Below are 144,179 nucleotides of genomic sequence, written 5' to 3'. Positions count from 1 at the left end.
AAGCAAAGTTCTTAACCTGAGGTACTATTTCTGGGCTAGCGGAGTCTGTAACCTGAAGGGTCTGTAACCTGAAGCGTCTGTAACCTGAGGTAATAATAATAATACAGATTAGTTATCTCATACTCCAGGTAGCTTTTATGTTACGAAGAGCCCATAATCTTGGATACAGGTGAAAATATGCACTCAATAGTTTGAATGGATTTTGGAAGTTTGTGAATATCCACATATCCTCTTGTTGTGTTTACTGGAAAGTTCTCAGTTGGTACCCCTTCTGAAGGGGGGACTCAGCATGATTCAAAACTGTTTGGGAGTTGTGAAAATAGTGTTTCAATATATGTAAGCCATGTAAAAAAACAAAACCCCACTTGCGTGTTGAGTTCCGCAGTGCCACCCCCCAAAAATTCACACAGCACACGTTCATTTTTGTTTAAGGTTTTTGGCATAATTTTGGCCACAACTTTATTAAAATACAGCCAATGTGAGTGGTTGCTTAGGCACTGGTTATGACTATCTGTCCTTGCCCCCGAGGACAGAGCTGAAACTTCCGGGCACCACCGGAAGCCAGCGTGGGAAACAATTGTAGGGGAGAAATGAGGCTGGGAATTCAGTCCAACACCTCTCACCCTCATCTTCCGGTGGGGCTTGCACGGCCCAAGCCCGGCACCACGGACAAGGACGAAAGAATGGCAAGCCCCTGGATTCCTTTAACGGAATTCCCATTCGCATCATTTGGAGGGATAGGCACCTTACCCCTCCAAGCACCAATTTAACCAGTGCCTAACCGCTAACCTTACAAGTTGTGACGATTTGCTAAGCAGTAGGCAAAACCCAAAGGCACACACTAATCAGCCAGATGGGAAAATTCCTACTGGGCCCCCGCACCAAGGCGAACGACCCCATGACAGGCAGAGCAAGGTCAACTGAACCCAAGAACCACCCTATAAAAGGGAGGGGGGGCGGGTGATCCGATGCAAAACGGCCAAGAGGACGTCCCCTAGTCCTACTCCTTAATTTATAGACTCTGACTCCTCCTCCAAAATAGCAACACCAAAAAATCCCCAGCAACCCAATTTAACCCCCTACCAGCTTGGTTCTCCAAATTTGCCTAATCATGATGGTGGCCTGCTCCCCAACCGCAACACGTGCTCTCTGCTAGTGAGAACACGCTTTGTATCATTATTAAAAAACCATCTTTAGACCCGGCCAGTGTGGCCAACTATCGCCCAGTCTCAAATCTTCCATTCTTGGGCAAGGTGATTGAGCGTGTGGTTGCTGAACAACTCCAGGCACGCCTGGAGGATGCGGACCATTTGGATCCCTTCCAATCAGGGTTCAGGCCTCATCATGGGACTGAAACTGCCTTGGTCGCACTGGTTGATGATCTCCGGCGAGCTAGGGACAAAGGTGAGAGTTGTTTCCTAGTTCTGCTGGACCTCTCAGCGGCCTTTGATACAATCGACCATAACATCCTTCTGGACCGTCTAGAGGGGTTGGGAGCTGGGGGCACTGTTATACAGTGGTTTCGCTCCTTTCTCCTGGGCCGTGTTCAGAAAGTGGTGGTGGGGGATGAGTGTTCAGACCCTTGGGCCCTCACTTGTGGGGTGCCTCAGGGTTCCGTCCTCTCCCCCATGCTTTTTAACATCTATATGAAGCCGCTGGGAGAGATCATCAGGGGGTTTGGACTGGGTGTCCATCAATATGCAGATGATACCCAGCTCTACCTTTCTTTCAAATCAGAACCAGTGAAGGCGGTGAAGGTCCTGTGTGAGTGTCTGGAGGCGGTTGGAGGATGGATGGCGGCTAATGGATTGAAGTTGAATCCTGACAAGACAGAAGTACTGTTTTTGGGGGACAGGAGGCGGGCAGGTGTGGAGGACTCCCTGGTCCTGAATGGGGTAACTGTGCCCCTGAAGGACCAGGTGCGTAGCCTGGGAGTCATTTTGGACTCACAGCTGTCCATGGAGGCACAGGTCAATTCTGTATCCAGGGCAGCTGTCTACCAACTCCACCTGGTACGCAGGCTGAGACCCTACCTGCCCGCTGACTGTCTGGCCAGAGTGGTGCATGCTCTAGTTATCTCCCGCTTGGACTACTGCAATGCGCTCTACGTGGGGCTACCTTTGAAGGTGACTCGGAAACTACAGCTAATCCAGAATGCGGCAGCTAGACTGGTGACTGGGGGCGGCCGCCGAGACCACATAACACCGGTCTTGAAAGACCTACATTGGCTCCCAGTACGTTTCCGAGCACAATTCAAAGTGTTGGTGTTGACCTTTAAAGCCCTAAACGGCTTCGGCCCAGTATACCTGAAGGAGCGTCTCCACCCCCATCGTTCTGCCCGGACACTGAGGTCCAGCGCCGAGGGCCTTCTGGCGGTTCCCTCATTGCGAGAAGCGAAGCTACAGGGAACCAGGCAGAGGGCCTTTTCGGTGGTGGCGCCCGCCCTGTGGAATGCCCTCCCATCGGATGTCAAGGTGATGGACAACTACCTGACATTCAGAAAACATCTTAAGGCGGCCCTATTCAGGGAAGCTTTTAATGTATGATATTTTAGTGTTTTTTGGTTTCTGTGGAAGCCGCCCAGAGTGGCTGGGGAGGCCCAGCCAGATGGGCGGGGTACAAATAATAAATTATTATTATTATTATTATTATTAAGTGATTATATATCCCACCCTTCCTTCCCAAGGAGGCCAGGATGGTAAGCAGAAGTAGAATTTAAAAACAAAGCAAAAACATTCTAAAACAAGTTAAAACATTCTTTAAAAAACCCCAATTACAATTAAAAAGGAGAAAAGAGCAAGTTTGAAAAGAGTTGTGTGGAAACGCTTCTGGAATACACATCTTTTCCCAAAGAAAGCCAACAGAATTTTAAAACATGTTTCCATGTCTCTAGCTGAAGACTAAACTGCTTCCTTCTGTAGATCGTGCTCAATGTCATAGAAACAATTGTAGATCTATCACAGAGAAACAGTGCAGCCAGACGCCTCGCGTAATAATTTAGCTCCAATTAAGCACAGTGATTATTCTGAGACATCTTGGGATCTCTCTGAAAATATGGAGTAAATATAGAGATGGGATGCAAAAAACAAAACAAAACCACAGCCATAAAATTGAAAGGACCATATAATTAAAAGAACATGATTTCGGCTAATATCTGCAGCATGCGTTACGCCTTACCTAGCAATTAAAATACTTTAGTATCGCCAGTCTTATAGTTTCATGAGGTTTGAGAGTAGGGATATTGTTTCTGAAGTTGTAAGGAGCTCACCTTTAATAAAAAGTACAACGGCCTTTCAAAGCAGGAATATCTTACAGGAATACCCCACTGGGTTGGATCCAAATTTAGTTGAATTTACCCTCATGGAGGATAAGGCTACATTTAGCAACTAGCTATGATGGTTAGGCTCTACATCATGGCTAGGCAAACTAAGGCTCGGGGGCCGGATCCAGCCCAATCACCTTCTAAATCCAGCCAGCAGACGGTCCAGGAATCAGCGTATTTTTACATGAGTAGAATGTGCCCTTTTATTTGAAATGCATCCCTGGGTTATTTGTGGGGCATAGGAATTCATTTTTGTTTTGTTTTTCAAAATATAGTCCGGCCCCCCACAAGGTCTGAGGGACAGTGGACCGGCCCCCTGCTGAAAAAGTTTGTTGACCCCTGCTCCACATCCTCTGAATACCAATGGCGGGGAGTTGAAGGTGGGCAGAATGCTGCTGCTCTCAGGGGCTGCTTGTGGGATTCCCTCAGGCTTCTGGCTGGCTGATGAAAGAACAGAATGCTAAGTGAGAGTAGATGGGCACCTGACCTGTCCCAGCAGGGCTCATATGTTCTTAAGTTAGCCAGGATCCAAAACCACCGACTTTGATAGGAATTATGACAATTGCTCACACGCAGGCCTTAATGGAAGGCAGCGCCAATGCAGGGAGGAGAGGAGTCCTCACCAAGAAAACCTTAAGGGGTGGGTGGGAAATCCCCACAGAGCTAAGATATTTCACTGAATATAGAGGTATTCTAGAGCTGTTCAAGGGTGGAACGGTTGGAAGGTGGTGGGCTCCCATTCATTTGAAGTTTTAAAGCAGATGTTGGATGGTCATCTGTCATGGATGCTTTATTTGAGTTTCCTACGTTGCAGGGGGTTGGATTAGATGACCCTCAGGGTACCTTCTAACTCTGCAATTCTACAATTCTGTGATTTTATAGCATAAGTGAAAGGCATTTTGCACATCGGGCATAAATTGATTCCCCACTTCCTTCTCCCATTTATTCTTTACCTCCCCTTGCGTAAACCAGTCAGTACAGCACAAAAAAACCCTGAAAATCATCATCACCATCTATTTATTGATATAGCGCCATCAAGAAAGACATTTTTCCTCCAAGGGTTACAATCTGAAACAACAAAAAACAATGCAATGAAAGCATTGAAACCAATGAAACCATGTTGTATATGGTTTGAAATAGACAATATACATTTTTTGATTTTTTTAAACATACTTTGTTTTCTAGGAGTATGTTTAGGGTAGCAGCTTTAAACTGCAACCCTACATATATTTAAATAGGGATTAAATCAAAATTGATTAGCCTGCAGTGGTGTGTGATGTTCATTCCATGGGCCCTTCTCTGTGGTAAAAGACTCCACCGGAGGCAGCAGATGGGAAACCACATCAGCCCGCTAGGGTTGAGCAAATCTGTCAACTTTGGTTTCTCGGTTTCTCATTTTTCTACTCTGAAATTCAGTTCTCCACATTTCCACATCTCTTTGGACCTTTTTTTTTCGTAACACAAGACTTCATGAAAATTCACTGCTGATTTTTGCCAATCAACATATCTTGGTATGAAATTTTGCCTAATACACATTTTATGCAAAGCAGTTTCCCTTAATATAATGCATTTTGTATATTGTTTTCACACACACACACACACACACACTTTTACACGCATTTTATGCATTCTTTGTACACACAACTTGGCAGAAGAGCTGCACTGCAAAATTCAGAGACTGGCAGCTTTTGAAGCCTGGCTCTGTTTTGGAATGTGTGGAATGTGTGTTGTATTGGAAAATGCAAATAAAGTAGGTTCACCTTTAGATTTAACTTTTCCCTCACCCATACATTGACTGGCTGGAACCCCCAGGGGAAGAAGGCTCAGAGCCAGGGGATTGGTGGGGGGATGAAGATGAGAGGTCAGAAGAAGAAGAGGGAGCAGACAAGGAGGAGGAGTTGTTGGAAGCTGAAGAGGCAACAGGGTTTGATGAGCAGCAGGAGGCTGTGGCAGAGAGTGGTTCAGACTCAGAGGCAGGAGAGGAAGTGGGCCAGGAGACGGAGATGAGGCAGGCTGCTGAAGAATCCAGGGAGTCTCCCCCTCCTGCTTCGACCAGCTGCCCTTCCCACTGGTCTCTCAGAACATGCAGCGGAATGAAAAGGGCGGAGCAACAAGAGACAAGACGACAAAGGCTCAAGTTGTGGGAGATTAGTGGGGAAGGCAAGGACCTCCAGACCTCACAACTGCCTCATTGGGGCAAGGCCTACTAGGACAAGTTGCTGTGATCACTAGGCCTGCACTGCTTTGCTTTCTTTGAATAGTGTTAACTTCACTGACACCACTGGTCTTTTCATTGCTGAACTGCTAATGACTCTAGCTCCTGACACCCACATGAGAATTTTGCTGAAATTCTCTCTCCTCCCTGGTAATTTTTCAAGCGCACTTTCTTTTCTCATTAACTGATGGTAGAATAGTCAAATAAATGCAGGATAAATTTTCAGCGAAGTGCTAATTATAAACCAGTAGGGCCAGCCTAAGACCTCTGGAGGCAAAGGACAAGATGGGTTTCCCCATTCCATCTGCAGAAGCTGCCTTGACTGACAGTTGAACCTTATTTCACTAACCACAGAACAACACCCTTCACTGTACCTGAGCAGTAACAGCCTATAGAGTGGGTTTCAGATGGGGTTGGCACACAGCTCTCTTCTTCACCAGAGGCGAATGGTGAGGAAGGTCAGGAGGAATGATTGGAGGGGGCATTTAAGGTATAAGCTGTCTCTGTACATGTACCAGTATTCACATGTACATGAGTGTACAGTCCGTGTGTTTGTGTACACGAGTAACTGAGCTGTACACTCACATAGTTATTTGCCTGTAACATCTGAGCGTATATTCTATGTACCAATGTACACAATCACTGAGCTACACAAATCAGCAAGTGTACTCTCTTTCACACAAACATGTGTATTATTATTATTATTATTATTATTATTATTATTATTATTATTCATATACTGCCCTTTATCCAAAGTTTACAGCAGGGTACATGTGTAAAGACAGTGTGTTCAATGTAAGGTTTGAACAAATCTCCCCCCCCCATAGCTGTCAACGTTTCCCTTTTTTAAAGGGAAATTCCCTTATTCCGAATAGGATTCCTCACAAGAAAAGGGAAAAGTTGACAGCTATGCCCCCACCTCCCCCGGGTATATTCTTTATTAAAGCTTTTTCATAATGCAATAAGATTAAATAAACCAATCTAAATGAAAACAGAGGGAGAAAGAGAAAAGAAAACATGGAGTTCTCTCTTAAAGGTAGCTCTTAACCTTTGTCAACCACAGAAAATGGTGGACCTTCCCAGCTCTCACCTGGAAATTTTCTTTTTTTCTGCCAGTCTCTCACTTTGGGAGATCTTCACTTCCCTGCCTCTCATTGGTTGGTCATTCTACCAACCAATCACCACCTTCACTTGTGTGTGATCCTTGGACCTCAATAACAGCCCAGAGCAGAGGACTCCAAAGAAAAATAAAAAATAAAGAAAAAGATGGAAAGAAAAGAATACTGGAAAAGGAGGGGGGTAAAGAAAAATAAAAGAACTTCTGATTTTCCATCTGTCAGTTACATAAAAGAAATTATTCAAAACATTCACTCTAGGATGACATCCAACTGTTCCAATTTCTGTTAAGCAATATTTCCCCTATCTTCAGACCCAAATGTCTCAAATTCATTTTCCTTTTCACACAAAAGTCTAAAAGAAGTTATCTAATTATTAGTAATGATAAATCTCAGCAATGGTTTTTTTCAAATCAAATGTATCATCTTTGCTCCGATAACTTCAGAACAGTTCCTCCATATTAACAATAACAAACCGTTTCCTGCTGTGCTCGAATGAGTCTCCTATGAAGGTGCAACTAAACTTTTTTGTTCACAGAGGTGCACAGATTGTATACTTGTACAATGTAATGTATGAATACTCCTATACACAGGCAGATCTGGGCAGTAGTGGGATACCAGTCAGTTCCTAATCAGTTTTGATTTTTAACATTACTTTTGAGGAAGTAAAGAAAGTCACTCACATGCACTCTTGAAGAAGAGCACTTCCATACTTCCACTTATCCCACTGCTTTCACCCTGGGAAAACCTACCCTTGTGGTCCCTTTGAACTCAACAGTTCTATGAGTCTATGAAATATCAATTGGGTTTTCTGTGGATTGATGTTTGCTCCTATTCAGCACTAAATAATGGGCTTTCCTGGGGAAAGTGATGGCACAAGCAGCCCTAACTGAAGTCAATAGTTATTCTTCATCTGAACGCTGTTTTATACAAACTTGAAATGAAATCTCAAAGATCATTGCCAGCACCCTAATCATCAATTCTGTTTATGGATTTTTCAAACTAAATTGTGCATTTTGCCACATGCACCTCCAAAGTGTAGTGTACAGTATGCTTGGTTAGTGCCCTCTTGAAGATATGCAGGCATCGCAAAATAGAACACACTCCTTTGCGTGCTCAGGAATATCAATAGATGTTGCTTCTTGCTTGTTCCTTTACCACCCAGTGTTGTATGCAGCCAGGTCCCAGTTCTACAGGCCTCAGCTGAGCTGCAGGGAACCCATTTGACATTAATGGCAACAAATAACTCTACCAAGATCTCAACAGGATTAGCAAGTCCCAGAGGAGACTGGCTGGCAACCCTCTCTGATTCACCCAGAAAATTCTGAGCAAGCCTTCCTTTCTCCCTTCATTACACCTTAGATCTCAAATTTCCCTCTGGGGATGGCCCTTTTTCCCTTCCACGTTGGAAAAAGCACGTGCTGAACTTCTACCTAACATGATGCTAATGTCAGAAGACCTTTAGGAAGATTAAGGATCGTAATTGCCCTTCTGGCTATTTCCCTTTGGATCTGCCCTTTCTACATTGAGTGTGCTTGATTTTTATCTGCGCTGGAAAGGGGAGCCTCATAGAATGCTTTCCAGTGCTCTCATTTCATCCATTCAACCCTCCGTTCGGCATTAGAGCGGTGTTAGAGTTCAGTTCTTGGCACCTTCAGGTAGAGCTGGGAATGTCCCCAGTCCACAACTGGCATTACTAGCAAGATGAACCAATGGTCATGCTCAGTATAAAGCAGCTTGTTGTTGTTGTTGTTGTTGTTGTTTAGTTGTTTAATCGTGTCTGACTCTTCGTGACCCCATGGACCAGAGTACGCTAGGCACTCCTGTCTTCCACTGCCTCTCGCAGTTTGGTCAAGCTCATGCTGGTAGCTTCGAGAACACTGTCCAACCATCTTGTCCTCTGTCGTCCCTTCTCCTTCTGCCCTCTATCTTTCCCAACATCAGGGTCTTTTCCAGGGAGTCTTCTCTTCTCATGAGGTGACCAAAGTATTGGAGCCTCAGCTTCAGGATCTGTCCTTCCAGTGAGCACTCAGGGCTGATTTCCTTAAGAATGGATAGGTTTGATCTTCTTGCCGTCCATGGGACTCTCAGGAGTCTCCTCCAGCACCATAATTCATAAGCATCAATTCTTCGGTGATCAGCCTTCTTTATGGTCCAGATAAAGCAGCTTCCTAGCTACTTATTTCCAAAGCAATGAGCTCTCATGGTGGTGCAGAGTGTGTAATCAGTGAATTTGGCATTCATTGACCATGATATGAGAGCTGTAAAGCATGCATCCCGGTAGGGATATGTAGAGATGGGGAAGAATCAACAGATGGAGGAAACTGATGCAGAGCATGATTTAGAACTTTAATGTTATTAATACAGTGGTACCTCAGTTTTTGAACACCTCCGTAGTTGAAGGTTTCGGAACTCAAACGCCAAAAACCTGGAAGTAAATGCCTCGGTTTTCGAACACACCTTGGAAGTCGAACAGGAAACACAGCTTACGTTTGCGGTTTTCCATATTGAGGCTTCTGCTTTCAGGTTTTCAAACATTTCAGAACTCGAACAAACTTCCAAAATGGATTGCGTTTGAGAACCGAAGTACCACTGTATTGCACATTTGGAAGCAACAGGATGAATAAAAACAGACTCTGTATTGAAATACAGATTGTCCAGTCCAAGTGCACTCAAAGACAATACAGAGTTGTTTTACCATTCCAGTGTACAGTGGTACCTCAGGTTACATACACTTCAGGTTACAGATTCCGCTAACCCAGAAATATTGCTTCAGGTTAAGAACTTTGCTTCAGGATGAGAACAGAAATCGTGCTCTGGCGGCACGACATTAGCTAAAGTGGTGCTTCAGGTTAAGAACAGTTTCAGGTTAAGAACGGACCTCTGGAACGATTTAAGTACTTAACCCGAGGTATCACTGTACAAGTAAATAATTATGCTTAATCATTTTTCAAGAGAGATCCCACTTGGACTGGAAAACCAATGGAGAACAAAAGACAAATCCTGAAGAATCAGCCCAAAAGTCCATCTCGTGAACTTATTAAGGGGCAAGGATCTACCTTTGTGTATGTCTGTGTGCTTATGTTTTAAAAAGCTGTGCACATTGATGGCATAATCAGAATCGTAACACTGCTGGGCACCCCACCCCCCGAAAAAAAGAAATTTGCAAAAAGGCTCTAAATAAATCATTTGACGCTTGTATTATTAGACATTCAGGTGACTGGTGATTCCTTTATTCCCACGTTGTGAGAGCATTAATCTTGAGAAAACAGCATTTACCCTTTTTTGGCTCGTACACACATGCACACACAATATATCTATATATGTATGACAGATACCTGGCTTTAAATGTCAGGTTGTATCAAGCTTTCCCCCCCCCCCACCTTTCCTTTTCTTTTTCAACAACGATTGACATCCTGGCATTTTTGAGGGGAGTTGTTTTAATAACAACACCCCCTTCAGAATCCAGAACATGTCATCCCTTTGTGCTAATACATATAATCACTGGGGCAGGTGTTCCCACCTCTCCATATGAAGGAAAGCGTTTGCCAGAATTAAAAACCTGTAGTAAGCAATATAAATTATTTCTCACATGCACCAGCATTTCTTGCTGAGACAAGTGAACTAGAACTGTTTTTAAAACCATATAATTATGTTACTAGGTATCATTTATTAAATCACACTCACTACCCCCACCCTCTCATCTTTCAAGTTCCTCCTGGAAAACACTCTTCTGTTTCAGAGAGGCCGATTGGCCATATGCCTTCCCTTTAAGAAAAATGGTTTTTAAGGTGGAAAGCAAACAAGGAAGGGCTGCCTTAAAAGGTGCATGTGACGGTCAGTGGTGCACTGGAGCAGGAACGGGGGTGGGGGGAGCTTACAGGGGAAGCAATGTTATCATCTACCTGAGAAGTACCATATTTTTTGCTCTATAAGACGCACCAGACCACAAGATGCACCTAGTTTTTGGAGGAGGAAAACAAGAAAAAAAATATTCTGAATCTCAGAAGCCAGAACAGCAAGAGGGATCTCTGCGTGGTGAAAGCAGCAATCCCTCTTGCTGTTCTGGCTTCTGGGATAGCTGTGCTGCCTGCATTCGCTCCATAAGATGCACACACATTTTCCCTTACTTTTTAGGAGGGAAAAAGTGAGTCTTATAGAGCAAAAAATACGGTATTTGCTGTTGTGGCAAATCTGTAGAGATGGAGGAGATCTGGTGTGGCACATGATCCTTTGGTTGAGGAGACTAGGTTTAGACAGCGATTGGCCCGACGTCGTCCAAGGTGCCTTCAGACTGCCAGTATTTTGCAGGAGTGATTTAATCGCACCCCAGAACTTTAGGTTTGTGCGTTTATGTTGGATAAAAATGCCCTGTAACCTTTCAAAAAACAACCAAGTGGGCTTCTTTCAGTTTAGAAGATGATGGGGAAATGCCTTAAAGTGTGGCATGAGTGAATGATCAGCAAGGGGTGTGAAAACCAATGAGGCTAGAAACTGAATTTTCCTTCAGCACTTGTGGTGGGACAGTGCCCTCCTCTACCACACCTGAGAAATGAATGCTCACTTAGGGGGTGCCAGAATGGTTTGGTTGAATGGCTCAGAATCAACGGCTGGAGGGAAGGACACAGCTGCCCGCCCACCCACATATACAGTGGTACCTCGGGTTAAGTATTTAATTCATTCCAGAGGTCCGTTCTTAACCTGTAACTGTTCTTAACCTGAAGCACCACTTTAACTAATGGTGCCTTCTGCTGCCGCCGCGCTGCTGGAGCACTATTTCTGTTCTCATCCTGAAGCAAAGTTCTTAACCCAAGGTACTATTTCTGGGTTAGTGGAGTCTGTAACCTGAAGCGTATGTAACCCGAGGTACCACTGTACATGCACCAGTGACTGGTGTCCAAGGCACTCTGCCTAATGGTTTCCACTATGGGCAAACTTTCCAAATCTAACTCAATCCTATGCTCAGAGCAGCTCACCAGTGTGTGGTTGGGAATGGGCTAGGATGCCGAATTGAAAATTCCAGTTTGCACCGTACTGAATTCTGAAACAGCTTCCATGCTTACTTTTAAAGGACCATGTCATCAGTTACCCAGGGGAGAAAAATTTCATTACTTAACACTTGCTCTGAATAATACTCTACCGAATCTACCAACTGGAGTCATGTTGCAATAACCAGCATTGCTGCAAGTGATCCTGTAGCTGTAGGAGAACCAGGGTAGTCTTTGAGTAAATTCATTTCACTTTACTAAAGCTGCAATTTAGACATTCTGGGACATCCAGATGGGAGTTCTCTGTTCTTACATGGTGAACCACAGAAGGGTTAGTTGCAGGAAAGTCATGAAGCTTTTCCCTGGAGGCTACCCACCTTAACACTTCTTATACTAATATCTCTGCTGACTGTGGCACTGTGTGGATATTGAGTAATATCACTGGCACTACTAGGAATGACACTTAGGTTTACAAGGTAGGATGGTATGTGCTGGCACAGTGACAGGAGCACTCTAGGGATGGCAAATCCACCCTGCTATGATGCTGTTCATTGCCATGGGCCAAGTGAGTAGGTGGTGCGGAGCTTCCTTGCTCCATGATAGTCAAAAGGTACATGAATCTGCTCAAGTCCGAGGCCTTTTATTGCTCATCTCCTTCTCTAACCATTTCTTGTGCACTACTGCTATGGTGATGATAGTGCTAGATGATATACTGTTGTTGTTGTTGTTTAGACATTTAGTCGTGTCCGACTCTTCGTGACCCCATGGACCAGAGCACGCCAGGCACTTCTGTCTTCCACTGCCTCCCGCAGTTTGGTCAAACTCATGCTGGTAGCTTCAAGAACACTATCCAACCATCTCGTCCTCTGTCGTCTCCTTCTCCTTGTGCCCTCCATCTTTCCCAACATCAGGGTCTTTTCCGGGGAGTCTTCTCTTCTCATGAGGTGGCCAAAGTATTGATATACTGTAGCCTGCGCCAAAGAGCCTGACCCAATGAGCTTCCCAAGGTCTAAAGCAGTCTAAAGCAGCAATATGGAGCCTGTGGTCCTACAGAGGTTGCTCAACTCCAACTTCCATTAGGGATGATGGGAATTGTAATCCAGTAGCATCTGGAGGGCCACCAGTTCTGACCCACTTCTGGCCTAGACAGCCCTCTTGGGGAGGTAACAAAGGATGGATTTGAGCAAAAGTCTTATCTAGTCCAGCATCCTATATACCACAATGGTCTACAAGATGCTTTTGGAAAGTCCACAAGTAGGATACAACCCACTCCCCAGCAACTGCTGTAAAAAGTCCTGTGCTCTATCCTCTACTCAAATTGGGCACTCCTTACAGGCTGTGGTGAGAGATTGCCCAAGCACAAATCTCTTGCATATCACCTGGTTTGGTTGTCTTTCCTCATCCCTTTGTGTGAAATCCTTTTAACTGGAGAATCCAGGACCTTGTATAAGCTATGGCCCTACTCCAATATCCTGGTTTTTCAGGGTGGCTAGAGGAGAAGATCAGGAAAGGGGAAGTCAAGAGTGAGGAATAACATTTTGTCTTCCTGCAATTTCTGGAAGTTAGCTGGAATATTATCTGGGCATACATGCATTCGATTTCATCTGCACAGACCATTTCAAACGCTCTGTCTCTGTATGTACAGATCTGCTTGTGGAAGGTGGAACATGGGCACTGGTGGTTGGGGTGGTGGCAAGGTATGCCGTGTTTTGGAGAGTGAATAAAGTAAGTCTGATTCAGCCCAATAACGTGAATTCTTGCAAAATATTAAGAGAAGCTTCTTGTGGGCAATAGCTAGCTTTTGGGTGAGGGTTTTCTTTCTCAGTTTGATTTCTTAACACCCTTTAGCAAAGAGATTTGTTTGAATTCACCTCCATCAATTTAATGCTACACTTCGGATCAGTCTACTTTGTGTTAAGATTCCTGCTCCATGTTTGCAGTCATGAGATTGTTGTCTATCACATGACGGTGTATGTTTTCATTCCACAGTGTGGGAAGTGACGGAGACAGGATGTTTGTGTTACTGTGTTCCATGAAGTGGGGCTATTGTCCTTTGTTCTTTCATTCTTTCAGAATGCTCCAAGTGTATTATATGTAAATAAAGTAGATTAGCCAAAATGCAGTGCTATTGGTTCTGTTACACAAACTGCGAATACTCTGCAGGATCCCTAAGTGTGCTAATCCCTTTTGGCATCAGTCGGTGTGATGTTCGGGCTGAAGAAAGCTTTTGAAGCTCCCGAACGATCGACCAGGAGGGAGAGAACATGCAATTTGGGCATGTGTCTCTGCCAGGGTCCTACACGAGAGTAGGACGCTCCTAACACTTTGAAGCCTATGAGGCTTAGAAAAACAAACAAACAAACAAACCATCCTATCAGTTGTCTATCGGGACTTTTGTCCCAAGTCTCATTGATCTCTTTGTATGGGTGTGTGGGTGCCTGTGTGGTTTTTGATGTGATCACAGCTGGGGGAGGGAAGAGTTAAATTTCCCCTGCCTGTGCAATGCAAGCAAGTACATGTACCCAAGTGGCATCTGTATTTATACAAAGCAAGGAGATTGGCATAAACAGTGGTGCACAGAGTAAGCCTGCAACAGAAGGGTACTCCTAGCCAGAAGAAGAAAGGGCCCAGTCTCTACTCCAGGAAAGTCCTACTGGAGTGTAGGGAAATTGCACTAAAGGATCGCCACCCTAGAGGCAATATATAGTCTCTGCTGCCAGAACCTCAGCAGGGAGCGGGCAGAGGGGAATGTCACTTCTGTGAAGAGTGAGCAGCCCTTGCAGCTACTAGCGAGGGGAGAGCAGGCCTGAGGTGCTTGCTGGCTTCCAGTAAAAACTGAGAGCAAAAAGCCAAGCTAGGCTGCTACCCTATTACTTTCCGGTGACAGCAGGCTTTTCCTGGCGGCTGATGGGGATGCTGCACTCCACTCCGGGAAGAGCCTGGGCAGTCGGTGCCGTGATGGATAGCACCCCGTCGGGAGACAGGGCCGAGGTGATGGCTGCCGGGTCAACCCCCTTGGGGATCATGTAGCGGTGCTGGAACTCCCGGGAGATGTAGTTGTGCTCATCCGGCCGTTCCTTATGCTTGGCATGAACTTTGATGTATTCCCCAATCACCTTCACGCTCATCTCTTCAGGTGAAAAATGCTTCACGTCCAACAACACAGAGAACTTGTCTTTGTCCATCTTCACCTCCGAAAGCCCCGTGTCCGGTATCTGCGGCATCTGCAGGCTGGGCGTACGCATGTAATAGGGGCTGAGAGTGGCCGGGAACAGGTCGCTCTCAAAGAGCCCTTCGCCGAACCTCTGGTCGAGAAGATGCGGCGGGAAGAGCGACGGGAAGGCCGAAGAGAAGCCCAGGGGCCGCCGCATCCAGGGGTGGTGGATGGCGATGTCCATGGCGAGGAGAGGAGAAGGCGGGTGAGCAGCCGGAGACGCGCACAACACAGACCGCGGCCAGGGGAGTGCACCCCAGTGCAATGCAATTCCAATGAATATAGAAGGGAGGGCAGCATCTATTTTTGTGTTGTTTTAAATAAACCCAGCATTGCTAACCATGCTGTTAAATAGCATCTCGTCCCATCCTTATTCTGCTACATCCACAAGGGGCTCAGTAGCCCCTGATGAAGAATGGCTTAGGCTCAAAAAACACATCAGGGCTTGCTATTTTCTGTTAAAGATATTTGATACCGTCTTCCTGAGAAACCTTTTCTCATTGCTTTTGATAACGTGCATTCAGCCTCCCGGCTTATCCTGCCTTCTTAAAAACCTGCCTGTTGTTAATTTGTAAATTATCAGATCAGGAGATGAGCTAGCATGCAGTAATATGTATTTGATTGGGAGATGAACCCTGGAGCTGGAGCAACAGTCATATAGTCCCCTCTTTCTTGGAGCTCGTCTCATTCTTTGTAGGTGGTCTTTTATTTACAGCCTTATAGTCAGTGGCAGCACAGCAAAAACAACTAATGGAGTCCCGTGGCATCTTGAAGGCTGCTGTATTTATTCTGGCCTATGTTTTCATGAGCCAGAGCCCACTTCATCAGATACATGAAAGGACACTCTCAGCATGTATAGAAGAAAATGCAAAGTTTCACCTTACAAAATACGTAAAACCAAAAAGGTCAAACAGTGCAGGGAAAGCTAGCAGTAGGTAGGGATGAGGTGGAAAGGTGTTTAGCATACCATCCAACAAATCTCTGATGAAAATAGGAACGTCCTATTCAATAATACTAATACTAATTATTATAATTACGGTATTCCCTTCCCATCTGACTGGGTTGCCCCAGCCACTCTGAACAACTTCCAACATATATAAAAACATAATAAAATGTTAAACTTTAAAAAAAACTTCCCTATACAGGGCTGCCTTCAGATGTCTTCTAAAGGTTGCATAGTTACTTATCTCCTTGGCTCGTGGGTCACATAACTCCATACCCTCCAACATTTATCTGATGAAAATGGCTTCTGTAAATCTGGAACTGTCCCTGGAAAATGGGGATCAGAAAATAGGTCTGATTTAGTTTTTATTCATTTAATTTATGTATTCTCCTCACAGAGCCCCAATTCCCAGAGTTCACTGAGAAGTGGAATTAACTGTTAAACCACCCTCAGAATTGTAATTCTGTGATAGGAATAGGGGTTTCCTAAAAACTCAGAACACCCTTTACAAGCTACACTTTCCAGGATTTTGCAGGAGGAAGCCGTGACTGTTTAAAGTGGCACCATAGTGGTTTAAATGTACAGTGCAGATGGCGCATAAGAGAGATCACAACGAGTTACATGTATATAGGAACAGGATGATAGGAGAATACAATGATGTAGAGTTCATACAAATTTCCACATGGAAAGGACTTCTGTGCCGGAATCCTGTGCTGTGTCAGATAACACTCCTGAAAACATCGCAAAATTGCCACAAAACAGGGGCGCCCTCAGTCCCTCATGGATTGACTTTAATATCCTGTATAAACTATGTGTATATGAACACACATGTACAAGAGGGGTGGATTTCCACATACAAGTCTGGAACAAGCTCCCCTGGCATTCTCTGTTATATTCCTGGGTTTAGAAAGGGGGAAAAAATATTATGGTTGTCTAATTAGATCAGGCGTTTGGACTCTGAATTCCATCCCGGTATGAGGAAGATGAAAACAATAGCATGACCACGAGGTATATTTCTCTTACAGAATGAGGTTACACAGATAGTACCAATGCCCACCATATTTGCGATAACAAAGGCAGCTTCTGGGGGAGTTTTGTTAGCGCCGCATAAGCTTCAGTGCCTCCCTGGCCGATGACACTGATTTGGACAGAAAACACTAATTCAGTTCTTGCCAGCAGAGCTGCTTGTCTGTTTGATTACATTAGACTGACAACTGGTTCTCAGTGTCACTGTCACGAGCACCGTTTCCAGACGTGGCGCAGCAGAGCGTGAATTTGGCTGCATCGCACACGACGCTCATTTAATTATTTAATTCCACACACACACACCCCAGCACACCCTTCCGCTTTGCAGTTAAAGATGCAGAAATGGTCAGCTCAAGATCCTTTAAAATTATTATTATTATTATTATTATTTATTATTATTACAACAAAACATTCCACTCTTTTAGCCAAGCCTTCATCTACCTATATTCATCATGCATGTTTGGACGTTGTGCAGACAGCCTTGTTTTTTTAAGGCATCACGCAAAAAATGCAAAGTACCGCTGACTAATGCATCTCATCAGTGCAAGGATTTCTGCTTGCACAATGTGACTTCTCCCCTCTCCCTCCTCCTGTGTGCCCCCTAAATCCATTCTATGGTTTCTTGGGCATGCATGGGGAGGAGAGTGGGGGAGGAGTTTAACTGAGCAAGTGAAAATCCTGGTGCTGACGGAATGTGCTAGTTAGATACGTAAAGGTAAAGGGACCCCTGACCATTAGGTCCAGTCGTGGCCGACTCTGGGGTTGCGGCGCTCATCTCGCTTTATTGGCCAAGGGAGCCGGTGTACAGGTCATGTGGCCAGCATGACTAAGCCGCTTCTGGCAAACCAGAGCAGCGCATGTAAACGCCGTTACCTTCCTGCCGGAGCGGTACCTATTTATCTACTTGCACTTTGACGTGCTTCCGAACTGCTAGGTTGGCAGAAGCAGGGACCGAAGAACGGGAGCTCACCCCGTCGCGGGGATTCGAACCGCCGACCTTCTGATCGGCAAGTCCTAGGCTCTGTGGTTTGACCCACAGTGCCACCCGCGTCCCTTTGCTAGTTAGATACCACCTAATAAAAAATAACAAATTAGTTATTAATTATTATTATTATTATTATTATTATTATTATTAATTTATTACTATAATAATTTCATAGTTAGACCAGAGCCGGGGAACCTGTGACCCTCCAAATGTTTGATGGACTCCGACTTACACATGCCCCATCTGGCACTGCCATTGGCCCCAGATGATGGGAATTGCAGGGTCTTTTGCTTGTTTGCTAAAAAAAATTATGCCACCATAGTTAACGCAGACAATTGAAAAAATGTGCATTTTGGTATTAGTTAGCTGGTGATTTGTACTTTTAATATTTGTGGGCTTTTTGTGGTGTATATGTAAGTGTTGCAAACTTTTGATTTAAAAAAAGGAAAAAAGAAATTGTGGCATATAAGTGGTTTTTAAAAAAATAAATGCATAAAACAAATAAAGGACTGTATACAGACGTATTTTATATTGGTCAATCCATACTAGTCATGATGGTTATATAGAGCTTCCATGTTCAGAAGCAGCATACAACTTTATACGAATTGTGGGGCTGTGGGGGAAGGAACAGTATGGAGGGCAGTTATTTTTTCATGGCCTGTGTGTGGCTTAGGTTGGCCACTGTGGGAAGCAAGTGAGTCAGCGTGGGGTAGTGGTTAAAGTGTTCATTGGGTGACCTGATAAAATGGCAAGAACTATGTATGTCACCTTGAGCTCATTGTAGGAATGGTCAGCTATAAATGTTAATAATAATAATAATAATAATAATAATAATAATAATAATAATAATAATAATAATAATAATGCTGGATTAGCTGAATCATTTGCCCTGAGGTCTTCTAATCTTCTTAAGTCCTTCAGTGCAATTCTGAATTATATCATTAAACAGGTTTAACCACTCTGCCTTTACCCTTAGGGATCCTGGCATTTTTAGTCTCATATAGTTGTGCAGCGATTCCTTTGCTGGAAATCGATTGTCTGGCTGTTTTGCAGAACAGCAAGTACAATAATACCTGTAGAGGCAAAGCCATGACAGTTAAAAAAACAAAACAAAACAAAAAAACAAAACAAAAGCAGCTTATGTCTGTTGTGTAGACAATGCCCTTTGTTGTGCAGACATGCCTGTGGGCCAAATCGAGCACCTGAGGTAATTTTATCCAGCCTCTGGCATTCAAAGCAAATTGTAATCAATGCTTGCAAAATGTTTCCCCACATTTCCATTAGTGGGAGGGAAAAAAAAAAGCTCAGTGGTGTTTTTTTATTTATGAAAAAAAAATCCTGTTGTGAGAATTACAGAGTTTTCACACTTTAATGTCATAATGGTTGTCAAGAGCTTTTCCAGACCCGATTCAAAGAGCTCACATTAGTGCTTAAAATCCTAAACTACTTAAACCCCAATTATCTGAAATGCCTCCTTCTTCAGAAGAGGAGGCCAAAGCCCTCAGAAGCTTGGGAGATGGTTGTTGCCCAGGAGAGGACATCCTTTGTGGCAACTCCTGAGTGGTGGAAATCCGCACCACGAAAAGAGAACCTGGGAATTCTCCTTCACTAGGCAATTTTTGGTGAATGCTGAAAACGCACCTCTTTCCCCTCACCTTTGACACTTGTAATCTGTTTTAAACTGTTTCTAGTTTAAACTGTTGTGTTTTAAGTTGTTGTCACCCACCCTTGGTCCTCAGGGTGATGAATGGGTAATAAATCATCACCATCACAAAGTGGTACCTCAGGTTACACACGCTTCAGTTTACATATGCTTCAGGTTACAGACTCCGCTAACCCAGAAATAGTGCTTCAGGTTAAGAACTTTGCTTCAGGATGAGAACAGAAATCGTGCTGCGGTGGCGCAGCAGCAGCAGGAGGCCCCATTAGCTAAAGTGGTTGTCACGGAACTGCCATCAGTGCCGGAGGGAGAGAGAGGGCTCCAGTGGGATCCCAGAGAGCGTCCCGGGATTGGGAGAGGCAGCCCATCTTCTGGGGAAGGGAATCAGCTCAGCTCCAGTGGAGAAGGGGGGCAGATGGGGGAATCTGAGAGGGAGTCACATGACTCCTTGCCGGGGACCAGCGGGGGGAGGAAGGGTCCTCCGCTGCCTACGCCTTCCTTGCGCAGAAGGCTTCCGCGCAGGGAGAGTAGGAGGAGACTGGGCGTGAAAGAACTTCTTTGCTGGAAGAAGTTTAAGAAACGCCCACTGACAGATTCTGCCAGCGACTGAGCCAGCCACGGGTGAGTGGCTGTCTGGACAGAAAAGGTTCACTTAGGCAACCCAGCCAGGTGTGGGCACCGGCTTACGCACGAGCAACCCCTTGAACCATTACAGTGGTGCTTCAGGTTAAGAACAGTTTCAGTTAAGTATGGACCTCCGTACTTCATAATAGCGGAATGTTGAATTTAACCCACATTTGATGCAATTTTGTATGGACTTGCATTTGGGTGGTGCATGGTCTATACAACGGTCATACTATTGTGCTGGATGACAACCAGCATTGCCATAGCACTAAGACTGAAGATTTTTACCATGCCTCACCCTAAAGCATGGGTAAGCAAACTAAGGCCCGGGGGCCGGATGCGGCCCAATTGCCTTCTAAATCCAGCCCGCGGACGGTCTGGGAATCAGCATGTTTTTACAAGAGTAGAATGTGTGCTTTTATTTAAAATGCATCTCTGGGTTATTTGTGGGGCATAGGAATTCATTCATTATTATTTTATTCAAAATATAGTCCAGCCCCCCCACAAGGTCTGAGGGACAGTGGACCGGCCCCCTGCTGAAAAAGTTTGCTGACCCCTGCCCTAAAGTGATCGATTGCACAGGCCTTTTGAGAGGTAGAGAAATAAAACATCATCACAAAATATCAGAAAGAGATAGGAGGGGAAAGGATGTACATTGGACTAGCCCTACTAATAGGGCAGCAGGTTTTTGAGTAAGACAGAACACTTTTTCTGGCGAGAAGAACCTACCATAATTAGAGACATACTATTTTTCCTAATTTTCATTTTTCATAGGATTGAGTTACTTGGAGATTATTGTAAATACCATATTTTTCGCTTTATAAGGCGCACCAGACCATAAGACGCACCTAGTTTTGGGAGGAGGAAAACAAGAAAAAAAAAATCTGAATCTCAGAAGCCAGAACAACAAGAGGGATCGCTGTGCAGCGAAAGCAGTGATCCCTCTTGCTGTTCTGGCTTCTGGGATAGCTGCGCAGCCTGCATTTACTCCATAAGACGCACACACATTTCCCCTTTTTAGGAGGGGAAAAGTGAGTCTTATAGAGCAAAAAATACGGTAAGTGGTAGATACGTTGTTGAAATATTTTTTTAAAAATGCATTTCCTTTGCTTGAATTGCATTTAGATTGCTGGAACCCAGCCTAGTTCAGTCTCTTGCCCTCTTCAGCCAGAGAACTGCGCTTTATGCTGCTTACAGTACACCAGCATCAAATGTTCACTTTGCTGAATTAAATTAATTAGCAATAACAGCAAACATCTCGAGAAGGCTCCTCAAAAATCATCAAGGGCATTCCTAAATTAACCTGCTGCTCCAAAAAAGTTTTGGCGCTCATAAGCCAAGACGAGTCAGCCAATTTTATATTAACGTTCCCATGATTTTACATATCTAAGATGTAGCACCAGCTTAAAATTGTACAAGGCAGACTTTACTTGTCTCCTTAAAACATCCTTTCCCAGGCTAATCATACCTGCGAGGCCCTCTCTTGCCAAGTCTTCACAATTTTAACACAAGTCTCATGATGATTAATATTTTATTTACTTATTGAAAGCCCAAGGTGATATATAAATCTACTTTTCCACGTTACATTTGAGATCCATGGCTGGAGCGGAGCTGAGGCGCCAGCGAAAGGTTTTTAACTCATTCCCCCTCCAGTTTTCCCAATCTAATCACTAATGGGTGATATAATGGGTGGGAAAAGGGACATCAGGGGCACAATAAGTGTTTTGGGAGAGGGAAGAAACATTACAAGGGGCAGGGTGGGACTTGGAGAAGCCACACTATTGTTCCCTTCATCCTCCTATGCATAGCTGTCAACTTACAGATTTGAAAATAAGGGGCCAGCAGCCTCGAAAATAAGGGATCAGCAGCCAAAATAAGGGATTTTCCGGGCACAGGTATGTTCAACTTCTGAGCCCCTCTGAGCCAAAGGCAGAAAGCCCAGCCAGCAGCCAAACAAAGCCTCAACAGTAAGGGATAGCAGTGGGACATGGCACTGGGATAAGGGACTGTCCCGCCAAATAAGGGACGCTTAACAGCTATGCTCCTATGGTGCTGAGGGTCTACGGTTTTCCAAGGAGACCTTCCAAGGGATAACAAAGATGAAGGCTTCTGGGCTGGCTTTATCATTAGGCAGAGTGAGACAACTACCCCAAGCAGCAAATGCTGGAAGAGCAGTAGGGGCAGCCCCTCCGGCTGTTTATCTCGATTCCCCTGGCCACATTGTTTTGTTGGAGGGCAGAGGTGTGCGTTCCATGTTGCCTGTCCTATGGCCCCATAACAAGGCATGCAGGAGGAATCCACTCAACTTTGTATTGCAAAGTGGACTCACCTGATCTAATCCAGGCAGGTCATGACCCGGATCTGTCTATCATCTATCTATCTATCTATCTATCTATCTATCTATCTATCTATCTATCTATATCTATCTATATCTATATCTATATCTATCTATCTATCTATCTATCTATCGATCGATCGATCTATCGATCTATAAATTTTAAGTTTTTCAAAAATTTATGAACATACAACTTACAAAAACACAAATCACATATATTTCTAATACACACATATTTGACTTCCCTCCCTCTCCTTTGTGGTATCTTTTTACCTTTTTCATTTTTATGCTGCATTTTCCACATTACTCCATTTTTAAGTTATAATTTAGTTCCCCTTAGTAATATGTTTGGCTGCTTGTTTTGCGTTAACCCTGCTAATGAACTTGTTTGCATACATGGATTTTTCAAATATTCCACAAATTTCTCCAAATCTTTAATCTCCTCCTCCTCCTTCGTTTCTTATTACACCTGTTAGCTCTGCCATTTTGGCCATTAATTTGACTAGCCACTCTTCCTTGGTTGGTACTACATCTTTTTTTCCATCTCGGACTCTGCAGACCTGCACATGGTCTGAGCTTTGTGCACTGCCTCCATTCCTCTAAAAACATATCCATTTAAACCAGGGGCCAGCAAACGTTTTCAGCAGGGGGCCGGTCCACTGTCCCTCAGACCTTGTGGGGGGCCGGACTATATTTTTTTTGGGGGGTGAGAACGAATTCCTATGCCCCACAAATAACCCAGAGATGCATTTTAAATAAAAGCACACATTCTACTCATGTAAAAACACACTGATTCCCGGACGGTCTGCAGGCCGGATTTAGAAGGTGATTGGGCCAGATCTGGCTCCAGGGTCTTAGTTTGCCTACTCTTCAAAATAGGGCAGCCAGCAACCCACGGCCTGGTGAAGCAAGTAAGTGGGGCTTCTTGCCACCACACCCTTTGAGCGGGAATACAGCAGAACTCCCTGGAAACAATGGAACTTGATGGCATTCTGGCTGCATTCACATGTCAGTTTATTTCCCCATTTCCCAATTAATTTACTTGTTATATTTGAGCTTGCACACAATGTAAAAGCCACTTCTGAAAAACTCATGGAAGGTAGTGCGCACTTTGTGTTCTTTTTAAATGCTATTTGATTCCAGAAAAAAAAATCCATTGGCCCATCCCTTGACCCACATAAATGTGGGATTAAAGTAATTTATTTATTTTTATTTCTATACTGCCCTATATCCGAAGGACTCAGGGCGGGTCACATAAAATATCAAATACATAAAATCAAAACAAAAACAACCCAATAAAAAATCCCCCCAAAGAACCAGCATTTTTGAAAGGGTATAGGATGTAGATCAAGTCAGGCAAAGGCCTGGTTAAAAAAGGTTAAAAAGTAATGAAACTGAGGGCGACCCAATGACATTTGTTTTTGTATCACACCACAACCATTGGTGTGAAGGGAATTTAGCAAAATATATGAGTATGTCAACCCAAAAGGCACAACACCCACAATTCCCAGAGTTCCTTGTGAAGAGGTATTGATCGTTAAACTACTCTGGGAATTGTAGCTCTGAGATGGGAATCAGGGTCTCCTCACAATTCTCAGCACCCTTAACAAACTACAGCTCCCATGGGGAAAGCCATGACTGTATAAAGTGGGATCAAAGTCTTTTAAATGTATTGCGCCAAGACAGACACAATGGGAAATTTGGTCAGGGTTTTACTCGGAAGAGTACTTAGCATAACGATTGAGCATTCCAGGTCTTGATGCCAGCACAACTGGCCCAATCTGATGCATCAGTTCTTTTCTGCCAGCCTCTTCAAAAATCCCCGATCCTGCAAATAATCAGACAGAGGACTCTTGTTCAGTGGGAAAGTCTCAAGAACCTCAGATTGAGCAGCGCCTCTCAGACGCTGCTTTGTTTCTTTTTGCCAAGTGAAAATAGTGATCTATGACTTTATCCTCTGGTTCCCACTTAATGAGTCAGGTAACAACCACCAGCTCTCTAGTCAGCAGAATTCAGATCCTCTGCTAGAAAAGCACACACACACACAGGTATTATATGTTACTAACCTAGCTAGTGCAAAGTTCAGCAATTAGCTTGATATTGGATGAACTTACACTTTTATTGTAGGATTGGAGATTCCACAGTTTGTTTGTTTGTTTAAGCTTAAAATTGCAAGACATTGGGAAAGTCACTGGAGAACACTGGTTAAATTGCAGGGGGTTCAACTAAATGACCCTGGGTGTCCCTTCCAACTCTACAATTCTATGACTGCAGCCTTGTCTAAGACAGTGGTGTGGAACATCAGTGGTAGAGGCCGAATAAAGCCACTTGGTAGTGTCCCTAGGCCACATCTTCTCCATAGGCCACACCCTCTCCCAGATTCTAAGGAATGGCAAAAAAGTAGGGGGGGGGGTAAATTCCAAAATTATAAAATGTAAAGGCCTAGTCCCAAAAATCAAGATGACACATCTGGGGCAAGAAATTGAGAGCTAATGTAGCCTGTGCACATGCAAACACAACATTTTGTCAACCACGATAAAAAAGTTGTTACAGATTTTTATTTGCTGCAGCTGTAAGTTATTTAATTATTTTATGGTTATAGTTGCTGATTCATTTTGTATTTTATATTATTATTTTATCATTACTCTATATTAATAAATAACAGCTTAGTGGTGATAAGCAGAATAATAGTGGCTGTGTGAGGGACATGGAAAATTTGGCAGATGTACACAGTGGGATTCTAATATCACCATTTTTTTCAGCAATAAGGAAACCTCAATTAAAGCTCGGGGTTTAAAACCGCTTTGAGTTTTTTGTTTTGTTTTTACAGACAAGCTGTGCATAAATCTTACGAAATTAATAAATATATTTATTTCAAGGGAGTTAGTTCATACAATTCCTATTAAAAAAGGAGTAGTACAATGATGTAGGTCAAACAATGACTGCTTAGCAACAATGGTTATACATCCCTAGCAATGGTGCTGCCGGTAGAGTGTTGACACTTTAGAGGTGTCTCTGCATTTTGTTGTATAACTTTCTTTAGAAATGTCTGATCGGTTTACTTCAAAAAATAAAATTAAATTAAAGCTAATTGTCTGAGGGCTGTGGTACAAGGGGTCCAATACTGATGTACCACCATCTACCCAACCCTCCAACATTCTAACAAGGGAGAGGACCAGAACTGCAAAAGCCTTATTTGTTAATGCCACCCTCGGGGGGGGGGGTACATGGAGAAAGAACAGGGACTTAAAAAAAGAAAATCCAGTGCCATATCATATCCTCTCTTCCCTATATTGCTTCCCACATCCATGATTGCACAAACAGGGAACACAAAGAAGCATTCCGAATTCATGCGCTCTGCGCTGTGCCATGGTGCCAAGCGGTTTGAATGGTTTGCAAAACTTCCAGAGCTCTATTAGGTGATTAGCCTATCTTTGGGAAGCTGAGAGCCACGCTTTCATAAAGGCATTGTCTTCCATTTTTGAGAGCCTCTCCTCGCCTTCTTATTGCACAAAAGGCAGAACAATGCTCCACTCCTCCGCTTCCCAGAGTGAAAGATGCACGCACACTGCATTTGAAAGCAGGATTTAGCAACTCCAACGTGGGCGACTCAAATCCACCCATTAAAATGGAGCTCTCTGATCTGGAGTCAGATAACTGCTGCTCCTAGTGGGCCAGCTGCCAAATCCAATTAAGTTTTGCATAACATGCATCTTTGGTGATCTTGATTTATTAGCTCTGTTTGAAGAAGGTAATATAAAAAAAGGTTTGGTTGATCATGTCTCCCATGTAAGGAGACACAGTACGTCCTTCAACTTGCTAGTGTACAGGACACTGAGACTCTGATTTGCATGGCTTGGCATACCACGGGAGGGGCGGGGATGCGTGGAACGATAGCCCAACCCAACTCAACTCAACTCAACTGCATTTTCCTTGGATGCTTTGTACTTTCTGAAATCCCCTCTGGCTTGTACCTGTGGCTGGATCTTATGCAAGGCCACCCAAGTTGGGGATCTCCTCACCCAGCTCTCACCCCTCCCTCCCTCTCTCTAGCACATCAACACATGGGCCGGTTATAATCTGGTCATAGAAGCATCCACCTTTGGGCACCACAGGAGATAAAAATTGAAATCTGGAAATAGCTCTTGTTGTTTCAAGTTGGGGCAAACACATCGAGGGATTTGCATGATTCTTGGCCTGTTGCTCAAAGTAGTACCTGAGGATAGGGAGGGTAACTAACTGTGGCCAGCAAAGGATGAGCAGAGGAGAAAGGTGACTTAGAATACAAAGGTGCCTTCCAGACTTCTTTTCCTGCTCCGCATCCAAGAATCGGTTGCAAGAGATTCCAGAATCGTTAAGGTTAGGAATGGGGCCGGACCAGGTGATCAGTTTGAGACGGTCATGCGCAAATTTGTGTTTTCCTCCAAAATGGCCTTGCCCCCTGCCTGCCCCTCAGAACTGATGGATCACATGGGGCTGGGTCTCACAAGTGTCAGCTTTTCCTCCTCCTTGCCCACACTCCAGCACCTGCTATGGGCTGTCCAAGGGAGGAGGCCGACAGCAGCAGTCATGGAGAGGCCATGGAGAGCCAACAGGATGATCCCTCGCAGCAGTTGTTGCAGCTCAGGACAAATGCCAGCTCATCCTTCTCCCTGAGTTCAGTGGAAGCAGCACTGGCAGGAGAAACAGGGACATTCTGAGGTTAATTCAGAAGCTGCGATGGATTTCATGATTCCAGGACTGTCCCTGGAAAATCAGGACACTTGAAGGGTATAAGTCATGTCAAAGTGATATTTCAGCCTGCCATCCTCATTTAAAATGGTGGGTGGCATCCAAACATCAGGAACCCTTGTGCCAAGTTTGGCAATGATACAGAGAGAGGCATCTGAAGCTATAGAGAAGAAACCACCTTCCAAAATATATAGAAGAGGGGGAAAAGGGTGTGGCATGACTCTGGTCCCACCTGCTGCCAGCTCTAACCCTACCCACTGCCAGCATGCTACCCAGCAAATGTGGCCCTCTGGGGAAATAGGATGTTCCCCTAGTATCTCATACTGTTCCAAAAGGTCCCTCAATCCTTAAGAACAACATTCCTTTCCTTCCATCTTATTGTATGTATTTTATAACATTTATATCTGGTGTGCAGAGATAATGAAACCATGCAGTAAGAACAATGCAAAACAATTATACACACAGTCAATTCACACTAATGAATTCAAAGCAATACAGTGATCACACCAACCAGCTCTATGTGCAACCAATATTAATAAGCCAGGAAATGCTTGGTTAAGCAAATAGCTTTTCAGCATGAACCAGGAACACAATGCAGTCTGTGCATGCCTTATTTCTTAGAGGATGCTGAAGGAGGGAAGGGGGACTGGTAGTGCGTACAGAAGATGGACAGAAATGAGATCTCCCATGTTGCAAAAGCAAAGGTGTTTTACAGGTGCAAGCCCACCAAGCGAGACAAGCCATGGACTCTAGATCTGCCTGTTTGGAGCCTCATATTCTTTTCTCCTATTACGCACTGTAATCTTGCAGTACCATGGTTTGCTTCATGGTTCCAGAGATGAAATCATTATGAGAAATGTTGCAAATGCTAGGAAGTCCAAAGCAATAACAAACAGTGTGAGTCCTGCCGGAGCATATTGACAAGCAGTGAATTTGGCATTTAAATAAATAAAATTTGCTATCATTCAGTGCCTTCCCCAGAAGATGTAAAAATTGTTGACAAAATTAAACAAAGCCTCTGCTCGCAAAAAAAGAGAGAGTAAAAGAAATTGGAATGTACATGTTGTACAAACTTTAGAATAGTGTGGCTCCAGGATCAGGGCAATGGCCTGCATCCGGTATTAACAGTGGCCCTATGGAAAGTGTACAAGCATGGCCTAAGTAAAACAGTTACTATCCCCACCCATCGCTGATATTCACTGGAGACAGACTGTCGAGTTACTAATGGACTCTTGGAGAAATTTCATGAATATTATGTTAAAAAATTTAATCAACCTTCATCAAACAGCACCATATGTAAAATACAGAACGATAAGCCAAACACCGTAAAGCAATAAACAAAATTAAGCAAGACTGAACATGATAATATTTTTAAATGCCATAAAAACTCCAGGATACAATAAAATCTTCAATTAAGTGTCAGGGGAAGCAGGTGAGTTAAAAAAAAAAAAACTTTCTTAAAACCCTGAATTGATGGTGCCAGATGTTTATCTTTTGGAAGGGAAATTCACACAGAATTGGATGGCTCTTCCTATTCCATCAGGGATGGAAATTGTGCAACTGTGATTTGCTTCTACAAACAGCTTGGATTTAGACTATCACATACTGACAACAAACTGCTCAGAAAATGCCTCCTGAAATTCTCCCAGGAGTTATCTGGCAAATGATTTCAGATCTGACAACTAAATAAGTGGGAAATCATTATCGGATTTGCCAACAAGCATAGAGGCAAGAGGTGTGAAATAAATGATTGATGAAAAAGTCCCAAAAACTGTGAAGAAGAAGAAGAGGCCAAGCTGCAGACACCAAATCAAAAACTGAGGAGATAAATAGGGCTTGGAGGCGAAGGCAGCATTGATGCAAGAAATCAATGTTTGGGGTAAATTAGGGCTTGTAATAAAATAATTGTGCATGGAGACCTTTGCAAGTGAGTTTTAAAAGGACTGCTCTTCTCAATTAAGAAATTGTTTTCAGCCTGCTGTATTCACACATACATGTTGTCCCTCATCATGGAGGGACAGAGAAATCTTGACCCTCTTCCTTTACCTGGGTTGAGGTGGTGGCTGGTAATGTAGAGGTGCTTCCACCCAACTCAGTTGACATCCTGCCAGCCACCATCAATGGAATGATGCTGACCAAACTCCCCCTTCTACATGCCAAACAGGTGGGTGGAAATTATACTTATGGGTTCCCCATCAGAAGGAGCCATAACAAAAATAACAAAAACAAAACACCAACCAGGCTGTTCCAAGAATAGGGAGGAGGCAGGATCTCAGCCAGACTTGGACAACCCTCAAATAAAAGACATCTTAAAATAGAGGAATGTCCTCTAGTAGACCTTCAATACAGATGACTCTCCTCTGTAAAGCAGGACACATGGCCACCCAAGACTTAATAGACAGGCATATGTATATGCATAAATCAAATATTAGCTCAGGTGTCTTACCCATTTCATGTTTCAACCAAGATGCCTGTACAGTTATGACCTATTCACCTACTTGTTCATCAAAAATAGAGCTGTTTAAAAGTGCAAAGCTGCTCCAAAAATTATGTGGAAAGGTCTTGACTACATTACAGGTGCTAGCCAATCAACACTGTGCACAGCCATATATATTCTCCTGGCAAACTCATAGGGCCATTTGTTTCCAGAATTCAACCCTGGAAAGGAATAGATGTTTTTAAACTGGAGATGATTCACCTCTTCCCCAAGGACAAAGGATGGTGGAAATTGAGCATACACGCAAATGGACTGATAAGCACATATGTATGCCTTGTATTACACATTATGATATATTATAAAATTATAGAATCTTAGAGTTGGAAGGGACCCAAGGGTCATCTAGTCCAACCCCTGCAATGCAGGAATCTCAGCTAAAGCATCCATGACAGATGGCCACTCAACCTCTGCTTTAAATACCTCCAACAAAGGAGAGTCCACCACCTCTCATGGGAGTCTGCACCACTGCTGAACAGCTCTTACTGTCAGAACCCCCCCCAAATGTTTAGTTGGAAGCTCCTTTCTTGCAACTTGAAGCCATTGGTTCGAGTCCTACCCTCCAGAGCAGGAGAAAACAAGCATGCTCCCTCCTCCATGTGACAGCCCTTAAGATATTTGAAGATGGCTATCACATCACCTCTCAGTCTCCTCTTTTCCAGGCTAAACATACCCAGCTCCTTCAAGTGCTCCTCATAAGGCTTAGTTTCCAGACACTTGATCATATTTGTTGCCCTCCTCTGCACATGTTCCAGCTTGTCAACATCCTTCTTAAATTGTGGGGCCCAGAATTGGACGCAGTATTCCAAGTGTGGTCTGACTAAGGCAGCATAGAGTGTTACTATTACTTCCCTTGATCTGGACACTATTGTTCTGTTGATGCAGCTTAGAATAGCATTCGTTTTTCTTCTTCTTTTGATGCTGCATCGCACTGTTGACTCATGTTAAGCTTGTGGTCCACCCAGCGGCGTAGCGTGGGTTGTCAGCACCCGGGGCAAGGCAAGTAATTTGCGCCCCCTAACCCCTAACCTGCCACCGCTGCCAGCTTCTTCTTGCTGCTGCCTGGTCTGGTCTGGTGTGGTTCTCTCCCGTGCTCAGTGCTGCGCTGGGCGGCCGCTGCACTGTCCCTCCCCCACATAGTCCCTCGCTGTCTCTCCACACCGCACGCCTGGCACCCACCCCCTCCACAGTGGGCGGCGACCCAGCAGCTCGGATCGGATTCGCACAGCCAGCTCTGCAGTGAGAGAGAGTGAGTGAGCCAGGTAGGGGCAGAGAGCTGCGAGTGCAAGCGCCCCCCCCCAGATGTTGCGCCCGGTGCGGCCGGCCCCCCTGCACCCCCTACGCTACGCCACTGGGTCCACCAAGACCCCTAGATCCTTTTCACATATACTGCTAGCAAGCCAGGTGCCTCCCATCCTACATTTGTGCATCTGGTTCTTTCCCTGTTAAAATTCATTTTGTTAGTTTGCGCCCAGTTCTCCAATCTGTTAAGGTAATTTTGAATTCTGATTCTGTCTTCTGTGGTATTAGCTACCTCTCCCAGTTTGGTGCCACCTGCAAATTTGATGAGCATCCCCTCAATTCCTTAATCCAAGTCATTAATAACGATGTTAAACAGCAACGGGCCCAGGACAGAACCCTGTGGCACCCCACTTGTCACTTTTTTCCAGGATGATGAGGAATCCATTAATGAGTACTCTTTGGGTTTGGTCAGACAACCAGCTACAAATCTACCTAACAGTTACCTCATTCAGCCCACATTTTACCAGCTTCCATGTGAGAATATCATGGGGGACTTTGTCAAAAGGCTTACTGAAATCAAGATACACTATGTCCACAGCATTTCCCTGATCCACCAAGTTTGTACCGTATTTTTTGCTCTATAAGACTCACTTTTCCCCTCCTAAAAAGTAAGGAGAAATGTGTGTGCGTCTTATGGAGCAAATGCAGGCTGTACAGCTATCACAGAAGCCGGAACAACAAGAGGGATTGCTGCTTTCACTGTGCAGTGATCCCTCTTGCTGTTCTGGCTTCTGAGATTCAGAATATTTTTTTTCTTGTTTTCCTCCTCCAAAAACTAGGTGCGTCTTGTGGTCTGGTGCGTCTTATAGAGCGAAAAATACGGTAATTCCATCAAAACAAGAAATCAGATTGGTCTGGCATGACTTGTTTTTGAGAAACCCTTGCTGGGTCTTAGTAATCACAGCATCCTTTTCTAAATGCTCACAGACCAACTGTGGAATTATCTGTCCTAGGACCTTCCCTGGTATCAATGTCAACCTGGCCTTTCCTTTCCCCCTTTGTGAAGATGGGTTTGTAGGCATCTCACCTGTTCCCAAGAATTCTCAAAGATAATAGACAAAGGTTCTGAAATTACATCTGCAAGCTCAACAGGCCCTGGAGATTTGATTTCATTTAAAGTAGCAAGGTGTTCCCTTACTACCTCTTTTCCTATCTTGGGCTGCAGCTCCCTCCTTACATCATTTATTTTGTTATCACCAGGTTGGGCATCACTTTCCTTTTGGGTGAAGAAAGAGGCAAAGTAGGTGTTGAGTAGTTCCGCCTTTTCTCTGTCACCCAATAGCACTTCTCCATGTTCCCCACACAGAGGACCTACCACTTGCTTGTTCTTCCTCTTACTTCGGACATAGCCGAAGAAACTTTTAAAAATTATTTTTAAGCTCTCTTGCAAGCCTGAGCTCATTCTGAGCTTTAGCCAGCCTGACTCTCCCCTTGCAACTGTTGGCTACTCGTGTATACTCCTCCTTTGTGTGTACATGTGCTGGTCCTGGCCCCCCCAGCCAGAATTTCAGAGCAGCAACTGTAGGAAGACTGTTCCTTAAGCAGCTCCCACATTTGACAGCTTTCCTCTTAGTTGCACTCTGAAAGCAAAGCCACTTCTTCGAAAGCTTCCCTTTTCCATTTAAATCACCCAGTGATCACCTCTGGGGGCAGAGGTGGAATTGCCATGCCCCAAAGCATGCACTTTGGTTCAATAGCCAAGGCAAATTATGTACATTTTCTCTTGAACTCCCAGCTATTTCTGACGCTGGGGAATCTTCTTCCTTCCTTTACTCTGCCTTTGGCACAGCAGAATATCACACCGTTGGGAGTTGTTTCTCTTTTGTGGTTTTATACGAAATGGTTTGGTAGGGATTAGGGCCAATTCATGTAACCAAAGTGCAGAGAGGCTTACACTGAGATTTTAGTCCTGAGGTGGGGCGTCATTTTCATCCAACGGCTACGTTCCCTAGTGGGCAACCTTCCAGGGGCTGCATGTCAGTGGTGGGTGGGGCCAGAAGCAAATGTGGGTGGAACAATGAATGTAAACTTCAGCTTCATACAGTAGGCTGTTCCTCTGCAGACTCTCTCACACAGACACCCCTCTCTGTCCTCTAACCATACATTCAAGAGGCACTATCTGAGTTCAGGGGCACATTCCAGTCAGGTCAAAACACTTAAGGAGGGCACAAGGCAGGGCTGGTGAGGGGTGTGACCTGAGGAAAGAAGATGTAGCTAGGGAGGGAATGTCGTGTGGTGTAGAGAGAGTGTTTTGAGGACCAAACAGAACAGCTTGGAAGGATGCATTTGGTTCCTTCCCCGCCTCTCATTTAAACTGTGATGGAGCAACTGAATGACAGCATTGCCAAGCACTAATCAACCCAATCACAGCTCAACCCACGGCTCTTAACCAAACCAAAATCACACAGTTCTTTCCACACAGATTTCTGCTCTTGCTTAGCTTTCTTAATTTCAACAGCCCCATTTACATGAAAAGCAATTAGTTTGCCGTTGCTGTTGTAAAGAACCGCGAGCTGGGGGAAAACAATCAAGTGCAAATCACTCAGATACCCACCAATAGACAGCGGCGTAGCGTGGGTTGTCAGCACCTGGGGCAAGGCAAGTAATTTGCGCCCCCTAACCCGTGGATTTTAGCACTCGAGTCTCTTCCACTAGAGAGCTGCGAGTGCGAGCGTGCGCCCCCAGATGTTGCGCCCGGTGCGGCCGGCCCCCCCTGCACCCCCCACGCTACGCCACTGCCAATAGACTCCAGTCTGCCTTCTGCCTGCCCCTGATTTTAATCCTGATCAAGTGAGGAACACCAGATACAGGGGGAGACTAAATCTGCTAATATGATCCATCTTCCCCTTCCCTGAGTGTTGGGAGGGTTGTTCCTGTGGGTTTTTGTATCTTTATTTCAGATTTTGTTCTGAGTCATGTGGAAATTGTTCAGTTTGGTTCTGTACTTTTGCAACATTGCAATTATGCATTTTTTCCATGTTGTAAGCTGCCCTGAGCATGGTTTGAACTGTAGAAAGGTGGCATACAAATAAAATTATGTATGTATGTATGTGTGTTAACTGTATGCGTGGAGGCAATGACTGAAAGGGACTTTTTTGTCCTGGTAAATGTGGCTTGAGGAGTGACTGCTTCTGAGGTGATGTCGTTCCATGATTGCTTTGCTGGTTGCACAGATCAGTTTCAATCCATATTTTGAATGCAGGTTGTGGCATCTTGACTATAGGCCTTGTGATCAAAATGCACTATGGGATATGGGATCGCTTCTGGAACAACCAAGCAATGCAAAATGGAGTTGTGAGTTGTTGGGCAAACAGCAAACTAGACTAGGGAAAGCGTATGTATTAAGTCTGATTACATTTGCTTCCTCCCCTTCTTTCAAAGAAGTCTTCATGGCATCCATACCAATGATCCCCTTTTATCCTCACAACCACCCTGTGACCTAGAAAAGTTCAAAAGATAGCAACTGCCCGTGGTCGCCAGAGGAGTCATGATTTGAACCCAGGTTTCCCTAGTCTAAGGCTGGCACTCTGCACTATACAATTTAGGCTTTTATGGTCTATCTGAATTATCAAGGTTACCCCAGGCCATCTCTTCTAAGTAAATTGTTTAGAGGACAAATCCAAGCAGATAGATTTACTGCTGGTAAATTGTATCTCACTCCCACAGTAATCTCATTGAAGTGCAAATGAATACTTCTGCAGAGAAAGTTGCTGTTCAGCAGAAGTGTGGGTTTGCAAATGTAGCAATAAGATGCTGGATGTACATTCTTAAAAAAAAAAATCCCTTAGAACAGATCTATGGCATGATTATTATGTATGCTGTGAAGAAAGTGGCGAGAGAGAGACCTTTTTCTCCCTATTCTCATAATATAAGATATTGAGGTCATCCAAATAAATGAATAGGAACAGATTCAGGACAGATAAAAAGTACTTCTTCATATAACACACAATAAAATTATGGAATTTACTGCTATGATCAGGGATGGGGGATAAAATTGGTTCAGCTCACCATTTAATGTGAATCTATGTAATCCTCACTCCCCAAAATAGGGCATGAACTGAAAACATAGCTAAACCTTTGAAACTTGCACTTCTCCGAATTTTGTATTGTGGTTCTCTGACTAAAAGATGTGTGCAGAATTGTATATATTAGGGCAAAGTGTGCCTACAAAGGCATATATCAGCGAAAAATAACGCAAATATGCATTCTATCAGTGGAAACAGTTTGCATTAAAATTATAATAGGATATATTAAAAATTTTGATGAGGTCTTTAAAAATAAATAAAAATAAATAACAAACTGATGTTGAGATATTTCGCATTGAAGGCTCAGAAGATTACAAGTCAACAGTGTGATGCAGCAGCAAAAAAAGCTAATGCTCTTCTATACTTGTATCATCAGAAGTTTAGCATCCAGATCAAGGGAAGTAATAGTACCACTCTATTCTGCCTTGGTCAGACCCAGAGTCCAGTTCTGGGCGCAACAATTTAAGAAGGATATTGACAAGCTGGAATGTGTGCAGAGGAAGGCAACCAAGATACGATATGATATGATACGATACGATAATCTTTATTGTCTTTGTCCCATACAGAACAACGAAATTGAAAGGATCTACATCAGACATTCAAAAACCAACAAGCCTGCTATCCCAGCTATCCCAGCCTGGTTAACCCCCTAAAAACTCTGATACCCCATAATTAAATACAATATACTCCCACAGAGACTACCTTACACCGTGTTTAAAACCAAAACTGCATTTGGATAAAAACTGTTTCTCAGGCGGCTAGTCCTAGTCTTTATAACCCTGTAGCTTCTTCCAGAAGGCAAAAGCTGAAAGAGATCATTTCCGGGGTGCGTACTATCCTGCACTATCTCCTCAGCTTTCTTATGACACCTGGAAGCATAGATGATCAAGGGTGTGGAAGTCAAAGCCTTATGACGAACAGTTGAGGGAGTTGAGTAGGAGATATGATAGTCATCTTCAGATATCTAAAGGGCTGGCACATGGAAGGTGGAGCAAGCTCTGGAAGGTAGGATCCAAACAAATGGCTTCAACTTGAAAGAAAGCAGATTCCAACTAAATTTCAGGAAGAACTTTCTGATGGTAAGAGCTGTTCGGCAGTGGAATGGTCTCCCTCGGAAGGTGTGGACTCTTCTTTCTTGGAGGTTTCTAAGCAGAAGTTGGGTGGTCTGACTTCTAGAACTATTTGCCTAAGGTTTCCCAGGGGGAGACAGAATTAATACTAACCCCCCTCCCTCTTATTTGCGGACTATGGCATTGAGATGCCTGTCCAGCCCAAGCCTGTGCATGGTTTCTTGGAAGTAAGGCTCATAAAGCTCATTGGGGTTCCTTCAACCATGCAGTGGAACTGTAATATTGTTTACTTGAAAATATTTCCCAATGTGTTCCATTGGATCCACTCTCCTGCAAGTGTTCATAGTGCTTAGATAAACAGTTAAAATCTCACAAACGAAAAACAATTTTAAACAACAGCAGTGAAATGATATTAAAACTACAGGTGAACTTTCTGTCTGGTGACATTTTTAATATTCATATTAGGAAGTGACTGACTCAAGCCCATAATGTAGAACTCTCTGAATGTGTGCTTAGATTTGACCATGGTTAGGTTCTGGTCTGACTCTGTGGGAACTTCCAGATTGTCACTATTTTTGGGTGGGATCCAATCACATACTGGTATATACAGGTTGTGTGGTTACAGTTAAATGGAAGGTTTTGTGCAACAAGCTTGTTTCCGCAAAGGAACAGACCTTTTGCAATAAGGAAAGTGACAAGAAAATGCACTGAGAAGTGTGAGGTAACATTTGCTTTGATGCATCATCGTTGAGCATCCCCACAAACAAATTAGGATGAATGCTCAGTAAGCAGGTCAGCTGGAAGTGCCCTGTGTTGAGATTGTTATCATGATATAAACAATAATTTCTCAGGTTAGGTTTCAGACCTGTCCATGGCTTCTAGCTACTCAGAACTGCTAGAAGACGTGACAATGAATCACAGAAATCCAATTGCTGGAGAGCCAGTTTGGTGTAGTGGTTAAGAGCGGTAGTCTTGTAATCTGGGGAACCGGGTTCGAGTCTCCGCTCCTCCACATGCAGCTGCTGGGTGACCTTGGGCCAGTCACACTTCTCTGAAGTCTCTCAGCCCCACTCACCTCACAGAGTGTTTGTTGTGGGGGAGGAAGGGAAAGGAGAATGTTAGCCGCTTTGAGACTCCTTAAAGGGAGTGAAAGGCGGGATATCAAATCCAAACTCTTCTTCTTCTTCTTCCTACATTACAGAGGGCAGTGAATCCTCAGTTTCAGAAATGTGGAACCCATTGACCTCTAGATATTCTTGGGCTGCAACTCCCTTCATTACTAACCATCGGTCACAATGGCTGGGGCTGTTGAGAGTCCAATACCATTTGGATGGCTACATTCTCCCTCTTAAGATCTGTCCAGTCCTAGTCAAGTTTAAATATAAAGCACTATAAAAAGGGAGACCTTGAAGTTGCACATTAGCATTTAGCCCCTGGACACACCTGGTCACATTCTTCTCCACTATGGTGAGATGGAATGCATTTATGTTTTAATTACAGTGATTATGTCTAAATCTCCACTTGCATATATAAATTAGCACACACAAATTCTGTGCAATTATTTTTGGTGATATGCATGTGTCCCCTCCCAAAACAAAAACAATAACTGAAGTCTGGGGTCTGCATTCCCTGGTTTTGAGCATCTCAGAGGCTCCTATGTGTTCATTGTTCCAAACAGAGTGCAGGAATCCACGGACCTCAGACTGATCCAGCGAAGCGATTCTTTTATGTTTGTATGTAACTATTTAAATGTGCCCTTGTGGGACTAGGATCCTTCCTAATCAGGGTGGAGAGTTAATGTTGGATTTAAGCCCTGGTAAAGGTTAGAAACTCAGAAGGCCTAAAGCACACTCTTGATCCTACTGACTTGCATTTTATGGAAGTTACCCCGCTTCTCCACTTAATTTGCATGGTTGCTTCATCCTTTAATGTGTTTGCAATCCCATCAAGATTTTGTTCTGATGCTGGGCTAAGAACTGGTGTCAGCCTCTGCTTAAACAAGCTTAGCATTTGGTTCAGCAGCTTTAGGTTGGATATGGAGGATGAAAACCTGAACACAGCTTGGCGTCTCCTCGTTCTCTGGCTTGGCTGGTTAATTACATAATTGGGCTTTTTTTGCTAGGAGGGACTACTGACGTGATGGTTGCTGGCTTCTCTTTTCCTTTTAAGAGACACTGCAAAGATACAAATCAAGGATTTGCTTGATACTAAAAAAACCAACACCTCAACTCTGATATGAAAGTCACCATAGCTCAGTCACCATAGCTCATTAAACCTTCAAGGATCTTAAAAATCTAATTTAGTAAGGATTTGCATGGCCCCACACTTGGAAGATGGCACCAAATACTTGACTCCACTGTAATTATGCAGTGTAGTATTCTGGATAGAAATACATAATGTGAGGCTTGGGTGTGTATGGAATGTTGGACTACCTATTATATACACGTTCATTTTCTTACATGGAAAATTGCTTCTGAATGTTACCCCATGTGGTCACATCCAGATTAAACCACAGTCTGAAAATGGTTGTTTTGGCTACTTCGGGGTGAAGTTGAACATGTGAAGGGGTGTTCATTTGTAAAAAAGCTTTGCCAAGGGAGAATAACAGGGAGAAGTCATTATGTGGTAATTTGTTGTTTACATCAATGTAGGCTTGTTCTTAGCTTACACTACAAAACAAAACAACAGATGGCAAATTCAGATTCCTGTTGCTGCTTGCTCGCCAAGGGGATCCCTGTCGCCTGTTTTCTCATGCTGTACATTTGTTTTATTTCACATGCAATTGTTTTCTGTGCCATCCTAGTGGTAAACAGCGGAAAACCAATAATAAAACAGCACCCACAGAACAAGAACAAAATCCATCTCGAATCAGTACACCAACAGCCAGTCTCTATGGATAATGTCAGTAATACTTTAGAAGTATTATCTAGAGCAGATCTAGATAATGTTTGCACACATTATCGAAACAATCCTTCAACAACTCTGCAAAGTTGGCCAGTGTTAATCTCCATTGCAATGAGCAACAGAAGGATAGCAACTTGTCCAAAGGAGCTCATGGCAAGGCAATATCTGAACTGGGGACTTTCTGGTTCACAGTTCAGCCTTTTAGCCACCACACGGTGGTGGCTTATCCAATTTCTCCCTCATGCATTCTCTGCAATCTTAATATGACTTCTTAATTGAAAACCTGGGGTGTGGGTGTATACTTCTGACACCATGCCCAGTCTACTGCCCAGGCACTAACTTCTGATGGGCATAGCCAAGGCCCATGACATCTCTTCTGATTCCTCTTTTCCCTTAAACCAAACCTAGGCAGAACAAACAGCCTTTCAGATAGAAGACTGTCCTCTCTAAATGAAGAGACGTGGCTTCCCTACCTTGCTGGACACAACTCATGTTTGTCCTCTTGGTGATAGATGTACTTCAAAAACCTACTTGTCATAGAATGAGTTACCAGTCATTCAAAATATCTGTCAGTAGCTACAGTGTTGTGAAACAGCAGGCGGTGTGCACTGTGTGGCACTGTCATGTCCATGAGTCTGCATTGACAAGACATGCAACATGTAATCCACTCCCCATTTGAAGGAGTCCCCCAAAATGGTAACTCTAGCAACACCCACAATGTTGTTGTTTTTTGCTAAGAAGGCTCTTTTCAGTGGGTCCTTTACTGGGGTGGGGGGAGTTTGATCCCTTGGACCATGCTGACCCTAGACCCCGACCCTGAACACCAGGAATGCCAAAATAAGTTGACCTCCATTTCAAACCTTGCCATCTCACTGTTCAAGCTCACTTCTGAAAACTCTGAATGGTGGTTGGAAGCCATGACCTTATCCCATACCTCTGAGGCAGCTGTAAAAAAATAAGATCCTTCCAGTCCTTGTTGCTGCACTCTTGGAAGCAACGAGGGCCCCCAAGTTAGGTGACTAAACAACTTTTTTATTGAGCGGTAGCCAGGATATGAAAAGTTTCAACCACTTCCTGCACATTTCTCACAGGGTGGGAGCAAATGCGAAGCATGTGAACCTCCTAATTGTCACCCAAGCCGGGCAAGTGAGCTTCAAAAACATGCTCGAGGAAGATCAGATTAGAGGCAAAATTATCCTCCTGTTATTACTTTAATTTTTGTCTCTACTGTAATTCAGCAGGAATGAGATTTGAAAGGAGTTATGGGCAAAAGGTGAAGCTGCCTGACTGTGGCTCTGGTCTCGGTTTGAGGCTGGGTGAATCAGAGCGAAAGTCGAGTGTTGATGGTGCCAAGATTATTAGGATGCTGCTCTCTCTGGGGCCAAGCCCCAGTTGGTGGCAATCAAGTTAGATCTGCTGTTCTTGTGAGAAATAAATCATCTGGGAGAAACACCTCATGACTTCTACAATAAAATGTCAAGGCTGTAACACCATCCCATAGAGGTGAGGGAACCTACTCCAGTTAGAACTGCAGTGGAGGTTACAGACCCAACTGTATGTGATATCCCATGGAGCTTGGAACATCTGCCAGGCCCCCACCCCCGCTCACCTGATGACCCAGTTTCTCCATTGACCTCATGTGCAAGCAAGCATCAGAACACAAGAGGAGCCCTGCAGGATCAGGTCAAAGATCCCATTTAGTTTAGCGTCTTGCTCTTCTCTCAATGGCCAGGCACATGCCTAAGGAAGCCCATATGCATGACATGCCTTGTAGAAATCTAAAGACAGAAGGAGCCCCAAGGCTCCAACCTCCTGCATTGTAGTGATCACAGCTAAAGAACCCTGAGCAGGTGGTCACCCAACCTCTGTTCAAAAACCTCCAATGAAGGAGAGTCCACCTTCCAATGTGGTCCGTTCCACTGTCAAACAGCTCTCACTGTCAAAAGGTTCATCCTAAAAAGAAGAACTCAGAAGCACTCTCCCACTTGGGAGCCCAAGAAATGGCCATTCAGAATCATGCTGCCTCTGACAGTGGAGATGATTACACCCATCATGACTAGTAGGCACTGGTATTTAATTTAAGAGATTCCTGATGTAAAACATATTGCACCTTATTTTCACTGTGCAGCTGTGTTAGAGATTTGGTGGGCGGACCCCACTAAACCGTAGCAATTAATAAAAAGGGTAGGATTTTCATTATTTGAAGTATTGAAGGGAAGATCGCAGGCCAGTGGAAAAATACAGACTAAGCTTGCTTTCCAAGCCATGGCCACTCTTGAGATAGAGGCATTAACATGACAAAAAGTGCTGGTGGCCCATCTTAAGAGGAATATTGGGCCTGGGCAGAAAGAAAGTTGTCAGGGTAACTGGGTGCGAGGTGGCAGGAAAAGAGTCATTAGAAAGATGTGCTGGGAAGATGAAGGAAAAGAACAAAGACTGAGATCCATCTTGGGCAGGCTGGCTGAAGGCTGGCTGGGAGAGATGCCTTGACTCCAGTACTGCACTGCTGTGGGGAACAAGCCCCTCTTGAGATGACCATGCTGTAAGATCTGGACTCCCTCCCTGTGGACTGATGGTGAAAATAGGTGAATAAACCATATTTCTCAAAACTATGATCGTCTCTGCCGCATCTTCAATTCTCCAAAGGAGCACAGATCCTGGGTGAGTGCCTGGAACACCCTGGAATCTTTTTACCGCTTGGCAGAGAGTGGGGGGTGGCGCCCAACTTTTGTAACAATATTTTTATGTATTTAACAAAAATGATATATTACTTGACTGTAAGGAAACCGCTAAGCACTTTACAAAAATATGAAATAAAGGGCAGGATTCAACCTATGAGGACTGTTGTCAGGACTTCTGAACAGACAGGGTCCCACTCTTGTCAGCAATCTTGCTGCAGCATTCTACACTAACTGCAGCTTCTGGATCAAGCACAAGGGAAGTCTCACAGAGAACGCATTGCAGTGATCCATTCTTGAAGCCATCAATGCCTGAACTACTACAGTCAATATATAAGTAATATATTACACATTCCTCCATTTCACGGTGTTGCATGTGCTTCAGATGCAGCTTAACGTCTCCAAATAAACCAGGACTTTAAAAGAGTGAGGGGACAACGGTGCATTTGCATTTTTATTTTATTTTGCTTTGCTAGAGCTTTCTTTGGGGCACTGTGATCAGCTTGACAGTTTAGCCCCGAGGAAAGTTATAAATTCTGCACTGAATTGCGGTACAATCTTTCACTGTGGCATTTCTGCCCTCCGGACACACTCTGGTTATCCATAAATGTGGCAGATGATGGGTTTTTATGGCTGGAAACATTCTTCGCAGGCACAAGGACAATAACCAAGGCTGAAAATGTAATTAAAATGAATGGATGAACCTTCTTAAAGGAACCTTGTGGGCTGGCGCTGGACCGTTAACACCTCTGATGCCCGGGGCCAAAATGGCAGGCACAAATAAATAAATAAATATTGGGTCTAAATTAGAAGTAGGCCAAAAATTGAAGGTGGATATTAGATTACAAAATCAAAATTGAGATGTTTGAGAGAAAAGATGTCTGCAAGCTGAGAACATCTGCCTAAATACAAGTGAATGTGACACATTTCCCTCTACTTAAGCATGGATGTGTCTTAACAGCTTCTTTCCTTTTTCAAGTCTCCAGATAAGCTTTCACTTTGATGTTCTAGGCCAGGTACAACCTGCAAAAGAACAAATGCAACCTAAAAAGAAGATTACCAAACATTACCAAAATCATTGGTACAGTCATTTCATCCATATATATTTTTTCCTATTCCTAAGCAGTGTGTTTTTGCATGAAATACTTCTGTCTCTGAGTTTTAGCCATTTCTATTTGTATGGCCCTTCCACAGGTATTGCCAGTTGCTCATTCAGAAATGGTGCGGCATTTGCATATTTCACTTGGCGTTCCACCGCATTATGGATTTTGTAGGCTTGAAGATGAATAAAACACTTTGTCCTTCTTGAGCGCAACCATTTCATTCACAAGGATGAACATGTTTTCATCCCCAAAGGGCTAAGTATATTATGAGAATGAATATGGGTTTGCATGAAAAGGCTGAACCATTTCAAGAATGTAGATAATGCTTAGCTGTCTTATTTGTGTAAGTGTGGTTCATCAGTCAATTCATCAAAAGCAAAGCAGACTTCGGAATGGCTGCCAGAATTTTTACATCAGAATCAGGAATAAGAAGGATCTAGCTCCTGCCAACCTAACAGCTCGAAAGCATACCAGTGCAAGTAGAGAAATAGGTACCACTGCTGTGGGAAGGTAAATGGCATTTCCGTGCGGTTTAGTCATGCTGGCCACATGACCCGGAAAGCTGTCTATGGACAAACACTGGTTCCCTCGGCCTGAATCAAGATAAGTACCATACCCCATAGTCAAGTGTGACTGGACTTAAGCTTTACCTTTACCTATGAGAGGAAGAGGGGTCTCCTTACAACGCTCAGCACCATTTGCAAGAAGGTATGACTGTTCAAAGTGGTATGATACTGCTTTAAATGTATAGTGTAGATAGGACTCAAATCTGTTTCCAATTCTTGGGCAGCTGTTTATGCACACCATACATAGGAAGATCATGTATCCTGCTTTACAGAGGACAATACTCCATGTCCCCTATTAATGTTGAGTTTAGCACAAGAAGGCTACCTGTTCTTGGGTATTCTAGATGAGGAAATATATGCAGTCAACAAGGCTAGCTTGCGTGCAGCTTGGTGGGGTGTTCATCTCTAGTACAACTAATTGGCTTTTGCTATGTTGCTTTTCCCAGAGTTGTGATTTCTCAACACTAACAAAGAACATACATAAAAGCACCGCAACTTGGAAAAACATGAGGCAGGGTTTGTTTTGACAATTAACCAAAAAAACTAAATAGCATGTTGCCACCTGCAGTTGTCTCAGGAACTCAAAGCTTTTGATTGGGATTGGAAAATAATATCAAGTCTTCTGTTATAAACAGGCCCGTACTTTAGGATCAAAGCCCAGCAGGGTCATATTGCATGGAAAAGGGCTGGGAGGGGAAGCCAGTATACCTGTTTCAAAACTATGTGCAATTTTAAAAAGTAATTTCTCAATTGGAAACTTCTTTTAAAAGTTTCTTATTCATATATAAGAAAAAGCTAGCTCATTGGGCCACCATCCAAGTTATTTGTTTCTTTATTTCATGTATGAATCACTTAACCACAAAACATCCCAAAGCCCTTTGACAGGAAAAACAAGCAACAATAAAAACATATTTAGAAATGCCAGTCCAATACAGACTGGGATTAAAATCTCCACTTGAAAAGGTTTGCTGGAAAAGGTGCCAGAAAGATAATAAAGACTGAGGTTTTCTGGTATATATTTACAGGAGGAAGATTGAAAGCATGGAGGCCACCACACAAAAGGCTTGAGTGCTACATTGTGTGGAATAGATCTTCTGATGAGATGGTATCTACAGGAGGTCCTTGTTCCTACAGAACTTAGTGGTCACTTGGGGATATGAGTTGTGAGAGTGCATTTTAGGGATATATGGAGTGATGTAACACTCCATAATAAGGGACATGGGTGGTGCTTTGGGTTAAACCACAGAGCCTAGGACTTGCCGATCAGAAGGTCAGCAGTTCGAATCCCCGCGACGGGGTGAGCTCCCGTTGCTCGGTCCCTGCTCCTGCCAACCTAGCAGTTCAAAAGCACCTCAAAGTGCAAGTAGATAAATAGCTACCACTCCGGTGGGAAGGTAAACGGTGTTTCCGTGCATTGCTCTGGTTCGCCAGAAGTGGTTTAGTCATGCTGACCACATGACCCGGAAGCTGTACGCTGGCTCCCTTGGCCAGTAAAGTGAGATGAGCGCCACAACCCCAGAGTCACGACTAGACCTAATGGTCAGGGGTCCCTTTACCTTAACACTCCATAACATGTTCTGCTCCTCCTCTTGAAGGAGTCAGGGAATGAAACACCCTGCGGTCTCTTGCCTAAGTGAGAGGAAATTGAAGCTGTGGGACCCTTTCCTTCACAGCATCAGGGAAAGGAGGAAGTAGTTTAAGGTTTTATTACTATAAAAAGGGGGAAATAAATAGAAAAAAGACCATCCCCTCCCCACTAAAATCTATGGCATGCTGACAATTCTTCAATCAAGATACAGGTAAAAAACAGAAGCAAGTATAGGAGGGCCAAGATATAGGATAAAGCTATAACTCATTCTAGAAGGATATGCATTGTTTGCATTTGAAGGACACCATCTTTGACATTGCATGGTTAGGTACAGTAATGCATGAGTTCAGATCCTCCAAAGAACAGATTGAAAAATACTTGGCTTATATGACATGGCATCCTTTTATCTAATGGGTGGTACTCATGTTAGTTTTACTCAGAAAAGACACATTGAAATTTATGGTCATGTTCATTTATTCTCAGTCATGTTCGGTCTGTTTTTTTGAGAAGGTCTAAGGTTGCCCCTAACGAACTTATCTCACACATTTCACCACCAGATTCAATGATGAATTGTTCAGCATCTTTCTACCATTTGACTATTTCTAGTCAAACTTCCCAGTAGCGATGTATGGAAGTGAGAGCTGGACCATAAAGAAGGCTGATCGCTGAAGAATTGGTGCTTTTGAATTATGGTGCTGGAGGAGACTCTTGAGAGTCCCATGGACTGCAAGAAGATCAAACCTATCCATTCTGAAGGAAATCAGCCCTGAGTGCTCACTGGAAGGACAGATCATGAAGCTGAGGCGCCAATACTTTGGCCACCTCATGAGAAGAGAAGACTCCCTGGAAAAGACCCTGGTGTTGGGAAAGATGGAGGGCGCAAGGAAAAGGGGACGACAGAGGACAAGATGGTTGGACAGTGTTCTCGAAGCTACCAGCATGAGTTTGACCAAACTGCGGGAGGCAGTGGAAGACAGGAGTGCCTGGCGTGCTCTGGTCCATGGGGTCACGAAGAGTTGGACACGACTAAATAACTAAACAACAACAGTCAAACTTCTGCTAATAAGGCCATGACAAGCTCTTTTGAGCATTCAAGGCATTTTGCATACATTATCATGCTGTAATCACGAAAACAACCATGTAAAACAGATCAGGATTTTTATCACCCATATTATAGATGGCCGGGAGGAGGCAGAGGTTCAGCAGGAGTGGCTTGACTAAGACCACCTAGTGAGCTTATAGCAGCATTAGGATTTGAACCCAGGACTCCCCGGGTCCTAGCATAATCTCTTAGCCATTGCCCTCCAGGAGCTTTGGGAAGGGTGGAGCTGCCTGGAGCATAAAAAAGATATATGAAATTTATCAGTCCTTGAAAAGTATACAGGATTCTGTGGTGTTTGGCAGCCTCTGCGCATTGTAATGGGGCTTGCCTGGCACTCCCAGTACATTTTAATTTCATTCCTTAGACGCCCAGCAAGATCATCAGGAAACTCCTCCCTTCTCCTATTCCCTGTTGTACCCTTGAGGTCCTGGGAATCCCCATCAGAATTTGAAATGAAGGCTAATGCCTGTTCCTACCCCCTGTGATTCAAAGATGATAGATGTCTTCAGCAGCAATCCCATTTTGATTTATCACTTTTTAAACTGATAAGTGATTTAATCAGTTGAGGCTTATCTAGCTGCTCACAGACAAATGATTCTTGCCTTATCGCCTTATGGTGGTGCTGATTGCAATTGGAAACATTTTAATTAACACTTCAGAGCTCACTATAAAAAATTGTCTCTTTATCTAGTTGGCATAGGATAGAGAGAGAGAGAGAGAGAGAGAGGTGAATTGGAAGATTTAGTTAAAAACAAAACAAAAAACCAACCCTGAAAGCAGCTATAATAGTCTACAACAGGACTGGTGAATCTGTAGCCCTTTTAGATGTTGCTGGACTCCAACTCCCATCAGCCATTGGAATGGGACGTCCCTATTTTCATCGGAGAAATGTTGGAGGGTATGGAATCTGTGTCCTCAAAGAATGCCCACAGCGGTGCCACCACGGCCTTTTTCACCACCTTCCCCCCAAAGTGGGCATTTGCGACTGGCCCATAGCTGTTCCAGTCCAAAGGATCCAGAGCAGGTTTCTTTAGGAGCAGTTGCCTCTTTTGATGCAGCAGGGGCCACACCCTCACCCAACCTGTCAGCCCTTCTCTGCTAGGTTTGATAAGCCAAGAGGGACAGCGGCCGATGAGGCCCAACCAAAACGTTAATATAATTGGAAGGGATTACTGTTTGCCTTCTCACTGAAATCAATAACCATAAAGAGTCTTGTAACTCTTTAAAGACTAACACATTTAATATGGCACAAGGTTTTGTGGACTAGGTAATAAATATGCTAATCTTTAGGGTACCCCGAGACTCTTCACTGTTTGCTTCAAGAGGCTAAAAGATGGGACCTAACATAGCTACTGAAAACTGAAATCAATATGATTTTTTAATATAGTGCTCAATTTTGTCTGAATCTTACCCTTTATTTTTCAACCCCAACTTCTAGGAAGACGAAGGGATTGTCTAGGCTGAATTCCACAGTCTGGTCATGGCATGTGTACGGTTCTTCCTGGTCATTCATATGACGTACGTTCAACAGAGGCACTGCAGAGCTGGCTTCTCATGAACACAACATGGGGATATCGCATTAGGGGAAAAAAATGCCTTCTTTTACCTAGGACACTGCCAGCTGTGTGCCAGGTGAGTTGCTTAGACAGGCACCATCTGGGTATCATCTTCCCTTTGGCTCCAGCATGTGGTTTAACTTGCTTGCCTGAATCATCTTGGAGCCATTGTTCTTTCTGCACCTCTTGCATTGCACCTGCTCTTTACTTAGGACTCGTGTGGTCTGGATTCTTGGGGCTGGGATCTGCTACTGGGTGGATAATTCACCTTCCAAGATCCATGTTCTGCCCTGCTCCTGACAACAGCTGAGTTGGGGCAGAAACCTTGCCATGCATCATGCATGGGCAATGAAAGTGCTGGCAGCACCACTAGACAGGGCACAATAGCCCAGGTGCCTGGGCAAAGGGAAATGAGTGCCAATTTTGTCCTGGCACCCATCTGGGTTAACATAACTAGAAGGTTTTGTTTATCCTCTGGGACATTACCACCTAAGCAAATCCAGTTGATCTTGCTGGGATTCTTTTTTCCCGCTGAGAGAGAAAAGGATGAAAAGTGTGTGTGTTTAAAAATGTGAGTTTGTGAGTGAAAGAAAGAATACCGCATACACGATTTCCAAAGTTGAGACATCACGTACATTCCCATTAGGTACCGTATTTTTCGCCCTATAGGACACACTTTTTCCCCTCCAAAAATGAAGGGGAAATGTGTGTGCATCCTATGGGGCGAATGTAGGCTTTCGCTGAAGCCTGGAGAGCGAGAAGGGTCAGTGTGCACCGATCCCTCTCACTCTCCAGGCTTTGCGCAGATCTCCGCAAGCCGTGGGAGACCGGCACAACTTCCCGCCGGGCTCCCTAGGCTTGCGGATAGCATCCTGTTCTGGGGGCTGGGGTCGGGGGAAGCTCAGGCTTCCCCTGCTCCAGCCCCGCACCTGGGAGGGAAATATTTTTTTTTCTTTATCCCCCCCCCAAAAAAAAACCACCTAGGTGCGCCCTATGGGCCAGTGCACCCTATGGGGCAAAAAATACGGTACTTCCTTTTGAAGTAAGAGGACACTTGACACATGCACAGAAGCCTTCAGCTCAAGGTAGTACAATTTTGGAAAAGCAGGCCAACCCACCAGCAATAACAAGGCAAAACTTCAGAGGTGTTTTATTTCTTCTGGGTTTTGATTGAACCTATGGATGAAGAACACTGAGAAATTATTATTATTTCATTCAGCCCAGACACTGAGATCCAGCTCTGAAGGCCTTCTGGGGGTTCCCTCACTGAGAGAAGTGAAGTTACAGGGAACCAGGCAGAGGGCCTTCTCAATAGTTGTGTCATGTGGAATGCCCTCCCATCAGATGTCAAGAAAATAAACAACTATCCTACTTTTAGATTACATCTGAGAGCAGTTGTGTATAGTGAAGTTTTTGATGTTTGATGTTTCATTGTGTTTTTAATATTTTGTTGGAAGCTACCAAGAGTGGCTGGCGAAACCCAGTCAGATGGGCAGCATATAAATAATAAAATTGTTGTTGTTGTTGAGTACAGATGTTATAGTGCATGGAAGAATACCCTTCTCTGTATCAGCCTACCTGTGCTCTATCTAAGAACAGCAGATGAGGTCCTCCTGCTGGCAGTAGTGGACTTTGGGCTCTCTTATTTAACCGGTGCCCTGTGTGACGCTAAAATTTGGCACTCCCTGTCTTTCACTCTGTTCTACAGCATTATTTTATTTTTTAATATAATTTTTATTAAATTTTCTGTTTTACAATTTAAAAAACTTATTTAAACATCCTTAAAATACCAGTGACTTCCCTTCTTCTCTTTCCATGGTTCATTTTGCATATCATAAATCCCTGCATATTTTACATAAACTAAACCATTCACTATTCCATTATTACATCCATCAAAACTTATTTACACTGCTGAATTTATCTTAATGCTGCCAATGTCTTCAAGTGTACACAATTCCCCTCCATATATTCAATAAACATTTTCCAATCTTCTCTAAATGTATGTTCTTCTTGTTCTCTTATTCTATATGTTAAGCCCACAAACTGCACATATTCCATCAGCTTAAGTTGCCATTCTTATTTAATTGGGACCTCGCTAGTTCCCCATTTTTCGGTTAACAAAACATGGGCCGCAGTTGTGGCATACATAAATAACCCTTTTTGACATCTGGGAATTTCCGTTTGAATTATCCTCAAGGAAAGGGACTCTGTTGTTGTTTTTTTAAAGTACTTTAAAACATTTTTTTAATTCTTTATGGATTACTACAGCATTATTTTGGTGGCTCCTGCATGGTGGCGCCCACCGCAACAGCACCAGTCATGCTACCCTAACACCACCTCTGCTGCTGACCCCTCCTTGGTGTGAGGTACAAGGTGTGAGGGGAGTACCTTTTCAGTGGTGGCTCCTCATGTCTGGAATTCCCTCTTTACAGAGGCCTGCGCAACCCCATTTCTTTATGGCTTATAACTTTTAGGTGGACACATTTTTTCAGTGGGCGTTTGGAGGTTGCCACTGTTTCTGTTAGTCATCCTTCTTCTGTGGCTTGTTAGACGTCTTTCAAAGATTGCACTGTTTTATGGATTTTAATCTATTTGCCTTGCCGCAAACCACCCTGCAACTTGTGCAAAGGGTGTTACAGAAATAACCTTGAACAAACATTGAGTATCTGATGAACAATGCTATATGTTCACAAGTGCTGATCATCTCAGACCACCTTGGTGTGAGAGAAGGAAAAGGGGCTGTGTCAAGAGACAGATAGACAGAGAGGGAGAGAGACAGATGGACAGACAGACAGAGAGAGAAGGAGATGGGGGAAAGTGGCAAATGTGAACATTCTTCATGTGCAGGAGAACCAAATGGATGGCGCATACAACCCAGCTGTGGCACAGAGACGGACAGGACAAAAGGTGGGAGGAATGGGAAGATATGTAACACTGAGAACATGTTTCGGAGGGTTAGCAATGGCCACCTCTTGCAGCAAGAACAAAGAGCCTTGTGGCACCTGCAGGACTAACAAATTTATCACAGCAGATGCTATTGGACCATTGATGGCTGCTAGCCATGCTGGCTCTGCTCTGTCTCTGTGGTTAGAGACAGTGATGCTTCTGAATACCACTTGCTGGAAACCACAGTAAGGGAAAGTGCTCAGGTCTTGCTTATGTGCTTCTCCCAGGCATCCGGTTGGCCACTGTGAGAACAGGATGCCATTGGCCTGATCCTGCAGGCTCCTCCTCCTTCTCTATCGCCTTCCGCATGTACATCTCAAGGCGATGTACATGCCACAGTAAAAACAGGCAAAAACGAACAGTTAAAACAGCACAGAAAATAACAGCAAAAAAGAACAATGCAAGCAAACTCCCATGGCAGAGATCCATTCATCCAGCTGAGAAAGACTGTCAGAACAAAAATGTCTTCAGTTGTTTCTGGAAGAGGCAGGTAGTGGGATCCTGTAATATCTTAACAGGGATGCTGTTCCACAGAATCAGGGCAGCCACAAAAAAAGCCCTGCTCTGAGTCACTGCAGAGCGCCGGCTTCTGATCTCTTTGGAACATTTCAGTGAAACTCTTGACTACAGTCCACTACATCAGAAGCATGAAGTGTTATCCCGAGTTAAATATGTGCACATGATTTGGAAGGGGGAGGCTGTAAACAATGAGGGCAGAGGGAAATGAAATGCAGGAAGTACAGAGATGGTGATAATTACACCATTAATTGTGGACATTCACAAAAGGATGGTTGTTGATAACACAGACATCCTGGCATTGGTAAGCCAATTAACATATTAAGTGTGATCGAAACACACACCCCTTTGTCCCGATCCAGTCCACTAATAATAGCAGCAAATCTCTGGATGAACTCTGGTTCAGCATTTTCACATTGCAGTCTTGCTTTCAGAACATCCATCTAGGATGGAAATGAAGGAGGGAGGGGGACTGACCCAGGAGAAGGAAAAAGAGATCCTTCCCAAGTCTACTGATTAGATAGATAGAGATAGATAGATAGATAGATAGATAGATAGATAGATAGATAGATAAACTTTATTCGCATTAGCCAATGGACAGGGCAACATAAAACAAGCAATATATACAGGAGCGGATTGGGGTCTTTCAAATCTCAGCATCGCCCTTTGTGAGCCCAAAATCCTCACCCCCTTCTCACCTTCCGTTCTGCTCAATTAACTACGTCAGGGGTGGCCAACTCTCAAGAGACTGCGATCTACTTACAGAATTGAAAACTGGCTGTGATCTACCCCCATTTTTGGGGGGTTCAGGTCAAACTTGTTGAGCTTTTCTTAGGGAGGAGAAAAGCCCCGTTTCTATGGGTTTTGGGGGTAAAAGAGGAACAGCCACTCACCAACAGATCACTGAGTAAACTCCATCTTTTGTTCTGCAGATTGTGCAACAATGATTCTGTTTTACCAACACAAAGGAAGGAGACTCAGTGATTGACTGCGATCTACCAAAACCTCCCGGGGAACTACCAGTAGATTGCGATCGACCTACTGGACATCCCTGAACTACTTCATAGTTGCAACACCTGCAGTGCCCCCTAGGTTCTGGGCACAGTGCAACGAAATCGGTTACGCTGCCTTAAATCCACCTCTGAGGCAGTTTAGTGTACGCTAGGATTTCATGCGCTGGGATTCCCCAGCCAAAACGCTGGCTGTAGACTTGGAGCAAACATCTGGTTTAGCACATCCATAAGATTCCGTCAGGGATGGCATTCCAACGTGAATTGCAACAAACATCCATTCATTGCTAACATTGTATCTATGACTTGTATCCAAAGTTAGTCCTTCTCAAAGTAGGACCATTGAATGGATCTTGTTGATTTCAGTGGATGTGCTTTGAGTAGAAGTTAGTTGAATACAGCCCTATGGGTGGGATTCACCTGATGCGCCCCATCAGTGGAAGACCCTGCACAAGGACTTCCACTTACACAATAGGGCTGTCCCCCTTCCCCCACACCCACAAAAGTGGATTCAGGGGGCAGAGGCGGAGCTAGCTGCTCCAGCACCCGGAGTGGGGCTCATGATGTGCCCCTGGGGGGCGCCGTGGCGAGCAGCAAACATCCAGGGGCGCCAGCGATGTCAACCCCCTCAGGGATGACACCCAGGGTGGCCCGCACCCACTGCACTCCCCTTCCTCCGCCAGTGTCAGGGGGATCTGGAGAATTCCCAGAAGAGAGCATGGGGGGAGGAAATGGGGGTGGTGATCATTCTATCTGGCAAGCTGCAATGCTTGCACAGATGCAATGTTATAGCAGGGCATTGAAGTTCCCCGTATATATTTACATCTTTATTTATAAGATTTGTTGGCTACCTGTCACCATACAGTCCCAGTAGTGCTTAAAGAAATAGACTATGCCATTTTTATAGCATGAAAGACCAAAACCAGAGCAGTACCAATTCAGCGAAATGGTAGTCAGCATTTAGGTACACTGGAGAACAAACCACATTAAGAGAAGGTTAATGTGTCTCTCTACAGCTGTGCTACATAATGAAGTAGGCATTATAATATAAATGACAACAAACAACTGGGTGTAGATGAAATTCCCTCCCTGTAAAAGAGAAGGAGCCTTATCCTTCCCTTCAACAGAAGAGAAAAGGAATGAATGGGAGGCGACGGAGACGAGACAGGCTGGTGCTTCAGGGCAAACATGAATTACAGGATCACATTCAGGCACTCTTCTGTGAGAACACCTTGGGCACTAATATCGAACGTAGTAATAAATATATTATATGGCAGTTTTCTGATTTTTGAAGCACATGCACTCGCAGAACTTAAGAGAGAACCTCATCTACCCCAGTAGCCTTGGGAAATGGTACTATATGAGCAGCAGACAGTCTGCACCCAAACTTTATGAACCGTGCTTTGTTCTTGCATTGTATCCACCTGTCTGTGTGGGCACAAAACCCTTGTGATGCTTATAAGTCACTCTTTGCCAGTCCGGTGCCAGCCAGATCCCTTGGGCTACAATTCCCATCCATCCCAGCCAGCCAATATGGCCAATGGTCAAGGATAATGGCCATTCTAGCACAAACGATTTGGAAGTCACTGGTTTAAGCCATAAATAGTAATACAGACCAAAAGGGAGGAGATTAGGGTTGGCAACCTTTTTCATAGAAACATAGAGTTGGAAAGGACCCTGAGGATCATCTAGTCCAGGCATGGCCAACTCCCCAGACACTGCGATCTAATCCCACTATAAAAAAAATGGCTGTGATCTATTGGATTGACCAAACTTGTTGACCTTTTTTTTTTTTTGGAAAGCCTTCACCAAAGTTGTTGAGTTTTTTGGGGGGAGGAAGACCCAAACTTGTTGAACTTTTTTTTTGGGGGGGAGGAACACCCACGGTTGTTGAGCTTTTGTTTTATTGTTTGCTTTTTGTTTGGGGGGGCGATCGATCAGGATCAACCAGGGACGCCCCGCAATCGACCTGTTGGACAAGGCCTGATCTAGTCCAATGGCTGACAGTGCAGGAATATGCATCTGTCCCGTACGGGGATCGAACCAGCAGCCTTATCAGCATCAGTAACCTGCCGCTGGAATTTTAAGTGCCCTGCTCCTGGGATTTTCATGGCATGGAAATTAAGAAAGAAATTAAGAAAATCAAAACCGTTGATTCTGATAGCAGGAAATGTTTCACCTGCTTATTTCCTGCAGACACATATGGCACAAAATCAGTATAAGAATGTCGCAAAGCTAAACAAAGTAGTTCTTTTTTTTAAAAAAAGTAAAGTAGGGATGCTGAACTTGTGGCCCTGTAGAAGTTTCTAAAATGCACCTCCCATCACCGCTGACCATTGGCCATGCTGGTTGGGGTTGATGGGAGTTAGAATCCACCAAACTCTGAAGGGCAAAAGGTTTCCCATCCCTGATCTAGAGGGAGTAGCAGCTGCTGTAGCCACCTGTAGGCTTTCTGGTCTAGTAGCTTTTTGGGTGCATTTATCCAATTATCGATTCCATTATACTGCTAATAAGAGTTACACATGGCAGTTGCAATTCATCGGATATGGTGGGAGGCATACAGGATATTGTTGGGTCCCAGCTCCGACCAGCCCCAGCCAGCATGACCACTGGTCAGCGATTATGGGAACTGTGGTCTAACATTATCTGAAAGAAGAGAGGTTATGCTACGTATACCCTACCTCAGTGTTTCCCAACCTTTTTTGGGCAAAGGCACACTTTTTTATTAAAAAAAATCTCGCGGCACACCACCATTACAGCCCCGTGACATCAGCGCGCAGCGTCACGCCGGGAGGGACGCACGAAAGTGAAAGTTTTCAATTTTTTCCCCTCCCCCTTGCCGGGGAACCTCCAAGCTTTGGGGGTGGGGGGGGAGGAGGCAGCAAAGCGAGGGACTGAGGGACGGCGGCAGCTGAGGCGGCGGCGGCTGTTGTGGTGGTGGCGGCGATAGCGGGCGGAGGAGGGGGCGGCGGCGGGGCCGAGGTGGCCGGCGGCGGCGGTGGAGGCGGCGGCGGGTGGAGCAGGAGGGCGGCCGAGGCCGGTGAGGGAGTAGGGTTGCCCGGGGCTTGAGGAGCCGTCGCCGGGAGTTGCTGCTGCTGTTGTTGCTGCTCCTGCCCGGACATGCCGGCCTCCTCCTCGTCCGCTGTCTCGCGCTCCTCCCTTTTGCACGCGCTGCCCCGCCGCCGCCCCATTGGCTGGGTCCTGTCAGCTGATCCTGTGTGTGTGTGAGGGGAGAATGGAGAGAGAAACCTCGGCACCACCACCGCGGAGCCGCCCCCGGCTCGACGCGGATCCTCGCCGCCGCCGCCTCTCACCGCCCGACTCGCCCGCCTCCCTCCCACGGCACACCAGCCAACGTCTCACGGCACACTTGTGTGCCGCGGAACACCGGTTGGGAAACACTGCCCTACCTAACCTGAGAACAAATAGCTCTGAACTCACTGGAAGCCAACATGATGCACTGGTTAGAGTGGGAGACCCGGGTCGAATCCCCACTCGGCCATGAAGCTCATTGGGAGACTATGGACCAGTCACTTCAGACTCTCCAAGTGCCCCTATTTTCCAGTAACAGTCCCAGATTTACAGAAGCCATTCTGGTTTCTGATCTGATCCTGAAATGTCCCACTTTTCCTTAGGACGCCCCTATTTTCATTGGAGAAATGTTGGAGGTTATGGAGTCATGTGACACCCCCCCCCCCCAGCCAAGGAGATAAGTAACTGTACAACCATTACAAGACATCTGAAGGCAGCCCTGTATAGTAAGGTTACAAGATTTTTTTCAATGAATCAATTTTTTCAACTTCAATTGATTTTGTATGAGGACTGATTTGTAAATCCGGGAAGTGTCCCCGGGAAATGGGGACGTCTGGTAACCTTACAGTATAGGGAAGTTTCCCCATGTTTAATGTTTTATTATATATGTTGGAAGCTGCCCAGGGTGGCAGGGGCAACCCAGTCAGATAGGGTATAAATTGTTGTTGTTGTTTAGTCATTCAGTCATGTCCGACTCTTCGTGACCCCATGGACCAGGGCATGCTAGGCACTCCTGTCTTCCACTGCCTCCCGCATTTTGGTCAAACTCATACTGGTAGCTTTGAGAACACTGTCCAACCATCTCGTCCTCTGTCATCCCCTTCTCCTTGTGCCCTCCATCTTTCCCAACATCAGGGTCTTTTCCAGGGAGTCTTCTCTTCTCATGAGGTGGCCAAATAACATTGTTATTTGGTATAAATAACATTGTTATTGTTCCAGTAGCACCTTAAAGACCAACTAAGTTAGTTCTTGGTATGAGCTTTCGTGTGCATGCACACTTCTTCAGATACCATGCACACGAAAGCTCATACCAAGAACTAACTTAGTTGGTCTTTAAGGTGCTACTGGAAGGAATTTTTTTATTTTGACTATGGCAGACCAACACGGCTACCTATCTGTAATTGTTATTGTTGTAGTTGTTGTTATATACAATGTGCCTATTTTCATCAGAGAAATGTTGAAGCATATGTCACTTTCTCTAAGCTTCACTTACCTCACAGGGATATAATGGGGATTAAATGGGGGGGGCATAGAGACCACCTTGAGCTCCTTGGAGGAAAAGATGGGCTATAAATTGGATAGGTAAATATTCAGAAGCAAGCATCGTAGCACCAGTGTTCTGGCTGGCATTGACAAGAGTTGTGGTCTGAAGTATCCAGAGTAGACCAGGTTGGCAGAGGCTGGTTTGCTGCTGGGTAGGATCACTGCAGAGGCTTTATTCACGACCTATCTGCTTATCTTGGGAAAAACAAAATAGCAAACCTTCTCCCCGGTTTCTCCCCGGGTCTCCCACTCTAACCAGTGCATCATGTTGGCTTCCAGTGAGTTTGGAGGAGATTACCTCTGACTACAGTATGATCTAACACAGCGGAAATTGTGAATGTGATAAAGTCCACATTCCCTCCCCCTCCAATATTATTTGTGCCTCCAAGGCAGAGGGGTGGTTGCGGGGGGGGGGACACACAGGCAGTTGTATTTAGCATATTGCTATGATCATCCTCGACAAATGTGAAGTGGGGTGGCTGGGGGTGGGATGAGAAAGGACGCTCATTTCGCTCTGGGCAGCTGCAGAAGCTTCTTTGCGGATTATTTCCAGAGCAGCTCCTTGGGGGACAGTGAAGCGGTTGCTCCGTACGCTAGTTGTTTGTGTAAGTGGAAGATCACAACATAAAATGTATTTAATGCAGAAATAATGAGCTGATATTCTAACCAAATTAGCCAGTCCTTCCGACATTTCGAGTCAGCAACAGAAAAGTTTCTTCATTCCATCTTACGGAAGCGTTCTGAATGTAAATGAAAAACTGTATTATTATTATTATTATTTGTCTATTATTTTACTTGTTGAATTTATATCCCACCTCTCTTCCAAGTAGCTCAGGCTGGCATACACAGCTCTCTCCCTCTCCATTTTATCCTCACAACAACCCTGTGAGGTGGGTTAGGCTGAGAGGCCGTCCGGTGAGTTCCAGGCAGGAAGATCCACCTTTCTGGAGAGCTGCTGCAAGTGCAGACAACACTGAACTAAAAAGACAAATGGTCTGAGTTCATATCATGCAACCTCCTGTTTTTCTGTGAGTATGCCACTGAATAGGAAAGGAAGAAATCAAACATTCTCTCCAGTGATCAGGGGCGCCATCTCGTAGGGACCAAGCTTTTCTGGGTCCCCCTATATTTGTTGGGGGGGCCTTGCCTCCTCCCCAATGGCAGCAACAGCACCAGGAGGCAGCTAAGCACCAGAGAGGAGAAGCTGCTGGCCATTGGCTGCATGTTTGGCTCTGCCCCCTGGCTCCTTCCGATGTTGTGATGTCGCACGCAACGCCAGCCCCCCGGGTCTTCTGGGCAGGTTGGTGCCTCTGCTAGTGATCCAGATTTATTGAGGACCTAGTTTCCTAGTACCCATACTCTTCTTTATTTGTCCCAGTTTTGACCCTTGGACAGATATCTTTTAAAAGTGTTGTTGCAATGCACACAAGTGCACTCAATATGCCATCCTTCGTGTTTCCCTCTCCCGAGCCTCTGAAAGTTAAATCTCTGAATCATCTAAACCAGGGGTCAGCAACCTTTTTCAGCCGTGGGCCAGTCCACCATCCCTCAGACCATGTGGGGGGCCGGACTATATTTTTTTTGGGGGGAATGAACAAATTCCTATGCCTCAAATAATCCAGAGATGCATTTTAAATAAAAGCACACGTTCTACTCATGTAAAAACACGCTGATTCCCAGACCGTTTGTGGGCCGGATTTAGAAGGCGATTGGGCCGCATCCGGCCCACGGGCCTTAGGTTGCCTACCCCTGATCTACACTAAGGGCATATGTGTGGGTGCGCAAGAACGCCAAGGACCCAGCAACCCATCCGAGGATCCCTGAGTTGCATTCCCCTTCTCCCCTTGTAACATGCTTCATGTACCTGATGAGAAGGCACCACCCCATCATGCAGTTCCCCACTTCTCCTGTGCAACCTTGACTGCCGGGTCTTGGGAAGGGGTGCTGAGCCTCCAGGGGGCCTAGTGTGGTTCTTCTCCCTCCTAATTCATTCTCCCAACAGCCCTGTGATGTAGGTGAGGGTGAGAGACAGTGATTGTTTTTAGCAGGTGCTGAAAACAGTACAACAAAGGCACCTGCTTGAAGTCAACAGGAAGTGAAGTTCCAGGAAGTTATTTGGGAACAGGAGAGAATTTGGTACCCTGGCATCTGCTGTGAGGTGTTGTTACGGTTCTCAGGCATCACACTAGCAATCCATGGAATGGTGATGAAAACAAAGGACACTTGTGTATATCTTTATCTGGGAAACACTGGAGGCTGTGGACTACTCAAAATGGGAACTATTTCTATCTTCTATGACCAGTTTGACTACAGCCCTGTTTTTTTGTGGGGGGGGGGTGTTGTTGTTTTTCCCGAAGAAAAATGTCAAATATAATTCTTGGTATCTCTGCGTATCATTAGAAAAATTAACTGTCACTGCCCTCTCCTTGGAATTAGCCATCGAGATGCAGTTCCTTCAGGATCAGGAGAGATCTGTTAATACGCCTGATGCTTTTTGACATCAAACAGATCTCATTCCTTCACTTCCACAAAGAGATAATAATAAAAAGGAAAGGCTTTGAAAGTCCGACAGTGCAATGTGTAATAGCTACTGGGCACAAGGGCCTGGGTGACATTAAGCAAATGAATATATGTAGCGGCTCGCTTGTAGCGTCCAGTTAGATAGTGGGAGTGGGGGATGTTTTCTGCCGCTCTGGAAAGTTGTTGTGTGAATTATCGGTAAATGGGGACCCATGAAATGGAAACTTCCACAAATGTGGCACAGAATAGCATAGTGCTGTGCTAAAACCTGTCCCACAATTTCTCAAAAAGTCTTCTTCACCTTCAAAAAAGGTGCAGTAAATAAGAGTGTTGGACTAGGACAGGGCAAACCAGGGTTCTAATGTCCCCCTGGGCCATGAAGTTCACTGGATGACTTTGGATCAGACATCGCCTCTCAGCCCAAACCTACTTCTCAGGGTTGTTGTGAGGATTGAATGAGGAATGGGAGAACCACCAATGTCACCTAGAGCTGCTTGGAGAAGAGGGCAAGATATAAATACAACAACAAGGGGATGAAGCAATCTATTTGCCGCTTTTCCACTTTTTGCATTTTTAGGTTACACTTAAACCTTAGCTGCAACTCGGGGAAATTCCAGATGACCTGTTTACTGAGCACACACCCTGTTTTTTTTCTGAAGGGAGAGAAGATGGCATTGCCTATTTAATGAGCACTTGCTCTGCTTTGCTCGGGGCAGGGGGGGGGGGTTAGGTGATGTTCCATCAAGGAAACATTATTCCACACTTTGCATTATTATTATTATCATCATCATCATCATCATCATCATCATCATTATTTATACTGCCCTAAGCCTGTAAAGGTAAAGGGACCCCTGACCATCAGGTCCAGTCACGGACGACTGTGGGGTTGCGGCGCTCATCTCACTTTACTGGCCGAGGTAGCCGGCGTACAGCCTCCGGGTCATGTGGCCACCATGACTAAGCCGCTTCTGGCGAACCAGAGCAGCCCACGGAAATGCTGTTTACCTTCACGCCAGAGCAGTACCTATTTATCTACTTGCACTTTGAGGTTCTTTCGAACTGCTAGGTTGGCAGGAGCTGGGACCGAGCAACGGGAGCTCACCCCGTTGCAGGGATTCGAACCGCCGACCTTCTGATCGGCAAGCCCTCGGCTCTGTGGTTTAGACCACAGCGCCACCTGCGTCCCTATGCCCTATGCCCATAGATCTCAGCTAAAAATCACAATATAAAAAACACAAAGAACATAACATTGCATTTTCCCATCACCTTCCTTAATGCAAAAAAGTCCAAACATTTGGGGAAGCGGGTTTCTTGTGCAAGACCTCCCAATCAGCTATAATTGTACAACTCAAATTTGCTGGCATGTGACTGAATGCCACCCCAAAACAGTGACAGTCTGGAAGCGCCCTCAGTTTTCAGAGACACATCCAGACAAGGTGGTTGTGGTTGTGAGGCAGGGATGCCCCATCTAGAACAGACAAATTGGTCAAGCCTGCTAGCCTGGCTACACTAACCAGGTTGGAACATTTTGGCTTCCTGACTTCATTAACCCACTCCTGCCCAAACCTCCAGTCTTAACAGTACCATTGATCTATGATAAGTCATATCACTAAAGAACTGAAATCCAAACTTTGTATTTTATTTTATTTTAAATTGAAATATATACATATATTCGTTTTAAAATGAATGGGGTGAAATGCAGCCTTCTAATGCTGTTTAAATACTTGTCCATAAAAATGCCTGCCTCTGAATAAATTTAAGCAAAATTCAATTAAGGTTAATAACATGCTGGAAAATAAAAGATCTGTCGCCAATAATCTCCCAAAATAAAAATAATTCCTTTTTATAATTGAATAATACAGCAGGAGCACCGGAGCAAATCTGCCTCGACATTCGGCGGTATTTTTCCAAATGGGGTGTGAAATTCAACCATTGGGCCTTGCTAGTCACATTCAAATCAGATCCAACTAATTGGATGAATGGTGCAATTTTCTGCATTTTAATAAGAAAGGAGAGGGGGAGGATCGCAAAAGCCAACTTGAAAGTCCAAGCTGAGATGAGGACGGTATGGGAAAACCCCGTGAACAGACAGGCAGAGACAAAGAGAGATCTTTTCGCATCTGTGTAATTTTAGAAGGGCTTAATTGGATCCTATTAAAGAGGACACTCTGTGGCAGATAATGAAGACTGAAAGTATTTCATTAATGCAGACATGGCAATGGAGAGCGCAATGGAAAGCAATATTTTGGGTGCAACTGGGTGAGCAAAGCTGTCCTTCTCCCTCTGGTGGGCAGTGGCACCTTAGGAAGGCATGCAGCTGACACCAGTGGGCTCTGGTGCATTAGGGCAAATGGGGCACTGCCCCACCAACCAGTCTGTCCTCAGCCAGCCTTAATTTCAACCAGTCCAGAAGTGGTACTGCCTGTCTGCTTTCTCCTCCTCGTTAATCTTAAAAGGTAAAGGTAAAGGGACCATTAGGTCCAGTCATGGCCGACTCTGGGGTTGCAATGCTCATCTTTATTGGCCGAGGGAGCCGGCGTAAATCTTCTGGGTCATGTGGCCAGCATGAATAAGCCACTTCTGGCGAACCAGAGCAGCACACGGAAACGCCATTTACCTTCCCGCCAGAGCGGTACCTATTTATCTACTTGCACTTTGACGTGCTTTCGAACTGCTAGGTTGGCAGGAGCAGGGACTGAGCAACGGGAGCTCACCCCGTCACGGGGATTCGAACCGCCGACTTTCTGATTGGCAAGTCCTAGGCTCTAGAACTCAGCAAGGAGGAGGATGGGGGCAAGTTTAGTTGGCTCCACCAGTCACTGGGTCTGGCTCCACCTGCCTTCCAGCCCAATGGGCACCAGCCACCCTTGACTAGCACGAACTTGTGCAAAGAGTCAAGGACCAGAAATACATACTTCCCTTTTAAATGTGATCTTGTATTCAGACCACTTGACTTAAAGACAGGACAGTACAACTTAGAACCTCAAAAGCCACCTAACTCACCTGTTGCAGGATCTGCAACACAGGATGGAACTATAGCATGCACCTATGGATGCTCATACGGACGGAAGGTTTTTTAATAGCCCAAATCAACACAAAACCTGTTAGTTTCCTCATTTGGGTACAAACATTGAAAAACTGTAACCTTGGCCAGTTACGCAGGGCCTTCCTTGTGAACTGTGTGGATGAGAAAATATTGATAGCATAATAAAACGTAAATCTGTGGGGCAGTCACACCCTGTAGTTTTTGCAGGCCAAACATTAGCAAGAAAGCAAATGTGAGGCTGAGCCAAAAATGTGAACATGGAATAAAATTATGTTGTTATGCTTGCTACATCATAGAGGTAGTCATGCCAGTATATCAGTCTTCATGTGAGATGTTTGGTTGGGGGAGTTCCTTTGCTTCTTCCCATTTGGGAGACTTCCGGAAGCAGCTTGGAATAATCATCTTTGCACTCACAAAATGCAGCTCACATTTATTTCATTTACATGAAATACAGTTGATTTTCCTCTCCGGGTGAAATCAACTAGCTTTGGCTGCATAATTCCTAATACAGTGATACCTCGGGTTACAGACGCTTCAGGTTACAGATTCTGCTAACCCAGAAGCAGTACCTCGGGTTAAGAACTTTACCTCAGGATGAGAACAGAAATCACGTGGTGGCAGCGGGAGGCCCCTCAGGTTAAGAATGTGGTACCTCAGGTTAAGAACAGTTTCAGGTTAAAAACGGACCTCCAGAATGAATTAAGTTCTTAACATGAGCTACCACTGTATTTATTTATTCCAGGCACCACTAACCTTCCTCTTCAGCTGAAAAAACGGGTTCCCAGAGCAATTTGCAACCATCAGCAAAAAGATGGTCCCTGTTCTCAGGCTTGCAACCTATATGACATGGGATTAGGAGAGAGGAGGGGAAAAGCAAATCCTAAGACTAGTTCTTAGTTATAAGAGCTCTGTAATTTTGATGCAGGTTTTTTTTCCTAGCAGGGAGCGAGAGTGCAAGCTACCTGCAGCTGCTCCTTTTTGACCAATGGATGAGAAACAGGTTGGTCTTCACCTTGCTGTGATGTTCTTCCTGGGAGGCACAGGAATCAACCTTCCAGTGGCTCTTGGTGCACTGGCTGATGGCATAGGCCAGGTTATGCTGCGGTTTTGATACACAAACACACGCTTGCAAACCATTCCTCAAAGCGCTGGTCCTTAAGTAGCCAAAACAGCCCAGTCCTTGCACAAGAGTAAGGTGTCCCTAGGGGAATCCCAAGGTTTGAGGAAGAAGAAGAAGAAGAAGAAGAAGAAGAAGAAGAAGAAGAAGAAGAAGAAGAAGAAGAAGAAGAAGAAGAAGAAGAAGAAGAAGAACCCCTTTTTGAAAGAATATTCATTTAGCATGGTGGGGGTAAGGGACAGCACAGTGAGACCTGAGCTGTCCACAAATTGCTGAGAATTTTTTTGGAAGGGAAAGGAGTACAGTGGTACCTCGGGTTACAGATGCTTCAGGTTACAGACGCTTCAGGTTACAGACTCCGCTAACCCAGAAATAGTACCTCGGGTTAAGAACTTTGCTTCAGGATGAGAACAGAAATCGTGCTCCGGCGGCACGGCAGCAGCAGGAGGCCCCATTAGCTAAAGTGGTACCTCAGGTTAAGAACAGACCTCCGGAACGAATTAAGTTCTTAACCCGAGGTACCACTGTATCTTGAAAAATGGCAAGGGGAACAGGGTGTATAGTACCATAAAATTAAGTTTTAGGAAGCATCCAGAAAACTTATTGCAGACTCCTAAGGCCATGTCTCAGCTCTTCGTATTGTTATTCCTAACACACCTGATTCCAACGATGGAAGGAATGAAGGAAAACACCACAGGGGAAATCCATTATTCATTTGTAGCCACAAAATATTTCCCTGAAGAAAAACATATTACATTTTGGAGTAAAGTTACACACACACACACACACACACACACACACACACACACACCTCTGCCTCCCATTTCTTTTGGAAGAAGAAAAATTAATAGCTGGGGGGGGGGGTTCATTCTGGATTTAGCGCTCTGAGGAGCTTACCAAGAACTCCCCAAGCGATTCCTCTCTGTCAATTCTTTTCAGGGTTTTGAAACTTTCAGTTTCTAGCCACCACTACTGAAATATAACATACATCTGTCATAAGACCTGTGCCCTGGGTAGCTTTTGCTCTTTAGTCTCCCAAATGGCCAGCACTCTGAAAGAGATGGTTAAGGGTTATTTTTTTTTTCTTCTCTTGAGCAAGCAGAATCCACTGCCGATATGAGAGATGCTGGCAAAAAGGAAGGCAACGCTACTTTTTCCTTGCAGCAAGCAGTTGGCTGCTGCTACCTGCAGGTGGAAAAAGAAGCAGCAGCGCACATTTGCCTTTGCTCTGCATATTCCTTCTGGGTTGCGAATACATTGCTGCTGCTGCTGCTGTTGTTGTTGTTACATTTATTGAAATCCTGCGTTTCTCCCAGACCAGGACTCAAGGCGGCTTACATGATTGGAAACAACACAGATAAAATACAAAAAAGCTTTAAAAATATGCAAAAGGTAAAGTTAAAAAGTAATTAAACCCCAATATAACTAAAACAATATACAAGCAAATATATTAAAATACAGATAAGCAGCACAGGACTGTTTAAAAGCCCTTTCCTTAAAAACAGATCATTCCCAGAAGCCTGCAGGTGGACAGACAACAAGGAAGGAGACGGTCTAGCTTCTCTAGGGAGGGAGCTCCACAGCTGGGAGCAGCCACCAAGAAGGGCCTCTCCTATGTCCCCACCAGGCATGCCTGTGACGAAGGTAGGGCTGAGAGAAAAGCTTCCCCCCAAAATCCGAAAGCCCAGGCAGGTTCATATGGAAGAATACGGTCCTTCAGATAACATGGGCCTAAGCTGTATAGGGTTTTATACCTTTCCTTCAAGATAAAGAGCTGGGCATATAGCCAATACTAAGTCTCCCTCACCACAACTAGGGTTATGTTCCCATTTCTGCTTACTCCACATCCAGGGTGCTCCCATTACAAGTTATTGAAGGTGCATTGTGACAGCCACAATTCATTACCAACTCTTTTGTTTTATTGACAAATGCTGCTCTTTGATGAGTTGGTTGTTGTTGTTTTAAAAAAATCAAACCAGCTTTGATCTGACTAGAAAACTTTCGCCATGTTCACTTTGTGCTTCAGAATAGGGTGAACATTTGTTGTTGTTTTTTATAAGATTTTTTATTGATTTTACAAAATTTTTATAGACAATACAAACAAATAAAAAGACAAAACAAACATGTATAAATTCATCTCCTTTTTTCATAAACCTCATTTCTCTGACTCCCCCAAACCTCCCCTTCCTACATCCCAATTCCAAAAAATGTTTCAGCAAGTCCTAAATTAAATTTTTATCAAATTTAGTTCCTTATTTGTTCTTTTCTTTTACTTAGTCTTTTGTCGCTGTAATCTCCTTTTCTTACTGAGAACCTCAACATTTTAGCATTCATTAATTTTATAATATTTCTTAAGATAAGTTTTAAATTTCTTCCAGTCTTCATCCGCCATCTCTTTCCCCTGTTCACGGATTCTGTCAGTCATTTCAGCCAATGTCATATAGTCTATTACCTTCATCTGCCATTCTTCCAAGGTGGGTAGATCTTGGGTCTTCCAATGCTTTGCGATGAGTATTCTTGCTGCTGTAGTAGCGTACATAAAAAAATTCCTATCTTTCTTCAACACCAATTGGTTACTAATGCCCAAGAGAAAGGCCTCTGGTTTCTTAGGGAAGGTACATTTTAGCACCTTTTTCATTTCATTATATATCATTTCCCAGAAAGCCTTAATCTTCGGGCACGTCCACCAAAGGTGGTAGAAAGTACCTTCAGATTCCTTACACTTCCAGCACTTATTATCAGGCACATGGTAGATTTTTGCTAGCTTGACTGGGGTTATGTACCACCTGTAAATCATTTTCATAATATTTTCCTTTAAGGCATTGCATGCCGTAAATTTTATACCGGTGTTCCACAACCATTCCCAGTCAGCAAACATAATGTTATGACCAATATCCTGTGCCCACTTAATCATGGCCGATTTAACTGTTTCATCTTGTGTATTCCACTTAAGCAACAAGTTATACATTCTTGACAAATTCTTAACATTGGGTTCTAACAGTTCAGTTTCTAGTTTTGATTTCTCCACCTGGAAGCCAATTTTCCTGTCTTGTTTGTATACCTCCATTATTTGAAAATAATGGAGCCAATCTCGTACTTTTGTTTTTAATTTCTCGTGACTCTGTAATTTCAGTTTATCTCCATCTTGTTCCAAAATTTCCCAATACTTTGGCCATTTGACCTCCATATTGAGTTTTTTCACCGCTTTAGCCTCCAAAGGTGACAACCATCTAGGGGTTTTGTTTTCCAGCAAATCCTTATATCTGGTCCAAACATTATATAGTGCTTTTCTAACAATATGATTTTTAAAGGCCCTATGCACTTTAACTTTGTCATACCACAAATATGCATGCCATCCAAATGCATTATTGAAACCTTCTAGATCCAAGATATCTGTATTCTCGAGGAATGGGGTGAACATTTGAGATAGCCATCACATGCTCAGATGACAACTTCATGAACACGAGTTCTGGAGTGGGTGAGTTACAGGGCAGAGAAACCAAAAAGATTGTGTGCATCGGGTGAAGATACCCCTGCCTCCCTCTCTGCTGTGAGCAGAACTGTGCCCATGCAGCTTATAAGATGCAGATAGGAGGGTGGAGGGTGACTTTGATGTCTTACCTCACAGCATATAGCTTGATTTACTGCGAGTGATGTCTGCATTAAAATGTTGTGGTATATCCTCATTCCGGAGCAAGAGTGTTCCTGTTCAGGGTTCCAGACAGCCTCTGAGATACCATTAAAATACCATCAAGGTATAAAGCAAGTGTTCACTCTCTCTCCCCATCCCTTTGGCTTTTTTGGTTTCATTTTGTTTTCCATCTATTTTTGTTTTCCAGTAGTTGGCTAGTGAGCATGCTCACTGACCGGGGGCAGGGGGAGGCTGTGCCCACTCTGTGCATTTGTTTTCACTTAAGGTTTTTTTTGTGGGTTGTGGTTTGTTTTTTTTTTTTTGGTACTGCTGCCAGTCTCAGAGTCTATCCACGCATGCAGATATACAGTATGGCAAACATGCAAAATAATATATGCAAAATAAAAGAAAGAGTGCAAATCTGTTCTGCTTCAATAACGGTTTACAGGTTGAGGAAGTAAACTTTCCTTAGCACAGAACTGTGATGGCTGGACACAGAATGTTAGTTATTTCAGCTCAGAATGTGCACTGCGAAGGTGAAAGGTTCAGGCATAGCCCCAGTCCTTTACGTAAGGCCTTCTGGCTCTGCTGCACCCTTTCAGCAAGCATCCATGTGCTGGTTTTGAAGGGGATAAATATATATCCATCACCATCTCCAAGCCGCACCCCCTCCAAATGTCTGTGACTTCATACCCCACCAGCCTCGCGTCTCCCCAGCAGCGCTGAAGGTGTTTTTGTGACACCTGGGTGCCAGGAAGCACATTGTGAGCCTGCAACTTAAAAGTACCAACTTCTGCAAGTTCTCGGCTCTGCTCTCTTCTCGCACTTCCTCATGCAAGTGCCAAGCAGGGAACCGGCGAATGCTTTTATTGCCTTGATGTGTCCTCTGTTGCAACTGAACAAGGAGGAGTTACTACACCGTTTCAGGTACAGCTTCGGTCGGCTCCAAGGTAATCAAAAGACCTTTAGCATGGAAGATAAATGAGTCATCATCTCCCGTTGCTAAAGCCCAGGGAGTACCACAAAGCACATCCATGACAGATTGTGCAACTGTCCTTTCTGGAGTCTCAGATCATCTGGAACAACTCAGTGAAAATGGTGGAAGAAGCTGTCCCCGTTTCAAGACTTCAGGGGCACTTGGCATGCCTCTCCCACCACAAAGCCCTCCCTTCCTCTCTGTAGTGACTTTCTCCCCGGTCATTTCCATTACTCTTCCTCCTCCTCTTCTCAATCTGGAGATTCTGGAGCAGATCATTAAGCAAACAGTCTGTGAGCACCTAGAAAGGAATGCTGTGATCACCAATAGTCAGCATGGATTTCTGAAAAATAAGTCATGTCAGACTAACCTGATCTCGTTTTTTGACAGAATTACAAGCCTGGTAGATGAAGGGAACGCAGTGGATGTAGCCTACCTTGATTTCAGCAAGGCATTTGACAAGGTGCCCCATGATATTCTTGTAAAGAAGCTGGTAAAATGCGGTCTTGACTATGCTACCACTCAGTGGATTTGTAACTGGCTGACTGACCGAACCCAAAGGGTGCTCATCAATGGTTCCTCTTCATCCTGGAGAAGAGTGACTAGTGGGGTGCCACAGGGTTCTGTCTTGGGCCCGGTCTTATTCAACATCTTTATCAACGACTTGGATGATGGACTCAAGGGCATCCTGATCAAATTTGCAGATGACACCAAACTGGGAGGGGTGGCTAACACCCCAGAGGACAGGATCACACTTCAAAACGGCCTTGACAGATTAGAGAACTGGGCCAAAACAAACAAGATGAACTTTAACAGGGAGAAATGTAAAGTATTGCACTTGGGCAAAAAAAATGAGAGGCACATATACAAGATGGGTGACACCTGGCTTGAGAGCAGTACATGTGAAAAGGATCTAGGAGTCTTGGTTGACCACAAACTTGACATGAGCCAACAGTGTGACGCGGCAGCTAAAAAAGCCAATGCAATTCTGGGCTGCATCAATAGGAGTATAGCATCTAGATCAAGGGAAGTAATAGTGCCACTGTATTCTGCTCTGGTCAGACCTCACCTGGAGTACTGTGTCCAGTTCTGGGCACCACAGTTCAAGAAGGACACTGACAAACTGGAACGTGTCCAGAGGAGGGCAACCAAAATGGTCAAAGGCCTGGAAACGATGCCTTATGAGGAACGGCTAAGGGAGCTGGGCATGTTTAGCCTAGAGAAGAGGAGGTTAAGGGGTGATATGATAGCCATGTTCAAATATATAAAAGGATGTCACATAGAGGAGGGAGAAAGGTTGTTTTCTGCTGCTCCAGAGAAGCGGACACGGAGCAATGGATCCAAACTACAAGAAAGAAGATTCCACCTAAACATTAGGAAGAACTTCCTGACAGTAAGAGCTGTTCGACAGTGGAATTTGCTGCCATGGAGTGTGGTGGAGTCTCCTACTTTGGAGGTCTTTAAGCAGAGGCTTGACAACCATATGTCAGGAGTGCTCTGATGGTGTTTCCTGCTTGGAAGGGGGTTGGACTCGATGGCCCTTGTGGTCTATTCCAACTCTATGATTCTATGATTCAATCCCTGCCATCTCTGACTTTGCTGCCCTGGGCTCCCTTGGAGGGTGTGGGATATAAATCAAATAAATAAAGAAGAGCCAAAGGCCATTCTTCAGAGCCAGGTATTCTAGGTGAAGTGGCCAAGAAGATGTCTGAACCACTGTTGCAATTTGCTACAGTGGCGAGAAATACTTTTTAAACTGCAAACCTTTTTAAAATAAATCTAATTTTAAAAGACTTTCTAGTCCTGCAGCAGCAGCACAAACATTTTTCTGGCTACTTCATCCAGAATTCATGGCTCTTAGAATTAGGATTCACCTTAGCATTTCCCCCCCCCCCCAAATTTCCCAGGCAAGGCAGGGATGTGAGAGCCCTTGGCCTGTGCTTGATCTGGACAATTGCTGGCACCAGGTCTACCTTTCTTAATATTAGCATTGCTCCAATCTACCCATGCAAGCATTGCAAGCAGATAAATTTTGTCGATCATGCTTAATTTGCACAGGGAACATATATATGTGAATGGCATGATTTGGGCATTTCCTCCTTCCCTTTTATGGCTAACGAGAGTGTGTGGCTTCTGCTCTAAAAAGAGTGATTCAAGATCGCAAGTAACGCTGCAGAGAATTTGTGTCTTGCCTTGTGCTCTGCATTTGCCAGTTAAAGATGGGTGAATCTGTCAATTTGGATTTCTCATTTTTCCTATCTTAAATTCTCACAATTTCCATTTCAGTTTGTGATTTTTATTTGTTTGCTTTAGAAACAAACTCCTCGTGAAAAAAAACACCCAGCATTTTAGCTTGAATTTCTCTTAATATATGGGTAGATTTGTATGCAATTTTTCCTGGTATACACATTTTTGCAGAGCAATTTCCTTTAATATAAAGTGTGTGTGTGTGTGTGTGTGTGTGTGTGTGTGTGTGTGTGTGTGTGTGTGATATTCTCTCTCTATATATATATACATATATATATATATTACACACTGTTCTCTAGTTCATGCATTTTTCTACACATTGCTTGGCAGGACAACTACATTGCAAAATGCAGAGAAGTGTGCATTTCAAAGGATGGCTGCCGTTCAGTTCCCATAACTTTTCAAAAAGTGCAGTTTAGGTAGCTTCACCTTTCCATGCAGACTGAAGCACCCCCATCCCTACTGTCAATTAATGCCACTTCATGATCCGACAATTGCAAGCCTCTCCCCGATCCTGCTTTTGCCAGTTTCCTCTCCACCAACGTCTGCATTGTAAGAACCTCCTGTGTGCAGTGATTGCACCATGCACTGTGAGAGTCAGAGCATGACTCCTGGATGATGTAGCTCACCGCCAAAGCCTAGGTCCCTTTATGTGATATGGCTAAAATGCGGCACTCCTCGATCCTGATCTCCTATGCTAATTTGCTAATACGCTGGTTCATGGAGTGCGGTAGGGCGGCTTGGCCCACAATCGGGAGCAGGTTCCCGATTTGCATCCATCTCTTTGAAAGAGATTCCAACACTATCAATCCATCATGGAATGTGTGTAGTGCTCAGAGAGAGCAATCCGCAGCCTTGGCTGTAGGGCTAGACTAGCAGATTAATGTTCCCTTGAGCAACTGTGCTCCTTTGGTGCACATATGGAAGTGTGGGGAGGAGAGCAAGGCTCTAGCACACCTTAAGACAAGATCTGCCAGGTCGGCAGGAACATTAGCATGTGAGATAATGGTAATCTGACTATCTCTGCTGAAGATGAGCACAGCTAAAACTTAGCTAGGGGCAGGTCTGGGCAGAAGTAGAACGCCTACCAGGGCACAGCCCAGGCAGGCCTGGTTATCATCCCATCTTGGGGCCTGCCCCGCCAACTGCCTCAACCCATAAAGCTGGGTGCCAGAAACATATGCTGCCAAGATTGCACTACAAGAGAGAGGGAGAGGGGCGTGGTCTAGAGGTTAGAGGAGAAGAGTGGGAGGCAAGAGGCCATGAGTGACAAGCAGAATTCCAATACTCTGGCCTTAGGCAAGTCAATTGATCTTTCTCCCTCATCCCACCCCCAATCCCTTTGATGCTTTGATGAGTCGACAGCTCGGCTGATCGCACACACATAGAGTTGATGAACCATTTCATACACTGAGGTAGCCAGGTGTTGTTGGGCTCCTAACTCCTCACCCAGCATTGCCAATAGACAGGGATGATGGGAGTTGTAGTCCAACCAAGTTGAGTCCTGTGAGTATGACGTTTCGTTGATCTCAATTTCTTGGTGGTGATTGGTTTGCAACATGGTGGCCACCTTCCCCAGGGTTTTCCATGGGACCCCAGCTAATGCTCCAGAGAACTATTGCTACCCTAAATAGGCAAGTGGCCACCATTCTGATTTCTTGAGGAATGCTCTGGGATCTGCTGTGGAGAGAGGCAGAGGCTCTCAGCCTTGATGGTCAGCATGATGATAGGGAAGTCCCATTGACCATGGCTGCAGTGAAAGATGTGAAGGAAAGTCTCAGGAAGACACTTCTGAAGTTACATTTTCCTGTTCCTATTTTGGAAGAGCAGCTTTGTGGTTCTTAGGTCCTGAGAGGTGAAGGCACACTCAGCAGCAATTTGTGTCTTATTGACATCCAACACCCTTTTAGAATGTGGTTCTTTGGGGGGGGGGTTATTGGGTTATTGTTTTTGGTTTGATTTTATATGTTGTTGCCTTGTTGTGAACCGCCCTTAGACCTCTACGTATAGGGTGGTGTATAATAATAATAATAATAATAATAATAATAATAATAATAATAATAATAATAATAATAATGTGTTGAGTGTGAGTGGTAATGAAAGGGCTAACCCTTGCCAAACTGCTTGTTTTTCTGTTGGGGGCAAGAGAACAGCAATTGTATTAGCAACCCTCTGTCTTCTCTGCACCCAGCTCTGTGCTGCCTATGATCACAATGAGTAATGGGACTAAGTGGAGGGGAGACACAGAATCCAGAAAGAGAACTGGAAGTGTCAGGATCCTTCCATCCCTGGCATCTCCAAGCAGAGTTGTGAAAGACCCCTTCTGAAACCATGAAGAGATGCTGCCATTCAGTGAAGGCAACACTGAACTAGATGGACCAGTGGTCTGACTCAGTGTAAGGCGATTTCCTATGGTCCCTGTGACAGGAAGACTCTAGGAGAGGATAGTGTCTCTTTTACTGCAGCTTGATAAGGGAAAACTTGCACATATTCTTATTATTCTTGGAAGAAGAAGAATTGCCAAAAAAATGGAACAGCAAAACAGTACCAACAAAAAAAGAGTGGCAAGATTTGATTAAAGACTATTTGATTACCTTGAATTGGCAAAAAAAATCACAGATATGATTAGGGGACAGTCTAAACAAAAATTTCAAAAAGAGTGGGGGAAGTACAGAGATTATTTTTTAAAATAAATAGGCCTCAGATTAAAACCTGGACTTGCTTTGAGTAATTTTTTGCAAAACAAAATACGGTTTACAAGTACAGCATATGGAGAAGGGTAGAAAAGACAAAACGAGAAAGAAACAGTTTATCAAGTATAAAATCAGACCCGTGCTGAGGAAGGAAGTCTATTAGAATAGAATAAGAATAGGAAATAAGAAATAGGATAACATAAGTCCATGTGTAGAAACTTGCGGATTTATGAATATATGTTCATCATTTATTTTGTGGGGTGTTTTTTAGTTTGTTCCTTAAGTGTTGTGTGTGTATGCGTTGTAATAATAAGTCAATAAAAAGCATCCATAAAAAAGGAAGACTTGCATGAACACGCCTTGAATTGAATAAAGACCTTACCCCCAATCTAAAAACTGCCGGTGCTTTAGGTTATTGAAGCACTGCTGGGTGTCGGAAATCTCATGACATCAGGCCATTGAGGGAGACAGGAAGCGTCTGTATTGTTTGTGAAATTTTTCACATGTTGAGTTTTCTTCTATTCGCCTTTTCTTTTCTCTTCCTGGATCCGTTTGTGCAAACTGTTTTGGTTTCTTGAATGGGTGGTCTCTCATTTCTATGTTAAAAAAGCAGCTAGTAAATGCAAAAATACAATAAACAATTTTATTGGGGGGGAATGGATGTTGCAACAATGTGTGTGCATACAGAACTGCATACAGAAAATGAGGAATTATTATTATTATTATTATTAATATTAATATTATTATTATTATTATTACCCCGCTTATCCAGTTGGGTCACCCCAGCCACTCTGGGTGGCTTCCAGCAGAAACGCACACTAAAATTCTGGTGAATTTTCATGATGCAGAAATGCAGAAAAATGAACTGGAGACTGAACGAGAAACTGAGAGGAACCAAAACTGACAGTCCTCCATCCCTAATCTATTCATGCCCCAAAGCATGGTGCATGGCATAAGACCCATTTCATTAGGATCAAGTGACAGACATAGAATAATAAGCTGGCAGAGGCAGGCTAGGTTTTGGTTGGGGAAGCCTGGATTCACATCTTGGATCAGCAATGGTGTTCATGTGACCTTGAGCCGGTCGCTATCTGAGCATAGACTACCTAACAACAGGATCATCTTCCAAAGCAGACTTTGGTTGTATTCACAGGGCGGTTTATTCTATCTTCACAACTTTTTCCTAACCATCAACCTCAGTTTTCTATTTGAGCTTTCATATCGTGTAAAAGTCATTTACAGAACTATAGTGCAAGTTTAGTGCTTCTTTCTGTGTTGTTTGTTTCCAGAAAATAATCTGTTTGCAAATAATATGGAAATGAACGCTAAACTTGTGCTACATTCCACTATAGTTAGGAGGCTGTTTGACCAAACAATCTCATGGTTGCCACGCTCTTACTAAATATGATATTAGCTGGCAATGTGTATGAATTCTTGATACATTTCGTGTAAATGCGAACCTTGTATCCATGGAATATACCGTATTTTTCGGACTATTGGACGCACCGGTCCATAGGACGCACCTAGATTTGAGGGGGGGGGGGAAATAAAGGGAAAAAAATTTATCCCCCCCCCCGCCAGGCGCGGGGCTGGGGCGGGGAAGCCCAAGCTTCCCCCTCCCCCAGAACGGGACTCAGAGCCATGCCGAAACTGCGCGCAGCTTTGGCATCGCTCTGGGAGCTTGCGGGGCTGGGGGAGGAGGAAGCCTTCCGCCAGCCTCCAAACCAAGTCGGGGGACAGCGGGAATGGCGCGCTATTCCGCGACCTGATCTGGAGGCTGGGGGTGGGAGAAGCAAGCCTGCTTCTCCCCCCCACCATCCCCACAACCTCCAGATCAGGTCGGGGAATCGCGGGATGGCAGCGCTCTGCCATCCCGCTATTCCACGACCTGATCTGGAGGCTGGGGGTGGGAGAAGCAAGCCTGCTTCTCCCCCCCCCCCCACCATCCCCACAACCTCCAGATCAGGTCGGGGAATCGCGGGATGGCAGCGCTCTGCCATCCCGCTATTCCACGACCTGATCTGGAGGCTGGGGGTGGGAGAAGCAAGCCTGCTTCTCCCCCCCCCCCACCATCCCCACAACCTCCAGATCAGGTCGGGGAATCGCGGAATGGCAGCGCTCCGCCATCCCGCGATTCCGCGACCTGATCTGGAGGTTGTGGGGATGGTGGGGTGGAGAAGCAGGCTTGCTTCTCCCACCCCCAGCCTCCAGATCAGGTCGTGGAATAGCGGGATGGCAGAGCGCTGCCATCCCGCGATTCCCCGACCTGATCTGGAGGTTGTGGGGATGGTGGGGGGGGGGAGAAGCAGGCTTGCTTCTCCCACCCCCAGCCTCCAGATCAGGTCGTGGAATAGCGGGATGGCAGAGCGCTGCCATCCCGCGATTCCCCGACCTGATCTGGAGGTTGTGGGGCTGGTGGGGGGGAGAAGCAGGCTTGCTTCTCCCACCCCCAGCCTCCAGATCAGGTCATGGAATAGCGGGATGGCAGAGCGCTGCCATCCCGCGATTCCCCGACCTGATCTGGAGGTTGTGGGGATGGTGGGGGGGAGAAGCAGGCTTGCTTCTCCCACCCCCAGCCTCCAGATCAGGTCGTGGAATAGCGGGATGGCAGAGCGCTGCCATCCCGCGATTCCCCAACCTGATCTGGAGGTTGTGGGGATGGTGGGGGGGGAGAAGCAGGCTTGCTTCTCCCACCCCCAGCCTCCAGATCAGGTCGGGGAATAGCGGGATGGCGGCGCTTCGCCATCCCCCTATCCCCCGAGCTTGTGGGGCTGGGGGGGGGAGAAGCAGGCTTGCTTCTCCCCCCGCCAGCCTCCAGATCAGGTCGGGGAATAGCGGGGTGGCGGCTCTGCACCTCCCCGCTGTCCCCAGCTTTTGGGTGCAGGCTGCTGCCCGCAAGCCTTGCGAGCCCGCGGGACATGGCGCCGGGCTTGCAAGACTTGGGATAGCTTCCTGAAGCCTGGAGAGTGAGAGGGGTCGGTGCGCACGGACCCCTCTCGCTCTCCAGGCTTCAGCAAAAGCCTGCATTCGCACCATAGGACGCACACACATTTCCCCTTCATTTTTGGAGGGGAAAAAGTGCGTCCTATAGTGCGAAAAATACGGTATTTCACACTATTCATTCTTTTTTAAGCATCGTCATCATTATCACCACCATTTACTCCTCCTGTCTTTATGCCAATTTAGGATGTGTTTTAGTTTGATCTTTTGTTTTATTTGCAAATCTTATTTTATTTAAGTCAAGGATTTTAAGAAGCAGTACCGATGCAAACTTATGTATGAATGCATCACAGTTCATTTTGTGCAGTGTTTTACCAATGCATAGGAATGCATGTGCAGATAATAATAATTTTATTATTTATACCCTGTCCATCCGGCTGGGTTGCCCCAGCCACCCAGATCAGTAAAGCACTGCAAAAAAAGAATCTCAGTGCATACACACACACACACACACACACAATCACATCAAGATTGATTTTTTTCTGTAGATTTATTGATGTGTGCATGCTCATTCATAACAGAGGATGTGATAAAATGTGTGTGTGGTTGGAATGGAGAAAAAGTTGCAGCAATGCTCCAATTCCACAAATAATTTTAGGGTGGGGGAAAACCTTATTAAGCCAAAGGAAAGGATGAGTGTCAGAAACCCACAACAAGAAATAGAACAATGAGGGGGGCCAGAGGCAGTTTTAGGGCAGCATAACTGGTTCTGCCACACAGGCGACAAGTGGAGAGGTCAAGCACTTGCCTGGCTACAGGAAGGAGGTGTGAGGGCTCTGACAAGGTCCCAGAGTCCTCCAGCCTCCTTCCCAAAGCCTAGTTAGCACTTGTCCAGCTTTGGGAAGGAGGTCTGAGGTCTGTAGGACCCTGCCAGAGCTCCCACTCCTTCTTCTCAAAGCCCAGCAAGATGCAAGGGCTGGAGAAGGCACCAAATTTTGACCCAGCCATGCAGGGCGCCATAGTACCAAAGTTTGGCCCTGGGGGGAGGATGCTGTCATCCCTACACACACAGCCACTCTTGCAAAGGGTTCTGAGGCAGCAGTGACCACCCTGGATCTGATGATGCAACCAAGTTTTGAGAAATGCTGTGTGAATTAACCCTTAGTTGCATCCTACCCCTAATATACTGTCGGGTAAGAAGTCATTAATGCTGCAAAAAGAAGCGTATGTGCTAAGAGCTGCTAATTTGATTATCTACCAGCTTTCTGTCTTTTCATAAGTTTCAGACAAATGCCTTTTTTTTTCCTCTTCGAGGCAGGGGAAACCTAGAAAGAAAGAGTTGCTAAACCTTGAAGGAATTTCAGCCATGCAAGTGCCACCTGACCAACAAAGAAAAGGGCTTGAATAGCGAGCAGAGAGCCTTAATCTCATCATTACAGGATACGAGAGGGAATTGGTAATGAGCAGTTTATGCTGAAGCTGTCATTCAGGGCAATGAAGGTAGGATCTCAGGACTCTGAAGAGATACACCTGTCCCTTTCCACGCCAGCAAATCTCCCTTTCATGTGCGATAATCCTAATATATAGGATTCCAAAAGAGCTTATCATGAGTCATAATTATCATCCCACCTTTTGACATCTCAGGCACTCTACAAAACTCTCCTTGCTAAGAAAGCAAAATACAGTTTCTTCTTTGGCAGGAAATCATTTGAAAATGTCTCATTTCCCCTCTTCTGTACACCTGTTTTTACACAATGGTTGTGTCTGCCCCGCTTTCCCCTTAAAGGGTTGAAAAGCTGGCGAAAATGGACAAAGGAAAATCTACAGCACACCAGGGGATAGAGATCTCATACAAATAGGTTGCTTTTGTTTGTTTTTTGCATTCTACCATACCTGCACAGGTTAGGTTAAGGTTGGACAGATTTTAGGTTTGTGGGATCCATTTTATATTTTGCAAGAATGCTAAGGTCTACCAACCAGAGCCAGGCAAAACATGGTAGCTCAGGTGGCAGAGCTAGTTATGAACTATATCCATGGACCAGACACTGGGATGTTTACAAACTTGCATGTGAGTTAGCAGAAGTCACGAATTCTAACACAGCATTCTAAAACCGGCCATCAGAGCCAAACAGAGACCTGACAAAAGCAGCCAATTAATATTCCTATTTTACAGATGAGGAATACTGAGGTGGAGATATAAGCATTATTAGCACAAGGCCAGCCATGGAAGTGTTTATGTATCTGCTTGCAATATTACTTCCTCTGATTAAGGCAGGTGTGGCTCCCTTCTTTTGGACCAAAGGCAATACTGACTCATTGTCAACCTTCTGTGGGCTGCATGTCAAAATGTTCACATAAATTTGCATGTCTTTCAAAATAAAAATCCTGCAGCCAAGAACGGAATGCTCCATAGCAGAAGACTCTCACTGGTCCACATGGGATTTGCAGTGGCAACATCTCCCCCATTTCCCTCCTTCCTATCCCAACAAGATTTGAAACATAGTTTGTTCCAGCAATTATCCCCTATGTGCTATTTTAGGAGTGTTGGCAATGCAGTGTTTCATATCTCATCTAATTTCTGTGAGATCATCATAAGCAGCAACTGGCTGCAGAAACATATGGCTGCATGTGAGCATCTCTCTGCACACGTACATTCAGTGGAATGACAAAAAATAAATGTGAAAAACACTGCCCTACAGAAGACGGTGGGTGCATTGTTGTGCTGTGCTGGATGGTGTGACAAGGCTCAATTGGTGTGCAGAGCAAAGGGAGGTTCAGGCTGGATGCAAGGCAAAGTTCAGACCCCAGAGCTCTGCTGTAGAGTTGCTACGGCACTGAGGAAGCTAGAACCAAGCCCCTAGAGCAGCAGGTGCAGACTGTGTGTTAATGCTTCAAGATGCCATTTGACTTAAAAGGGCCCAGATTTCTCCAGGATTCTCATCCTGCAACAGAACTCAAGTCTTCCAGGGTTTTCTACAGTGGAGTCCTCAGAGTCAGAGGATGCTGCTGCCACATCCTCAGGCTGGCCCCTCAGGTTCTTTTGATGGGAGGACCCCCTACACGGCATAGTCTGGATAGCTCAGTTGGTTAGAGCATGGTGCTGATAACACCAACGTTGGAGGTTTGATCCCCGTAAGGGGCATCTACATATTCCTGCATTGCAGGAGATTGGACTAGATGATCCTAAGCGTCCCATGATTCTGGGTTTGTGTGATTCAGAGTCCTCGCCTCCATCACTTGACGAAGAGGAATCCAGCTCCTGCTCCCTTTACAGTTTTCCCCTCCTACACAAGCATAAGCACACAAAAATCATGTGCAGGTTGTACATATTTTATAGTCATTTCTGTGCAACCTGGGAAGCCTCAGTCAGTGATTCTGATCAATAAAGACCTCAGGTGAACAGTATTATTATTTCAATCCACACACCTCCCTCTTTTTTTCTTGCAGAGCTTGTTGGTGCGATCCAAACAGAAACTCCAAAGAAAAAGTGCCAAGTATCATACACTTTCCTGCCATGTGCTTCGTGGTGGTTTCAGCTGAACACTCTAACTGGCTTGAATTCGGCGATTAAACTTTCCAACAAGCCTGCCTGGAGTTTCGGGTTCTGAAGGAAGTCAGAAACGAAGCCAGTTTCGCTCAAGATCAGGTGCCACCAAAAAAATTATCTTCCCTCCTCTGGTTAGCATAGCTAGAGCTGGAGGTGCACAAGACCTCGCCCTCCCTCTCTCCCTCCCTACCTGACAGGCCTCAGTACGTCTGACAAAGCTGCTTCTGGTGAGGTGTCTTTTCAACACATCGTTTTATCTGTCTTTCACTGCCGTGATGTCAGAGGCACTTTCGTTCCAGGCAGGAGTGTCAAAGGATCACAATCTTAAATGCAGTTTTCAACTCTGCAAGGCAAGAATGGTTCCAACTGGGTGGGTCACCCACTGGGAAGGTACTGAAGTATTTGCACTGGCACCTGTAGTCTTGTGGCCATGCTTCAGAATGGGAGCTGGAACTGCCATGCAGCAGAGTGTGAAGCAATCACCTTTGAATGGCATAAGAATTCCTCCATGAATTCATCTAATCCAGCTTGGCGGCCATCAATGTCCCTGGTTCACGACCAAAAGTGTTTTTACCAAGATGTGTCCTCCAACTCTGATGATGCTTGTTTGGATGTAGGGTAGAGAGGGGGCTGTGAATGTGTGAAATTCCTAGCTGTCAGGAGTGGGCCAGCAGTAAATCACATCCTGCAAGGGGTTGTTGTTGTTGTTTAGTCGTGTCCGACTCTTCGTGACCCCATGGACGAGAGCACGCCAGGCACTCCTGTCTTCCACTGCCTCCCGCAGTTTGGTCAAACTCATGCTGATAACTTCAAGAACACTGTCCCACCATCTCGTCCTCTGTCGTCCCCTTCTTCTTGTGCCCTCCATCTTTCCCAACATCAGGGTCTTTTCCAAGGAGTCTTCTCTTCTCATGAGGTGGCCAAAGTATTGGAGCCTCAGCTTCAGGATCTGTCCTTCCAGTGAGCACTCAGGGCTGATTTCCTTAAGAATGGATAGGTTTGATCTTCTGGCAGTCCATGGGACTCTCAAGAGTCTCCTCCAGCACCATAATTCAAGCCCCTTCTCCACGGCAAGGCAGTGATCCATGAAGGGGCCTGCAAGGGGTAGTTAACTCTTTATTAGCAAAAACACGATTGGCACAAACTTGGCAAAGTGTCAGGCCTAATGAGCACAGCAACTCATCTCTGGTAGGTCTTGCCCCACATGAAGCGGTTGCAGAAGAAGAAGAGGAGGAGGAGGAGGAGGAGTTTGGATTTGATATCCCGCTTTATCACTACCCAAAGGAGTCTCAAAGCAGCTAACATTCTCCTTTCCCTTCCTCCCCCACAACAAACACCCTGTGAGGTGAGTGGGGCTGAGAGACTTCAGAGAAGTGTGACCAGCCCAAGGTCACCCAGCAGCTGCATACGGAGGAGCGGAGACGCGAACCCGGTTCACCAGATTACGAGTCTACCACTCTTAACCACTATACCACACTGGCTGAGACTGCTGAGACTCATGTGTTGATCGTCCTTTTGCTAATAAAAAATTAAATCCAGCTTGCACAGTGTGATTTACTGCTAGCTCACTTCTGACAGATTGATGAGGCTGAAATCCCTGCCTCCCCACAGCAGCCTAAGTGTTGAAAATCAAGCCTTTATCAGGAGAAACTGGCCACTCTCCAGGCACCCGGCTTGATCTCCGGTTGACCTCCCTGTCTGCATTCCCCGGCAGGATACAGGCTAGGTCACGATAGGCGAGCCTTCTCGGCGTAAGAAGAACACACCACTCTTTCCTGCCCCCCCAGGCAGGGGAAAGAGATACACAGAAACGTATTTACATGCCTTTATTTCTGTCTTTGCAGCGTTACAGAAAAACACGACTGCTCTCTTCAAACTCCAACAGCCGAGAGACAAACTCCTCCTGTACTTCCTGTACAGCTCATATTACACTCTGATCTAATTCCGGTACTTCGCACTGTGAATAGACTGTCCCTCTGTTTCCCATGGAACAGTCCCAACATTCCCATTATGTTTTGCTTTCAAGCTACCAGCTCGCGACCGCATTGCTTCTATATCGTAACACTAAGTTCCCTCCCCTCCTGAGCTTTTCCCCAAGCATTTGGAGGCTTTAACTGCAGGACTGCCTTTGCTCCTTCTGCTTCATGTCTCTTCTGCTTCTGGGAGACCAAGGGGGAGGGGAGCTTGCCACATCAGGAAGCGGAGACACCTGTGACCCCTCACCCACCTGATTCATCTCTGCCTCTTGGCCTCTCTCCTCCCACCCTCCTGCTTCAGATTCTACCCCTGATTTTGCACTTCTCTCTGCCACACACTCTCCCAGCTCACTAAGCCCTTTTATCCCTTCAGCTTTTGACACCTCTTCCCAATCATCTCCCTCTTCTCTCTGTGACCACTCATCATTGTCTCATCACCAACCCCTGACTCTGAGCCTTCTTCCCTTGGGGGTTCCCCAGCTGATTCCTCCCACCATTCTTCTGCATCCAACCAGTCCATGACACAAACCTACTATGCAAATTTACATTTGTTGCTCCACCCTCTTTTCCCTCTGGCCCCACCCACTACTGGCATGTGGCCCCCAAAAGGTTGTCCAGAGAGGAACATGGCCCTCAGGCAGAAAAAGTCCCCCACCCCTACTTTAAAAGGATTAGGCAATATGGAGGCTAGGACTATCAATGGCTACTAGTCATGATGGCTATATGGAACTTCCATATCCAGTTTGCTGGGAAGCAACTATTGTCTTCAAGACCTGTTTGTGGGTTTCCTGGAGGCATCTAGTTGCCCATCAAGAGATGCTGGACAAGAGCTAGGTGGCCTTCTAGTTTGATCCATCAACACTGGATAATACAATGTGCACATTGGAATTAGTTTTGGGTGGGTATTAGCAGCTGTCCATAGTAAGTATGCACAGGATAAATGACATACATTGTAATTAAATCCCCATAATTAAGCCCCCACTGGAATTGCACTCCTTATCATTGGTAGGCATTGCTTCTTTGCTCTCGTTTTACAGTTATGTGCATTGACATCTGTTATTGCTAATTACTTCATCAAACTTCATCCGTGATCTCTTGCACTTCCTGTAAAGAAATGTTGAAAGCACCTTAATGAACAAATTAATTATGTGCAGCCCATGTTTGAGAATTAGCCTAATTAATGGTATCGCTGATACCCTTTCCCGAGTTTAAGAATGCAGTTGTCTGAGAAATCCCACTATCCATATTTATAAGCCACAGGACACTTTGACAGATGACAAGTGTTGTGATGAAAAAGCGGTCAAGGTTGCCATATTTGTATCTTCTTACACGACAGCAGTTTGCGATATGTTCAGTTTATTTCATCACAGTAATTCTCTCTGCATATTTAAATGTGGATCTAAAAGGGGCTTGTATATATCACCAATGGCTATCAGCCATGACAGCTAAGTGCAGCCTCTAGATTCGCCGACAGTAGATCTCTGATGGCCAAGAAGTGCTGTGGACAAGCCATCTTTGTCTTGCTGGTTGGCTGGACTAGATGTGCTGTTGGTCTGGTCCACTTCTGTGGCTTTCTGTGCCAGGGTTTGCAAACCTTTTGGGACCTGTAGGCAAATTTGCAAGCCAGAGAAACTATGGCAGACCCTCCAAATGTTCCTATTTTCCAGGCACAGTCCCGGGTTTACAGAAGCCATTCCAGTTTCTGATTTGATCCCAGAATATTCTGCTTTTCCTTCGGACATCCCTATTTTCTTTGGAGAAATGTTGGAGGGCATGGAGTTATGCGAGCCCAAGCTAAGGATATAAGTAACTATACAACCTTCAGAAGATATCTGAAGGCAGCCCTGTATAGGCAAGTCTTTTCATTAATGTTTAATGTTTTATTATGGGTTTCAAGGGGTTTCAAGCAGGGAATCTTCCCAGTTCTACCTGGAGATAGCAGGGATTTATCCTGGGTCCTTGAAGCCTGGTTTGAAAGAGGCAGCAGTTCAGCTGTAGAACATCTGCCTAGACTCTTTCCCAGACACACTAGCTTGTTCTGTTGTCTCCCCTGAGTAATTCAAGCCTTTCTGCAACATCACGCTGGTTCAGGACCACAGAACTCTCTGTTCCTCCCCACGCTCAGCAGGAGCAGAAGGAACTGTGCGGAATGAACACAAGATAAGCCTGATTTGCATAATGTATCCAGGTTGCAATATCCTGGTGTCTCATTTTCCTTGGCGCAGAATTAGGGCAAGGTGGGTGCAGTCCTTTCCTTCGTTTCTACCTGCATTAAGGCTCTTGTTTACCTCTGTGTACCTGGTGATTCCTAGGCTGGGCTCCAACTAGGAGACCAAGCAGCTTCATTTAGGTGCTGAGGGAACTGTGGGCTTCAGTTTCTCCTTCCAAACAGCAGGATCTGCCCACTCAGCCCTGGGAAGCCACATTTTGAAATTTAATCTCAGAGTCGTTGGTTCAAGTCCCACGTTGCATAAAAGATTCCCGCATTGCAAGAGTTTGACTAGATTTGTTGTTGTTGTTTAGTCGTTTAGTCATGTCCGACTCTTCGTGACCTCATGGACCAGAGCACGCCAGGCACTTCTGTCTTCCACTGCCTCCCCCAGTTTGGTCAAACTCATGGTAGCTTCGAGAACACTATCCAACCATCTCGTCCTCTGTTGTCCCCTTCTCCTTGTGCCCTCCATCTTTCCCAACATCAGGGTCTTTTCCAGGGAGTCTTCTCTTCTCATGAGGAGGCCAAAATATTGGAGCCTCAGCTTCAGGATCTGTCCTTCCAGTGAGCACTCAGGGCTGATTTCCTTAATAATGGATAGGTTTGATCTTCTGGCAGTCCATGGGACTCTCAAGAGTCTCCTCCAGCACCAGATTTAGGCACCCCCAAACTCAGCCCTCCAGATATTTTGGGACTACAATTCTCATCATCCCTGACCACTGGTCCTGTTAGCTAGGGATGATGGGAGTTGTAGTCCCAAAACATCTGGAGGGCCGAGTTTGGGGATGCTGATCCCTGTGGAAATCTGTGATTTTGTGAAAGAGAGCCATCTGCAGTGGTCAGAGTCAAAAATGCCACAGGCATTTGTTCACACCTGAAGTAGCTCTTTCGATCCCAGCAGCCCCTGCCATCTTCTCTGTTCACCCACCCACCTCTTTTTAATTTACCTTCTTTTCTCTCCGCCTCATAACCTTGATCTGTAGTTTAAAAGGGGCCACGATTCCTCTGAGCTCTCTCCTCCCTCCTACCCACACGGCTTATGTCGTCCATCACATCTCCAAGGCACTATCTTGGTGAGCCGGAGTAATCTACATACCTGACTTGTATCGTCATGCAGAGCTGTAAAACGATTTGTATTGCCTTGGGGTGTGTGACATGACGCAGCACTGGACTCAGCTGCGTGGGGTTCGCTGTGAGTAAACGTGTGCTTGTGTGCAGGGCTGGCTCAAGACATTTTGGCACCTGAGGGGAACCACAAAATGGCGCCTCTGCCCCGCCAGGAAAGAATGGGTGAGTGAAGATCTACACCAGGAACACGGGGGACATAAATATCTAGACTGGGGACAAAGGTGGGAGGAGACCAGCAGTGCCTCTTATTCACCAAGAGGCCGCTGTGGAGATAGCATGGGGTGGTAACAGATCCGGTTTCCAAGGAGAGCGCATTCCTTGGAGGCCAGAATTGCTGCTCATGTGGGACTTGCTGCCCAAGGCAGTCACTTCACCTTGCCTCATGGGTGGGACAGCCTAGGTTTTCTGCAAGGTCACAATGTGCTCTTTAAACATAAGGCTCAGCACCAAAAAACACCTCCTTCTCTTCCTTGGTGTACACACACACACACACACACACACACACACACACACACACAATTTTTATTGATTTTCTTAACATATCATTTCCAACAATCATTTAACATAAATTCTTATCTTATACAATATTTTAGACTTTCATCAACAACCTCTGAAGATTTTCCATTCTTTATCTGCATTTCTTAATTTCTCTATTACTTTTAATTATCATTAACTAATGATTCTCTTCATAATCTTCCTTGCAGTATTTTACATAATCCTCCTTACAGAACTTCTTGCAGTCCTACTAGCATAATCTGTTTATTACCATTGCTTTTTAGAGAGTTCAGATATTTACTCCAGTCTTCTAAGAATCTCTGGTCCCGCAGGTTTCCAATCCTTCCTGTTAATTTGTCTAATTCTGCATAGTCCATTAATTTCATTTGCCACTCTTCTTTCGTCAGTAATTCTTCTTGTTTCCATTTCTGTGCCACCTCCTCCTTGGTCTTAACAGCCAGCCTGAGGAAAAGTTCTGCTGGCCAAGTGCACCCATTTCATAGATCAACATGCAAAGGCCCATGTGGTCAAACGCATCCTACTTGCCACTGCATGCCATGCCAAGCAGACTGCAACTCTAATCCTATGCCGGCATTGGAAGAACTGAGCAGTATGTTGCAAATGTGCTAATATAATAAAATACTTGTGTTACAAAATGTTGTAAGTCACTTGAGGATAAGATCCTATGGACTGAAGATATCAAGGACTGAACCTGGGAAACATCTGCTCTTCCCTTAAGCTGCAGATTTGTATTGAACTTCGAAGTATTCCACCAATATCCATCTTTCTCCCCTAGCATTTTTCCTGAAACTTCTTCCAGATGCTAAGAACGAACAGGCACTGATTTCTGCTGCTACTCCTCATCTATGCAAGCACAGTGATTGAGCAGGCGTAGCTAGCACCTCTTTTATAACTCATTAAAGTAGTGCAGAATCCTTGGCACAGCAACACTGATCTATTTTTGCAAAGCCAAATTACATCGATTCAGCTTGTAACCGAGAAGGGCTTGTCTGCAACTTGCAAAGTGGCATTCCTGGGAGTGTGGGTGCCACTTTAACCATTGATTTCAGTATTATTATTATTATTATTTTGCAGAATTTGTGCATCGTCCTTAACTGACTGGCATTAACCTGATTTTCCACTATCAGGTCATTTTAAGCCTGGTTTCTATCAAGCCATTTAAAGCCAGTTTGAAATAACTATGTCTAAATTATGCTAATCTCAGTCTGAGATAACACGGAGCTACATAGGCTTCATTAAGCACATATGAATTGCACACCAGTTGAAGGCCTGAAACAGAAGGCTATTCAGTGGCTAGGTTAGGTTGCCCTTCTTTTCAGCACTTGGCTATTCAACATATTTCTTGGAAGCTGTTGTCCAGAACACAGGTGTGAATTTAGTGTGTCAGTTCCAATGAAACACTGACAGCAGACTGTTACCCATGAGAGCAGCCTACTTCCATGAGCAGTATAATGTCAAAGCCATGAATTTAAGCTGGCAACATCCTCTTCCGCCAACTGGAAAACAGCAGATTTATTTATTATTTTTGGGCTTGAACTATCTAAGCTGTTTTTCAACCATCTTGACTCTTGCGACACATCCGTGCAAAATGTTTCCACGAGGACACCGCTTGCATTTGGATCCTCTTGCTTTGCACATCTACATCCATACACCTTGAGCAAAATGGTGTGAAAATCATGCCTACATCAGATGCATATTTTAATATGTATCCCTGCCATCCATATAATAAACATTTAAAGTACATGACACCCCCCGAAGAAACTTGGGAACTTTAGTTTGTTACGGGTGCTGGGAACTGTAGCACTATGGAGGATAAACGATAGTTCCCAGGATCCTTTGTAGGAAGTAATGTGCTTCTACTGTGTGGTGTGGATGTGACCAGTATTATTATTATTTATTTTATAATTCATTAAATTCGTATACTGCCCTATACCCGTAGATCACAATATAAAAGACAGAAAATGCATAATAAAAACAAAAACAAAGACAATCCATTAATCCCCTCCTTCCACAACACATTTTAAAAGGGCATCAGATGTCAATCAGCCAAAGGCCTGGTTAAAGAGGAATATTTTCTCCTGGTGCCTAAAGGTGTATAATGAAGGCGCCAGGCGAGTCTCCCTGGGGAGAGGATTCCACAAGTGGGGAGCCACCACAGAAAAGGCCCGTTCTTGTGTTGCTGTCCACCGGACCTCTCGTCATAGCTGTCAACGTTTCCCTTTTTTAAAGGGAAATTCTCTTATTCCAAATAGGATTCCTCACAAGGGAAAAGTTGACAGCTTTGCCTCTTGTGAAGGAGGCAAACGAAGAAGGGCCTCAGATGATGACCTCAGGGTTCGGGTAGCATCACATAGCGAGAGGCAGTCCTTGAGGTATTGAGGTCCTGAGTAGTTTAAGGCTTTGAATTGGGCCTAGAAACTAATTGGTAGCCAATGCAGTCAGGTCAGGATCAGTGTAATATGTATTTAATTGTCTTGCCCCGGTGAGCAACCTGGCTGCTGAATTCTGCACTAGCTGCAGTTTCCGAACCGTCTTCAGTGACAATCCTACATATACGGCATTGCAGTACTGATAACAAAGCTGTCATTTCAGAAAGGGGATGTACATTCTGCTTCCAGACACATTTTATAGGATGGCACATGATTCGTCTGTTATACTTCTGCAGGAGCACCTGGGACTGTGGTTTCTAAACTAGAAGTATTTGATAGAACAGGTACTCTTGCAACTGATTTTTCCCTTCCCCTCCTTTGCAGACCCTTGTACTCAGACCCCTGAAATCCTCTCCAGAGGGTGGGGGGCTGCTGAACATGTGAACGGTATCATTGGGGGCTGCAGTGAAGGGCAGACTGCCAGAAATTGGGTAACTACTGTTCAAGAGGGGATCTTGAAGCTTTAGGGGAGATTCTTGTTTGCACTGTAGCAGGAGAGAAGGAGTTACGTCTACCATCTTGTGCCAGCCATACTCATAACCTTGGCTGGACCTAGACACGTCAAAGAAGCGATTTGGTTAAACGCGTTGTAAACTCATACAGGGAAATCCAGTAGGGGAAGGCGGAACTCCACAGCGCCACCTGATGTCACATATAAATACATATAATATGCTTTTTCTTTACCAATGTAGCTGAGTTCTTTGACCACGCCCTGTTATTTAAAGTTAAAATCAAAAGATTCATGCAGCTCCCAGTGCTTCATTTAGCATTTCATAAAGTTTGGCCCCTACATTTAAACAAGAATTGAATTGATTAAGTGTTGCAGCCCTAGTTTCCAGAGGTATGGCCTCCTCATTCTCCTCCCACAAAGGAAGGCAGGTTCATAGACATGCAATTAACAATTTGGAGTTCCATCAGTTAGCAAATGAGGATAAAATGGCTCAGAATCATACAGTTCCTTCTATTCTTGTTGCTGAAACCTGTTCTTGCGTGTTCTGTGTTCTACCCATTAGCAAAATAATCTAAGCATTTGAGATTTTTTTAACCCCATTTTATTTCTTCTGAAACTTTTCTAATTGCAAATTTCTCAATTAGAGAGAGAGAGAGAGAGAGAGAGAGAGAGAGAGAGAGCGCAAACGGTGGTAATTATAACAACACAACAATAACAGTGTTCTGCCTCTAGCATGCAATTGGAAAGCCAAAGCGGGCAACCTTACACAAAAGTAGGGTGGATGCCAATTTTTAAAAACTCAACTAGAGCAGCAAAAAGCCAAAACAAGACCAAACCCACCCCACCCTCATCCCTCACTCTTAGGCATGCCAGCTGGGTTTGTTGGGAGTTGGGAGTCAACATCTGGAAGGCCAACCTAGCTGTGATTCCTGCTTTGCAACGGGTTGGGCTCGATGGGGTCCCTTTCAACTCTGCAATTTTGTGAGTCCCTGTACCTGATATATACAGACTGCATGTACCAAGACACAAAGTTGCTCGTGCCCAGCTCCTTAGAACCTTCTCTTCAGCAAAGGAAACTCAACCTGGATTTTTGCCTTGAAATGAATCATTACTAGGTGGGTGTTTCCACTGTGCCTAAGGGAGTTAGGTACCCAGTTCCACTAAGCACTAAACCAGGCATCCATAGTAAAAAATCTGGAGGGCATATTTTATTGTGTTTGGAGTTGCATAGACTTAACTGGAACAATCACTCAAAGGTAATGAGATAATTGTATGTAAATTATGGATCAAAATCTCTGTCAAATTATAGTTTGGCATAACCTGCTCTTGTTATCATGCCCCAGAGAATATAAGATGGGAAGGACTATCTCTTTCCCTTTTGAAAACTGAACAATTTCTAGGGGTGTTATGTGGATAGTTTCATAACATTGTTTAGTCACTAGGTGGCACTGGACTTTATCTGGGTGGAATCCTGAGTTTCCTGTGTCTGCTGTGTTCATAGAATCATAGAGTTGGAAGAGACCACAAGGGCCATTGAGTTCTTCTTTATGAGAGATCTTATCTGGTTTCTTGTCTGGTGTGTATTTCATGACAGGAGCGATACAATGGTGGGCAGAACCTCCTGCTATAATCCTTCTCCCTTCCTCCTTCCATTGAAGCGCATGTTCACAAAACCTGTGTGCATTCAAGCTGTACGCATGTTGATTCTGTATGTGACGTGTACTTTGCATTCTTGTAGAAATTGTGAGTGCAAACTTTGCATTCTCAGTTGTCATCTATTGGCTGTACCTACTTTCAGTTTCATCAACATCACTTTAGATGTCCAGATAATATGGAGAGTCTTTGGTATTTCAAAATAAACACTCCTAGGAAAGTCATATAATGATTAGCTGTTAAAGTAGAAATGTAATTATTTCTTAATCACATCTTGTAATTAGTATCTGTAACTACTTCTCTCTCTCTCTTTTTTAACATGATCTTCTTTTGGAAATAAATCCCACTGATTTCAATGGCGCTAACTCACCAGTAACTATGTTTAAGAATAGCAGATGTAAATCTATTTGGACACAATTTATATGGTACATTCAGGATTGTCTGCCTTCAAAATGATTTAACTTCAGCCCAAATGTGTTTTCAGATATTGCCATATGCAGATGGCATAGTTTTATTTAAAAGAATCATATCAAAAACCTGAAGCACTTCCTTTGCGGAGGGGAATCATGATTTTTGTCTGCTGAGCAAATGATTTGCTGAATTTAGGATAAACGGAATCCATCTGTAAATAATAACACTGTCTATTGAATGGCCATTTGAGCCCTGCAAAATAAACTCTTCTCTGGAAACATGTAAACTGTGTTCTATGGAAACATGTGTTTCGAGAATCTCTTCCTGAGATACTTATTCTCCATTTCAAACATTTGTTTGAAATAAAGGATGCAATGGAAATGCAGATATCCATTTCAGGATTTCTAACGGGTGCCTCCAACTCTATGCTGGGTTTGCTCTTTGAATACAGAGAAGCAGAATTCTTAAAACATTAGATGCCCATTCTTCTTGAACTGAGCAGCAGCAAGTTAAAGAGGAAAAAATTAGCCTCAAATTAGCATCTGATGATCTCAGCCCAGCCTTCCCTAATCCCTTCAACAAAGGCCTAAACAGAACGCTGTGCAAATGTGGATCCAAATGACATCTTTGTTATTTAAGGGTATTTATTTTTTTATAAAATAAATTAAAATTAAAAAAATAAATAAACCGTCATTACCCTCACTGTATTACAACTTAGAAAAATTTCGGACATATGCTCCAAACTGGTTGAGGTTTTGTGCACCAAAATAATGAATGACTCGTTATTATTGGCAAAAATAGTAGCAACGGGGGCCTCCCCCGGCCCCCACCAGTAAGATCAGAAGCTCCTTTGTTAAGGCTTTGGCTTACTTTATAGTCATTTTGGCAGATGCCTCTTGGAACCAATAAGTTTGGGGAGAGGAAGGGAGGTTGGGGGGGGGAGAGTTAAAACACAGGAAACAAGCATTGAATGGCTGCCAATAAAAATGATCACAAATCAGGGCTGCTGATGTCATAACCCCTGGGGTCAAAGGTCAGGGAAGGAATAAATGGTTCTGAAAGGGACAGCCTGTCTGGTGCAGTGAGCTCTCGTTGGCAGGCGGGTCCATCGCCCATGAGTAAATGGGGAGCACAATGGCACCCAACGTGCCTCATTAGCCGCCAAGGCCTGGGTGAAGAGAAGTGTTTGATGAGGCTTTCATGTCCCACTGCGTCACTGTGTGGTGTAAATGGAATAATTACTATGATCTAATGGCCGCCTCTTTTGCACGCGGGGGCCCTTCTGAATGGAGCCCCTTCTTTCATTTTGTGCATCGCTGGGTTGTGTAAACTGTAGGGAGCCATTCGGAATCGGAGCCTGTGAGACTGGCGGCAGGTCAGCTCCAGCCGCCTCGCCATTCACCGGGAACAGAATGAGGAGAGCGGGTAATTTACTCCCCTCCGTCTTTCACCACAAGAGTGGCAGATTGAAGGTCACACTCCATTTGACAGGGCTTGAGTCACTCTCTATGCCTCGCGCCACAGTTAGACAGATGCAAGGTAGATTGGCGGGGGCGCTCAAATGTTCGCCGTTTAATTGGCGCTCGCCCTCAGATGTGCATGTGCTGAAAGCGAAACATTTTGCACGCAACCTGCTGCCAGGCAGACGACGTCCAAAATTGGGGTTTGGGGTATCTTGTTGTAACCGGTGCGTCTTATGTACACTAATCGAGAAATGAAGTTTTCTCGGAGATTCGATTGGCAGCCCAAACTATCTGCACCAAGGAGCATAACCAGAATAAGTCGAATTCCCATATGCAAACAAGATTTATTTCCCATGAATTTTTCTTCTTCCCATGAATTTTTCTTCTTCGTTTTCCTTTCATCTCAGAAAACCCACAATTCAAACCCTTCTTCTTTTTCTTTTGGTCTCAGCAAACCCACAATTCAAAATTTGAGATTCAGCATATTCAATCCAGGTTCTGAAACATTTCCATTAGATTTAATCCATCTACAGGAGAAAATTAGATTGCTAACACTGAGAAAGTGAGTCTTTATTTTGCACAGATTTGTGGCATGTCCCAAATCTTAAATCTGATGACCAAAATAGGCATAAAGTCACCATTTATTCTGCTCTTATGCAACCAGTGCTCAAATTCGTTATGGGGGCCAGGGGGCTCCCCTCCTTGCATTTTTGGCTGCCCCCCCCACCCAGCTATTGCTCTTTGATGGATATGGAGGACACTAATGTGGTTAAATTAGAGGTAGTTGGGGGTAGGGCTTGTGATCCACCTGCCATGATTCAAGCACTATATGTAACAGAGTGCTGTGTTAACAAAAAAACTGAACTCTCCATTTAGCATATCTATCTAATGTCGTGGAAACATCTGTACATCTCAACCCTGGTTTTCAGTGAGAAGGATAAAATTTTGTCCCTTAGAAGTACAGTAGTGTAGCAATAGTGATAGTAGTTGGATAAGGACTCACAATAATCTTTCTTAGGTCACTGGGAATTTAGCATAGGCTTCAGCTGAACCAGAATCGCACCCATCACATTAAATTTAATGGTTAAATTAAAATAATTGCCTCTTCTATAGATACCCTGTGACATTTTGTTTGCTCTCAGGGAGTTTAAGTATACAACCCTGTCTGTGGGGCATATTTAAGCATTACACGGAGCAAATTATATGCTAAGCATTGCTGCAAAATGCTTGTGTAATAAAGCAAATCATGTATCTCTCCTGAGATCAACCCACCACAGTTTCAATGTAAAGCGTCTACGATCACACCATTTATCCAAAAACCTTTGTCTACCCAAATGACTGGTGCTGAGGCTTTAACAGACAATGTAATCACAGGTTGTCTCTGCAGAACTGTCACTTCAAAGACCTGTGGGACCTCAGTTCATAGGAACGTATGAAGCGAAATCAGATCGGCGGTCCATCGAGGTCTACATGGTCTGCTGTTACCGGCAAAGGCTCTCCAGGATTTTGGGCAACCTTACCTGGAGACACTGCAGCTGAAAATTGGTACCTTCTGCAAGAGAGGAAGATCCTCTATACAGCTACACCCCTACATCAATTTAAATGATCCAGAGAGAATAAAGGCCAGTGGCGCTGTGGGTTAAACCACAGAGCCTAGGACTTGCTGATCAGAAGGTCAGCTGTTTGAATCCCCGTGATGGGTGAGCTCCCGTTGCTCAGTTCCAGCTCCTGCCAACCTAGCAGTTCGAAAGCACGTCAAAGTGCAAGTAGATAAATAGGTACCGCTCTGGTGGGAAGGTAAACAGCATTTCCGTGTGCTGCTCTGGTTCGCCAGAAGCGGCTTAGTCATGCTGGCCACATGACCCGGAAGCTGTACGCCGGCTCCCTTGGCCAGTAAAGTGAAATGAGCATCGCAACCCCAGAGTTGGTCGCAACTGGACCTAATGGTCAGGGGTCCCTTTACCTTTACCTAAATATTATTAAAAATGAAAAGCTTGAAGTTTACCTTAGAACAAACAGGTCAAGAAGAAACTATGGGAAGTTGTGCAATGTGTAATGGCACCACAGCCTGGGGCAGCCCTGGTCAGCCTGATGCCCTCCAATTGTTGTGGACTACAATTCCCATCAGCCCCATGGGAGGGACTGATGGGATTCATAGTCCAAAACATCTGGAGGGCACCAGGTTGTCGAAGGCTGGCCTAGGGAGATTACATAACCAGTCCTTGCCCCTCTTTCTTTAATGGGCAGATCCACCATGACATCAAAGCAGCCCCAAGACACATTTATACACATGACTTCCTACAAAGAATCCTAGGAACTGTAGTTTCCTCCAAGAGAGGTACAATTCCCAGCAGAAACTACATTTCTCAGGATTCTTTTGAGGAGGCCATGTGCTTTAAATGTGTATTGGATGTGCTTTATGTGCAGTTAATTAGGCATAAAGTTCAACAGACACCCCACAAAGAACCAAGCCAAGCAGCGCCAGCCAAACATTTTGGGAAGCTAATTCGGAAGTGAGCCCAGCTGCCTTTTCTTAAATCCCATCACCGTCCCGCAAAACAGATCACCAAAAGCCAGAGGCCTTGGGCTTTTGCCGAGAGGCCTTAGCCCTTCCCACAGAATCCCAGTGGACAAACAAGGCCCCTGGAAAAATGGCTTGCAATGGGATAGTGTGGTTTGTTTACATCGGCCATCCAAAGGTCACTTTGACTCAATGCCCTGTTGATGGTTGGGTTGTTGTTGTGGCCATGTGGAATCCACCCCTCATCTTTTCCTCCAGGCGACATTCTGAAAGAAAGGCTAGATTGCGGATCATTCTGGAAGGTCAAATCTGGGTCAGCATCAAAGCTTTGAAGCAGTCTCGTAAATGCACATTCGTCTTATGTTAAGGCAAATTAGATTCATTTGCCAAATGGAATTAAATCTCTTGGTGTTATTTAACACTCACCATACCTATGTATCAGCAAAAGCTTTACCACCACAGAATGCTCTTCATGGTGTATCTAGTATACTCATAATCCAACACACCACTGAAGTCAGTATGATTGTGATTATGATTATTTCACATCTGCCTTTTGCAATAAGGCCCCAGAGCAGGTTACAACAATATCAAAATGCAACATTATAATCAGTAAAAACATTTGACAGTCAGAAGAACAAGATGAGTATTTTAAAAAAATAAATCTCTCAGGTGTCAAAGACCAAAGTAAAGCGGTTCATCTTTCAGACTATGACAATCCATTAATTATTTTCACGTGGTATCAAGCTTTCAGGCTGTAAATACTCCGGGCTGTAAGATTGGTTATTTTTACAGCTGCTTTACACTCTGAAAACTAAGGCTGTGTGCACACGCCATACATTTAATGCAAGTTTGCTGCCGCCCAAGAATCCTGGGAATGGTAGTTTGTTAAGGGAGCGGGAAATTGTAGCTTTGTGAGGGGTAAACTACCATTCTGAGGACAGGTGTGGATCTTCTATTAAACTAATGCAGCTTAAGCTTCAGAGCGGCTAATCCAGAAGTGACTATAGTCCACATTGCTTTTAAAAATTGGGTCCAACAGACCCAACTGGGGTCACACAATTCAAATTGAATATTTTTGTTGCTGCATATATTTCAACAATCCCAAAGTTTGAGAGTCAGTAGCACAGGTGTTGCAAAGGTGGTTGTAAACAACCCAATTGGTGAAGATAACTATGGTTACCCAGTTGTTGGTTGTGAAGGGTCCCCCATAACAACTTGAGCTTCAGGGGCCCCCCTACAAAAAAATGTAGGTCTGCCACTGTCTGAGGATTCTGAGCAGTACTTTAAATGTATGGTGTGTTGCCAACACACGTTTTCTGATTTCAACGCAACTTTAAGCCCCTTCAGCACTCACCTTTAAAAGCGAAGTGGGAAGAACAGGGGGCAAGTGTGCTTAGGTCCTAACCACTTTTGCTGTCCTTGTGACCCTTTGGGTGTTACAGGGTGGTCTTCTGAACCAGGGGGCTTCCTGCACCCGTGGAGTCTCCATATGTGATTTGGAACCCAGGGATCATCACACAGGGAACCACCACAAGAAGTCAAGGAGGCTCCCTGTTCCAGTCGTTTGCCCCCCAACTTGTGGTGGGTGACAAGAATGGTGAGAGGGTCAGAGCTGAGCACCCTCATCACCACCCTCTCTGCTGGTGTGGTACAAGCAGGATGTCCCGGGGGGGGGGGGTTCAAAGGAAGCATGCTTTTTGTGTCGTAGCCTTAATATGCAAAAAAAAAAGAAAGGTCTCTCTCACCAAATATATGGTGGGTTGGGGGCGTTGCAGTTGCATTCTGTACCACATCACCAATGCAAAAATAGTGTGTTAGCGGTCAATTTATACTGGACTGTTCACACTTCCTTCCACTGTTTTAGCTACTACATTTAGTAGCAAGTGGGTGGCGCTTCGAATCCCCACGACGGGGTGACCTCCCGTTGCTCAGTCCCTGCCCCTGCCAACCTAGCAGTTCGAAAGCTCGTCAAAGTGCAAGTAGATAAATAGGTACTGCTCCAGCGGGAAGGTAAGCGGTGTTTCTATGCACTGCTCTGGTTCGCCAGAAGCAGCTTTGTCATGCTGGCCACATGACCCGGAAGCTGTACGCCGGCTCCCTCGGCCAATAAAGCGAGATGAGCGCCGCAACCCTGGAGTCGGTTATGACTGGACCTAATGGTCAGGGGTCCCTTTACCTTTTACCATTGTCCAGTCAGGTGGGTGTCGTTGGCTGTCACCCATAGATTTTTTTTTTTTAATCCCCAATTCCTGATATTCACATGACGAAACGAAACAATAACATACGTTGGCTGCAGTCTGGATATCAGAGTCAGGAGACAAGTGATTCACCAATGAATACTAATATTCTCCCCACTGTATACAATCCACAGTGTATTCAAAGGTTCATCTTCATTTTCAGATTTTGCTTAGGGCTTCTGTTAAGTGGTCAACCCAATCAAAAGCAGCAACACTTAAATTATCCTCAAAAATGGTTACATTTGAATAATCTGTTTCCTTGAGGTGTTCCTGTTGTAGGTGGAGTTTGGAATGCAGAGAGCAGCAGACCCCCTTGCATTTTTCCTTGATTATGTTTAATTACTTTTGAGGGTTGAACGAGCTAGCACTATCCCCCTCAGGCACCACTGACTGACAAGGACGGCTTTTAAAACCATTTATAGGGCTTCACATCATCAGGTAACTAACAGACCAAAACCGACATGAAAAGAAAGTGTATTATTACTCCTAACTATTATTAAAACAGTTGTATTTGCTTTTGCAGCCCTCTACTCTAAGAATAGGATAATTTGCGGGTCATTTAAAAATGCTGTGTGTATTAAACTAAAGAAAAAGCAGAATGGTTCAGTATGATTTCAGACAACAGAGATACTTTATTCTTCTCTCGAAAACCCTGTGATTGGGGTATGGGTTTCGCTGTTGCCACAAAAACAAGAAAGAAATTAACTGTTTTTCTCAGGAAGATGAGAAATTAACTGTTTTACCGATGCCCAACCACAATTCAGAAATGATTGTTTCTTTTTCCTGGGGTCGATTTAAAAATTGTCATGTGTTGACATGATTGGTGGTATTGAACTAAGTTTTATTTAGACCTGTGGGACTGGATTCGACTAATGAGTCCTGTGCTATGAGAAGCCAGTGCAAGGGCTCCTGCTAACACAATGGGGCATCCCCCACTCCCCTTCCCCCACTCCCCTTCCCCCACCCCAAAATTGGCTCAGGGGCATTAGGAGCTACCCCAAATCAGCATGTGATGGGAGGAGAGTGGGGATTAAGCTTGCACTGACAGAATGATTTCCATAGCACTGCTTTGAATTCCTCCCATTGACTTAACCTGGTTGTGTACCTAAGTCATGTAGCTAGACAGCAACTGATAGGAGCTACTGGCAAACACAGTGGTGCCCATGGGCACCGTGTTGACAACCCCTGGAAGTCAACGATACTGATCTAAATGGACAAATGCCCAGATTTGTTGTTTGTCTCACTTCCAACAAGCCACAAGACATAATAAACAAACCATGAGCCCTGGTTTGCAAATACCTAATGGTTTGCACAAACGATGGCTTAGCTCTGGGTAGGAGGCAGCAGGAGGACCAGGAGAGGAGCAAAGCAGCTAAGATTTTCTCTCTCTTGTTCTCATTAATAGTGCTATCTGGAAATGAAGCCATTGTCAAGCATATCTTTGCCATTGTACATGCATGAAGCTTTTTCAAATGAAAGTTGAAGTTCCCCGGAAACTGGATTGTATCCAAGGCCACGTTTTCTATGCACGTGCCTGAAATCATGTCATACACACAGCCTTGAGTATCAATCAACAGTTGAGCTAAGCCATGTTTCTGGCATTACACCATTCAAACTGGAGCTGGGAAGCGGCTGCCAAGTTCTGCCCTTCAACGTTCCCCACCATGGTTCACTCTCTTGCCATGGCTGCTCCTCTGTTCATCTCCTGGATTGTATCCAGGCTACATTCTTCTTAACTGGTCCAATGCACCAAAATATCCCAAGACTGTTTTGCTCAGACAGCTTGAGTGGAAAGTCACACTGGGTCTCTCCAGCACCAGCCAAAGCTTGGCTAACTCTTTAAATATCTCCCTGTCTCTATTGAGCTATTTATCTGATAGGCAAAGATCTAGAGACAGCTCTCTCGTAACAGATTTTTTTTGCATCACTTTTAATTGGCTTGTTGTTGGAGACAAGATTTAAATCCCGTTCGGTCACCTAAACCCTGGGGATAATGAAAACCGGAGGCAGAGAGAGGGACTAGGTTTCTCTGAACTCCATATGATCTTTCAAACCTCTCTCTCTATATATAGCAGGGGTGGGCTGAACCTGGCTTCTTTGGAAAGAAGGACAGGATAGATAGATGACAGATGATAGATAGATAGATAGATAGATAGATAGATAGATAGATAGATAGATAGATGATAGATGATAGATAGATAGATAGATAGATGATAGATAGATAGATAGATAGATAGATAGATAGATAGATAGATAGATAGATAGATAGATGATAGATAGATGATAGATAGATAGATAGATAGATAGATAGATGATGATAGATATAGATAGATAGATGATAGATAGATAGATAGATAGATGATAGGTAGATAGATAGATAGATAGATAGATAGATAGATGATAGATAGATAGATGATAGGTAGATAGATAGATAGGTAGATAGATAGATAGATAGATAGATGATAGGTAGATAGATAGATAGATGATAGATAGATAGATAGATAGATAGATAGATAGATAGATGATAGATAGATAGACAGATGATAGATAGATGATAGATAGATGATGGATAGATAATAGATAGCCTTGCAGATATAGACTCCAACTCCTATCATATCCTGCCAAGATGGTCCATGGGCAGATATGTTGGGGGTTGATAGAATCATAGAATTGTAAAGCTGGAAAGGACCCCATCTGGTTAGCTACTGTGAGAACAGGATGTTGGTCTAGATGGGTTCTTAACTTAGCATTCCTCTGTAGCATTATGAGAACTCCACATGTCTGTTTGAAGCTGCCTGGCACTGTGTGCAGTACTGCAAAGTATAGCTGCCACCCTCTGGGCAATAAGCCCTCCGGGGCCCACAAAAAATAGGAGCGAAAGCACTTGAGGATACTTGGTTGGGACCCCTTCAATGCATGTTTTATCCTTCACTTGAGAGCAATGTTTTATCACACACACACACACACACACACACACACACACACACACACACACTGTGTTGCAAAACTACCACATCACATCTGCTATGTTTAAAGACACCCTTGATCTTGTCAATTCATCAGAGAAATTATCACTATGTGAAAAACAAGTTTTCAAACTTGTCTTTAAAGCAAAAACTAATAGTATAGCTAATCATGTAAGGATGTGAAATTGAAAACTCAGAACTGCTGTTCTCGGGAATTACTGGGAAAGATTGGAATAATCAAACCATTATTAGCCTCCCAATATCTCTCTGCTCAAATGACTTCTCGCATTAGGATGTTTATTAATAAGCAATAAAAGGACATCTTTGTTCTGTAGGGCTTGTTTTTTAGAGATAGTCCATTTTTCCTGATATATGGACAATCAAATCGTTTATCTTTTTCACATGCTTTTTCACATCCTGCCAATTACATCACAAGCATTTCCAATTGGTCTAGACGGGTATGTGGTGAAATCCACATGAGGTTTTACTTGGAGATTGGGACATATGATCCTTGTGAATTACACATGCCTCAAGTCCTTTATCTAGATGGTGAGGAACCAACTTTTGGATATTGAAACTGTCATTTCATAGACCACCTTTGGCTGCTTTGAACTGATCTTCAGCTACTCTGCCGGGAAATATGGGATCATAGTGGAATGAGCATGGATTTGTTGTTGTTGTTATTGTTGCTCTTCTTCTTCTTCTTCTTCTTCTTCTTCTTCTTCTTCTTCTTCTTCCTCCTCCTCCTCCTCATCTTCTTCTTCTTCTTTGCCTAACCCTTTCTCCCAAAGGAGCCCAAGGTAGCAAAAACATCATTGATAAAACGGTTCATTAAAAGCAGTAAAAACAGTTTAAAAACAATTCCATATATGAAAACAATTCAAATGAAGATGAACACTGGCATAAACATCTCTACTTAAATGACTTCTTGAAAGAGGATGGTCTTCAGTAGGCAGTGAAAAGACAAAAGACAGTGTCTATAATATTTTTAGGGAAGGCAGGATTCTAAAACTAGGTGCACTAAAGGCCCAATTCCTGTATTGTACAGAATGGACCTCCTGATAAAATGATATCTACAGATGGTATCTGTGTGGTTTTTTATTGGTATTTTTTAAATGAGTATTTCAGACTGTCTTAAAAACAACACAGGAAAACAACAGAAGATGAATTTGAAAACAAATGCATAAATGGCCATGCTAGAATAGACTTGGGAGGTTCATTCATCAGTGACCATCAATCCAGTAGCGCTACTCCTCTGACTGTCTCCACAACTGACTGGCTTTCGCTTTGAGTTCACTTCTCAGGTAAGGTTGTCTAGGTTTCTAGCTTCCACCTGCACATTTGGAATATTGAGGTTTGCTCCGACGATGATCTTGGTCAATGCAATTTCTTTACCTGTTAATGATAGCGCAGAGAACAGCAACACATACAGATTACTTTGACGTACAGAGTTCGGTGTATGAATTTTTCATCTGGCAGCCCTGGAAAAGGTTGTGACTTGGCCAGCACAATGATTCCCCAACATTTCACTAAGACGAACAGCCAATGGACTTGGCCCTTTGGTTTGGGAGCCATTTTCAGTATTCTCTATGATTCAGGTTGTATAGCTTTTGCCCCTTTCCCAGCTCCCTTTATATTTCCGGTTAACCAGACCTGGCTCCAGGTTTGGAAGGGGTGGCAGTCTGGGCATAATGGCCCCAGTTAGCTCCCAGTTGAAATGCATCAGTTGTACTTCTGTCTCCAATGGTAGTTGGTCCTGCCAGGGCCCTGGAATCTGCCCCAACATGCTGGAGCCAGGCTAGCAGGTAGACTTTGTGAAATGATCAAAGAGAATTGTGGTTCTTCCTGGTTTTACAAGATGATGGGTAGTGATAAAAAGAGAATAATAAAGGAAGGGTTTCCTGTAGAGAGGAAAGTGAGGTGTCTATTTTGGAAATGCTGTTTGCCTTTTTCTCTTGACAGAGCACTCCTGGGTTACATTTAACCACCATAGCTAATAAGGTCAATAGACAAATATAAGATAGGGGACACCTGGCTTGCCAGTAATACATGGCTAGGGGTCTTAGTAGAACACAAGTTTAACATAAGTTAACAGCGAAAAATAAAAATAAAAATGCTATTCTAGGCTGTATCAACAGATGTAGAGCATCCAGATCAAGGGATGTAATAGTACCACTCTATTCTGCTTTGGTCAGACCACACCTGGAGTACTGTGTCCAGTCCTGGGCATCAAAATTTAAGGAACTTGGCATGCTGGAACATGTGCAGAGGAGAGCAACCAAGATGATCAAGGATCTGGAAACCAAGCCTTCTGAGGAATGGTTAAGGGAGTTGGGTAAGTTTAGCCCAGAAAAGAGGAGACTGAGAGGGGTTATGAAGGCCATCTTTAAATAGATAAGGAGGTGTCACACGAAGGATGGAGCAAGCTTGTTTTCCCCTGCTCTGGAGGGTAGGACCAGGATCAATGGCTTCAAGTTACACGAAGATTCTGACTAGATGACCCTTGGGAACAGCTTCCAATTTTATGATTCTATGATTCCTTAAGTACTTTCTAGATAATCTGTTTATTGATTATTTTGATTTGCTCGCAGGGAGATTAAATGTTGTTGCATCAAACAAGTGTTGTCCCACACCTTACGTTTTCCTGTCACTTTCCTTAATACAAAAAAGTCCAATCTTTTGGGGAAGTGAGTTGGTTGTACGAGACCTCCGAAACAATGACGTCACCTGAAATTGCTGGTATGTGATTGAATATTATCTGAAAACAGCATCAGTCTGGAAACAACCCAAATCTTTTAAACCAGTCAAATGCCAAAGCCTATTTGCATCTAATGTGTAAGCTCTGAATCCTGGGTTGCTTGTCCTATGAATGTATTTTCTCTCTCTCTCTCTTACACTTAAAAACCCCATCATTTTGAACATTGTCCTTGCCACAAGCATTGTCTACAGCTGAAGCTAATTTACATCTGATGAGTACAACCTTTCACCTTAAAAGGAAGTCATTAAGAAAAAAGAAAGAATGTGAACACAACATTCTTCTCACAAATATATGCACATAATCTATAAGCAGAAGTTTTGTGCTTGGCTTGCAACAAGTGTGATCGTAATTTTTTTTAATGGATTTATCCCCCTTTCCAAGAATTTAAAGTGTGTCCTAAATGTAGCAAATAACTTTCTCTCTTCAAGTTTCATGAATTCTGACACCCAGCACATTTACGGCTTGTTGTTCCCAATTGACTCATAAGATCTAACAGATTAAAGTGGGCAATTAAATCAAATATATAATAAGCAACTCTAAAAACCCCCACTGCATTTGCATTCTTTCTCTGTTTGAAGGCTTGCCCAGATTTTAAATGACTAGTATCTGAAGGTGCGTATGTGCCAAAACCTGAAGAATTTGCATGTGTTTGATAAGGTATTTCACAAGGTTAAGCCCCTGAACAAAACTCATGGAAATGCATAAAGCGCTTTCTTTTCATTCATGGCTGATGTCCAGGGAGAAAATTTCAATTGTCATGACCAATTTTTTTAAAAAAACACAACACATGAATAAGCAAACTTTTTCCCAATAGTAGACTGGTTCCTGTGTATACAAAGCTCCTAGACTTACAAGCTTCTGTCTCTTACACAAAAATTTGGCATCAATGTGCTCTGTGCTGAACAAATTTGATCTTCTTGATTACTGTTCAAATGTTCTGGCCAAATTACATGTTCATATACTTACGTATCTGTGCCTTGTTTACAACCCCACCCCCTGCCTCTGAAAAACTGTGTAATGGTGTTGTTTCGTTTTTACAGAAATTGCTAGGGCTGGACCTTGCCATGTTGGTTAGAGGAGCTTTAACCCTGTACTCCCTGGTGTAGTCCTAATGTACATCTAGGGCTTGTACCTGCAGTTTGCAATGGGGATGGTGAAATCTTGTCCTCATGGAGAGAGCTCTTTGCATCAGCTGAGGAGTGTGCCAAAAGCACACACTAGTGTCTAAGCGGTGAAGCCATCCGGCTCATTCACGGCCACTCCTTCAGTACCAAACACCTGAAGATGTCTCAGGTTATGTCCTGCATGTGTCCATCATAATACAGAGACAGAATTTGCACCCATCCTCTGCCTTACAGCACCTCAAGCACAAATGAGGTCTGTTCCCACATCCACCTAAACATCATCAAACGTAGAGAAATAAAGCGATCCAAATGCGTGTGTGATCCAAGCTTTAGCATACTTAAAATTTCAAGTGCCTAAAACCCAAGTTTTTCAAGTGTTTTAAACCTGAGTTTAAAAAGCAAACTCATCGTGCCCAAAAGCCAAAAAAGCAGACAGTTAATTGCATGCTCAAATTTACCCTGCTCTATCCTCGTGTGTTTTGCAAACAAACGCTGCCTTCAGGGGACAACTCTGACAAAGCCTTCTGCCACATAAAAGCATGCGGGTTTGCAGACGAGGTTTGTGTAAGCAAACAGCAGTTTTTGAGCATGTACATATATTCCTTGATGGATTGAGGATGTGCCATACTCAGATGTGAAAAGTCATTGCAGCTTTGAAATACGTCCCCCCCCCCCCCGCATCTCTGTTTACACACAGTGATTTGTTGGCCTCTTGTGATGACAGTTGTGGTGGTGTTATTATCCACGGAGCATTTCAGGAAACCGACACAGTTCTGTGAATCATTGCTAGAAAGGAACAAGAAGTAGGACTGGTGGGTTTTGTTTCCACTATTTATTTCAAGAGAGAGGCAGCCTGCAATCCTTTACCCCAGAGAAACGTTCCCCTGGGAAATCTGCTTATACTAAAGCAAACGCTGCAGGAACTCAAGGCTGGATCATTGAGGCCTCTTCTTCACCTGCTGACCACAAATGTGCCTCAGTCAAACAGAAGATAAAGCATTTGTTATCACCTTAAGAAGGCTCTGCAGTGGGAGTCAGCTTGCACATGCCAGCCTGTTCAACATTTTACATTCACCATGGGATGAATCAGGATCCTCATGGCAAGTTTTCCAAGCCTAACATTTCACTTCATTGGCTAGAGCAGAGCTTTCCAAACCGTGTGTCACGACACATTAGTGTGTCGGCTGCAGTGTGTTGGTGTGTTGTGCAAACACACTCCATGCTCCTCCCAGGGCTGGAAACGGGTTTGTTTAACCTCTGGTTTGCTAGTAAAACCGAATTACTGTGTCATGAAATGATGCATGTTTAAAATGTGTGTCACCGACGTGAAAAGTTTGGAAAGCTCTGTGTGTTGGACTGGGGAGAACAAAGTTCAAATTCTTACTCAGCCATGAAGTTCACTGTGTATCCTTGAGTCTCAGCCTAACCCACCTCCAGGGCTGTCTTTACCCAGGTGTGCAAGGGGTGTGGGCCCTGGCGCCGAATTCTGGTGGGCACCAAATGTATACCTACTGTATACCAGTCCCTCTTGATTGGGGGTAGTGAAAAGCAATGGAGCAAAATTCCCCAGCTCCCTCCTCCGTCGCTCTGTTACTCCGTAGCAAGTCAGGAAATGAAAGCAGTGATTTATAGCATCTAGAGCAGGCACAAAGATGACCTGGGCACAGTCTGTGCTGCTTGATGAGTTGCACTTCTGTTTAAATTGCAAAAGTATTTAAATTGCATATTGCGCTTCCATTTTAAATTGCAGAAGTTTTTTTCTAAATATGGTGACTATACTTATAAATCGGCACATGCAGATTTCAGGCAAATCAGCACCCTCTCTGCTGTCTCCCCCGACCCCCCCCCCCATATCTGGCAATGCATTGCCTCCTTTTGGCCGCTGTGTTAAGTGGCTGCCCTAATGCTTTAGCTTTACGTGCTAAGCACTCCAATGTGCAGCCTCAGCTACAGGTTAGCAAGCGCTGAGTAATTGTGAGCTTCGCGCTGCCACTGTTGACAGTGTGATCCCCTATTGTCTCAAATCCTCCATCATTAGCTAAACGCCAAGCTTGAACTGTGTGCAACGACATCAGGTTTCTCTGCCCTGCAGGGATTTTTGTTTTTGGAGGGCAGTTGCTGTTTGATTCAGAAGCCCAGTAAATATATTCTGCCAGCCTATATTTGGGGGGGTTGCCTTCCTTTGCTTGAGTCGGGGGAGCAGAAGAGTTGGAATGCAAAAAAAAAAAAATTATATTTTTTTTGGTGAAAAGTCTTTTAACAGCAGCAGCAGCATCTGTCAGAGAAATGAAGCTGATCAACAAACAGTTTCACTGAGGAGAAAGAGAGAGAGAGAGAGAAATTAAGCTCTGGCTTTTATGACACACAAGGCATAAATTAAATCATAACTAGAACAAGATTCCTGACAAGAAGTGATGACAGGTGTTGTGAATAAGCTGACGCACAGGCCAGGGCCCCGAATAACAATTGTCAGTCATCGGCCATTTTATAGTTTCTGGGGAAAGCGTTGCAACAAAGTGCAAGGCTTGATGATCTGCATTCCTTTTAAAGTCTTGGAATAATTTCCAGGATAAATATTTGTTTTCTGAGGAGGCACAAAGGACATATGTCTGGAGCAGCAGTGTTATTTCTGGATATTTCTTACGAAGCTGCGAATTTGCATAGTGTGGTGCTCTAGGAAGCAATGGGGGTGGGAGGAAAGAGAGAGAGAGAGAGAGAGAGAGAGAGAGAGAGAGAGAGAGAGAGAGAGAGAAATGTCCTGTCCTCTGATAGTCCAAGTCGTGTACCTCTGTGGCCTATGAACAATAGCAGGTAGGTGGGCTGTCTGTTTCAAAATGTAGGGATGCCCAGGGTTAATGTCATTTTAGACCATAGAGAATGGTTTGGGTGAAGGGGCTTTCATACTTTCCAATATTTTTCCATTGAAAAATGCTCTATGTAGTAGGGATGCTCTATGTAGTAGTAGTGGTGGTGGTGGTGGTGGTGGTAGTAGTAGTTATTTATATACTGCCCATCTGACAGAGTTGCCCCAGCCAGTCTGGGCAGCTTCCAACAAATATAAAAACATAATAAAACAGTAAACATTTTTTTTAAAAAAAAACTTCCCTGTACAAGGCTGACTTCAGATGTCTTTTGAAGGTTGTATACTTATCTCCTTGGCTCAGGGGTCACATAACTACATACTCTACAACATTTCTCCAATGAAAATAGGGACGTCCTAAGGAAAAATGGGACATTCCAGGGTCAAATCAGAACTGGGATGGCTTCTGTAAATCTGGGACTGTCCCTGGAAAATAGGGACACGTGGAGGGTCTGGGCTCTTTAGATGGCAATGTGCACAGCTTCACTTCCTCCAGAATGGGACAAGCCAGCCCTGCTGTATTTGGGGGCCTTTCTGTTAATTCTGCCCAGTGCGGCTTGTGCTCAGTGGAACCCCTGGAAATGCAGGAGGAGGAGGCTGTAACCTGAGCAGAGACTAAGAGAAGGTGAATATCCCTTGTGTCTGCTTCAAGCTGCTTCTGACAGCAGCATCAGAGTTGCAGACTTGTGGTCCATAAGAGGCCCTCTCCAAGCCAGCTCACACTTTGAGTTAGAATCATAGAATTGTAGAATTGGAAAGGAACCTGAGAGTCATCTAGTCCAATCCCTGCAATGCAGGAATCTCAACTAGATAGTACATGACTGATGGCCATCCAACTTCTGCTTAAACGTCTGACCAAATGGAAAAAACCTCAGTGTGTGTCAGATGGGGCAGGCGATCATTCATGTCATGGATGATAACAATGCAGGAAACTTGGTGTGTCACAAATTTCAGAGGCCTTCCCTATTGGGGAAATGGGGTAGATATGCAAAATTCTGAATCTAAATTGCACAATGAAAATCAAACATCCAGTTAAGTGCATTTGGACAAATATTCCTAACCTCAGCGAATGGTCAAAGCCCTTTTGAGAGGCACAACTTAATGCAGAACTGGGCAGTGCTACACACAGAGAGATGAGTCCTCTTAATTTCTTCTGATTTTTAACCCAGATGAGAAGACCCCCATAGCAGTTCAAAGAAAGTTACAACCATACTTTGCCGGGGATGGGGAAGGTGTCAGCAAAACATAAATCTGCAAAAGTCCTTACCACAAGACTGTGCTACAGGGGAAAAAAGAATGTAATTTAAATACATTCATGCAGCTTTACCCAACAGCTCTTATCACAAAATTCCAGATTTTTTCTGATAATAAAATCCCATTCTTGCATGTCAGAGGGACACTTGTGTTTAAAATAATAATGCATTAAAGGATAAATATATCCTATACAGAAACACACTTGAACATCTAAGCAATGCATGGTTATTTTGGGACTGTACTGTACTCAAAGTATCATTTGCATTTATTCTGTTACTGGCTTCAGATGTCTTCCTCTCTGGTCAGAGCAATCGTGATAGGCTTATCGAAGAAAAGCTGTGACAGATGTCACTGTGTGTTACATTCACCGTACGACAGATCTAGCCTCGAGTTACATACCGCTCTGAGTGCTGCCTCCAGAAGCATCTTGCCTGCAGTGGAAACAAGTGACAGGGACTTCAGATGTATTCGTGGCATTGCATGGACGGGTTTTTGCAGCATGGTGATTGTGATGGGGTAGACATGGTACACAAAAGGGAAATTCGTTATACTCTCTGAATGAAGACTTTCCCCCTCTTTCTTTTTTCCAGCAAATCACACAGGGCCCCTCCAAATATCCTTTTCGATGAGCATTCATGATCATTTGTGCTCCTGGTGGTATCAGGGCAGCCATAGGTGATCTCACCTTCAAAACGATTTGCACCTGCAAAATATTAAGGGTGGATGTAACTGTTTACAGCCAGTACATGTCCCATATCGTGTAACTTCCTGCTGAAATCCCATAACTTTTCATACCACAAATGTTCTGTTTGTTGTTTTGTCCTTCTTTCGTTACACTGTAATGCAAGAGTTCCTCTCCAGAAAGCAATAATCCCATAATTTTTAGGAAAAACAGTTAATAAAGTGGAACAATGTGTGGACGGTCCAGTATAAATCCACCACTAATCCACTTCTTTTGTGTGTCTACAGCATGTTGTAGAATGCACTTGCTAAAACAAAAACACCAGTCCATAGAGACTTAAAATTTTCTCAGCACTAGATGGACATGGGGCAATAAATTAGGGCAAGATGATCAGCCTGGAGATTGTCACTGCATCAGGGTTAGTCATTCTGAAGCCTTAGGCAAAATTTCAAAATGGCAGCCCCATCCCTCCACATCTCAATCTGAGGCACAAAGTATAACTCCTGCATCCAGATTTCCACTGCATCTCAGATCCAGACATATTCCATTACAATCCTCTTGCTGTCAGTCGGTTTCCTCCTTCGTCGCCTGGACTATTTCCACACTCTAGATACCATTAATTTTGAATACTCCTCCAAGGTCCACTCCTGAGTTATGACTCCAACACTCCTTCATGGTGCCTTGTAAAACTATAGAAGGGAAAATAACCAGACCAGTAGTTTTGATTGTAAATTAAAACACAGGTCTTACTGTGCATTCACCGGCTGGGTCCGAACTCTGGATTCAGATTTCTGAGTATGATTTCCTGGTGCTTTCTTTAGAGATCATTCCATGCCTTTGAAATGTGACTGTTGAAAGTGGCAGCCCCAATGCCTATCCGACCTCTCTCGATGTCATCAGAATAATCCGCTTACATACAAATTTAGACAAGGTATCATTAACCTACATTGACTTCAAGTCAAAGTGTATTGGCTGGTGTGTGATTGTTTGACCAGCATTGCTTCAAATGGATTTCAGTTTTATTATCAGAAAAAAATAGACATTAATTTTGGAGAGTATGTTGACTTGGAAGATATTTTGCGCTTTAATCTGTCTTCCTCATCATGTTGACTGAGGCTGATGGGAGTCCTATTCTCAAAGATCTGGAGGGCGCTAGGCTGGAGAAACATGTTCGAACTCACCCCCAGCCTTTAGGCTTACAAATCTAAATAGGAAAGAGAAAATCACATTATATGCACACCTAGATATTTCAAATGCTGTTCAGGATTCAAGATATCATTTTGAAATCTGAGGCAAAGAAAGTAAGCAAATACACCTTTCAGTTAGTGTTACTGAAGTGGCATTTTTAACGTTTGCATTGTGTTATATTTTTATGATCAACCTTTTATGAAATAACCCTTTTTCTAATACGCAAGGTGCACAGCCTAATTCAAGTATCCCAGCTAAATTATCCATAAGAGACACTGTTGTGTGTTGTTTTTCTTTCTTTCCAAAATAGCTTTATTGGTTGACGGAAATCTCGTAAGGGATGCTTCCCTTTTCAAAGAAAATTGGGGAGGGGGAAGAACAAGGGTGTCCTGCATTCCTTAATGAGCGGATCGGCAAACTTCTTTTGACTCAAAATGAAGAAACACCGTGGCCTATTTTATCGCTATAAGAACGCTCCAACAGCTTCCTCCAGGAAATTGCAAAAGGAAGTCATTATCCAGGGAGGAGTGGGGAGGGAGGAGAAAAGCTGGCTAAATTATACATGTGAACCCCAGATGCCATGTATATTAAGTCCGGGTGGGGAGTGTTTACTAGGTCATTTACCATGTTCTTGTTTTTTAGAGTTTCCTTTTCCACGATTACTTGTTGACCTTAATTGTTTCCATGCCTGTGACATAAGTCTTTGTACTTCCTATCGAGGTTTAACAGAGAGGTCTGGGGATTGCTCCTGCTAATTGCCTTGTGTTCCCTTCCTTTCCCTGGAGAATCTGCGGCAACCCGAGTCTCACATATGCTACCAAAACGCATCTTAAATAAAAGGGGCAGCAACGTACAACTGATGACATATGTTGAGCCGATTTGGGGAATGGCTGAGGCAGGCGTATCATGTTGCACAAAAGAAGGACGCCCAATGGAAACAAACAGCTTTCAGAGGACATGTAACCTCAACAAAGGGACCGCAATAATAAAAAGGGAAAGGAAGTTTATGGGGCAGAGACATGGAGATAAGCATGTCAAGGGGCATAATGGCTATGTACACACCATATATTTAAATCATGTCCCCATGCCCCCCCCCATAAAAGAATCCTGGGAACTGTAGTTTTGCAATTCCCAGCAACCTTAAAAAACTACAGTTTCCACAATTCTTGGGAGGGTGTGTGCTTTCAATGTATGTATGTATTTCTTTATTTCATAAAATTTATACACTGCTTGAGTGCAGAAAAACACAAAAAACCCTCAAAGCGGTTTACAGAAATAATGGTATGTACGCGCTATTAATCAATAATACAATTCATTCAAACTTGTAAACATCTTTATGAAGAAGCAAAATAAATGAATGATAATAATCCGGATCTTTGACTGATGGGCTTTGGAATGTACCCACTGTTTACCAATGTTAAGTAAAATAAAACTATGATATGAGTCGCTACAGCAGAACCGATAATGGCAGTGATGTTGTTTCCCAGTAAAGTAGCCTGGAGACAATATTAGATGGTACTTTTGACACAGGGCTGCCACTAAGAAGGACAGCTCCATGACAAGTTCTTCCTTCTCGCTCCATAACATTTCGGCACTCAATAGGGCCTTCTTGGTGGTTCCCAGGGGTCCACAGAGGGAATTGTCTCGGTTCTAAATAGCACGTTCCTGAACTTCACAAACAAAAGTTCTGGTAGCGCCTGGAGAAGCCCATGCAACTTTTGTGGACAGCTGTGAGATAAATCAGCCAAAAATCTGACAAGAATGCCCAAGTGTGGACTTTAAGGGGGGGTCCTATATATATATATATATATATATATATATATATATATATATATATATATATGGTGTCACTTTTAAGGAACGCTTACCCCAAGAACATTGACGCAGCAACTGATACAATATTCTCCTTGAATTTGTGTCATCTGTAAAGAATCTGATCTCATTTGTATCCTTCTCTAGCAGAGCCTACAGTTTATAGGATAATGTTGCTTGCTGTTTATATAACAGGAAGCAGGCCCCATAATTAAGCCGTTATTTAAAGCCTATGTAAACACATAAAACCATTTTTGTCAGCAGTTGAAGTCCCACCTGTTTTATGAAGATGTTAGGCCACAAATTGCCAATTTAATTACTCAGAGGCACCTAAATTGTAAGAAACTGATATAGTTTTTTAAAAAAATAATAATAATGCATGAGTAAAAATAGAGGCCTGAAGCTAAAGGGGAACCTGAGCTGTGTGATGCAGCCTCATTCAGGCCCCTGTCCAGGGTTTCTAAATAAAAGAGACAGCGTTTGATTTTTCCTGTCGTATATTCTTCATGGTATGCGCCCTCAAGCTGAGGGAGGGAAATGGCTCTGCGGTTACACACAGAGGAAACTTAAAATGAGTTAGGGTGGGGTGAGGATAGCTAATCTGTGTGGTTTTTATGAACAACAACAAAAAATCAAACGATTCTCATACTTTGCATAATGTTCGCAGGAATACAGGGTCAGGCATGCATGGTCCTTCCTGAGAACTGGAGAAGGTAATGTTACTTATCTCGCCTAGTATTGGAATTCTTAACATGGGCGTCCAGGAATGAAGCATAATCATAGAATCATAGAATCATAGAGTTGGAAGAGACCACAAGGGCCATCTAGTCCAACCCCCTGACAAGCAGGAAACACCATCAGAGCACTCCTGACATATGGTTGTCAAGCCTCTGCTTAAAGACCTCCAAATAAGGAGACTCCACCACACTCCTTGGCAGCAAATTCCACTGTCAAACAGGTCTTACTGTCAGGAAGTTCTTCCTAATGTTTAGGTGGAATCTTCTTTCTTGTAGTTTGGATCCATTGCTCCGTGTCCGCTTTAAATCCACATAATTCACAGATTCCCAGGACACTACAATCCTATCTTGTGCACGGGTTACATGCCAGGGATGGCGCATGTGTGCAAAACCACATAAACTCGAGCTGATCCTGAGCAAGCATCTCTACCTTCTGGAGCCAAAGAGCCTCAGCCCCCCAAGCAAGTTCTTGGTTACGGGGCAAGTTCGGCCTGAGACACTCTGAGATGGCCCGGCTCTGATATGGCCTCACAAGACCACACAGGGCTGCCCAAGTTCCCATACCCTGTTTTCCAGGGACAGTCCTGGATTTACAGGAGCCACTCTGGTTTCTATTTATTTATTATTATTTTTTATTAAAGATTTTCTTGATTTACAAAAGTGTGTACAATGTCTCTCTCTCGTATATATATTTTTCCCAGGTAACATTTTTACAAATCAGTTTCATTTGTTGAGACATTGGGAAGAAAAGGGGGAAAGAGGTGGAGGGGGGGAAGATGGGTGGGGTCGGGTGGCAATGTTTCTATTTTATTTACTATATGTAGGGTTTGGTGTCAGCGTTGTTTGTGCAGGTTCTTTACTGTTCACTTGTGTTCCTTTGGTGGTGAGAGAGGTTGGGGTTGGCCTAGGGTGTGGTTGTTCATTTGTGGTTGGCTGTGGTGGTCTTTGTTTTCATGTGTGAGTGGGGTGGGTGGGTGTTTTGGATTAGGTTAGCCATTTTGATTTGTCTGCCATTGGTGGATTTTTGTCATTGTCTTGTTGAGCTATGTATGTGATAAAGGGGAGCCATACTGGGTTGAAGGTGTCTTCTTCTATTTGTCCCCGTGTCAGTTTCAGTTTATTGGTTAATTTTTCTAGTAGGGCTGTTTCCCATACTATTTGGTACCATTGGTCCATGCTTACTCCTGACAGCAGCTTCTGGCTGCTGAGAGTAGGTGGGTTATGAGTTCTTTGTGGTGCCATCCTGGTTTCTGATTTGATCCCAGAATGTCCTGCTTTTCCTTAGGACATGATCGGAGAAATGTTGAAGGGTATGGAGTTATGTGACCCTCGAATCAAGGAGATAAGTAACTATACAACCTTTAAAAGACATCTGAAGGCAGTCCTGTATGGAGACGTTTTTAAATGTTTAATATTTTATTATGTTTTTACGTGTTGGGAGGGTGGCTGGGACAACCCAGTCAGATGGACGAAGTATTATTATTATTATTATTATTATTATTATTATTATCCCTATTTTCATCAGAAAAATGTTGGTGGGTACGAGTTCCTGCAAGATGTCATGATACTCTGCAAGAGCAAGACTTGCTCAGTAAGCAAGGTGCAAAGCTTAAAAGCTCTTTTCATGGCAGGTTTTAAGCTCTCTGCCTGTGTGCCTTTAATTTGTGCCTTTAATTTCAACCAGACAGTTTTCAACCATACTAGGTTGAAATTGTGCAAATTAGAAGAAGAAGAGGAGGAGGAGGAGGAGTTTGGATTTGATATCCCACTTTTTCACTACCTGAAGGAGTCTCAAAGCGGCTAACAATCTCCTTTCCCTTCCTCCCCCACAACAAACACTCTGTGAGGTGAGTGGGGCTGAGAGAAGTGTGACTGGCCCAAGGTCACCCAGCAGCTGCATGTGGAGGAGCGGAGACGAGTCTACCGCTCTTAACCACTACACCACACTGGCTTAATTGCACATAAGATGCGATCCTGCTGTATTCTGTTTGGTGTAAAGCAGCAATGCTTGCAGCAAGTTGCCTGAACCAGGGGCAGGGAGCAAGGAAAGCATGATTTCTTCTTGAGTAACTGCTTTTTGTTATGGAGCAGTCCAATTTTTAGGTTAAAATTTCACACCCAAAGTGGAAAATGGAAGTGTTAGTGAATATCAAATGTTTGTGGATACTCATTTCAGCGCGGCAGTGTGGTATGCTTGGGTGACTGTGCGTCTACAGCAAATTTGGGGGGGGGGTTAATTTTATTCGTTGAATTTATATCTTGCCTCTTCCTCCCCAAGGAGCTTAGGGTGGCAGAAAAAGATACTGGAACTTTTGGTAGGTGCAATGGAAGTGGGTTAAAGCGATCTCTCACCATAGTGCCACAAATCCACATTTCAAAAGAAACAAACAAACAAAAAAACCCAGACTTTTTTGCAGTTGGGAAATACACTGAAAAGTGTGGCATGAATACATAGTTAATGGGAAGATGTGCAAACACCCCATAAGCATATTGGGGCAAATTGCTTTGTTGTGTAACCATTGCATCATCATTATTTTTTTAAAAAAATATTTTTATTCAATTTTCAAATTTAAAGAAATCACCAAACATATACAATCCCTTCACCAAACAAATAACAAACAAAAAGAAACATACATCAAACAGCATCATTAAATCAGAACAAATGCTTAGTAAAGACTGGACACAGTCTAACTTCTGTTTTTGTTTGTTTGTTAAATGATATTTATTGAAAGTTTTATAGAATTACAAAAAAGAAGAAAACAGAAAAAGAGAAAGAAAAAACAAAGAAAAAAACAAAGAAAAAACAAACCACATCAAACAATACAAATTCAAAAAACAAAAATACACCACAAACACTCAAAAACAAATCCATCATTCTCAAATCCTCAACTGTCATTACCTTCTTTCTTTGACCTCCTCCTCCTCCCTTTTTTTGTATCCTAGTTGTTAATTGCCGCAGCAAATCCTTTCCATATTTCATAATATTCTGTCATTACATTACCTTAATCTAATTTAATCGTATCTTACTATAAAAAACCTCAAATCTTAAAACTTAAATCTTATTTTTACCAACTTCTCATAACCATAATATTCTTACATAATTCTTTAAACATTTTTGCTAAAGCCAAGTAATTTCATTCCAACATTTTTCTAACATTCATCAATTTTATAAAACAATCCTAGTAGTAAAAAAAAGAAATAAAAACAATCCAATCTTCATTCAGCGTCCCTTCCTCCTGGTCCCGGGTTTTTTCAGTCGTTATTATCCCATCAATCTAGCGCATTAACCTGGTAACCTTGTATCCGAGACCCTTAAGTCTCTTCCATGTCCCTTCCGCGGCTCTTCTTCATATTTATAACTGTATTTTCCTTTGTCTCCTGCTCCTTTCACTCGTGGGAACTCTAGCTTAACAATGCTTTTAACCCTTCTCAACAAATCAGCCCCTTTTCCATAGTCCACACTAAACTCCATGTGGTATTTAAGAACATATTTCAAAAACCCTCCAAAATTAAGAGCCCCCACAACCCCAAACATCTCACGGCCCATTGCCAGACTTGAAAAGTCCAAACATCCCTGCATAGGGGGGTCTATCCAACCCCCCATTTCCAAACCAAACCAAACTTTATCTTTCCAAATCTGGCTTTTTCCAAGTTCATTTGTCAAATCCAAAAGCTCATGTTCCTGCTGGGCCACAGCTCCCTCCATCTCTGGCGCCCAAGATTCAGCAGCATCCTCTTCCCTCATCTGTTCCGTCAGGGCACACTCCTGATTTAATTCCTGGGTGGGCTCCATATAATTTCCCACTGCCTGTTCAAAATTTCTGATCCCATCAGTCATCAAATCCGTTTTCTCATGTAGCTGTTCCAGTAGGGCATTTGTTTTAGAGAAAGCACACAACAGAGCTACTAAATACATTGTCCTGCAAGGTCAGAAGTCTATTCCCACGATTGTAATCTGTAACAGCTGCAAGCTCCCCGGAGTTGGTTACAGTTTCATAGTCTCCCTCTAGGGGGAAAACTTCTATTTGTTCTTTCTTTTAAAAACAAGTCTAACAACAAAGTTTCCTTTTTCAGATATTTTGTCAATATTTGTTCCTTTAAAAAGCGAAGGGGAACAATGGAATCAATGTTTCTCTTCTTATAGCTATCTGTCAAAAACGTTTGTCTCTGGTCAATGAGCTTCAAAAAAAAAAAAAAAAGAATGTCAGTCCTGACACCCCGCTCCAGGATCAGGACGGTGGAAAGTTACTTTACTCTAGACTCACTTCTGCAGATTTAAACAGTCCGAAAAAATCCCCCCTCTTCCCCTGCTTCCGAAGGGGGTTCAACAATTTTAAATGATGAAAGTTAATCTTTTACAAGCGATTTTCTGGGCTCTAGTTTGCCATGTCTTTGCTTTGATCTATCTACAAAGAAACGGAAGGCTGACTTCCTGTTTAGACCTTCCCGTTTCAGTGCCAAATTGAGGTATTTTAGAAGCCAAATTGTCCCAGGAAAAAGGCAGCGCTCTCCGGCAATGGCTGTGCGGCTTCGCTCCACGGAAAGCAGTTGACTCTCAGCACCGCACCACTTCCCAGTCTTCGCTCCAGAGCCCGTTAGTGGGTTCTTTTGCGGGTTGGGGGGATCTAAAGGTGCCCGCCGAGTCCCATGGTCACAGGCTTCATCTGCCTGTGATTTTTGAAAGGGTCCCCACTTCGCCGTAGCAGAAAAGACCCATTTCGCGTGGAGCTAGTCCCTCCAGATCAGAGGGAGTCCGCCATTGCCGATGGCGCCACCCCGGAAGTCTCTGGACACAGTCTAACTTCTGCATAAGCTTTGTGCAACCAAATTGGGATGGAGGCTGAAAATGCAGGTTGTCTGGAGAAGGAGGAAGACAATGATGCACAATATGTAAAGCTCAGGACTGGATTAAGAGCTTTAGAGACCCTAAACACGGAAAAGAGGTCCTTTTTTGTGTGCAGTGAGGTCCAGAGGGTGGCAGCATGAGAATGGGCCTTCTTGGAAGTGGCTCCCCGTTTGTGGAATGCTCTCCCCAGGGAGGTTCAACTGGCACCTTCATTATATATTTTTAGGTGCCAGGCAAAAACATCCCTCTTCAAACAGGTCTTCAGCTGATTAATAATCTATAGCCTTTCAAATGCATCTGTGGGAAGGGGGGTTAGTGTTTTAATTATTTAATGTCTTTTATCTTGTATTTTATTCTGTGAACCATCCTGAGATATTTTGATGAAGGGTGGTATATTATTATTATTATTAATCAGTGCTTTTTTCTGGGGGGATGCAGGGGTACGCATACCCCTATACATTTTGTGAATCTTTGTCCATTTGTCCATTTACTGTATTTATTTTCCCCGATTTGAACTATAAAATGGTGGTTTTGAGTCAAAATGAGAGTACCCCTAAACATTTTTTTTTAGAAAAAAGCACTAATAATAATAATAATAATAATAATAATAATAATAATAATAAATGATGGTGCCCCCTTCTCTGTATGCAATTTAAAATATAAACATGATCAAACCACACACACACATATGGTCATTTTATTGTGGCCAATGACAAATATCAGGATAACATCACCAATTGCGAAGTTTAAAATCTCAAAACAAGCTAACATAAATAAAATTACATATGCATAAAAAAGCAGTTCTAGTTGGTCATATATCTGTCATATATATCATTTATGCTGAAATGTACATGTATGCATACCATGTGCAACACATGGCAGGATGTGATTTCCTTGCATTATTTTGATCTACGTTAGTAGAATGTTACCTGGCTTACGTGGGAATAAGTAATGAAAAGAGAACAGAAAAAGAAATGTGGTGAGAGCGTGGAGTGGAAGGAAGTCTAACAAAGTTCTGATTTTTCTCGTGATGACTATTTTGATGCTTCAGTGCTTAAAAGAAAAATCTTTCCAAAAGTTCTCTCCCTCTCTCTCTCTCTTTGTGTCCCTGTTTTGCTGGTGCCCTAAATACATGCTTGGGTAATCCAGTACTGGGTAATCCAGCCTTCTACACTATCCGCGGTCCAACTCTTCTGAAAAACCTGAAAACCTAAAAGCAAACCCCTCGATTTCTACCCTAAGGCAACAGCGTTTCTCCCTTTCAGCTGCCTGCCCAGGTAGAAAAGTCGCCTTCCAGCGCTTGGTGCCTGGCGAGATGAGTGTCTCCTCTTCCCTGGGGGGACAACAATCCAATCTCCCCCATCCTTCCCCTGCCTCATTTGCTTAAGAAAACCCAAAGTGACTGTTGCAGTTAATTACAAGGCACCGTCTGATGCTTTCCAAAGGAATGTTAAATCTCTTCTTCCCTCCCCAGCTCCAGCCATTCCCCCACCTCCCCGCTGCTTTGTTGCTGGAGGCACCAAATATGAATGTGACTGACAGCCTTGTAGCTGGTTGTGAGTTAAGTGTGTTGGAGGTGGGGGGGCGGGATTCAGGAGGGAGGGTGGGGAACTTCAGCTCCAACTCCCTTGAATAGCCCAAGGGGGCCCTGGAGGCACACAGTTGCAGAAGGGATGAAATTACCCCAGAGGAAAGTGAAGTCGCTCCATTTGGACACCATTTCCTTACAGCTTTCCCTCCTCTACTTAATACACACACACATATATATGTGCATCTCAAGTCCTGATCTGCAGGGCATGTTGAGACTGCATTTTTCCTTGCTGCTGGCTGGCAGGTGGGGTTGCCTGGGTGGATGCTGGAGAAATAATTCTTCAAAGTAGCAGGTATCATTTCCCTGGGCTTTAACAGTGGGGAAGGGATTGTGGACGCTCTGGCCTCCAGTACAGTCTGGAATGCCTGGGGAGTTTTATCATTCATTCATTCATTCATTCAATATACTGGCCTTCCCCCAAAGAGGACAGCATAAAAGCACAAAATATGTATCATAGCGAGGGACGCAGGTGGCGCTGTGGGTTAAACCACAGAGCCTAGGACTTGCCGATCAGTAGGTCGGCGGTTCGAATCCCCGCAACGGGGTGAGCTCTTGTTGCTTGGTCCCTGCTCCTGCCAACCTAGCAGTTTGAAAGCACGTCAAAGTGCAAGTAGATAAATAGGTACTGCTCCAGCGGGAAGGTAAACGGCGTTTCTGTGTGCTGCTCTGGTTCACCAGAAGCGGCTTAGTCATGCTGGCCACATGACCCGGAAGCTGTACGCTGGCTCCCTTGGCCAATAAAGCGAGATGAGTGCCGCAACCCCAGAGTTGGTCATGACTGGACCTAATGGTCAGGGGTTCCTTTACCTATGTATCATAGCAACAACAACAACCACCGCCACCACCAATAACATTCCTCCCACAAACATAGCTAAAAGGCCATATATTATTTAATCAGCCAAGGTTACAGAAGAACATTTTCACCTGGCCCCTAAAGATATGCAGTGAAGGAGCCAAGTGAGCCTGCCTGGGAACAGCATTCCACAAGCTGGGAGCCACTGCAGAAAAGGCCCATTCCTGTGCTGTCATCCCCATGATGTCTCATGGAGGAGACAAACTTCGAAGGGCCTCAGATGATGGTTGGGTTGGTTCCTAAGGGGAGAGGTGGTCCTCGAGGTATTGCAGTCCTGAGGCTTTCTCCCTCTCTGTGCTTTGGGTAAGGCATGGTGCCATTCTCTCTGCCTTGTTCCCTCTCCAGTGTGGAGTCATGAATGCTGGCTGGGGCTGAAGGGAGTTAGAACCCAACTACTTCTGGAGGGACTTGGTTGGGGAAGGTGGTTCAGGTTAACCTGCAGGAGACAACAACCCCTTCCCTTTGCCCGATGCATGTGAAGATCCAACCCCCACTCGGCAGCTGGCATTAGCAATGTGATGCCAATGCCCTCCTGCACCTCCCTGCAGGCACAGCGATCCCACACAAAGGTTTTGATGCTGATGGGCAAGAAAGAATCAGTAAGATTCCCTCTCATAGCACTACATGACTTATTTGGGTTTTTGGTAAAACCAAGGCATCTATTGCCAAACATTTGAAACTCGCCATAATGCCATCCAGCCTGAGCGCTTTAGCCTTCCTGCATCTCTTGGTAGTTTTCATTTCAGCTGGCATCGAAAATGAAATCTTAGAAGCACTCAGCTGTCACATACTAAATATTATTGTGAACCATCTGTCGATTGCTGTCAAATACTGAAATCACATTACGCGTCAGCTACCAAACACCAATACTTAATACTATTACATTTCAAATACCAAATATAGCTGATATCAAATAAAGTGGGTGCCCCTCCCTGTGTTTGGGAGAGCAGATTAAGCACCTTTATGCAGATTTAATTAATTTACATGAATTATATAGATTGTACAACTTAGCATTCATTGGTATCAGATACATAAGCTTATTTATGAGTAACCTGGAAAGCAGAGGCGTAGTGTGGAGGGGCTGAACGCCACACAGGGGTGGCACTGGGAGTGACACACTGGGAGTGAAGCAGTGGCTTGGGAACTGCTCGCTCTACAGCTGAGGGGGAGGCAGCAGGCGGACTCCCTGCAGGCTCTGCGCTGCTCGAAAAGCAACACAGGCCTGCAGTTGTGCTGGAGTGGAACTGGGCTCAGGCACTGGGATTCAGGCGCTCCCTACCCTGTCACACCCCACGGGCACCTCACCCCACCCCACGGCACCTCATCCTGCCCCACAGCACCTCATCCCACCCCAGGCACCCAAATCGCTAGCTACACCACTGCTGGAAAGTGAGGAAAGTTCAGATACGTCAGCTCAGGAGTGACAGTAATATTTTCTGTACACTGATGTGGAATGGGCCTTTCCCCCTACTTGCAAAAGAGGACACACGTTTTCATAAAATGTGTGTGTTTTGTGTTGTATGCAAATCTGTATCTTCCTTTGCAGGTGGGATGGAGGGCCCAAAAAATCATCAGGAGTCACATACAAGTACTAAGACATCTGGCAGACAAAATGTCAACAGTCGAAGCTGTCTCCGTAATCGTACTTCCTTACTAGAAAAGGCTTAACTAGATGAATGTCTGCCTGCTTAAAGGCAAAAGAGCCTGGCTCTCCCCCAGTGCCAACCATAAACCATACAAATAACTCAAGCTTCATGAGCTATAAACCAATTATATTACTGCATATCGTCCAGCAACTGATCGTAAGCTAGCAATACTATGTTCAGTGCAAGACCAAGCATGGTATTTGCAAGGGAGGGCACTCAAAAAAGGTTTAAGATATACTGTACAACAACCAAGTTGGAGATGCCCACGCTTGGATAAGTTTAAGATTAAATTGTTTTTAAAAGTAAGCGGTGTGTTCTAAGAGCATTTGTTATGGCTATTTATGTATACCTCTTACAGTAACTATAGAAATGTTGTCAGCAATGATGTGTTGAGAGTTTCGCATGAATATACCCATTTATGAGCTTCGGAAAAACCCAGGAAGTCCCTTCAAAATGAAGTGGGCAAAACTCCATTGTCGAATCTCAATAAAAGCTAGAGCCACAGAAACATCAGGGAAGATTTCAAAACACCTTCAAAATGGACTAAGAAGATGCTTCTCCATTGCCTGGAGAATTTGAGGGTCTTCCCTTGGAGTTATATGACTCGACATTTCTCTGTAATACTCATCAATGACAGCTGTGACTTCACTCATTTGCTAAAAACACTGAAAGGTATGGACAGGTTCATATCTCACAAAGCAATTGCTTTGAATGGTGCCTCCACATTTTGCTTTCTAACTTTTATTCTATAAGGTCTAGAGCAGGGGTCGGCAAGCTTTCTGGGTGGTGGGCCGGTTCACTGCACCACAAACCTCCTGGTGGGCCAGAGTGCATGTGTGTGCGCGCGCATGCACACACGGCACAGGGGGCTTCTCTCCCCCCTCCCCCAGCCCCTCCCATCCCCCTGCCTCTCTAGGGTGCTGCCAAAAGGCAGAGGCATGCAGCAGCAGCGGAGGAGGAGGAATGAGCAGCCCAAAAAGGCTGTTTTGGGGCTGCTTGTTCCTCCGCCGCCGCCGATAGACTCTGCCGCATGCAAGGGCAGGCACAGGAGCCGCACTTGGCAGAGTGGCGGCGGTGGCACGAGCAGCAGCAGCAAACAGCTTGCTCCGATGAGGGGCTGCTTGAAGTGCTCTTGGCCAACTCAGCCCAGCCCCCTTCCTCCTCTTCCCCCCCCCCCACAGCCGCCGCTCATCCATTGGCCAGGGCCTCAAACCTTAGCAGGCGATTGGCCAGCGATTTGCTGTACTAGGAGGAGGGAGGGAGGAGGGAGGGAGGAGTTTCCGCTGTGGTGAGGGAGGGGGGGAATTTTGGCAGGAAAAAAATGGCGCTCGCACCAGAGAAAAAAACCCATGGAATCCCCACACCACTCCATGGAACCGGCCATGGGCAGGATCTGGCCCATGGGCCTTAAGTTGCTGACCTCTGGTCTAGAGACTTTACTCCTTTACTCCTTTCTCAGCAGGTCTTACTCTGGATGAAAACTCAGGTCATACTTACAGTGTTGGCAGGAGGTGGGGTGGGATTTATATCAGAACAAAGACATGGGAAGCAATGATTAAACACTCCCAACCTTCCTACTTCCTCCCCAAACAAATTAGGCTGTATTTAGGTAGTTTTAAAAAAAGGTCAGAAACGTAAAATGCAGTTTGGTCCTTACCAAGACGTGGGAAGTGCTTTAAACTCTTAAAAGGAGCTTTATGAATGCTAAGTATGAAACATTATCATCACACTTTGGGTGTGAAGTACAAAAAGGAACTCCGAGGGGTGAGACGTGCAAATTCCAGTTGCTAAAATAGCTTGGATTTCTCACTGCTGCTGCTCCGCAAATTCCTTTGCAGTTTTGTACATTGCACTATATTATCCTCATGCTTAAGTCAATAATTCCCAGGAAGGTTTTTCTCTGTTTATCAAGGAGGTGTTGCAGGTGAGCCCAGCTGGTCTCAGCCAGGTAACTGGAGGAGGCCACTGGGAGGCTGTGCTCTCTGTCTCCCAGAAAGAATACAGGGGAAAGGACCAGCCTGGCCCCATCTCTCGGCTAGTGGAGGAGCAGCTGCTCTGATGGTTTTTCTTTTCTTTTCCCTCCCCATTCCTTTTTTAAAAAACAAAACAAAACCCCAAATAACAAAAATAATAGCAGCTTTAAAAAACCAAATAAAAACGTAATAACAGCAATAAGGGCCCACCCAACTCTTTCAGCTGTAGCACATGGCTTCATAGAATGGTCAAGTTGGACGGGTCCACTCGGGTCATCTAAGTTCAACCTCCTGTAATGCAGGAATCTCCCCATAACATCCCTGTCAGATGGCCATCCAAACTCAGCTTAAAAACCCCCAAGGAAGGAGAGTCCACCACCTCTCGTGGGGGTCCATCTCACTGTTGAACAACTCTTACCATCAGAAAGTTCTTCCTGATGTTTGGTTGAAATCTCATTCCTTGTAACTTGAAACCATTGGTCCAGGCCTTAGCCTTCAGAGCAGAAGAAAGCAAGCTTCCTTCATCTTCCATGTGACAGTATTCAAAGATGATTATCATGTCTCCTCTCTGTTTCCTCTTCTCCAGGCTAAATATACCCAGCCCCTTCAACCGTTCCTCATAAGGCTTGGTTTCCAGCCTCCCTCCTCTGCACACATTCCAGCTTGTCCATATCCTTCTTAAACTGTGGTGCCCAGAACTGGACAAGTGCCAAATTCTTTTTTAAAAAACAACAACAAAACTCTCATTTTTTGATGCCCCTACTTTGCTGTTGCCCTAAGCACTTAGTCTGCCTATTGGCTAATCCAGAACTGTTTAAAGCGTTCAACAGGATTTCTTCAGTGGCAGTTAGGTAGCATAGTGGCTACCAAGGGAAAGGGTTTGGAGCTCTATGGCTCCTGGTTCAAAAGCAGCAAAGAACCAAAAACTGTGGGCTCATCCACACTCCTGTGTGTCCCATAATTTCTAGGCATGGATCTGAGCTGAGTTTTGTTTTGTTTGTCCCACCACTTTCCTCGCCCATTGTTTACCATACTGAGATTCCTGCATTTCAGGGGGTTGGACTAGAGCAGGGGTCAGCAATCTTTTACAGCCAGGGGCCAGTCCACTGTTCCTCAGACCTTTTTTGGGGGCCGGACTATATTTGGGGTGGGGAATGAACGAATTCCAATGCCCCACAAATAACCCAGAGATGCATTTTAAATAAAAGCACACATTCTACTCATATAAAAACACGCTGATCCCCGGACCATCTGCGGGCCGGGTTTAGAAGGTGATTGGGCCGGATCCGGCCCCCGGGCCTTAGTTTGCCTACCCTACTAGAGGGACCTTGGGGTCCCTTCCAACTCAACAATTTGATGATTCTATGTATCGGAACCAAGGCGAATCTGCAAAAAACCTGGTTGGCATTTGCTCTGATTCAGTGGCAAACAGCAGGTTTTCCGGGGGGAATTGCTGGGACGATAAACAACCCCGCTCAGCCCTGTGCCTGGAAGTCACACATCTGTGCCTAGAAATGGCACCACAAAGAGAAGTGTGGGTGGAGCCTGAGAAACAGGCAACTGGACAATTTGCCCTTTGCAAAAGCCCTGAATGAGAATGCCCTGACTGAAAGAGAGGGGAAAGTTTCCAACATGTCCATTTATTAAAGTTGGGTGCAATTTCGATATGAAACCAAGAGCAGATGCTTAACATCATTTTATCAAAATGGACAGATAGGCTGAGCTACTGCAATGCCCTTGGCTTTAATGATACAGTGTAAATTGAACATGACAGGCCTTCTCTCTCTCTCTCTCCCGCTCCTCACAAACACACAAACGCACACAACCCCCACTTCTTCCAGCCATTTCTTGCCTCCTCCTTTATCACAATCCCAGTGCATGTGCTGCGCACCTCTTCACAATTTGTCGCAAAGAAACTCTCCAGTTGGTTTTTATTAGAGGAATTGCTGCCCTCTTCTGGCCGTCGAATTTTGCAACCGTTTCAGAGGCACCACGTGTAAATGTAAAAAGACCAGGAATTCAGTGAAATGGAAATGGTTGTGCGGGGGGGGGGGCAGATTGCTTCAGACGAAGCCCTTTCAAAGGATAACAGTATTAGATCCAAACAGTATGTCACAGCCACACTAAATCACAGCGAGAGCTAATACAATTATTTCTGAGAAACAATAACTTGCTTGACCGTTGGTTGTGTAACCCACAAACTTCTCTCAGTTACACAGTGTTCCATAGCAAAGAATGAGGGAAGCATTTCAGCTCCGCTAAAGCAAGATCAGAACAGATCGCTCACATAACCTTGCTATTTTTAAGAGACTGAACCACCTATACAAAAATATCGTGGCGTTCCTAATTTTTAAAACTCTGGAGTTTAAAAACACAGAAGGATAAGCCTTTCTAACCAAGGGGTCCCTTTTACAGCATACAGGCAGGCATATCAATGTTATGCACCCTGGTAGCTAAGGCTGATCTGTGTTCAGAGGCAACGTACCTTGCTCAGAATGCCACATTTCTTGGGTGAAGCAATGGGGAGGGCTGATGTCTTCATGCTGGCTTTGCAAGCTCTCAAATCCATCTACCTGGCGATGGCTAAAAATGTCATTCAAGACTGAATGGATTTCTCTGGGCTTGCCCAGCAGGGCTGTTATGAAATCCTTAGCAATGGTTTTCAGTCCTTAGCAATACAGAGGTTTTCAACCTTTTTGGGTCCACGGCTTCCTTAACCAACTACATTCTTTCTGCGGCACCCCTGTGGGGCTCAGGAGCCCAGTTATGTCACCCCTTTGCCTGCAGAGCTGGCAGCCCCTCACCCCTTTTCAAACACCCTTGTGGAGTGTTTCCTCAGCCTCCTTTCCTCTCCACTTGGGAGTCCTTCGGGCAGCCCCCTGCCCCAAAGAGAGGTGCCTCCTCACACTGCCCCACAGGGGCCTGGGAGCACCCCCTGGCCAGCCCCAGAGGCACCATTCACCTGGGGAGCTTGTAGGCTGGGCTGCTGCAACAAACAGCCACGCAAGCCTTTGGGAGGCAGAGACACAAGAGGGCATCAGAGGAGGGAGGGAAGGAAAGAGGGGCAGAGGCCAGTGTTGCCCGCGGCACCCCTGACCATCATTCAAGGCACCCCAGGGTGCCATGGCACACTGGTTGAAAACCACTGGGCTAATATACGGGCTGTGAGGGAAGGAGGGGTAGATGAGATGTTGAGAGTGACTCCCTTAAAAAACAAAAAAACCTATATAGGGTTGCCATATTTCAAATTTCAAAAAGTAAAATTCCTGACACCCACAAAGTTATTGAGATTTTAAAAGGAATTTTAAGGAATTGTTAGGAAACCACAAAAATTGTGTGTGTTTTTTTAAGGAAACATTTTTTAGGAAACCTTTTTAGGAAACCAAAAATAGCGAGCTGTTTCCGCCACTTTTTCCATCTCATTGCCATACATCCGGGTTTTCCCTGACATTTTGCCAATTCAGCAAAAATTCTCCCTGATGACATTTTTACACCTGAAAACCAGGACATGTCAGGAATTTTCCTGGTGTATGGCAAGCCTAAACCTATATATGTGATTTGTTTTGTTTTTAAAGTGTAATAGCATTGCACAATGCTCAACGTCATGTTATATGAGATTCTGAGATAGAGAAGACACATGAAACATTTTTCATTTTTCAGCCATGCTATCATGTCAGGTATTTTAGTCATCTAAACCTAAAATCAAATGTAAATACCTAACGTCACTTGATGAATGGAAGACATGGTAGGCCATGAATAAACTGCACAAATCTGCTAAAGACCCATCAGCAGAATGGATTGAAAGCTGTATCATGGCACTTTAAACAGTCATGGCTTCCCCCTCAAAATCCCTGGAACATTACACACGACTGACTTGCATAGCCCTATACAAATGGGGCCCAGGAAACTGAATGAGCATGTTCTGTTAAGATTTATTAAGTTTTGCCAGGAAGTGTATCTTGCCTGTACCATACTCAGCTGAAACCCTCAGTATGGGACATAGGAGCCAACTCTTAGGGACTGAGGTCCCTTTGGCCCCCTCAATAAAATATTTGAGCCCCCCTCCCCTAAGTTGACAGGCATTGCCATTTAAATGGTGTACATCTTGTGACTGATTATGAGGGCCCCCTCAATATTGTATTCAAGTTGGCACCCCTGATATGGGGCAATAAGGTGGAGAACGTTCTCAATGGTGCCACCCCAGTTTCGGAACTCCTCCGCATCAGTGACACACCTTCGGCTCATGATACACTGGGCAGCTGCTCTTTCGAGTTTCAGATGGCATCTGAAGGATCTGGTTATTCACCCAAGATCTGAGTGGAAGCTGATGCCGGTACTGGAGTTTTTCAGCTGGGGACAGAGGTATTCTGCCACATCTTCTTGGCCCAACAGTAGTGCGTTAGCGGCGGGTTTATTCTGCTTTATTAGTTGTGCAATGCTTCCCCATTATTGCTGTCTGGAGATCGCAACAAAAGCAGGACAAAACAACGACAATGACAGAACATCAGCGGTATGGAAAGTTACAGAATTTCAGTGGATATGTATTGGCTGAAAATGAAGAAGCATGACTGCTTGAAAATGAAGCAGTTACAGGTAGGTAGCCGTGTTGGTCTGCCATAGTCAAAATAAAAAAAATCCTTCCAGTAGCACCTTAAAGACCAACTAAGTTAGTTCTTGGTATGAGCTTTCGTGTGCATGCACACTTCTTCAGATACCATGCACACGAAAGCTCATACCAAGAACTAACTTAGTTGGTCTTTAAGGTGCTACTGGAAGGATTTTTTTTATTTTGCAAATGAAGCAGTATAGATTGAAAATGAAGGGGGATGAAGAAGAAGAAAAAGAGAGGAGGAGGAGGAGGAGGAGGAGGAGGAGGAAGAGTTTGGATTTGATATCCCACTTTATCACTACCCGAAGGAGTCTCAAAGCGGCTAACATTCTCCTTTCCCTTCCTCCCCCACAACAAACACTCTGTCAGGTGAGTGAGGCTGAGAGACTTCAAAGAAGTGTGACTAGCCCAAGGTCACCCAGCAGTTGCAGGTGGAGGAGCGGAGACGCGAACCCGGTTCACCAGATTATGAATTTGCTGCTCTTAACCACTACACCACACTGGCTCTCAGTATGACCACCCCATACCATTGCAGGCACACACAAAAGTATTGAAAGTGGGGTTGTGTATGTCTCTGCACAAATAATAATGAATGCAGAGTGATAAGGACTTCTGGAGTGGTCCTTATATGCCTTGTTTTTATTATTCAAAATAATAATAATCACCCACCCTTTGCCCTAAGGTCCCAGTGTGCTTTGCAACATGAAAGCACAATATTAAATAGTTTTGTAACTGTTTGTGAATTTAAAATGGTTTGAGTCGTAACCTGCTGTGCAGCGATGAGCGAAGAAGAAATGTTTTAAATAAAACGAAACAGAATAATAAAATAGCAGCCGGGCAATGCCAGGAGTTGAAGGCAGCTTGTTGATGAGGATCACTCTGGACAGGGGCAGCAACTCCCCCCAAGGGAATGTTCAATGTCAGTGACAAATATCTACGACTTCTACGGGAAATCATGGCAGACATGGCTAGCAGCAGAATGAGCCAATGTTGTTGCTCTTCAGCTGTTTGATTAATGTATTCAGAAGGGCCATGCTGGGTTTCTCAGAAGGGGTGGATGAGCTAGTCTGCAAATCAACAAGCATGTAGGTGGACATCACCCTTCCGACCCCCTCCAAAAACAGGAGGCTGGTGAGGTTACAATATAGTCACATTTCTTCAGATAAACCCCCTGCACAAGAAGGCTTCATTGCTTGGAAGGGATTCCGCTACATTAGTCAAAAAACAATGCTTTAGATGCGTTATAAACATGCAGCACCAGATGGCGCCAGAGAGCAAAGAAAATTTCTTTGCGATTTTTAAATAGAGATTTTTTATTTTGTTATAGCAATTTAATTTCTGACTTTTTGTTTTGTTTTCCTGTGTGTAGATCCATCCCCAGTCTTCAATGGACAAGGCCAAGGATGGAGAACCTTGTCTCACACCGCTTCTCCAGGCCACACCCCTTACTACCTCTGCCCCCTAACCTCCATAACTGTTTTTTTCCTGGCCAGAATGAGTCCTAGAACTCCAATAATGCTCCTGGCTTGCTTCAATGGACGTTAGAGAGGGGTGTACAAGGGTGTGTAGAAATGACCTTACTCTACTAAGGTAACAATTACATTCAACACTTCACTCCACTATTGCCTCTGGCCCCACTCACTGTTGCCCATTAGGGGATGAAGACCTTAATTTTTACACCGCACTGGTTATCTGGACTGGAAAGCTTGGTATTCTGGGAGACTAGGGAAGACTCTGAAACTGGCATGGGATCACAGCAGCAGTGAAAGGAGGAAAATTGTGCAGTGGTTGGAAGTGTTGGTCTATGTTTCATGTATCTAGTTACATGAAACTGCATGTTACAACATGCTTCAGCTACACACACAAAAATATCTGTATTCGCACCAGTGTATAGCAAAGGAAAGCCTGTGAAAAACATCTCCAGGACCTTCCACCGACTGACCAGGTACATCTGTGCATCAACCCTGTGCCTTTTGCAAAAGGCTCTATCTCAGGAGCAGGAGAATTTCGGGAAACAGCCACACAGGTTGAAATGTTCACGGAGCCATCAAGCTGCTACACAAGTAGTTTAATGATAGTACTGGCTACTGGTTTGGCTTATCTGATCCCCTTTACAACCAGAAGCCCATTTAACTCAGGAAGCAACTTGCCTTTGCAAACCTCGTGTTTGTTCTCTCCTGGGACATTCCTGCAGCCGGCTTGGGAGGCAAACAGGCAACCCGCTTGACCTTTGTATACAGAAGATCGGGTTTGAAACCACCAGCTCTGCGCAGTCCTGGCCTTAAGGTGGGGGTTTTTTCAAACACCTAGTGAGCTTGGCATAAGTATTGTGCAAGGAAAGAAAGGGAAGACATGTAGTCCTCTAGATCAGTGTTCCCCAACCTTGGGCCTCCAGCTGTTCTTTTCGCTAGCAAGAACAGTGGTCAAGGATGATGGGAGTTGTAGTCCAAAAACAGCTGGAGGCCCAAGGTTGGGGAACACTGCTCTAGATCTTGCTGGACTCCCACCCTCCATGATTATTGGTCAGGCTAGCTAGGGAAGGAGGGAGACTGATGGGAACTGGAGTCCAACAGCATCTGGTGGGCCACAGCTTTGTCCTGCTCTGTGCCAAGGTCTTTACTGGTCTGTGGTTGGTCCTGACAGGTGTCTGTATTCATGAGGGCTAAACCACACCTTCTTGAGAACATGGAGCTTCTACTGAAAACAGTAGCTCAGAGCTGAGGTCCATCTTTACTCTCTGGAATGATGGATAAGTATGGAGACAGTGGAGAGGAAGGACCAAACTGTAGTGGTGGCCCACTTCTTCTGGACCACCCTTCTTCTGGATGCATGGACAGCTGTTTTGGAAGCAGGATTGCAAACACAATGGGGCTGAGGTCTCTACAGCCTGCTCCCTCAATGTTCACTGGGATGGGACTCAGCCCACCCCCTATCTTGAAGGAGCAGAGGAAGCCTGGCAAGAAGTCACCTCAGGCTGTGGGGCATCTCCAGATGTGGTGCAGCGTGGCAGAATGTCAGCTTGTTGCCTGTGGTTGGAAGATCACTGATGTGATGGAAGTTCACTTGTGTTTCCTAGCTTTAGGTGGTTGGGTGGTCTTTGAACCTTGAGTCTGTTTTGCTTTGTATTGATGGTGCTGGTGTTGTTATTTTCATTGTGTTCTGTGATTAGTAAAGATATGAATTATATCTACACATAGATATAGATAAACAGCTTTGAGGGCACTTGTGACAGAAAGTGGTATACAGTATAGGCACATCAAATGATGATGGAGTTCTTGTGGGAAGGGCGTGGCCAGCAGCCATACCTTCTCTGTCCCCCTCATGCATTCAATAAACATATCTTTCTCTATAGTCTATCATTTCTCTTTCTTTTCGTAATAACTGCTTGTGGGCTTTAATTCATGGTTGTTCTAATTGTTGTCATTTGTTATTGCTGCATTATCACCATCTGGTTTGAGAACCATTATGGCTGAAAAGCAGTATACTCATTTTATTATTTGTTTGTCTCTGTTTAGGAATCATTTCCAATAAAGTATCTCAAAGCAAAAACATCAGCAGTAAAAACAGTTACACGATGCCATGTATGAAAACAATTATAACCATTAAAATACACTAAAAACACTTTCACATTTGAAACATACTTGAAATCAGTTAAAACAATTAAAAACACTTTTGTGTGTAATAAAAAGTATTCAAATGCAGTACAAATGCAGACCGGAATAAAGAGCTCCACTTAAAATTCTCGTTGAAAAGGGAAGGTCTTCAATAGAAATCCCTCCCCCCATACAAGAAAAACAAAAGAGCTGGCACCTGGTAGATATGTACTTGGAGGTAGCTCCAAAAGGTAGGTGCCACCACAAAGAAGACTCAGTTCCTGTATCTCCTGTCTTCTCCTGCAGAGTGAAGTGATTGGTTGAGTAAGTAACTTTTATGTGTTATTTTTGGTACCTAAATAAATAGGATCACCTTCTGCCACATGAATCTGCCTGCAAATTAAGATCATCCTTGGAGGACTTTATTTGGTTCCTCCTGTGTTCAGAGGCGAGATGGCGGGGGGTTTTTGGTGATGGTGCCCTGACTTGCAAATGTTCTCCACAGAGTCCTGAGTCTGGTGTGGGTTTTTTTTCTATATAAAAAAGGTAAAGGTAAAGGACCCCTGACAGTTAAGTCCAGTCATGAACGACTCTGGGGTTATGGTGCTCATCTTGCTTTACAGGCCGAGGGAGCCAGCGTTTCTCCACAGACATTTTTTCCCGGTCATGTGGCCAGCATGACTAAGCTGCTTCTGGCACAACGGAACACCAAAACCAGAGCAGCGCACGGAAATGCCATTTACCTTCCCATCAGAGAGGTACCTATTTATCTACTTGCACTTTTTGGGGTGCTTTCGAACTGCTGGCTTGGCAGGAGCAGGGACTGAGCAACGGGAGCTCACCCCATCACTGGGATTCGAACCACCAACCTTCTGATCGGCAAGCCCAAGAGGCTCAGTGGTTTAGACCACAGCTCCACCGGGGTTTTTTAGCATCAGCTAAAATATATTTCCTTTCTTCCAGCTTCTCAGCTCTCCTTATATGTTGTTCTTATGCACAAGGATCCAACTTCAAACCCTGATATCTCCAGGTAGCACTGGAAGCAGACCTTTTCCTGAAAATCTGAAGCCACTTCCAGTTAGGGTAGATCATACTTCCTGGCAACTTCCACTACTCCCACCTCTGATTCTGAATGTGCCTCTGCTCTGCTGCTTCTATTCTGATCTACTCCTTAACTGTTTTATTTCCTTATACAGAAGCTGTACTGGGAGTCCCTTTGGGCTGAAGACATGGGAGGAGGAAGCAATAAAATGCCCTAAAAAAAAAAAAATGGTATACATACATCATTTCAAATTTTTGCCTTTAGTTTGATCCAAATGCCAAGAAAAGCATTTCCCCCCTTTGAAAGCCTAATATTTAGCACAAAGTTTCCTCCCTCCCTGCAGTTCCCTCTTTCTTGTATCCCCCCCCCCCCTGCTGCTGCTGCCATTGACATTTTCTGGATTGTTTTCTTAGTGGTAAAACTGTCCACCCCTTCTCAGCTTTGGCACTTTCACTGTATAGGACATTTTGTATCATTAACAACAGCTATTTTCATTCCACGTCAGTTTTACATGTGTTGATTCATAAGCCTTTTCCATCCCATTTCTGCATTACTCTGCATTTTTAAAAAATATGCATGAAATTTGCCCATCTATCTATCAATTGATATCTGTCTTGTATTTAACTGTATGGAGAGAGCAATCAGTGCCTCTCAGCATAAAAACGCACATTTTATATACAGTTGATGGCAAAACATGCATCTCATACCTATTTTAGCATAAAATACACATTTTAAAGCTGAGTTGCAAAACTGAGAAAATTGCAGAATCGGAAGAATAACTGCACATTAGTTTGGGTGATGTGAATCCGTTCAGTCCACCACCAGATGCAGAACAAGTGAAATCCTCAACCATCTTTTCTAAAGGTTCGTAGGAACGATAACAGTCAACCCCTACCTCTTGTCCTGTCCCTTGTATCCCATATTTATCCCATATTTGTTACGATTATTTCACCTGGCTAATACCATGGAAAGACCTATCCTCAATGGATTTGTCTAATCCTCTTTTAAAAGCCATCCAGACTAGGAGTGATGGTTGCCACTTGTTGTACACTTTAATTCTATGTGTGCAGTGAAAAAAGTAGAGATGTGACTGGATCTTATTTCTGGTTGTCTTCACTGGGTGACCGTCAAGTCCTTCTACTTTGTGGGGCGTTCACCCTATCTACTCTTTCTTCATAGCCATCACAATTCTGCAAGCTTCCACTGGTGTTTCCAGATTTCCAGATACTGATGTGAAATTCACATCCTTCCAGATTTTGGCCTGAAGCGGAAAGTCCCTGAAATCTGTAAATAGCTGCTTTCTGTGTGTGCCTGTAGCAGATGGAGGAGTCAGGAACTCACACACAACCCTTTTGAAATCGTCAGCCAGAGATCTTCAGATAATTTTGAACTCATGTTGACTAAGCACCCAAAGACTGGAAGAGTTACCGTATTTTTCGCACCATAGGACGCACTTTTTCCCTCCTAAAAAGCAAGGGAAAATGTGTGTGCGTCCTATGGAGCGAATGCAGGGGGGGGAGGCAGGTGGGAAAAGCCCCCAAGAGCCGCACACAAGCTCCGTGCGCTCTTGCGGGCTTTTCCACAGGAGGGAGAAGGGACTGACTGGCCGCATCAGTCCCTTCTCCCACCTCCCAGGAAAGCCAGGAGAAGCCGTGCAGCCCTTTTAAAGTGCGCGCGGCTTCTGCTGGTTTTGCGGGAGGTGGGGGAATCCCCCCACCTCCCAGAGAAGCCAGGAAAGCCCTGCGCAGCGTCTCCCGGCAAGGAGACGCTGCGCGGGGCTAAAGGGGAAGGCAAAACAGCGAGCGGGATCCACCCCGCTCGCTGCCTTGCCTTCTTCCCTAGCCAGGAAAGCCCTGCGCAGCGTCTCCCGGCAAGGAGACGCTGCGCGGGGCTAAAGGGGAAGGCAAAACAGCGAGCGGGATCCACCCCGCTCGCTGCCTTGCCTTCTTCCCTAGCCAGGAAAGCCCTGCGCAGCGTCTCCCGGCAAGGAGACGCTGCGCGGGGCTAAAGGGGAAGGCAAAACAGCGAGCGGGATCCACCCCGCTCGCTGCCTTGCCTTCTTCCCTAGCCAGGAAAGCCCTGCGCAGCGTCTCCCGGCAAGGAGACGCTGCGCGGGGCTAAAGGGGAAGGCAAAACAGCGAGCGGGATCCACCCCGCTCGCTGCCTTGCCTTCTTCCCTAGCCAGGAAAGCCCTGCGCAGCGTCTCCCGGCAAGGAGACGCTGCGCGGGGCTAAAGGGGAAGGCAAAACAGCGAGCGGGATCCACCCCGCTCGCTGCCTTGCCTTCTTCCCTAGCCAGGAAAGCCCTGCGCAGCGTCTCCCGGCAAGGAGACGCTGCGCGGGGCTAAAGGGGAAGGCAAAACAGCGAGCGGGATCCACCCCGCTCGCTGCCTTGCCTTCTTCCCTAGCCAGGAAAGCCCTGCGCAGCGTCTCCCGGCAAGGAGACGCTGCGCGGGGCTAAAGGGGAAGGCAAAACAGCGAGCGGGATCCACCCCGCTCGCTGCCTTGCCTTCTTCCCTAGCCAGGAAAGCCCTGCGCAGCGTCTCCCGGCAAGGAGACGCTGCGCGGGGCTAAAGGGGAAGGCAAAACAGCGAGCGGGATCCACTCCGCTCGCTGCCTTGCCTTCTTCCATAGCCAGGAAAGCCCTGCGCAGCGTCTCCCGGCAAGGAGATGCTGCGCGGGGCTAAAGGGGAAGGCAAAACAGCGAGCGGGATCCACCCCGCTCGCTGCCTTGCCTTCTTCCCTAGCCAGGAAAGCCCTGCGCAGCGTCTCCCGGCAAGGAGACGCTGCGCGGGGCTAAAGGGGAAGGCAAAACAGCGAGCGGGATCCACTCCGCTCGCTGCCTTGCCTTCTTCCATAGCCAGGAAAGCCCTGCGCAGCGTCTCCCGGCAAGGAGATGCTGCGCGGGGCTAAAGGGGAAGGCAAAACAGCGAGCGGGATCCATCCCGCTCGCTGCCTTGCCTTCTTCCATAGCTGCGCGCAACCCCTCCGCAAGGAGAGGCTGCACGGGGCTATGGCTTCTTTAGCCCTGCGCAGCGTCTCCCGGCAAGGAGAGGCTGCATGGGGCTAAAGGGGAAGCCAAAACTTGGCTTGCTCCATAGCTGCGAGCAACCCCTCCGCTGCTCTCTGGGCCTGGGGGGGGGGGAAAGATTTTTTTCTTGATTTCCCCCCCTAAAAACTGGGTGCGCCCTATGGTCCGGTGCGCCCTATGGTGCGAAAAATACGGTATTTTAGTAAGTATTAGCTTGAGTATCCAAACCCCTGCCATGGTTAATTGCAGGGTGGGCGGGTGGCTTTTTTGAGAGTGGGGTGGGGGCACATAAAGGTTGTTCAGAAGGATTTCCATTTATGCATTCAGTACAGACAATTTGAACATATTATAACTGAGTATGGGTGTCCAGATAGCCCCTGTTCTGTGGGTTGGCTCTCTACTGTTATCCCAACAGATTACCAGTTTGCGTTTACATATGCATTGTTTTGAAGAACTACACAAGGAGGAATTTGAGCGTAGGGCTGAGATGAATGGATGGCTGGATTTCGTGACTGGATTCACAGACCTGGGCAGAGGCTGAAATCTGAAATGTCAGCAGCCTTTGAGATTGCTGCAAGCCCCATGAGCTATTGGTCCCCTCCCAGGACTACAATTGTGAAGAGTGGTTTAACAGTCAATCCCTCTTTCCCAGGGAACTATGGGAACTGTAGTTCTGGGAGGGGATTAGGGGTCTTCTGAGAACTCTCAGCACCCTTAACAAACTACAGCCCCCAGGATTCTTTGGGGGAAGCCATAATGGGTATAGCCAGGAGTTTTGTTGGGGACGGCAGGCCTTTTGTTGTGCAGGGGCAGAACCCCAATTAGCTATGTATTTTTAATGATTTTTATTGATGGGGGGGCAGCTGCCCCTCCCTGCCATGACTATTTAAAGTTAAATGCATAGTGCACATGGTGAGCCTCCTCCCAATCTATCCCTTTTCGCTTGGCTGCAGCACTGTTGACAGATAATTGCGATACTGGATTTTCTGTTAACGTGTGAGGTAAATTAAGCTGACCGTGTTCGGTTTTTCTTCCTTTCAATAAGATTGCTGCCATTCAGGCCCGAGCTAGAACAATTCATTTCATTCCTTACCCAGAGAATATGTGCAAATAAAGTTTGATAAACATTCTCTCCCTCACACACACTCAGAAAAGCCTCCAGGAGCATCCAAAAATCTGCTTTTGCTCTCCTGTCATGGCAATCAGTTGCATGAAGGATTTCCTCAATTATTTCCAGTTGCTCCAGTTCCGCTTGTGTTTTCCTAAGCAACCCATGTATAGTTTGGACTCTTGAGGTATTTCTTTCCTCCTCGGCTAATTGGATCATTTTGCGGGATGAGGAGGGAGAGGTTGGTTATCCCCTACAAACACAGACCCATTTGTGAAGCCATGTGTTCCCAGGATGTCATCGGCTTCTGACACAGATATGCTTTGGAAAAGCAAGAGAGTCCCGTAGCACGTTAAAGATTAACGCATTTCTTATGGCAAACCTTTGTGGTCCAGAGCCCCCCTTGACCAGACGCAATCATCATAAGATGTATCTGATCACGTGGACTCTATTCCACAAAAGCTTGTGCCATAATTATTATGCTACAAGAATAAAGATGGCGCCTCTGTGTACATCGCTGAATGCCATCTGTGTACATCGCTGAATGCAGGATGTGAGTGCAGGGCAAAGCCCTGTGCAATAATGTAACGGCATAGATTATGTTTATGAAATCATGGGTGAGAAACCTGTGGTCCTCTAAACACTGAAGCCAATGATGATGGGAGCCATAGTCCACCATTATTTTCAGGGCCAAAGGTTCCCTGTCTTTGACCTAGGCAATATGAGGGGGCAAAGAGTAACAGAATAGCAGCAATTCTATGTTTCATAATAGCTAGATAAACCATGAGCCTTCTTGTGTTTATGAGGAATCCTCTTATTCTCCAGCAGCTTTGATACAGAAGGGTCCATTGCATTCTGTGCAGTTGTAATCTTCTGAAACAAGGCACACCTTGCTTGAGAGAAGTCAAGCCTATGTAGCGGAAAGAGTATGGCCATCTGGATTTCCAAACATCTGGTGAAGTTGGCTGGATTTGTGGGGACAGGGATTAAAATTGTGAAACAATATATTCCATACAAATCCTCCGCACTGAATTATGGAAGAGATTAAAGCGTTTAATGAAGTGAAAATGGTTTTCCGTGCTCCCTAAAGCTTTCCTGATGAACTTTTTTATTGATTCTTCAGACCGCAAGTGCAAATAAGATGGCAGTCAAAAAGCAATTGCATGGAGCAGAAATGTAGACATACACTTAACACACGACGCCTCTGCCAGATCCATTTAGTTTACCTATGAGTAAATGAGAAGCAGTGTCCAATCCAAGTGTTGACATGAATTGTCAAGCATGTGTTTGAAGTCTCCTTTGAAGAGAAATGACCCGAGACTGTAACACTAAATAAACACACTCTTCAAATAATTTATGGCAGTTTTCTAAATTGCCAATCAAATATATAAATAAAGAGACATATTGTGGGCACTTTCAGTTGTGATTAAGAGATGAAAACCAAACTAGAATATTCTCTTTTAAAAACAGTGTTTTCATGTGTTTAAGCCATAGCCCCATGAAAGGCATTTTGAGGGAGGGGTCTCTGTGTGTCTATATATACACATATATATGTGAGTGTTTTGTGTCCTGGAAGTGTGGATTAGACCTACATGCTAACCACAAACACTTTCTAGTTGGACATGAAAGTCTTGCTTTGAAAATTACTATATAAAGCACATGTAATTATTGTACTCCCTCTCCACAGAATTGAGCCTGGCATCTTCACAGAATGGTTTTTGCTGTACCTGAAGATACACCTCTTTTCTGTCTTTGACAGTTAAGGTATGTTGTTTTAGGGAATCCACCTCTTTTGCTGAATCTGTATTTTTTTCTGCTTCTGAGTAGAATAGTTTTTATTATTTTACTTGTATTTATAACTGTATATTGTTTAATCACTTTAGAAATCAAAGACACACCTTTAAGCATCTCCAGATGTCCTTAACAGTTGAATAAAGTGCTTTCTCTTTTTTATGCACTTTTATCAACATATGAACATCATTATTGTTATTTTTTTTATCAAACAACAACAACAACCCCTGGTTAATTCTGTCTTTAGGAGATCACAATGGAAACATCACAACTTTCCCAAGCATGAGGTGCCTGAAGGGAGCTTTGAATGGCCATCTTTCTGTCATCAGGTGTTAGAGAAACACCACCTTGCCCCCTTTCCAAAGATGGGATTAATGGGAAATTGTCATCTTTGGAGTTTGGAGAGTTAATTTTCCTTTCACACAAATCAATCACTCTCATCATAGGCTGTAAAAAGGGGGCTGAAACTTCAAACTGTTTGCAAAGTGGCTTTAACATTACACACACACACACACACACACACACACACACACCCCTCTGTTTTGCCCCGGAGTCATCCTGTTGCTTTTTTGTGTGAGTTGAGATGCCAATTTCTGCACACAAGTATTCACATTATCACTTAGATCTGCCTCAAGGGGAAAGGGGAGGGTGGAAAGACCCTCTGTTTGTTTTTAAAGGATATTTTGAAGACCATGGGCCACGAGGAGTACCTTTTTGGGGGGGGGGGAATGTTATCAGCAAGTAATGAGAAGCAAAAGGCTCCCGTTGAATTAACACTCATCTTCTTTACCACAAGCAAAGACCAATGTGTAGAACGTGGAGAGTTTTAATCCAGCTTGAACCACAAGCATTAAGTCATATCAAAGATACATTGTTCAAGCATTAGAATCGCAGCACCGGCATGCTTATTTCATTCATTACTGCACAAGAAAGAAAGAGGAATTGGGATGGAAATTGGGATGCCTTCCACACACAACTCCCACATCACATCATTTGGGACTTAGAGAAGTCCCTTTGGCATAACTGGTTGGAATCCCAACGGATGGAGGCAGAAGCCAAAACGTTTAGCCCAATAAATTTGAATGTTGCGATCAAGCATGTCCTATCAAGAGCCCACTTGAATGCTGAAGCATCTGCTTGTTCTTCAGACAATCTTTCTTCCTTTAGAAAATAAAATTTGGGGGGAAACGACAACATTTTTTAAAAGAAAAGAGTTGGAGCTGTTCATATCCGTTGTGCTTTTAGTTTTTAAACTGGTTTTCATTGTGATTTACACCCAAAGCACGCTGAAAGGGCATTATTTTCCCCAAAGAATTCCCAGTATCTTTAATAAACTACAATCCCCATGATTCAGCTGGGAGATTTAAATGTGCTTTAAATGTATGGGGTCCAGTTAAGCCCTACTCAGAGCAGACCCACTGAAGTTAATGGAAGTAAGTTAATCATATCCATTAACTGCAAAGGGTCTACTCTGTCTGACATTAGTGTTGGCCACAAACCATTGAGTTTAACCTTATTTAAACTGTAGGCTGCATCCAGCAGCCCTACTTAGAGGAGACCCGTTGAAATCAACGAACATTTCTAATTTAAGCCCTTTATATCCATGAGTCTACATTGAGTAGAATTAATGATGGATACAGCCCCATACGTTTTGATTTTTTTAAATATTTTTTTTTTAGGAGAGGGCTGTCTGGAATAAGATATTCTCTTTCTCTCTCTCACACACACCCCACACCCAAGTGATAGCAGCTGACATGAAATATTGCAGAGGGAATAAATCAGGTGAAACTCAATACAGATTGTTGCTAAAGCTGTCTGAAATGTGAACGATCTGCTAGAGGCTACATCTCTCAAAGTTGCCTGTGAAACAGATTCCTTTCAGCTCAAGGATAAAACCTTTAAGAAAGTTCAGGTGCTTTGAAGTTGAACTGTAGCAGCATGCAGTGACAAATTTATCCCTTTCCCATGCCTTGCACATCGCTTATGAGTATTTTCTCTCCCCTCCTCAATTTGAGAATTGTAAAGGTACAGGTAAAGGGACCCCTGACCATTAGGTCTAGTCGTGGCCGACTCTGGGGTTGCGGCGCTCATCTCGCTTTATTGGCCAAGGGAGCCGGCGTACAGCTTCCGGGTCATGTGGCCAGCATGACTAAGCCGCTTCTGGCAAACCAGAGCAGCACACGGAAATGCCGTTTACCTTCCCGCCAGAGCGGTACCTATTTATCTACTTGCACTTTGACGTGCTTACAAACTGCTAGGTTGGCAGGAGCAGGGACCGAGCAACGGGAGCTCACCCCGTCGTGGGGATTCGAACCGCTGACCTTCTGATCAACAAGTCCTAGGCTCTGTGGTTTAACCCACAGCGCCACCTGCGTCCCATTGAGAATTGTACTCAGTGCCAACTAACGGCCCAAGATGGACAGCTTGGCTATTGCTTTGACACAGGGAGACCATTCAGATTACCCCAGCCTATTCCAGACATTATCTGAACACATGACTGAGGTGTGGGGAGGCGCATTCAACCTCTGAATGTTTATAAAAAGATCTGAAAAGGGCCCCTGCAGTTAAAATTACATGCCAGGGCCAGCTCCAGGTTTGAGGGGGCCCTAGACACTGGAGCCTTCCCATGTCTTTGCCCCCTGATGAACTTGCCCAGCAAGGGTGACAACAGCAGTTCTCCTTCAATCAGCACCAGAAGACACACACACACCCATTTTAATGTCTCAGGAAGACTCAAAGCGCACCTGCCAAGTGCCCCGGAAAAAAATGGGACATCTGCAAACTCGTGACAGCCATTTTGAGTGCTGTGATCTCATACACTCTAGCTCTGCGCTCTCACCCCGAAAAAACACACCCCAAAACTTGTGTTTTGGGGGGTGCCGGGCAAGATTGAGCCCCACAAAAGCAGCTCTCATAATTTCTCATGAAGATCAGGTGCATGCTGTCACATGTTCCCCACATTCCTTTAACGTCTGGTAGGGGCCGCAAGTAATCTGATCTCGTTTTTTGACAGAATTACAAGCCTGGTAGATGAAGGGAACTCAGTGGATATAGCCTACCTTGATTTCAGTAAGGCATTTGACAAGGTGCCCCATGATATTCTTGTAAAGAAGCTGGTAAAATGCGGTCTTGACTATGCTACCACTCAGTGGATTTGTAACTGGCTGGCTGACCGAACCCAAAGGGTGCTCATCAATGGTTCCTCTTCATCCTGGAGAAGAGTGACTAGTGGGGTGCCACAGGGTTCTGTCTTGGGCCCGGTCTTATTCAACATCTTTATCAACGACTTGGATGATGGACTCAAGGGCATCCTGATCAAATTTGCAGATGACACTAAACTGGGAGGGGTGGCTAACACCCCAGAGGACAGGAACACACTTCAAAACGACCTTGACAGATTAGAAAACTGGGCCAAAACAAACAAGATGAATTTTAACAGGGAGAAATGTAAAGTATTGCACTTGGGCAAAAAAAATGAGAGGCACAAATACAAGATGGGTGACACCTGGCTTGAGAGCAGTACATGTGAAAAGGATCTAGGAGTCTTGGTTGACCACAAACTTGACATGAGCCAACAGTGTGATGCGGCAGCTAAAAAAGCCAATGCAATTCTGGGCCTCATCAATAGGAGTATAGCATCTAGATCAAGGGAAGTAATAGTGCCACTGTATTCTGCTCTGGTCAGACCTCACCTGGAGTACTGTGTCCAGTTCTGAGCACCACAATTCAAGAAGGACACTGACAAACTGGAACGTGTCCAGAAGAGGGCAACCAAAATGGTCAAAGGCCTGGAAACGATGCCTTATGAGGAACGGTTAAGGGAGCTGGGCATGTTTAGCCTGGAGAAGAGGAGGTTAAGGGGTGATATGATAGCCATGTTCAAATATATAAAAGGATGTCACATAGAGGAGGGAGAAAGGTTGTTTTCTGCTGCTCCAGAGAAGCGGACACGGAGCAATGGATCCAAACTACAAGAAAGAAGATTCCACCTAAACATTAGGAAGAACTTCCTGACAGTAAGAGCTGTTTGACAGTGGAATTTGCTGCCAAGGAGTGTGGTGGAGTCTCCTACTTTGGAGGTCTTTAAGCAGAGGCTTGACAACCATATGTCAGGAGTGCTCTGATGGTGTTTCCTGCTTGGCAGGGGGTTGGACTCGATGGCCCTTGTGGTCTCTTCCAACTCTATGATTCTATGATTCTATGATTCTATAATCTGGAATCTTTTGCCTTCTTGCCGGAAACTTTCCCGTATATACATTCATTTTGAGAAATTTATTGTGTGGACAAGTGGTACTACGATTCTGGGCATTTCAGGTCTGTGGTTTTTTCCTTTAAGCTAAAATCTGAAATTGAAGCTCCAAAAGTTTGAATTCTGCAGCTGGAGGGCATAAATAGAACTAGAGACCTGCAGAAGAAAAGGAAAATCATTGAATTACCAACTGGTGCACACACTCTCCAACTCAACACGGACCAAAGCAAGGACACCATCTTCTGCGTCCAAAATCCTGCATGAGTTATGTTATGTACTGAGTTGAATAGGATCCAAAATGCAGCAGTCTGATTGGTCCTAGAACAATGCAGCAGTATGATTGGTCTGCAGGAGCCACCCAATCCAGCTCCAGATGGAAGTGAATCCACAACCTGATTGGCCTACAGGAGAATTCCGGAAACAGCCAATCACGTGCAGCCCATTGTGTAAATAATGTATATAAAGCAGATACTTTGAGGGGACTTCCATTCCTCCTCACCACTATGAGCTGAATAAAGAGCATGAAATCCACTCTGAGTATATTTCAAGTTACATGACCCACACGAGATCACTAACTTGGAAAAAGCGGCTTTTCCAGGCACAGTGTCCCAAAGGCACATTTTGGAGTACCGCACAAAATTGCAGACCTGAGAGAAGCAAAACACAAAAGTTGCTCTATCACCCTGCTTTTCACTTTCCCAACCAGTTACCAATTGTGCAAAACAAAAACAAAAAAGAGTTCAGAGGCTCCCAACCAGAGTATTGCTTTTATTGAACTATGGCCACTATAAAGTATAATTGTAAACTTTGAGTATAATTTGAGAACTTATACATCTTTGGGACCACCATTTCCTCCATAAAATTATATGTACCTGTTGATGACGAATGTCTTATCACACCTATTCACATGTGGGTACAGAATTCTTCCTTTTAAAGTCACAAGATTTATTGATATATTTTTTAAGCACGCATTGAGCCAAACCTTATCTTGAGCACTGACTACAAGGTTTGGTCCTGCATTTCTAACTTCCTAAGGAATTTGGGAACAAAGCCAATGAGCTTTCACATTTAATTACCAAAGGTCCTTCGGAAAGAGGAGCCAGCGCAGTGGCTGAAGCCTAATCTTGAGAGCCATCTGCTCTCTTCGCACCCCAGTTCAGTTTCCCCTACTGAGCAGGTCAGTGAGCTTTCGCCTTGGCAATAAGAGAAATATATTACTCCACCCTTGACGGATTGACATTTTGCTCTCAGAGTGGATGGAGGGAGAAATTGTTCCATGCAGCTCCTGTAGTCTTGAAAGCAGAAACATCTGTTGTTGGCATCTCAACAAAGTTTAGGGAATGAAACAGAGCAGTAGGAGGAATGAGGTTCGAATGACCCCATTTTCACAGTGGGCATCAGTGGGAGATCTGGAGGCCTAAGGATTGCAATGCCAATTGGGGAAGGCACAAATAACAATACAGTGGTACCTCAGGATACATACGCTTCAGGTTACAGACGCTTCAGGTTACAGACTCCACTAACCCAGAAATAGTACCTTGGATTACCTTCAGGATGAGAACAGAAATCGTGTGGCGGCAGCAGGAGGCCCCATTAGCTAAAGTGGTGCTTCAGGTTAAGAACAGTTTCAGGTTAAGAACAGACCTCCAGAACGAATTAAGTACTTAACCTGAGGTATCACTGTACAGAGTGGAGGGTTACATGTTTTTTAGTCAATCTGTTTGTTTCCCCCTTTTTTTTATTAAAAGCAATATTGCAGATGCATGAAAGCTAATGTGGCACAAGTACAGTGGTACCTCTAGTTACGAACTTGATTCGTTCTTAACCTGAAACTGTTCTTAACTAGAGGCCTGCTTTCGCTAGTGGGCCTCTTGCTGCCGCTGTGCCGCCGGCACACGATTTCCGTTCTCATCCTGGGGCAAAGTTCTCAACTCGAGGTAACTCTTCCAGGTCAGCGGAGTTTGTAACCTGAAGCGTTTGTAACCTGAGGCATTTGTAACTTGAGGTGCCACTGTAATTGCAAATAAGGCTGAAGACATAGGTAATCTAAAAGAAGGAAGCTCCAAAAACACACTGAATTCTGTTTCTAAGGGGGAAACTGCACATTATGTGAATGCATCTCTGTCTCTTCAAAAAAAATTGCAAGTAGCAGCCGGGCTG

The 144,179-nt window shown here is 44.4% G+C and overlaps 1 pseudogene across 1 annotated transcript; it reads right to left on the bottom strand.

Annotated features, from left to right (window-relative positions):
• Nucleotides 1-14,146: 14,146 nt before the first annotated feature.
• Nucleotides 14,147-15,109, bottom strand: LOC308587798 (alpha-crystallin B chain pseudogene; annotated as a pseudogene). The gene has a single exon. The product of its transcript is annotated as an alpha-crystallin B chain pseudogene (transcript).
• Between the last annotated feature and the right edge of the window lie 129,070 nt (nt 15,110-144,179).

Source organism: Podarcis bocagei (genome assembly GCF_964188305.1).
Source record: "Podarcis bocagei genome assembly, chromosome: 5".
NCBI classification, from domain to species: domain Eukaryota; kingdom Metazoa; phylum Chordata; class Lepidosauria; order Squamata; family Lacertidae; genus Podarcis; species Podarcis bocagei.
This window is presented reverse-complemented; position numbering and strand designations above follow the sequence as displayed.